Source organism: Saccostrea echinata, unplaced genomic scaffold, assembly GCF_033153115.1.
Source record: "Saccostrea echinata isolate AGI-Se365-2 ecotype Australia unplaced genomic scaffold, CSIRO_AGI_Sech_v1 ptg000029l, whole genome shotgun sequence".
In the NCBI taxonomy this organism is placed as follows: domain Eukaryota; kingdom Metazoa; phylum Mollusca; class Bivalvia; order Ostreida; family Ostreidae; genus Saccostrea; species Saccostrea echinata.
In genome coordinates, this window is record NW_026889778.1 from 35,198,610 (window position 1) to 35,342,788 (window position 144,179).

Consider the following 144,179-nt stretch of genomic DNA (forward strand, 5'->3'; position numbering starts at 1 on the left):
CTTAGTTTTAAATTAACAAAGCACTATAGCTGATGCTAAAAATAATTTTTCAATCAGTAATTGCATGATCAATGTCTCTATAATAAAACAAAATATAGATGGTATATTCAGATAATACATGTATTACATTACCATCTACTTTCTCTTCCCTAGTCTAACCAGTTGGGATTAGGCTAATTACTTACAGATGTGTTGAGCATGTTTAGGAACGACTTATCTGTAATGTTGTAAACCTTTCTAAGAACGGCTTATCAGTTTATATCCGGTTTCTGTAGAGCAGTTCTATTATCCACCCTAATCTTTAAAATAAAAGTATAATTCATATAGAAAAAACATCTTGTGTAAACATAAATGAATTTTTGTTATTGTATTCTTTAACAATACAGAATTCTTTTTTCATCAAATTTACATAATGTACTGATCTCTCAGAAGTGATAAAACCGTTTAGGTAACAAGGGGGTTATAAACAACAGCATTATTTACATCCAAGTATTTGCGCCAATTTTAAACCACCAGGAAGGTCATGCCAGGAACAAAGAGATTGGAGAAAGTGGCAACGAAGCACAGATGGTGAAGAGGTGATTATTTTGAAATACATTGCATAACATTAGATTTTTTTACCTAAAAAAATAAGACAGATGCATTTGCTTGATTTGCAGAGCCAGATGTTCATGATTGAAATGGGTCAGTATGACATTGAGTATGTTCTTATGTTTTTCTTTTTCCAGATCATAATCCATAGGATAAATCAGTTGGGCGATCAATTGAATGATGAAATAGTCCATAAATACTTGAATTTAAGTGAAGAAAAGATCTTGCGAGAGTCAAATGACCAGAATTGCAGCATTTTCCATAGATGCATGCCAATGAACTGCAGCTGTTGAGTGTAGCATCAGGAATGAAGTGTATTTTCAATGCCAGGAGTTATAATTTTTAACATGAAAAACATCTTTTTGTGAATATTTCTATGAAAATGTGATTGGAGAATATAATAAGAAATGTGAATGACAAAACTGCTTGTGAATTGCATCTTTTGTGCCAAATAAGGAGTACAGAGAATGGCAGGATTAATCGGCATGATTCTCAATAAAGTGATTTCACTGTGATTATTGGAATGTTGCAACTGCTGACTAAACTAATATGTCAATCTTGTAGGTTAAAATACTGTGAAACAGGAAAAGTTAATGTAAATCTAACATGTGATGTGACTGTGATTTGAAACAGTAAATGTTTGATTCTGATTTTTAATCATTTCTCATTCACATTTAAGCATACTGAAAAGTATTAATAAAATAAAAATTGTGTATGATTGTAAGCTTAATTTGTCTGATCTTTTTTGTATGTATTTATATGCACTTAGACTCCTAGTAATCTATGTACTAAAGTACTTTGTACTTTTATATTTATGTTGGTTGTAGTCCCCATAGCTGTGATAATATTTAATTTGAAATGAATATTTAAGGCAGGCGTATTTTTTATACGGGCGTATTCATTTTACGGGTGTATTTATTTTACGGGCGTATTTTTTTTTTACGGGTATGCTTGATATCTAGGTGTAATTCTATTTTTAAAATTTCCAGGCGTATTTTGAATTTCCAGGCGTACTCATTTACATATTTCGGCTAAAAATACGGTAGGATTACGCCTCTTGTACGCCTGTATTTCACTTTATACGCCTGCTTTTATGTATTCATTTTAATGGAGAATCCACCAGGATTTTAAGAATATAATACGCCTGGATATTTTTTGAAAATACGTGACTAAAATTTCGTACGGGCTCTCACATATCCTGCATATCTTGCTACGAACTTCATACCCTAATATATACATTTGTGGTATCTCTCTATTATATAAACATGCAGAGAGCAAATATCTTCATACCTGTATGAAGTTTTTCGAAGGTCATAGGTCATTACGTGACCTAATCACACAGCGCAGTAATATCTACATAAAAAGACTTACTCCACTAAGCAATATAGCATGTTTTTCATGCATAAAAATGTACAAAATACGCAAGTAAAATAATAATCATTTTATTTACAATGTAAACGAGTATTTAATACAGTTCTTGATCGATTTTACAAAGATAATAGAAAACTACGTGTTATAAGTTTCATGTCTGAGCTGCATAGTCTCAACGTTTACCCTTATTTTTCTCGCAGACCTCTGAATGCTATAATTTTTTTTCCATTAAACTTTACTCACAATAAATTTGAAAATCTGTTGAAAAATATCAATGTAATGCAATCATGCCACAAACAGCTGACAAACACTGCACTTTGGAAGTTCGGTAGGCACACCTCCATCATCGAGATCGTTGTGACGTTGTCTTAACAATGTAAGCTGTCGCCAGTGTCTCCGTGTCAACATCATAAATTAATAAATATGCCTTATCGAAATCGTAGATTTTATGTTTTTGATCAAATTTTGCACTTGATTTCAAGTTATCTGGTCCGGACAAGTGTCTCCATCCATCCCTTTCCGACCGAAATTCCTCCAACTTTTTAGTATCCAACATCGGACGTGTTTCTTGTGTTTTTTAACAGTTTAACATCGAATATGGGTTCTCATGAATACAAAAATTCCCAGACACCAATATGCTCACTATAATAATTGATCACATGTAGCCTTTCACAGAATATTCCCTTCAAAACAATCCTTTGCCAGATGAATTTGAAGCGTAACCGCTTTTCAAGCCGATTTACACCTAGCGTAATTTGTCAAAATCTACGACGTACAGTTAGTGCAATATTTATATTCGATTACATTCGATTGTCCATCTCAAATGTATATATAAGTAATAAATAACAAGTTTAAAAACTTCAATGGTAATTGAAGTGGGTCGGTACGTGATCAAATCTTCTGAGAAGGCCTTCGGCCTTCACAGGATTTGATCACGTGACCGACCCACTTCAATTCCCATTGAAGTTTTTAAACTTGTTATTTATTTCTTAATTACTTTCCCGGTGTGTTCCCCAATCATTGAGCAATGTCCTTCAATTAAAATGAAAAGGAAATTAAGGTAAAATTATTACTTGGACCTCTCATATCATGTAGATTGCAGACATTACAGACTAACAGCTAGTTACCCGAAAAGCTATCAAATGAGTGACCACTCCCCCTCTTCTGCCATCCAGCATCTATCGTTAACCATTAAATCTTCAGCTCCTTCAGTTCTGAAAAAAAGATGCTTTTTTTGTTTTTGTTTTATTTTTTAAATTTTTCTTTATTGTTATTATTATTACTTCTACTATTATTATTAATTATTTTGAAATACTGATTACAACAAGAGGTCCATGGGCCACATCACTCACCTGAGCACTGTAGCTAGGAAAAAAGCAAAAATCAGTTCAGTATTGAAAAGCTTAAATGCATAAGTGATCTCGACCTACCCCTAAAAAGGGGAGAGGGTAGGAATTAACAAACTTAAATTTATATTAAGTAAGGATGCTTACATATTTCTTTGACTAACTGTGGCTTTTTTCCTATAAGTTTAAACTTTCATTGTGGCCCCACCCTTCCCATGGTAGTCATGATTTAAGCAAACTTGAATCTACATTACCTGAGAATACTTCCACATAAATATGACCAATCATGGCTTTGCTGTTCTTGAGAAGATTTCTAAAGATTTTTCCTATATGTTCCTATGTAAAACTTTAATCGTCCATTGTGGCCCAACCCTGTCCCCAAGGGTCATGATTTGAACAAAGTTGAATCTACACTACCTGAGGATGATTCCACATGATTTTCATCTTTCCACGCCCAGTGGTTCTTGAGAAGAAGATTTTTTCAAAGATGCCATTAATTTTTCACTTATTCATAATTATCTCCCCTTGGAAGAGGGCGTGGCCCTTTATTTGAATAAACTTGAATCCCCTTCACCCAAGGATACTTTGTGGCAAGTTTGGTTGAAATTGGCCCAGTAGTTCTTGAGAAGAAGTCCAAAATGTGAAAAGTTTACAGACGGATGGCCAGGTGGACAGACAGATGGATGCCAGACGAAATGTGATCAGAAAAGCTTACTTGAGCCTTTGGCTCAGGTGAGCTAAAAAACCCCAAAATTAGTTTTGTGAGGAAATATTGTGGCATATTAGATCTACCATCACTTTTTATGGGTGTAAACATGTATATACTTACTCAACTGTTGCTAGGATTTCATCTTGTAAGACCTGTTGGATGGTGTCCTCAGCAACTTTTTCAATGGCCAGCCCTGTCTCTGTTTGTCTATTCTGGATGGTCTTCGTACTTATAGCAGGGATATTTATAGATGTTAAAAGGTCATTTACTTGAGCTGGGCCAATGCCAGTATGAATCATTCCTATTAAATTGTAAAAAAAAATGTTACATGATGATGAAAATCAACTAACACACAATTTGAATACGTACTTTTTAAATTGTATGCATTTATTTATACCTGTAGCTAACTTAGTATTAGCATCCATATGCGACCATGGCGTTTTCCTGTTGGAATCACATTGACATGTCCACACCATAAATTTCGACACCGAACCTGAAGAAAGCTACCTAAGCCACAATCGCGTAATCCTTGGGTGTGAGACAACTGAAGTGGCAATCCACACTGTTTACAGCCAGACAATCCATCGGCCAGAACCCCAAGCTCCACCACCCTCCTTCCTTCCCTCCATGAAGAATCATATCTAATATAAACATTTAGATAACTTTAATATAATATTTTTTTTAATCTGTTTTTGTTTAGGTAGACATGGAGTTCTGTTTATCATTTTGATGGCTGTGCAATTTAACATCCTCATTTAAAAATTATCATAATTATGATAAAGTAGAAATATGTGAATAACATTAATTTGTGCATTGTAACTAAAACTACAATAAGGCCAAACAAAAAAAATATGTGTGGTTCCGATTACACTTCCAAAAAAATTAGGGTAGGTAGGTAGGGATTTTTTTTTTTTTTTAATAAAATGATTTTCTTAATTTTTTCTAAATAATACCTATCACTGCTTTGCAAATGGCATTTAGATGTGAGGTGATGATATACTAGTCAATATTGGTAGGGGACACCTACATGCTAGCTTGCTTTGGATTTAACACTATTAAACACTTGCACTATGTTTTGCAAGAAGGCCGTCATTACTGAAACTAAAACTTAAACTGGAGACATTGATGGAAATCGGGGAAAATTACGGAAAAAATAAGAAAATTGCCCAAAAAAGTTTAGGGTTGGCGGAACCACACATATTTTTTTATTTGGCCTAATTTTTGAAATAATAAATGAATTACAAAGTTCAATATTAAAATTACCCTATTGATTTCATTTCACTAGTTCAGTACTATAATAAATATTATTAAGAATTTGCACACAAAATTTACAATCAATTAAATCATTTAAATTCAATAAAAATTTAGGATTTTGAAAAATTGGTGGATTTTTAAAAAAAAAAAAATCATACATGTGTATTGTTTGAATGCATGTTTTCAGCTGCAGATCCAGTGTTTACATATTGTACTAATTTTTTAGTACACACTGACACATTAGGCCTATTTCTAGTCAGAGTAAGACAATGTAAGACACCAGCTGTGCTATTACCATCACACTGTCAGAAACTCTCTCTCTCTCTCTATTATTTCTCTGAGGAAAAAATGTAAGATTGTTTTATTTCAACATAATTTTGTTTTTGATTGTATTATTTTTTTTATTAGGCGGGAGTGCGTGAAATTAAAATTGAGAATGTTTAGCTCGTATACAGCATGCATGCATGCATTCACCCAACAGATAGATCGTGAAATTGAACAAAAATATATGTGATAATCATATGAACGCAGATACATAAGATCACATGCATAGTCAATATTCATGTTGCTTACCCAGAACTATCTGAATGAACAATCACATCGCAGCCAGCTGTGTGGGGAACTTCACGATCGTTGTATGTGTGGGGTACTTGATCGGAATTAATTTCCTTGTTGTCCGTGTGGGGAAGATGATGATGATCGGCCTGTGAATAACTGTGGTCGTCCCGGACGCACTTCCACCGAGATTTTAAGATCTCTGAGTTTTTTGTGTATTTGTTATTTTGTTTTGAAAACCCCTGTCGTTTCCACCGCGTCATTCTTTCTGACATACGACTGTTTACATTCGCTGCGAAACTTACGGCATGTCGCAAATAAAAAATTGCATATACCAGATTGTTAAAAAAATTAATATTATTCTTTACTGTTACGTTTAATTTAATATCAACACTTTATTTTCTTAATGTTTTTTTTATATTTAATATATCATGACGTCACCGATTTTACAACATCATATTCTACGGCGACCCGTTTGTGTTAACTGTAACGTTGAGTAAACGTAATCCTTAAGCATGTTAAGAACAAGGATTTATTACTTTTTAAATGCCAAAGCCTAAGGACAAACCTTTTTATTAAAATGTTTTGAAACTGTATTGAATAACAAAATATGTTCCATAAAATAGTTGTTACAGTATTTACATTTTCAAATTTGTGTAACAAATTTTCTACGTAAACATCAATCTACTCATTTACAACGTACCACGTCAAATTGATATTTTCATACTAAAGCATTTAACACAAAATCATATGAATGTACTTTAAAGGCAGAGATTTTTTACCGGGTGGTAAATTCCAGGTGAGGGAGGGGCTTATTTTGTACAGGTGTGAATGCCTTGAGGGCTAGCAAACTACCTGTGGTCGTCTGTCTCCTAATCCCTATACACAGGAAGTGATTTAATACATAGTGGAGTACCTAAGAAGTCAAACTTTACCTATGTTGGGATTTTGAGATGATTTTAAGTTAGAAATAAAAAGTTGTAAATAAAGTTTAATCTAAATAATTTTTATTAATTGTAATTGAATGTGTGTCAAAGCATCCCCACTCATTAAAAAAAAATTAATTATCATAATATTTGTTGAGCTTTGAAAAAAAAAAGTTATATCAAATTTTGATATATATTATCATAAAGAATATCATAATTATTTTAAATACTAAAGGTGTGTATATATATTATCAAGCTAAATATTCTATAGTAATACAGCTTCTCTGAATTGTTTATACCATGTATGGTAAATATCAAAGGATCAAATGTTAATTTGAAGGTCACCACGAGTGCCAAACAATGTGTACAGGGTATACACAGGGACGAGTAAGTAAATGTCAATCAAGTTCTAGCACCCAATGATGTACCTTAATGCACTTGATTGACAGGGGTACACAGACCAGGTATTTTGGAAGGCGGTGCTTAAAATCTCTGCCTTTAAGACGCTGGATGGGTCGGGTCTAGTATAATATGCTTTTCTGTATAAAGAAAGTTAAATTCCTGCAAATATATAACTGTACATATATATAACTGTACAGGGTCGAAATCCAATGGTCGTTGCCTTTCTGAGGAAATAGAAGCGAGACCGACCGTGGATTCTGAAAATGTTTACTGGATACTTGCATTTGTATATTGTCACATGTATATCTAGAGCACACTTCATGTTAATCGCAATTTAGCTCAACAATAGAAAAACTGTAAAAACAAAACAAAAAAGAAGAGCACACACACATGTCCTAAAATAAAAAGAAATAAAGAAATAAACTGGATCAACTACTAACCTGTTACTGAGAACTTGATGAGAAGAAAAGTCGTAATGAAACCTATGTAAGAAATCATTGTCTGTAATAAAAAGACGAAATAAAATAATTAATTTTTATAAAAAAAAATATTCAGAAAAATGCAAAATTGATACTTCATGTACTAAGTTCTTCCAGAAGTATAACAATATGTATAAAAAGTTGAATTGATATGTACGTAAATGGACAAGAAAACGAATAGTGATCAATCTTAAAATCCAGTAGTAAAATGAAAATTGAAAGGGCTATAAGTCTGTAACACCGACCCCTTGAAACACATCCCTTGCCGACGGGCCATATTCGCCGTGAGCCTGATGTATTGATCAGGTTGACGGAGAACTCCGTTGTCAAATTAAGTTTAAAAACAATGACCTATTAAATAGTACATGTAATTCAAAATACGACCCAACGATAGGTTGTATCTGTGTATTTAAAAGCAAGGAAGTTCTAACGACCGTAGAATTTGCATAAAGCTGGAATTAAACGGGAATGTTGAAACCCTTGCAACATCAACTTATTTGCCAGTGCCTTGCCTTGGTTAATTTTGATCCTACTCAGAGCAAACTTTTGCGTATCGAAAGTTGGGAGACATAAATATCATATGCATATTGTTACAAAATAAGAGAAGTTAAATTGACGATGGAAAACTGAAATTACCCGGTTTGTCATACTGTTTCAGTTATAAGTTGGCAATTATCGTCTGTACTCAGTAAAACATCCAAATATGATACATATGCAGCAGACTCTCTGGTTTCTTTTATTTCGAGTTCGCTGAGTTGATAAATGAATTGAAGTAATTATTGTTACTTAACAAAGCGTCGTCAATATATCTAAATGTTTGTGTGAGGCAACAGCAAGAGTTTTCCTATGAATAGGATTATTTGAATAAATTCTGTTTCATTGGAAAATAAGAACAGGTCGGCTAATAAATTAGCACCATTAGTGCATAGATTTTGTCAATAAAGAACTCCAGCATCTTCATAATATCAACTTTGAAGTAATTGTATGTAGAACCAAAATGATTTTTTAACAAAATGATTTTGTAGATGACCATTCATAGGATGTGAAAGAAAACGGGGAAAATAAAAAAAAGCTATTGTCTATGTTGTCAAAAAGCCTGCTCTTTAATTAAGCATGAGGTATGGTTATATAAAGCATAGAAAAGTATGTTTTAATGCTATTGATCTTTAAAAAGTTTTTTTTTCCAAAAATGTTTTGGATTTTTTTTTTTAGAAACCACATTTGATTTACACCACTTCCACAATGTGTTGCAGAACAATATGTCTGAAGATTCTTTTTCACAGCAGTTAATATTTTGGTGAGATTTGGTTTGATCAATTGTTTCCTGGGTTCTGCGATATATCTGTTGAAAAACGATTTTATGAAGGTTTTGAGTAAAAGTGCATTAAAACAAACTCACTTCCATTGCTTAAATGTTAAACGCATTTAAAGATTAAAGACTTTGAAGAATGTCATCTTTTGAAAGGGAACTGTGGTATAGGTCGGATTACCAGAGGTGGAATTAAAATCAAGTCCTTCTACAATACAGTTGAAAAAAATGAACCCTACAAACAAATACTACACTGTACATTGTCAAAGCTTTGTCAGCTGGAACCAAACATTTTTCTAGTCTTTCTAATTATTTTATCACTTCAGATCTATTGAAAACGTTTAATATATGGTTCGGATATTGCCCCTTAATTTTTCTTATGCGAGTGATTCATCTAAAACGTTTAAATCATTCTGACAGAGTAACAATGTCTGCTCTTTCATATTTAGCCCAGAATACTTCTCGACGGATTCCATACTTGTAATGGAAGTGAAGTTCTGTGGCCATTTGAAAGATTTGGGCTACCGGAATTTACATGTATGTCGTCATTTTTGAATTATACTTACTTCACCAGTTATGATGTGTCGAACTGGACTATAGTTAAAAGAATATGTATATACATATGTGAGGAAAGGACATACATGTACATGTAATAATGATTGGTTAAGTATAATATAGTCACGTGAGCAATTTTTCATTTAAGAGGTATTATCTATCTAATATAGAAAAAAGAATGACATTCTTACTTACCTTATGGTCTTAACGATGATTTATCTGCAGAATACTACACTCTCCATTTCTTTAAAGCAAGCGGAAAGTAAATTGACCTATCTGCAGAATCCTTTACCATAAACATCTTCAAATCAAACAGAATGTAAATATCTATGAATTATCTACTAGAGATAAATTCTGCAATAAGACCATTTGAACAGCTATAACGATTCTCTTTTTATATTCATTTACAAAATCCTTTTACAAACCAACGTGGAAGTAAACAAATTTCTTACTGTCCTCTGTGTAGGTTCTATATGTAGACATTCTATTCAACTTCAACTTTATGGTTCAAAGAGAATGCAAAATGCCTCAACATATAGATAGCATTTTTAAATACCTGTCTTAAGTCATTTAAATAAGATATTGATCTTGAGTTATAAGTATTATTTTCATTATTTCAGATGTCTGTAATTATTTAAAAAAAGAAAAAAAACTTTATATTTTAAACAGACTCTGTCTCACAGTATTCATTCAAAAAATATTTACAGTGGAAAATCAATAACTTTAAAGAAAGGACAGGTTATGTTACGGGAAAGAAAAAGGAAGCTTTGAATTAGAATTTTAGTTCGTATCTTATAGGGAATATATCTATACATCAGAATTTTCATTCTTTTAAAACATAAATAAGTCGATTATAATTAATAAATATGGAAATGAACAGACAATAAAAATTGGAATTGAACTTTTTCTCATATTATACATGTGTCACAGGGTGAATAAATTATTATTCTGAAAAATATTATATGTATGATTGAATATTTAGTGACCTTATCACTAATCATCATTTCATTATCTTCATCATTTTTCATCTATAAAGCATATATAGTAAATTACAGTCCTCTGGAATTTACCATGTGTTCATTCATTAAATAACTCATTCATATTCATGGGGTTGAATGCTCATTGGTGGATTTAGGAGTGTGAAAGGTCAAAGGTGTTTGTGTCAGAATGGGTGAGGCTTGGAGTTGTGTGATTGGTTGATATTTTAGAGTGAGAAGTGTGTGAGTGGTTTTACTAGTTTGGTGTTAGGTGCGCATGCTTGGCGCAAAATACCCTAACTAATTCACTCCACCCTAGGACAGCCAGGAATAAGGAAGAATTCCTCTCCTACTCCACAAAATCTATCATTTTATAATGTGGACAATTTAACTGCCTATTCGGTAAGAAATTTTACCACCGTTGCTCTAAATAAATTAAATATATTATAAAGTAATTATCCACTTGAAGATAATTAGAACAGAAAAGCTAAAATGTATTAAAGTAATTTAATGTGTGAATGTATAGGTGTGAGAGTGTATTCATTTATTTTCATTACTGTTATTGTTACAGGTCACCTTTTTAGTCTTACACCATGAAATTGAAAAATATATGAATCGAACCCAACAGCTGTTTGCCTTGCTTATCATTAAAAGGAGTAGCAAATTAAATTACCACTTGTGACACATGTATAGTATACCAAGAGGGGAATAAATTGTAGAAAGAAAAAAAAAAAGAATAAACAGGGTTCTCCATCATATGAAATTTTACTTTGTTGCAGACTTTACGCGGTATTTTCGCGATCAAATTCGCAACCGAACCACCATTATAATTACATAAGCACCCCCCCCCCCCCCCAACACACACACACACACACACACACGCACAATTGCAACTTTTTTGAATCACCAATTCATACATTTGATCGGTCATATTAATAAAAAATAAATCAATGGAATGGATATTTAAGACAATTAGAATTGTTTCCATATAATAATGTACATGTACATACAATAGTACAGCACTATATTAAAGACTGTACCTCCCCCAACTGAAAAAAATAAGTACCATATAAAAAGAAAACACTGAAATAATATATACTTGTATCACTGTCTACAAGTTGTATGTGTATATTAAACCTTTATATTGTTTATATGTGTATTATTTAACTTCATATTTTACACATGCTCTGAAGAGCAGAGGAAGTTCTGGGCGATAAAATCGATCTACTTCCCCACTTTAAAAGTAAATTTGCCGTGATTTTTGTCAGTTGATCGAATTCACAAATTTAAAAAAGAAAACTTTAGAATAGTAAAATACTTTTAGGGGGTGCCTTCAAATTCTTCAACAATACATTTACATCAATGAAATGATTACGGTAACGATGTTTGACTCACAGTGCCAACATAATTCTAGAGATGTGGTTCTGAAGTATAAAGACATATATTAAAAAGAATTAATTTTTAAATAATATTTTTAAATGCAACTAGCAGTTATACGGTTATATGGAAGTGTGAAAACAAATAATTTGTCTTTGTTCATTCATGCGTTAAGTCCAGCGAGGGTCTAGAGGATTATTGAATATGAAGGTGAAGCAAGACAAAGTGCCCTAATTAAGAAATAATTAAGTGCTCTGCCTTAAAAATTGAAAGACGGTAGATTTGTTTGATTAAAATTTCAGTTAGAGAGAATTTATGTTCTGATTTTCTTATTATAACAGATCTTACTGTGTCGCAAAAGTTTTAATTACTGTATCGCACGCATAAAATTTAAATCGTTACTGTGTCGGGGAGAATTTTACTGTGTCGGGACCGACACAGTAAAACAGCTCATGGAGAACCCTGAATAAAGCTTTTCGACTACTTTGGGAATGTTTTAATTGTGACAAACGATGGTCATGTGAAATTAGGAAAAGGTACATTTTAATTTATTTTTTGATATAACTGACTTGTATGAAAATATTTATAAGGAATAATAGATAGAAATTCCTCATTCATTGTATAAGCGTATTTTACATTTTGCACCCTTCAATTCTGAGTAATTGAAAGCAAGGACCTCAATTCTTTCTATTGTAGTCGCCCGCGTGGCGCAGTTGTTAGAGCGTTCGCTCTAAAGTCGCGGAGTAAGGAGTTGATCCTTACGTCGCTGGTTCGAATCCAACTGTGGGACGTGAAGACCGGTACATCGGATGAGACCGTATAAACCGAGGTCCCGTGTCGCAGCATGTGCTGGCACGAAGAAGATCCCTCACTGCTCTATGGCCCTGAGTGCCGAGTTTAGGTCAAAATTTGCATTCTACCGGCAAGGGGTGGCGTCTCCATATGAGTGAAAAATTCTCGAGAGGGACGTTGAACAATTAAAAAAAACAAAACAAAACTTTCTATTATAATTATGCTAACAAATCAGCGCTGGGTAGCCAAATACATTTAAACTTCACATTTCACTCTTTCGTTCGTTAAGGAGGCAAGATCTAGAGAGATTTGATCTTTGAGTGAAAATATTTGAATGTTGCATGAAACAACAGAGTAAAATTCTGAATGTAGTTGCTTTTGAGGATCATTATTTGTACAAAGTTTAAAAAAAATGAAAAGAAGAACACAACAAAAGAAAGAAAAATAAACAAAACAACAAATTCTCGTATTGTTAGTTTTATAAGTGTGAAGAATGGAAGCCTACACTACAGTACCGGTACTAAGTCATGTTCAAGTAGGTAAAAATATTGAAATATTACCACATAAAGCATTAACATATTTTGCGAAAATAAAATGCTCACATATTTTACAACAATTAAATGGGAAAGTTGCTTCCCAAAACTAGTAAAGCAGGGTAAAAAAAAGTGTGCTGAAATTAAAATTGGATTTGATTATGATGTTATAAGGGGTTTGATGAAACTGCATGGTGAATATATGTTCCGTATGTTGTTAAATACTGTAGCACGGTTCTCTAAGACTTTGTATATAGACTATATGTATACAAATCCCACTGTAGTCGAGAACTTAAAGCTTCATAGTGAGAAGAGGATTAAATACATGGAATCGTTTTTCACACTTTTAGATTTTCATAAACTATAAATCCTGTTCATAATTATTTCTGTAAGTGGTCAAGCTTTATGTAAACTGCATGCAGTAATTCTTCTAGTACGGTCCAAGAGAAGTGTTCTCATATTCTAGAGGAATACTTGAAGTATTCTTTTCCATGGGTTCAGAAATCGATCTTATTTTCTCTGGATCACAACCGAGCGTCTCATATGCTTGGGATTCGGAGTGAACGTTGTTGTGTGCCAGTGTCAAATAATGCTCAATACGTGGAAGCTGTTTGTTCGAAACAGTGCCCGCAACAATGCATGGAATGCTAATAAAGAAAGTATGATATTATTAGTATATACAAAGTATATTTTGTTCAATAAATCTAATTTGATGAAATATATCATGCTTGCAGGGGACCATTCATCATGTTTAAATATATACGCATAGGAAAGTACTACCTCTTGTCTTTTGACTCAAATTTGATAAATTTATTTTAAAAAAATCTTTTTTTTTTACGTTTTGATTATTTATGTCTATATTTTGATTGATTGATTGTTTGTATGTTGTTTTAATTCTCGAATGGGACGTAAAACAACATACAATCAATCAATCAAAATATAGACATAAATATATATACCCTTTATATATTTTTTAATGATAATAAAAATGAAATAAAATGGACAGAAATGGTAATTTAACCTGCAAGGTTTGGCAGATATCCGAAGCTTTCTGTAAAGGAGGATGCTGGCTAGAACAATGGCCAAAATGACAAACAAACTGATACCCAGAGGAAGAAGAATATCTAAAATAAATATAAATAATTAATAAAATTGATAAAAACAAATATATAGGTACATGTACAGAAGTACTTTCGCAAGTGTAGCTTAATATAGCTAAATTTACAAGTTAATAAAGCTATTTTATTTGAACTCTTATCTATCTACAAAGACTAAATTTTAAAGTGTAAAGAGATGATACTGTAAGTTGTGTTAATTTCACGGTGTTAAAATTTCACAATTTCCCAAAACGTACCAATCGCAATGGTTTTAAATTCACGCTGCAAGAAATTAAATTTCGAACAAGCATTTAAACGTTTTTAAAAACTAATAATAGCATTCTCGATGGGTTTAATTTCGCAGAAAAAATGATAAATCGCGAACATAGTGAAATTAAAACCATCGTGATTATTTGCCAATCTACAGTATATTGTTAGAACAGGGAACAAAGAGGATTTGTCTATACTGTGAGCCTTCAAATGCCGTAAACTTTCTAACACAGCAAAGTTTTCGTGTTTTATTAGAATACATGAAGAGCAGGCATTCTAGTAAATATTTAAATATAATAAGCAACAAAATGACAGTCTTCTTAACAAACACTGGATAAAAACGCGGTCGGTAGAAGCGCGTGTTTTGTTAACTTCTATTTATGAGATGAATTTATTTCTTTAGAATTCATGAAGACGTGAACTACGACACTTCACGCTGGTGTAAAGACGAAGGGGGTCATTATTCGACGTTGACAAATAGACCCCTTCCCCCAGACGTAGAAAAATGTACTTTTTCGTAGAAAAAGAACCCCAAGGGTCAGTTTTCTACCTGTGCAACCTATAAAAATTGACTCCGTTGAAAATGACCCCCATTCCAACAGAGTGATACATAGTTTAAAAGTGGTGATTGATGACAAGGTTTGGGTCTTCGTGTTTAATTCTCTTGCTTTTTCCTAACAAACACAGGACGAACATGCAATTGAAATGTATAACAGCATAACATGTGTTTAGATCTATTACAAATATCTGGATATTTTAGTAGAAAAAGACACAAATGGCAAACCAACAACAAAACGTTATGATAAACGTGATGACTTCAACTTTTCGATCGTCAACTTCCCTTATTAATGTTCCAATATACCTTATCACCTGCATATGGGTGAATTAAAAATAGTGACCACAAATTGAAAAATTAAAAAAAAATCAACTAACCAGAAGATATTTTTCAATAATAAAATCATACTGTATTTACGTTCTAGATAAAAATTCCAAAGTGACAATAAAATTGACAAATGCATAAAAATGTTTCAGAATTTTTATCAGTGGAACTTCATTTTAAAAAAGAAAATATAACTACATTCTTAGACTTCCTGAAATACTTAAACAATTAAAGGAAATTGTACTTTTTAATCTTTTAGACTTCTGTCAGGGATGTAAACGATTAGATCTTAACCTTTATTGAGTTTTTTTCTCTTGTGATTGTGAAAAAAATTGCTATTCGATAATTATTTAATATTAATTGTCTCAATTCTAGTTTGAAAAGTTTTAATGAAAAGAAATATTTTATAATATAGCCTTTTTATGAGGTCGATCCTTAGATATATCAACTTCACAGAAAAGCATAATATGGACTGAGAACGAAGTGCAAACATAGATATATCGACTTCACAGAAAAGCTTATGAACTGAACATTTCGTGCTTAAATGATATTCTTTTTTGTGAAATCAAAATCTATGGACTGAACGAATAAAAGGGCTATATTTGTCATATTATTTTCTTTGTAGCCAAAAAGGAGACAAATTCATTATTAGAAATTGTAAGGTTTAAAGACTTTTCAATGTTATAAACAGATCTTTGGATTTTCCCTAAGTTATTTTTAGTAACTCAAGTCATTATTGTACAATATATTTTTTCAAATTATATCAAGCAAACCAATCAGGTATATTGAATTACACAGTAAAAATAATATGTTGCTATAAGTTTCACAAATAATACTTTTTTTTATGAATTTAGTCAATTCATCAAATCTAAGCCAAAAAAGTTTGATTAAGTAATTTTTTAAATAAAAAATACTAGATTTTAAAATGATCCTATTTTACCTTATTTTAATGCACTTCTGACAACTTGTATTTTTTTAAATATGATTAATTAAACATTGCTTTAAAATTTTTAACACAAAATATCTCTTTTAAATTTTCTAAAGCAGTTCGTCGCTGTCATTTTTACACATTTAAAGAAATGTTTTCATATTTTCTTGACTTTAAGATATGTTTATTTGCTTATGTAATATATAGTTGTCAAAGATATATTTTAAGTGATGAAAACTATTCTGTGAATTGACTTAAAACATTCAAAAATATCTGTTGATATAGACATACATGTAATAATTTCAACTACGAATATTACCAAGCGCTTTCTGCAATAATATTTATTTTGTTGTAAAGAGAGATGAAGTTCGTCGATAATTCTTAAACAGTGTTGTTGCACTCCTGACTACAATAAGAATTAAGATTAAAGCCACAGAAAACAAAAATTCTTAAAGTTCTGGCAACATTAAGTTGTAATAAAATTGTACATTATTTATAGTCCAAAACTTCATGGTTAAAAAGCATGAAATTGTTAAAACTTTGCTTAATATGATAAATTATTCTTAGTTATGTCATAAAACTAGCTTAAATATAGTAAGAGGAGAAAAGTATACTTTAAAGGACATTTTACAAAATGGGATAAACACTGTTAGCAATTGAGGTCAACCGGAAACACTTGTTTACATGTCACTGATTGAATAACCGGTAGACATTCTCTCTGAATATATGAGTTTTTTTAAAAAACTTTCTTAAAAACAAGATACACTTGACAAATCAAAATAGAAGCATGTCAAAATAGACATAAGTGTAGATTGAAGTCTATTAATGTTGTCAATTTATCATAAAAGACATATAATTTTTTTTCCGAAAGATTTAATGAGACCAACATACTCATGTTATATATACATGTACATCTGGTTAGCATTTTTGTCCACGGACCTTTTGATTTATGATTGTAACCCTCGGTAGAAATTCATACAAACTGATCTTGGGTTTTTGTAAATTATATTATGGATTAAACCTACAACATTCATACAACATACTTTACATTTATACTATACTTAACACGCAGTTCAATTACTTTAAATATCCGTTAATATAACAATATCAACTTTACGTATAAATAAATATATGCTTAAATCAAATGTATAACTGAAAACTATGAAATTATTAATATAACGATAAATAGATAAAAAGCTTACCAGCCTACATGACCCTATATCATACAGTGCAGGGAACTAATTTTGTTACATAAACCAGCATCAGCATAAGCATTAGTAGCATCAGGATCGAGCTAGCATCAGCATCAGCATTTAAAAAACATCATTACCAGGATCAGCATCAGCAAGCAAAGGATAAAACCAGCATTGACCTACATAAAATCAGCATTATCCTACTAGCATCAGAAAATCAATGAGTTTAATTCAGTAAAAAGTTAAAAAAGAAAGAAAGAATATTGGTTAAAGTATTCACATTATTGATACATAGTGAAATATTATGATCAAATAATTGTAAAAGGCACTTTTATTGCTTTAAACGGCAATGCTGAAATTCATTATCTACTTCCGGTAGCATGATGCTACTTCCGGTAGCATTGACCTACATGTAGTCATAAAACAGCATCAGGATAAGGATTACTAGCATTAAATCAGCAAGCAAAGGAAGCATTCAAATCAGCAAGCAAAGGAAGCATTCAAATCAGCATCGATGCTGTAACAAAATTAGTTTCCTGCACTGTATACGATAGAGCCGTCTACCTAGACGGCGTGGATGGATGGGTATGATAGGTAATTTAAAAAAACAGGTTTTGGTTGGTATTATGAACAAAACTCTCTCTCTCTCTCTCTCTCTCTCTAACACCCCTTTCTCTCTATTACCCTAAATCACGTGACAAACAAACAATGAAGAGACCAACGACAAGTAGGTGGATAAAATATCCAATACCTGGTTACATGATTCTTAATCTTTTTAACCAAAAATGAAAAATATATGTTTATCCCTACCAACATCTATAAGGGGTCATTATTCTATTGTGTTTTTTCTTTATGTAGGGTATGCAGATTTTAGGGATGATGCCACTTTTTCTACAGGCAAATAGAGTCATTTTTCGAAGTTTAATAATGACCGGGGTCATTTTTCGACATTGAAATATGACCCCAGTCATTAATCTACGAATTTCATAACTCATCTTTACACCGGAATATTTCAGGAAGTGCGTTAACGTTGTAGTTTATGTACCTCATGAATTCTCAAATATTAAATACATATCTTCTATTCACCCGTTTTTGCTAATGACTTGGCACAAATTTACTTCATTCAACGATAGTTTGCCCTATAAGTTTTGACGTCAAATGGCAAACATAGGGTTCAACATCATGTACAAAGAAATGTGTTCAATTATGCGTGCCTTTGCAAAATAACACACATAAGCTGCAGAAAATGACACCGGAAAATTAAAAAAATCACATTAATTTGTTGTTTAATGTTTTAAGTAATAAGTTTTAATTCAAAGTCGGTGGTAATCAAAGTTCCGAAAAAGTTGGTCGTACTAAAAACAGTATTCAAAAATAAACACCCTTTTCGATAATATGATTTCAGCGTAAAACTTGCCAAACATGCTACAAAAAAATCAGTCTGCCGAAAGATCAAACAAAATCTAAGAATATACAGAGTATTAATATGCATGTGAGTTAAGGTTTAGTATTAATTGATGTTTATGTGCAAATTAGGTAATGAAAATACATAAGAGATAGGGTGACAAAGTATTAAAACAAGGATTAAGTTTATTCCTAACAGAGTTTGGGCATGGAGCAGCACCGGCGTGACCATGAAACAACATTACCTCTTAATATCTCACCATATTCATTTTGAATAGATATTTTGAACTTCGTTACTTCTCCTTGCGTGGTGGTCTCTGGACATGGCCTCTAGAAACAGAAAGTCTGGAATTAAAATTTAGTTTTTAATTTAAAAATTTATAACTTAAGCAAAATTTATGATGTCCTAATTACAAATTACTCTTTTACCCTTGTCTATGTGCACATTTCATATTTTACTTCATGTTACAAAGTTAATTTAAAAAAAAAAAAATGGCCCATAAACCTTAACTATCACCTGAGTGTTATTCTTTAATTTTTTTTTCTTGTGTCGCATATCGAGATTTTACTATGATAATCGCAGTGTATCTTTTCATCATAAGATCATATCGTTTGCCATTATATAAGAAACCATGGCTTATATATCGATAGGAAATAAAAAAGAGACCAGGTTCTAGAGGAAGAGATCAATATAGTAATTGTTCTCTTATAGTGTCTTTGATGAACGTATACTTTATCAAGTTTAATACAAAATTCCAGTTACTGCAATTTTCATATATGATTTAAACATAATAAGTGCGCATTTTTTGGTGTGTATGAGGGTGATATTCACCATGGAACTAATTCTCGGATGAGCAGCTTTCTGATATTCATAACAATATTTCATTATTGAAGCTGTGTATTAAATGTAGTATTCTAATCCAATATGGAGAATTTTAACAAAATTAATTTCTCTCAACTTGTCCATAAATATTTCTGACAATGATATCAAAAGAAATAAACAATAAAGAAATTGACATTTGTATTTATAATTCAAACCTTGAAGTCAGAGTTTACAGATGCAAGGAGAAAAACACAGGAGAGTATATATTCCGGATCTTCAATGACTCAAAAATGACAATAGATATTAGTAAACGTAAACATATTTAGTACACAATTCCCTAATTTCAAAAAAAAAAAAAAAAAAAAAAATAAAAAAAAAAATAAAAAATAAAAAATAAAAAAAAATATGATAAAAAAAAAATAATAATAATAATAATAATAAAATACCGTCTTGTTGCATTCCAGTTCTCTTGCGTTACAGCTGAAGCAATCATCATTATATATGACTAATGACATGGATTCCCCATAGTTGACTTCGTCATATGATAAACTTATATCAAAACCACTTCCATATACCGTCCGGGAATGCGATGTTTTACTTCTCAAGCCAGTTGGAAACATTGCCTTTATAATAGTAGGTCCTATGTATGTTGCTTTCGTAGTGTGTGTTGATAAGGAGATCAACCTACCAATATCAGTTATCTGAAAAAAAGGAAAACGATATTTTTAACGGAAGAATATGCCGATATGCTCAAAAGAAGCCACAACAATAAATGCATTGGTTCATAGAGTTCTCTTGGAAATGAACCTTGTCAATCAAATCTACCGACAAGTCCTTCGAACTAACCAGGATTTGATCACGTGACCAACCAAGTTCATTTACCATTGAAGCCTTCTAAATTTTCTAACAAACGTAATTAATAGAATAGAATTGATTCTTTTCAAACAACAACTTTAGATCCATTAAGATCTTATTGTTCTTTGTCCGATTTTGAAAAAGTGAATATCTATTAAGTATGAGCTTCGGTAAAAGGCAATGCATTTAATAAATTCATATTTATTTGCATTCCTTGCTACAATTAGCAATACTAGATTTATATGATTTGTCCAAGCACCATATGATTTTTATAATTAGAAGATCTAGAAAGACTGAAATATATATATGATAATAACTGTCTTTGAATTTCCACTAAGACCAAACCTCGTTTCAAGATAATGCTATTGCTTTCTAATATATTTAACCAGGGTTGAAGATCATGTATTTACGAATCGGTAGAACAAGTTCAAACATAATCTACAGTTACAAAGAAAAAGGTATGATCATCAAATAGCCAGAAAATTAAATGAAAAAAAAACAACAAAAAACATCGATAATGCTAAAACCACTGTCAACAATCTGGATGCGTGAAAGTCTTATTGCCATAAGGAACTACCCAACTTGTCCATCTTTACCTCTTAAATCATACACATTAGTTTGTTTCTGTTATAGTCAAACAGTTGATTTAGCAGTCGCAGCGACAATTTGTTAGATCAAAAGTCAATCTTATATGAACTCAAACCGTTTGTTGTTACGCTAGGTTGTCAACATGTGAAATTTGATAACATAACAAATATGACAAGGAGAGCGAATCAGATACATTATTAGATCATTCAAACACTTCACTGTACAAAAAAAGTTAAAGTCTATTTACATTACAGTGGTAGAACAAACCGTTAATAAATAATTGAGAAAAGAAATACAGATTAAATATTGTAATAAAAATTTCTCAATTGTTGTTTTGACAGATCTATGACAGTTCCTTTATTATCTAATCCATTTGAACTTTTACTGATTTGGTTTTTGTATTTAAACATGTAAAATAGGGGGATTCAAACTGGTTATCATACATACCAAAAAATATTTAAATTTTACGTAGACAGTTTCAGACATAAAATGGCCGAATATGTTTGTCTTTGCACATGGTCTTTTGCTTGTTTTACATAAGCCATTTTCCGGTAAGGTAGTATTGACCGGAGGAGAAGTTTTTTTATGTGAACAGTCATCACCCACAAACATATCATCGCATGTACAGACACCTAAGTGCAAAAGAAAGTATGCATAGATTTTGCTCGAAATTGTTTTACATGTAGATCATCAAACAAAGCTATGATACATTTCATAATAATTTTATCGTATGCAGAATATAAATATTCATTGGATTATAATTTCAATTCTACGCTTTTAAAAAATTTCAGTTCATGCATTATACGTATGTAATTATTTGGCGACGAGAGCAAAATATCTATGAAGCAAAATTATTACCTTTATTGCAGACTCCGTTAGCCGAGCAGTTACTTGGACAAGCAAGTTTACCGATTTTTTCCACCACTGATAGTTTTTGTTTACTATTGGTCTTATAAAATTCTTCATATCTCTTGACTTCTCCGAAACACGATTCTTTCAGTGATTCTATAGTATGGCTAAGAAATTCTTTGGTCCCAGCATCCTAAATGATGTAAACGGATATTTTCATGTTATTATTTTTTGTATTACAATTGAGATTGTCTGGCAAAAAGCAATGAACATACATTTTTTTAATTTAAAAAAAACGAAAGATTTTTTTAATATTTTAATTTGAAATGTAATTAATCTTATGAATATTGGTATGTCAAAAATATACTTTACAGCCACCGTATTTAACAAGACTCTAAAATACTTATTATCTGTATTATTTAATCCTTATATAATGAAGCACATTTTTACAATTATGCAAAACAAATGCATTTAAACTTTTAGAAATTAAGTGTGTACATGTAATTATGAACGGAGTATGAACGCTGAGAGAACAAAAAGAAAGGTAAAATGGAGTAAACACAAGTCATAAATTGAGCGTACAGAATGTAAACAAACGTTTATCTCTAGAAAATATTCGGACAACATGAATCTCGGATTCAAGTTACCCTTTCTCAACTTCTTCAACGTTACATACATATCGAAAGTGACGGTTCATTCGCCAAGCGCCCGGCATTAGAAGTGAAAGTCACGGGTCTTTCGGATATGACCTTAAAAATTGAGGTTCATTTCATGAATGGCGATGGCACGACAAGAACCCTCACTGCTCAATAGCTGTAAAACCCAAGTCACTTTTCCAAATATGTCCAAAGGCAAAAATAGGATTCTTTTGGCGACAGTCGGCAGTTTATCGGGGGTTGTTTTGCTCAATTTTGACCTCTTTTTCGTCGGTCGACCAATTCTGTGTCTGACGGTCAAAGTTATATTTTTTTCTGCGTCGTGTTCGATTCCTTCAATTAAGCAATCGTTGAATAGCCCGTCGACCAACCTTCGATCATCTTCCAACCATCGGCAGACAATTTGTTAACTAAGTCGTCGGGTCAGTCGATATTTAGGGATTGGGTTTTCGTAAATATCGGTCGACGATGAAAATCAAACTGCGGCTCAGCATACGATGATCGAGCGACAGTTGTAATTTTTTCACTTTTAAAGACATTGGTGTTTTTAGGAATTAATGTGACTACTCTGCGTCGACCGATACTAGTATCAGCCGATTATGTTTTTTCACCGTCGATACGAGAAAAATTTTGTCGCCCAACCATTGGCTTAAATGTGCCCTAGGTACAGGTGCTGAGTATTGGTCCAAATTTGGAACCCTTCACTGGCATTTCATTTGAGGTTCAAACCATGGCCAAAGCCGAATTTCTCCTCCCAATTTAGGCATTTCTACCCTCGACTTGAACTGAATTTTTTCATGAGATTAAAAAAAAATTATTTTAACTTTTCTGATTTTACCAGATTCACCAGATGCTGAATGTATTGTATGCTGCATTTGAAAAGTGGTTAGGGGTGATTTGGCCCTAGACTTGTAGGTAAGAATATATAGAAAAAAAAATAAATACAGGGATGATATCTTCGTACTATAAATATATTCATATTCCCTTTAAAAACACATACTTTGCAAATTGACTTTTTAAAATTAAAAAATAGATGCTGCATAAACAGTTATGTCCACACGTAATTATGTGCTTCTAAATGTTCTCTACTTTGTACCTTATAAAGCAGCGAACCCCCCCCTCCCCCCCCCCCCATTATAGTGTTTCTATGATTTACGTATATCAACAATTATCAAATTGAGCATAAAAATGCTTTTGCTAGCAGTTGATACAAGGGCCTTTTATATAAGTAAACTAAAACGTTCTTAACAAATGTATGAAATTCATTCATTAATGAAATTCTGTTTAAAAGGACCTTAAAAGTAGAAGAAAAGTTTTGTGTGAAAAAAAAAACAAACAAAAAAAAAACAAACGTTTTCAATTTTTCGGCCTTGCATTGGAATCTTGGATTAAAATGAAAATTCCGAATCCGTATTGTTCATCTGAGGACCCCATAAATCATTCCAAAAGATGCTTTGGTACTGCGTAAAATGCTAAAAGAGTTCTGGAAAAATGGGTTCTATACTATAAAGAACGTCTATTTCGACCTCTTTTGGGCCTTCTGGATGAATATGAATTAAAATTCTGAAATCGTTTAGCACATATATAGTACAACAAAAATCAAATTCCAAAGATGATTTTACTGCGTAAAATGTGATGAGAGGAGTTTGAGATAAAAGATAGTGTGCTAGACAGACGAACAGAATAGCAATATACCTAAATTTTCTTTAGAAAGATCGGGATATAACAATTTTTTGCACATATGCATCTATCCGTATAATATATATACATGTAAAAAATGAAAAATGAAAAACAAGTTTAGTTCATGAACCATTTTAAATAATTTCATATGTTTCAGGAACCTGCATAACAAACAGAGAAATATACCATCTAATGACTTAAATGGAATCAATAGTGATTGACTGCAGTCAACCAGACTGGGTAAACGTAAGCGAACAGTGAGGAAATGAAAGAAGGGAAGTAGTATAATTGCATTATACAATTACCCGTATATCTAGAATACATTCTTCTATAGCAATGTTGGAATTTTTGTCCATTTGAATGTATTTTCTACATTCCTTTTCAGCTGGATCATTTAAGATTGCTTCCTCACAAACCTCACGAGCAGATTCTTCTGTCCATCCGTTCCGCCAGGTTGGAATCTGAATTTTTGAACATATTAGATGGAATAATGTAGAGGTCAAAAAATAAATAAGTTTTTGAAAATAACTTTAAAAAATATTGTATGAAAGAATTAGTGTGTAAATGATTGTCATTTTTAATGAAAGGTCCATAAAAATAAAAAAAAAAAATCGTACTTAACTCTCTTAACGCCCATCATATCTTTTAATATAGTTAATGATAAAGGACACGGTCCGCTTGACTTTTTTCCCCAGGTATCCTACCCGAGACCTATTATTTCTTGCATTCAATTTGGTGTTTAAGGCTACATGTACCAACAGGAATGCAACATGCTCGTGTTAAAGCATACCTTCAGGGGTTTCTATGCCTGGTTGTAACGTTGACAACTTGTAGCTTTGTAAATCCGTTTTGAAGGAGGCATTAACTCAATAAGGAGTGATAAAACGAGTTTTGAAAAATATTGCACTGATATGAAATTTACGTATTCTATTATTTATTCTACTTCATAATATATATGTAACTGAAATTTAAAAGCAGATCTGGTATAACACTCAGAAGAAAAGTAAGGTCTAGAATTCATTTTTAAAATATTTAATTCATTGATGGTCATTGAAACATTTAACTAGGTACTATCACGTATTTTTCTTAGACGATAATTAGACAGGAAAATTATGTCATAACTCACTTTTGGAAGTGGCCATGATATCGCACCCAATCGTTAAATAATACCCACAATCCTCACATTTTTTTTACTACAATGCCCCCCAGTGTAAACGCTATCATGTCAGAATCAAGTATTGAAAATGTGCCAATTATACCATCGTCTTTGATTTTCCTCAATATAATTTATTATCTCCATCCATGAGTCTAATCTGATTTGCTTTAAAATTCTTGCGATTTCATTATGAATATAAATATAATGAAGGCAACATGATTCACAAAAAAGAATTAATTTAAAAACGCAGTTATAAATCTTGACGAAATATTGGAGCTAAAATTTTACATTACAAAAGTATATCCTACTTGCATTTAATTCAGTATTTTTAAAGATGAATTGTATATTACAAAGACGTTTTTCTTTCTCTTATAACAAAAATTTAAAAAAAAAAATGCCCGATTTAGCTTATTTTTGATGTGCTAAATAAATACTTTTCGAATACTTTCGGAAAAAAAAAAATTAAAAAAAAAAAAAAAAAAAAAAAAAAAAAAAAAAAAATATATATATATATATATATATATATATATATATATATATATATATATATATATATATATATATATATATATATAAGGGAAGGCAATCGATTACAGAATTGCCAATCCGTTAATCGCAAGACGTTCCGCCTTATGAACCGATCAATCGTATCAAAAATAAAAAAAAAAAACCTTTTATTTGATAATTAATGTCGTAATAACTCCTGGGAGAACAACGTCATAGTGACTTTATGACCTTCCGCTAATTATGACATCATAATAAACGTTACTTTGTGAAGTTAGTAAGCTTGAATGTAAAGCATCTGAAGATTTTGCTTTAATGCTTTAAAGTGCTAATGCTTTAATTACTGTGTTACCTTCTTCGTGTTTTCATTTTATATATATATATATATATATATATATATATATATATATATATATATATATATATATATATATATATATATATATATATATATATCTATCTATCTATCTATCTATCTATCTATCTATCTATCTATATCTATATCTATATATATATATATATATATATATATATATATGAGTGTATGTGTAGCATCTTTTTGACTGTATTAATGTGACCTAATGTCAAAGAATATAATTTTGTTTACAAAAAGCATTCATCAAAGATAACATTATATGAAGACATTTATAATTATAAGGATATACCATACGTATAAGTATATACAATTATTTTTCTTTAAATCTTTTGAATGTCATCAATATTTTCAGAAACAGAGATACTACCGGTGGAATATAGTTTGGATCAAATTTAGGATCAAAAGTAAGAGGTGGAACCTCCATGATGTCATCGGGATCTGCATTCCTTCTTAAGATATGATGTTTAAAATTAATGCCATTGACGTCACGTTTGTCTCGATATTCGTATGTTTCACAGGTAGATGTAAAATTTCTTGATGTTGTCTTCATACACAATAATGCTGAAGAGGTTGGAGAACAATTTGCAGTGTTGTGACTATTGAGCGGTTCTTGATCATTCAAACCTGACTTTGTTGTGGAGCAATCACAATACCTCTGGACTTCGAAAGCTTTATTTTTTAAGACGATGTTATGACCAAAAAGGCTTTCATCTGTGTTGTTAACACTGAAATCAATGAACATTTCATATTTCATATCTAGTACATATTATGACACATATATGTACATGTATAGTAAATTATACTCTTTCAATAAAATTTGAAAATGCATATATGTGTAGATGGTTAAAATCAAAATACTTTGATTGCAAATCTACTGAGCGATAATCATTGCAAAGATACGAAAAAACAACAATGATTGTTAACGAAGTCAAAGGATAAGAATATAATCTTAGAAAGTGTTATTATTTGCCTGAAGTCTTTAATATAACGTTTTCTTGACGTCATGTTTGTTTATCTTGCAAATTCGAATAATGTTTACTTTTGTACTAACAGAGTTAATCAATCAACATTTTTAAAATGTACATAATTTAGTGCACCTCCTTTAGCAAGATAAAAAATAATCTCTGTTTGGATTAAGTTAATTGTGATTTGTATAAACAAAATTGAAGGAAGTTTGTAATTATTGGCTTACAATGTCACTTATTGTATTTTTGTGGAAACAAAAATATTCAAAGCTTAAAAAATTAAACCTTAAATCATAGCTTTTCTTGGAACACACACCCTCACACACAAACACACACACACCCTCTCACACACACACACACACACCCTCACACACACACACACACACACACACACAGAGAGAGAGAGAGAGAGAGAGAGAGAGAGAGAGAGAGAGAGAATATCAATGTTTTGTTTTTGAATAGTCTTCGTAAAGTTAAAGAAAATGGAAGTTTCGCCGCGATTTTTTTTTTATTAAAACTTGTGAACATTATCATCACATTTTTTAAATATGAAAAATTGTTATCATTCAAAAACCTTTTTTGGCCCGGTCTAGCCTCGGTCAACAATGGTTTTCACGAGATAACAATTTCATATTTTACCCGAAATATATTTATAATGTTTTTTGTTATACTACATGTAGATGAATTAAAAGAAAACGTCCTGGTGAACTGTACGTGCAAATATTCAGCGCTCTTAACAATAATTATACTGTTACACTACTAGCCTTAAAAATTACTGATAGTGCCACTTTTGAGAATTTCTGATATTTACTGATATTATGCTGTTGGTACTGAGAAATTCTGATATTTGCTGATATTTTTACTGTCGTTTTTACTGTATGTTCTGATAATTACTGATACATGTATTTGCTGAGAGTTACTGTTGGTATTGAGAATTGCGGATAATTACTGAGGTTATTTCTCTAAGTTCAAAAAATGTAAAAAGACACTCGGCAGGTGGTGGTGGTGGTGGTGGTGGGGGGGGTGGGGGGTTAGAAGAAGATTGACTAAAGAACTTAAGGACTTTTTTTTTGAACCATAACTATTTAGAATTTGTTCCTTAAGTGGTAGCAAAGAAAGTCAGCATTTTTCATATCATCTTAGGTAATTATTTGTTTGATCTTAATTAATAATAAAACATTTTAAGAGCTTAAAAAACTTGAATTTCATTTCCAGCAAGAAGTTTCCAGCTGCTATTATTTTGTCACCCCCTCTCCTTGTTCCTCGGTTCCTATGGGCTTGCTTGTGTTATTTCAGTTGGCGAAATATGCCTGAGAAGGTCGTATTAAATCAGTTCAAGAAATAAAATTACTTTCAACTATAGAAAAGACGATGATGAACAAAATTTTACATGATTCTGAAACAATTTGATTAAAATAATTTTCGAAAAGTTCAAATCGTAGGTTAAATAAAATATTCAACAGACTTTGCTTTTATATATCACAAATTAAAATTGATATAATTACTTTCCAATTTTTTTAGAGATTCAAAAAATTAAAAAAAAAAATTAAAAAATTAAAAAAAGAATGAAAAAATAGGAAAAAGTTGAGAACCGTTAAATTTTGCCCTCAGCGAACTGTTTTTATTACAGGTAACTTGTAGATTCTAAACAGGTAACTACAGGTATACAAGTCCAATATATCACTTTTCTGATCATGCATCTAATTATTGAAAATCCTGGATCCGTCCAATATATTTTTTCTGTTATCTTCCACTTTACAGAAGCAGAACCAATGTTAATTCTAGTTTATCTACTGTAGGCGGCGATACTGTAATTTGCAGTAATCAATTTAACAAGCCCATTGTTCTTGTCTGCGTTTGACTACGGGTATTAGGTGAAAATCTTCAAAATCACTGAAAAATTATTCATTGTTTAAAATAAATTGATATTAAAGATAAAATAAAGTAAATAACTAATTAATAGATAGACTCTTAATGGTATTAATTTACTATTACATACATATTATTCTTTTGCGAGTTGTCAAAATAAAATGTTTTTGGGTCAAAGTCCATTTTAACAATACAGATCGGGAGCAGAGCAAACACGGACCTCCAAAAACATCAGAGGTGGGAACAGGTGCCATGGAGGAGTGAGGATCCCCTGCCGACCGGTCACACCCGCCGTGTGCTCCTTGTCATGATCGGTAAATAACGGAAAATCCGTCGACAATAGAGTGTGTAAATAATGGTCTAACAATTAGTATGAAAAACGTCAGTCAGCATATGATCTGACTAAATGATTGACCGTATATACTGACAAATACATCGGAAAGGGGGGGGGGGGTTAAAAGCTTTAACGCATGAGGATTTATGAACCATAGAAAATATAGGAAAGTTTTCCGTCGATTGATTGATTGACTTTTGATTTTCGTCCCCATCGAGAATTTTTCACTCAAATAGAGACGTCACCATTTACCGGTGAAGAAAATTAGACCTTTACTCGGCACTCAAGGCCATTGGGCAGTGAGGGTTCGTTATCGTGCCAACGCCTACTGTGACACGGGGCCTCGGTTTTTAAGGTCTCATCCGAAGGATCCGCAACTTTCACTTCAAAGTGCCCAGCGCTTGGCGAAGGAACAGTTGCTGCCTTTTTTTTCGACTTAGGTCAGTCACGGCCGTGATTCGAACACACGACCTTACGATCACGGAGATTTCCGTCGAAATGAACACTGAAATACATTTATTGAAGAAAATAACTATTAATGATTTTAACTTATTACATTTAGATCATCGGTCAATATTGTTTTCCTGGGCGTGAATCGGATATATAAAATTCATAATAATTTTGATGCAATATTAGGTTTCAATTTAGATAGTGCACTGTAAAGTTATTGTAAACAAATGTTAGTGGATACGATTCAGATAAAAATGAAAATAACACCCCCACGAGTGGATCCGCGCATACGATAAAAACGTCTTACGACCACCAGTTTCATATCCTATCTATACTTATCTGATATATGCAATTTCTGTCGTTTGTTAATTGATGCAGAGAAAACAGAATTATCAGTCCTAGTAAACTGATCGGAATTGCTGTGTAAAGAGCTGAATACATGGGACAACGAGACCGCCGGATCTTAGGAAGAGACAGTACAAACTAAGGTCATCTGTCGCTGGTGAGGGAACAAAAAAGATTCCCTAACGATCAGGAGTGCAGAGGACAGGTCGAAATTAGCACTAGCAAGATTCCTTACTACTCAGTGCTTATAAGTGCAGAGAAAAGATAAAAATCTGCAAGAGAAAGATTGCTTAATGGTCATAAATGCGTACATGTCAAACAAACAAACAAACAAAAAAAAAAAAAAACAAAAAAAACAACAAAAAAAAAAAAAAACAGGAAAATCCCTCAATGCTCCACTGACATACATATACATGTAAGTGCTGGTCGAAATTCGAAGCTTCCAAATTCATTCTCAATTTTATACAAAGTAAACTGTAGTTCTCCGTGTCAAAATACTTATCCGCACCTAAGTCTTATTAAGACATTGGATCTTTCAACGTATGATTCTCATGATCGATATACCGTTAGTAACACTTTGAAACGCTTTGAATATTATACATTTATTGACTGGGTTCGAGGGAAACATGCGTTTTGTCGTACCCAAGAACCAAACTGTTTGCCTGAGGCCGTTATTATATATAATATATTGGGTATTATACACAACCGGAAGCGTAGTGATCTTCACTTTACGGAAGCAAGAAAATGAGACTATAGGTATCCCTGCTATATATATATATATATATATATATATATATATATATATATATATATATATATATATATATATATATATACATATATATATATATATATATATATATATATATATATATATATATATATATATATATATATATATATATATATATATACCTGGAATATAATATTTGGTATATTGTAAGGGAGGGAACAGCAACATTTAACAGAAATGAATACCTATGGAAGTTTATTAGGGGTTCAATATTTATCAGCCATACTATTTTGAACCCCTCCTTTTGACCACTGAGGTAAAGGGGGGATTCAGTATTTTGCACCCATAAAATTTGGAACCTACCACCCCCTAATGAGAAATAAAAATGTAAGGAGGGAGGTCAACATTTTGCATGCCTACATTTATGGTAAGTAAGTTGAAACCAGCCCCCATGAAGCTTTAAGTCTGGTCAATATTTTACAGTCATAATATTTTAAACCCAATCTCTCAAAATTGTAATGGAGATTCCGTATTTTGAAAACATCATGGCTTGAACTCCTCCCCTCCCCATATCAAAAACGCAATGTAGGGTCATCAATATTTTATAGTCACAATGTCATGAACCTCTTTTCTTAAATGACCAAAACATCTGGAGATCAATATATTTCACAGCTGTAACATCCTTACCCCCACCCTCACAATGAACCTTTGAGTGGGGTTGCTTTTTAACAGCCAAAATATTTTGAACCCCCACATCTCGACAAGTCTTACAAGGGTTGAATATTTTGCAGACATATTCTGAACCCCAAATAAAAAAAAAATATATAGGGGGGTTCAATATTTTACGGTCATAATATCTTGACCCCCTCCCTTCTTTAACAAGCATAATGTTTTGACCCCTCCAGCTTAAATTTAAAAAAAAAATAAAAGTAGGGGATCAATTTATTTCACAACCATAATATATTGAATACCCACTCAAAAACAAAATAAAATAAACATTTTAAGGTGGGCAATATTTCGCAACCATAATATCTTGACCCCCCCTACATTAAAATCAATAAGCATAATATTTTGAACCCCCTATTTTTGACCACTAAATTAAAGAGGGTCAATATTTTGCAACCATGATATCTTGAAACCCCTCCCCCTAAATAAAATTAAAAAAAGTAGGAAGATCACGGTCATATCTTGAACCCCTTCTATATTTATTCAAAAACTTCTACATGAGAAGAAAAAATACTTGTTGTGGCCTTCAACTCGACATTTCGAAATATCGACCACTAATTTCAATTAACAATAGTTACTTTCATTCATATGTCAACTCAATATATCCCAGTGGGATTGAAATAAAAGATACCACATATTCTGACACATCTGTTTCATATTTAAGATATTTTACTAGAAAAAGACGTTAATGGTAATCTAACGACAAAGCTTTATGATAAACGTGATGACTCCAACTTTTCAATCGTCAACTTCCCTTACTTATGTAGCAATACACCCTTATCACCTGCATATGTGGTTTATGTCTCTCAGTTGATTTGAAACGCAAGAGCATGCTCTACGTATGAACAATTTCTAAAACGAGTCAAGCTATTGACAAACAAGTTGATGAAACAAGGATATCAACATTCTCGTTTGAAGTCATCTTTTCGCAAGTTTTACGGTCGATACAATGACCTTGTCAGCACATACAACCTATCATTGAGACAAATGCGGACTGACGGTTTTCATACTAATTGTTAGGCCATTATTCATACACTGAACTGTCTACGGATTTCTCCGTTATTACCCGATCATGACAAGGAGCACACGGCGGGTGTGACCGGTCAGCAGGGGATGCTCACTCCTCCATGGCACCTGATCCACTTCTAAATTTTGAGGTCCGTGTTCGCTCTGCTTCAAATTTGTATTGTTTCATTGGACTTTCCTGATTGAATACAGTTCGTTACATGTATTTTCATATTTCATTTTTAAACAAGCATTATATATTGAACCTCACTGTTCTTGACAAATAAAGTGTACAGGGGGTCAAGATTTTGCAACCATAATATCTTGAACCCCTTCCCCCTAATTAAAAGTAAAAAAGTCGGGGGATCAATATTTTTTGGTCAAAATATCTTGAACTCCATCTATTTTTAAACAAGCATAATATTTTGAATCCCCTTATTCTTGACCACTTAAGTTAAAAGGGGGGGGGGTCAAATATTTTCAATCATTATATCTTGAACCCCCTACCCCTAATTAAAAAAAAAGTGGGGATCAGTATTTCATGCTCATAATACCTTAGACCCCTTATATTTTTAAACAAGCCTAATACTTGAACTCACTTTCTCTTGACCACTAATGTGTAAAGGGGGGTGGGGTGGGGTGGGGGGTGTGTGGTCAATATTTAACAACCATCATATTTTGAACCCCCTGACATTAAAATTTAAAGAAGTTGGGGGATCAATATTTTATGGTCATAATATCTTGAACCCCCATCTTTTTTTAAACAAGCCAATATTTTCAACCCCCTATTCTTGACCACTAAATTAAAGGGGTCAAAATTACGTATTATCACGTATTATAGCACATAAATCTGTATCATGTAATTGAGGATCCGCAAATCTCTGCTTCATGTATTTATCTCTCTAATTACATTTATTGTAAAGAAATTTTAGAATTTTATTATAAAAAAACAAATTACATCATGTACCGTTGTGATCAGTGAAAATAAATACAATTCATTTGTATATATAACTTGTCTAAAACTTGCAAATAGTTATGAATATCGACAAATTGAAATATTTTGAGTAGGAATTTGAATTTTTCTCCAATTTTTTCATCTTTCTTTCAATTTCGACGGTAAAATAATTTGTAGAAATCAGTTTAATGTAAGCAAATTGATTTAATATAGATAACATCTGTTTGTTGTTCGAATTTGAATTACAAAAATATTTTAAAGGCCCGTAGGAATCAGGAAGGGGGAGGGGGGGTCCTAATATCTTTGCAAGTACAGATAAGATAAGATAAGATTTATTGATCCCAATTTGGGGCCCCTCAGGGCATACAAGTAAAGAATTATATACACAAGAAGAAATTCAAAATTGATAGTAACAACATGTCGATATTAAGAGAAAAGAAAAGAAACTAACTAAAGAAGATGATGATGATTATAGCAGATGGGGATTACCAATAATAAATGCTTTTAAAATATATATATATATATACATATATATAATTAGCAAACGTACAAAGATTTGTAACATGTATATTTGTACTAGAGTATTAATAATTTAATATTATTACTCTTTTGCATTTATTTGGTTCTTTTTAACATTATATAATTCACTATTTCTTATTTTAAAAATATTGATTAGAAAATTACCCAACTTGATAAGCAATATATCATTCTCATTAGACATAATCCACAAAAATTTTTCTTTATTTGTTAAACAATAAAATTTTTTATTATTTTTAGCAATATTCTCAAAAAATTCATGTCTATCATGTTTATATAATGGACATTCAACCAGTGAGTGAATCTCATCTTCCACACAATTCATGTCGCACATTTTACAAATCCTTTCATTTCTTGCAAGGGTGGTTTGCTGTCCTTTTGTGTTTACATTTTTTTCATATCTTCCACTTTCAATTCTGAGATTATGTGCACTTATTCTAAATTTACATATAATTTTTCTTTGTTCAAAATTTTTTAAAAATAAATACTTTTCAATCTCAAAACTTCTTTTTACAAAGAAATATGTTGTAAGTTTACCCGACAGACAGCCCTCTTCTCTTTTTATAAACCAGTATTGTAGGAAATCCTTTCTAATAATTTTTTTCAGTTGTTTCTTTAAAGTTATTAGTTTCATTGATTTACATCTTGACCAAAGTATGCCCATTTTCTTACATAGATATGTTACATTTGAAAACCAACTATTTATATTACAACTGTCCAAGATCATACTTTCTTTGTAAGCATTGTATAACAAAGAATTCTCGGGCATGTTCTCAAGTCTATGCCAGTAAGAGATAATTGCTATAATAATAGAATAAAAAATTGGTTGTCTACCCAGCTCTGATAGAACTGCAATATTGGTACTTTTTTTCCCTGATCCAATGATAAATTTACAAAATTTCATATGAAGATTTTCAATCTCCCAATCTTTAAATGTTTCATATAAGCATTTATCTTTTCTTTGCATTGATGTTGACAATACACCCCATATTTCTGACCCATAGGTAGCTATAGGTTTGATCATATGATCAAATAGATGAAGTAAAGTTTTAATGGGTGGATCTGTTGATTTTATATCTTTGTATATTTTAAACGATGACTTTAAAGCTTTGTTATACAGATGAGACCTTGCCTCTTTGAAAGAACCAGAATTTGAGAGTATTATACCTAAGTATTTATATGTTTTAACACATTCTATATTAATACCATTAATTGAAAACTTTTCTTTTATTAAATGCCCACTTCTGTTGAAAATAATGATTTTTGTCTTGTTAACATTGATTTCCAAACACCATTCTTTACAATATTTGTATAGCATATCAAGTTTTTGTTGCAGAGATAGCTGGTTGTCAGATAATAATACTAAATCATCTGCATATAATAAAGCTCCTATTTGCTTGTTGAAAAGTGAGACTGAGTTAACAATGTCTTTATTAAGTAAATTTGAAAGATCATTTAAGAATATTTTAAATATATTTGGGCTTAAGACATCGCCTTGTCTTACTCCTAGTTCGGGTGAGAAAGGCTGGGTCAATTTATTATCAATTTTAATGGAGATATAACTATATTTGTACATACTGCATATTATTTTGTAGAATAGTCCATTAATATTCAATTGAAGGAGTTTAAGTTTTATGCCTTCATGTATTATTGTATCAAATGCTTTGTGGAAGTCTACAAAGCAAGCATATAGACGTTTACTACCTTTGTTGGTATATTTGTCAATCAAACACTTCATTACAAATAAATGATCAGAAGTTCTAGCTTTTTTTGAAAATCCTATCTGGCTTTCATGTATTATGTTATTTTCAGATAAAAAGTTATCCAATCTATTGTTAAGTATTATATTGAAAAGTTTTCCAATACTGTTAGTAATGGTTATGCCTCTATAATTTCTGGGTAATTGAGGATTTTCTGATTTAAAAATAGGTGTTATATAACCTTCTACCCATTTTTTGGGGTAAATTCCAGAGGTAAAAACTTTGTTAAACAATTTCAGAATACAAGGGTTCATATAAATTTGTGCTACTCTCAACATTTCGTTGGTAACATTATCTAGGCCAGGGCTTTTACCAGATTTTAAACTGGACAGAGATTTTTGTAATTCCTTTAAAGAGATTTTGAAGTCTAGTTTACTAAATGATAGAAGGTTTGGTTTATTTTCAAGTTCCTTAATTTTATTTTGAATGATTTGTAGTCTCTCTGAGTGCCCATTAGGCAGTTTAAACAAGGTACTAAAGTAACTGTGCCATATATCTGGTTCAATACATTTTTCATTTTTTTCCTTATTCCCCTCTTTGACTTCTCTGATTGATGAGACCAGGTTCCAGTATTCTTTAGGATTATTTTTGTTTAGTTGATCTAACTTGTCGAAAATATTTTGAACAAACTGTCGTTTCTTGTATTTTGTTAATTTAGTATATACTTTTTTAGCTTTGAAATAAGACCCTCGTATGAATGGATTGTTAGGAAATTTAGACATTAAGACAGCTTTTTCAGCAAGTTGTTTCTTCATTTTCCAAAGATCAGAGTCAAACCATTTTTTGTTAACTTTATTTATATTTTTATGTACCTTCTTATTTAGTGACAATTTTGCTACTTTATCAAAGATATTATGGATATCATTTGTAGCTTCATTAATTTCCTTTTCATTCATTTGTATATCTTTATCTAAAAAGGATTTAATGTCTTGTTGGATAATAGGGTGTGTAAAAAAGTTCTGGTAGTGGCTTACTAGTGAACTGTTCCATTTGTATCGGATAGGCATTTCTTGTAAATTATCATTGTTTATCTCCCTTGTGAAAGATGATAGTATTTTTAGTGAAATTTTACAATGACAGTCAGAGAACGGTAAAAAGTCATATACATGAAAGTACATAATATCTTCGAGTAATTGCTCTGATACAATAAAATAATCAACAACACTTGAACCTGCATAATTATGGCAAGTAAACTTTCCATATGAATCACCAAAAATTCTACCATTGACTATTCTCATCTTATTTGCAATACAGATTTCTAACAGATCTTTTCCTCTACTGTCCACAGTAATATCTCTATTATGTCTATCCCCAACTGCTATATCTACACTATAAAAGTCTTTTGTTATTGGAATGTGTGAGGTATTATCTCCTTTTATATAATCAGGTTCATTCCCTGTTCTGGCATTAAAATCTCCAGTAAGTATTATATCACCCATATCTCTATACTTAATAATATCTCTCTCCAATAGTTCTAGTATATCTATATTATTTTTGAAATAACCTGATGTATGAGGAGGAATGTATACTACACATAAGTATATGTCAGTCTTAAAATGGAAGAATTCTCTTTTAAGTTTTAACCATTGAAACTCTGTATTTGTATTTTGTAGTACTAAAATGCCTTTTCTTATGTTTTTCTTTATTAAAATTCCTAAACCTCCAAAGTATCTATTATTATTTGACTTGTCCCTACAAACTGGGTAATAAGAAAAGTTATCTACTTCGATAGTAGTATTATAGCCTATGTGTGTTTCAGTGAGCAATACAATATCAAAATTTTTGATCTGATCTATAAATTTGTTGTCTGTACATTTATTTATGCCTTCAGTGATCATACCTCCCACATTCCATGTACATATGTTTAAATGCGTTTCAGCTCTACTCATTGTATCTATAACAATTAATATAATGAGCTACCTTGATTAATTACATGTACAAGTTAAAAAAAGAAGAAAAAAAAAAAGAAAAGAAAATCTTGTACTAAGATATAGACAGTAAGATTCGTGTACCGTCTATTGTTCCACAAAAACAATGTGTTATGAAATAGCTAAAAAAAAAAACTTAGTGCCTGATTCTGCCTCGGTAAGGCTGGGTGTCTTTCCAGCGATTACTTTGATTTGGATTCACATGCCAATTTGGTTTCCAGAATGGACGATGTGGATAAGATCCTGTGTACGGTGCATTCCTGTAGAGATGTGATGAGTTTGGACCTTTATATGTAGGTAGTCTTGTGTAGTTGCATGCCTTGTCGATCGCCTTTTTAATGTTGGATCCTAAGACTGCTGCTCCTTCCTTTGATAAGTGCACTCCATCTGGCTCTATAAATTTTGATATTGGTTTCCCATTTATTGCAAAGTTGTTGTTTTCACAAAGAATTATTTTTTCATCATCTCTAAACTTTTGTTTGAGAATAACGTTGACTAATTCCACCTTGTTGTTTCTTTCCACGCAATCCTTTCTTGGTGTCTCGAGTGATATGATTAAAGTTGATTGTGGGAATTTTTTAGTTGTTTTTTCTGCTAGAGTTAGCATTTTCTGTGCACATCCCTCAGCATTTGTCTGGGACTTAATCTCGTTTGTCAAAGTATGTAGTACTATGGCATTTGGTTGTGTTTTGGGTTCATATTTTGTAACAGTTTCAATAGCACTCTCTACAGTGTAGGCGGTCTCTTTTTCTGTTGTATATTGGGTCCATCTCTGAGGATCAATATATTTTAAGTTTGAGGTTCCAATCATTAGTATCGATGGTTTTTTATCTCTTACAGAGCTTGGAGGGTTGACCTCTCTATCGGTATTGATTGCTCTAGTATTGTTAGGTGATTGTGTGGTTTTGTCAACCATCATAAATTTTCCTGCATTGGTATCTAACACACTTCCAGCATGAAGTTTCATACTATATAATTCCTCTTCTTTGTTGTTAATAATCTTTTTATAAGTTTGGACTGCGCGTTCTAATTCATAAATTTCCTGGGTTTTTGTGTCCATTCGTGCCGTTAAATATTCCTCTTCTTTTTTAATCTCTTCTATGTAATGATTCATCCTACTTTTTGTAGCCTCATGAGATTGTTTTTCATCTTTGTATTTACATGTATCTTCCAACAGTTTGATTTTATTCTCCAGCATCCGAATTTTTTCACAAAGTCCTCTGTTCTCTTGCTCCAGCTTCTCACAGTGTGATTCTGATACATTTGACTTTTTTTTCATATCTCCATTCTGAACTATTGTCTTCAAAGATGTCATATCGTCTTTTATTTCACTCATTTCTTTCTTTAATTTGGTTTCATAAACATGTTGGGCATTGTACATTTCACTACATTACATTTACATTACATTTCAGTACATATATATTATTTTACATTGCAAACTAACCCACCAGGATAATTTACAACTTTGTTATTATTTATTTATTTATCGTTATCAATTAATTTATTTTCTTGTCAAGAAATTCTGAAATTGCTTCAGAAAGGCCTGTTTTATGATCAACAGTTACTGTATTGAGATGAATTCCATTGTAATTAAAATAAAAAGTAAAAGCTGTAAAGGTACTTTAAAAAAAGTAATTATTTAAACAGCTAGAGTATATGAGAGTTTTATAGAAGTTTCATCTACCAGTAATTGTGTGAATTTTGAAATTTATATATATATATATTTTTCAAAGGAATTTCAAAATATTCCTCATTGTTACTCTCTACTAACCCCTTCGCGGTCTGTGTCGGACTCTTTTTACATCTATAGGTTTGAGAGAAATAACCTCTGAGGCTCAGTAATTATCAGCAATTCTCAGTACCAACAGTAGCTCTCAGCAAATGTCAGTTATTATCAGAAACCACAGGAAAAACGACAGTAAATATCAGTAATTATCAGAACCAACAGCAATTATCAGTAATGACAGTAAAAATATCAGCAAATATCAGAAATTCTCAGTACCAAGAGTATAATATTAGTAAATATCAGAAATTATCGGTAAAAGTGGCACTATCAATAATTTTTAAGACTAGTAGTGTTACCTGTCTAATGTATTTTCAACCGTTGTGATGCAATGCTACCCAAAGAGCGTGGCTTATGCACGCGGTAGGGTAATAGTTTTTTAACAAATGTTTTTAAACTAATTTAATCAAATTTGACTATATGTATTTAACATGAAAGTATAACAATCAAATTATATGATTGTGTTACTGAATTTTGGTTAATAGTTTGAAAATCGTGAACGTTTAAAAAATATTGAAAACCTATCGACACATAGTTTTCACTTGCTACTTAATCGCAGAAACAAAACATGTTATTATACTTTTATGGTAAATACTAAAATCTGATTGGTTTAGACACATTATAAATCCGTAATATTATACTTTCATGTAAATTAGTTGAATCTGATTCGTCGAGAAACATTTGTTAAAAAACACTATTACCCGCTGAATGATGAAGCCACACCCTCCAGCGTAGCAACAGTCAACATTGCTTGACGACGGGTGATATTCCAAAAAATAGTGACTGCGCAGAATTTATGCGCGCAAGGTTCACTGTAATATGTACAGACCCTAAAACGTGCTACTACACCACTTGGACGGTTCGGTTCGTTTCGTTTTGTATACGGTACGGTACGCTTCTTGCACGGAACGGTTCGTTTTGTGAACGGTACGCTTTGGTGAACGGTATGTAAATTAAGTGGGCGGAGCCTGTACGCTTTAGTTTATGATTGGCTACTTCATAAAGTCGTTTATTTCTTTATTATAATCTCTTTATTCTATATAAATGGAAGGACGGTATCGCAAGTATTTTTAAAAAGTTGTTTTTAAGTTAAAGCTGTTATAAATATTTCCTTTTTACAGCTGTATTTTCGTTATTACATGTAACTAGTCGTCTTATTAACTGTAACTTTTTTTTAATTTACTTTCTGTATGAACTGCTTTCTACGAAAGCCTATTAGGATCAAACTTCGGTAAAAAAAAATTTAAAAGGCGTTATAACGCCTTTTCAAAAGGCGTTATAACGCGAAAAAAGGCGTAATAACGCAAATAAAGGCGTAATTACGCCTTTCCAAAAGGCGTTATAACGCGAAAAAAGGCGTTATTACGCCTTTCCAAAAGGCGTTATTACGCCTTTCCAAAAGGCGTTATTACGCCTTTCCAAAAGGCGTTATAACGCCTTACCAAAAGGCGTTATTACGCCTTTTTAAAGGTGTTATTACGCCTTTCCAAAAGGCGTTATTACGCCTTTCTAAAAGGCATTATTACGCCTTTCCAAAAGGCGTTATTATGCCTTTCCAAAAGGCGTTATTACGCCTTTTAAAAAGGCGTTATAACGCCTTTCCAAAAGGCGTTATTACGCCTTTCTAAAAGGCGTTATTATGCCTTTCCAAAAGGCGTTATTACGCCTTTCTAAAAGGCGTTATTACGCCTTTCCAAAAGGCGTTATTACGCCTTTCCAAATTGATACAAAAGGAGAAGACAATTTCACAGATCCGTTTTTTTATTAGGCATGATGTACGAGATTAATAATCTCATCAAAATATATTTTTGTTTGGGATTTAGTAATAAAGAGATTTTGGCAATACTAGCTTATTCTGATGGAATAATACTTAGCATATCTACACTGAAAAGAAAGTTGAAATCACTTGGATTATACCGTCGTAAAAATCACTCAGATATTCTTGACATTGCATGTTTCCTCCTCACTCAGTTTGAGACATCGGGTTCCTTGCACGGATATCGATGGATGTATTTAAAGTGTAAACAATCTGGATACAACACTTCCAGGGATGTTGTTTATGAACTTATGCGATTACTTGATCCAAAGGGCGTGATGGATAGAAAAAGAGGAAGACTGATGAGACGACAATACCTTAATCCGGGGCCAAACTTTGCTTGGCATATCGATGCCTATGATAAACTAAAACCTTATGGCATCGCCATTAGTGGTTGTATAGACGGTTATTCACGGTATGTCATTTGGCTTGAAGCATCAACAACCAATAGTGATCCTAAAGTAATAGCCAGCTATTATTTGGAAGCAGTCAGAAAAGCGAATGGGTGCCCTAAAAGAATACGAGCTGATCTGGGAACTGAAAATACCTCTGTTAGAGACATGCAGATATTTTTACGTCAAGACCATAATGATGAATTTTCAGGTGAAAAGAGTTTTCTTTGTGGAAAAAGCACACATAACCAACGTATCGAGTGGTTTTGGGGCCTCCTTCGGAGAGAAATGGGTCAATTTTATATCGACATGTTTTCAGATTTAGGAAGAGACCAAAACGACTTATTCTGCGGTGATATGTTCGACAAGAACCTGATTCAGTTGTGCTTTCTTGAAGTCATTCAGGTATTATTTAAGTGGAATATGATAATGATTACTTTACATGAAATTTTTAATTTATTTTTTTTTTGTTTTCTTTGTTATAAGTCACAATTTAATATGACATTATTTGTCTTGCTGGAAAGTCCTCAAGGGTTATCTATTTAACAAAAGGTGTAAGGCCCCGACGCTCACCTGTGTCACCTTGACCATGCTGACACGTTTTGATTTTATGACCATTCTGACGTGTTCTATAATTGTTATACGCTTTCTCTATTTTTGGGATAACTCTATTGGTGTGAATTAATTCCTTGGTGTCAACTCTACTGACATAGTTTTAAAATCTGTATGTCGTCGCTGTTCTTGCAAGAGACAAGAGTAGATTATTAAAAATTACAAGTTTATTAATCAAGAGATTGCAATTGTGGAAGTGTAAGTTGTGAAAATAAAAACCTGTTTCAATTCAAATATAAATACTTAGTATGATAAAAGTGAAATCTCCACAAGTACTTGCCCCCTCCCCCCCCCCCCACCCCCTTTCCATTTTTTCTTTTTAAATGTGGGATCTATAAACTTTTTTTTCTTTTTAAGTATTCTAATTGTAAGATTATATTTTAATTTTCCAATCTCCTTGTATAAAGTATAAAGAGGGTATCATTGAAATTTTTCACCCCAAGAAAACCATTGTCAACCTCGGCTGCGCCTCGGTTGACAATGGTTTTTTTGGGGTGAAAAATTTCAATGTAACCCTCAACTATATGCTGTATTTATTACCCAATTAATTACCTCTTATGAGGTCAACATGGTGAAATAAGGACCCGAGACCTGACCCACGAGGTGACCTGACCTGACCGAGGCCGCTACGCGGCCTCGGTCAGGTCAGGTCAGTGAGTGGGCCAGGTCGAGGGTCCTTATTTCACCATGTTGAGCTCATAAGGGGTAATCAATTGTTTTATTATACCGATATAAGTTAAGACAGTTTTTGTAGGCTTAATTACTAAAATAATCAATTGTGTATTAGAGTTAGACCTACATGTACGAACTGTTATTATCAGTGTTTCATCGGGATCGGGATTCGCCAGTGAAGTTGTTTACTTTTCGCCTGCAAGTGTTGTAAGTTTTTGCACCACGGATTTATTAAAATACTCTGTGATTGTCAGTAACATGCATTTTTATAAATTCACAAATACCATTTCCGAGTACAATGACAATCTGGTGCAGACTTTTACTGTACAAAATAGCCAAGTCTGCATTCGTTGAATTTGACATTTTAACGGAAGTTTCAATGAAAACGATAAACTTTATGACGCGTCTAAAGGACAACCGTATCATAAAAGACTAAAGATATTTTTATAACGGCATTTTTTGTAATGAACAGTCATTATTGTATGCATTAATTTTTAAATTTGAATGGAATTTAGATTAACAGGTCATTTTTAGCGGTCATTATTTATAAATGACCGGTCATTATACGATTCCTAGGTCATTATTGCTGTAAACAGTACTTTTTGGAGTCATTATTGAGTATAAAAGCCTTCTACCAAGCCAATGAAATTTGAGTATTCTTAATAGAGGTATAATAATATATTATACTGAATGTTTTATACAGATACATGCAACACTGAACCGTGCGCGCATAAATTCTGCGCAGTCAATATTTTTTGAATATCACCCGTTGTCAAGCAATGTTGACTGTTGCTACGCTGGAGGGCGTGGTTTCATCATTCAGAGGGTAATCGTATACATTTATTGACTAGGTTCGAGGGCAACATGCGTTTTGTCGGACCCAAGAACCAAACTGTGTGTCTGAGGCCGTTAGGCCGAAGGCAAACAGTTTTGGTTCGAGGGGTCGACAAAACGCATTTTGCCCGAGAACACAGTCAATAAATGTTTTGTTATACCTTTTACTTTTTATTTTGACATAACATGATGTAAATTTGGTTTACCCGCACTGCGGTTTAAACTTGGTAAATTCCGTAAAGTTCTGTCGAAATCCAACGAATGCAAATAAGATAGAGCTGACCCCGCCCACACTGTGACGTAAGCGATCCAACATCTCATCGATAGGTCCAATATTTCGCTCTGCGGTCAAACATCTATTTTTTTATGACCGCTCAGCAAAACATTGGAAATTTTAGAATTTTTAAGTATACAATACTTAGGAAATTTTTTTAAAGGTATAACAATGTTTTTTTAACAAATGTTTCTCGACGAATCAGATTCAACTAATTTACATGAAAGTATAATATTGAAATATACATGTACAAAGTATTGAGAAAAATATGACACCCTTAATAAAATGTTCACTTGTACTTATTAAATATTACATTTTACTTTTAATATCACTTTATAGATTTCGTATTCGTATGAAAAATACTAGTAAGTGAATACTACTTTGCGACACCTTGTTTACGCGATATAGGTATTTGGTATTAATAAGTGAGACAAAATTCTCGCGAGCTATATGATTATTGTTGTATATTATCCTTAACATTATAAAATATTTGCATAATTATAAAAAGAAGTCAAAAATAAAGTTCTCGCGAATAAAAAGTGATTTACAGTATTGGGTCATTGTAAAAACAACCACTTATTCCTACGTAAACGTGCAAACACGGGGGATGGATACTATGTAGTCTACGACATTACTTAATGATTAGCACATTTATTTATTTATCTGCGAATACTTCTGATTCCCCTAAGAAGGTTTTATAAATTAAGAAAAGAAATCATTTTTAAAATAAATTACATCTATGGTTAGTGTTATATGCCTGCCTCAGAAAAGTGGCCACATGACAACCTTCGTTGCTTTGATCTATTTACATGCACATGTACATCAGTGAAAACTCACGATATACACCCTAGGTTTCAAATCTGTTAATGAGTGATTAAAGTCAAGGATGGATCCAGGAATTTTTTGAGAAGGGGGGGGGATATCCTACTCAAAAATTTGAATTAAAAACAATTTTTGAAATGAATTCAGTGGTTCTAAGAAAGGTCAAAATAGTAAGACGTTAACAGATAGACAGACGGATGATAGAAAATCCTCAATCAGAAAAGCATTTGGCTCTTGTCAGCTAATGCGCAGATGTACATGCAACTATTGAAGAAGACGTAAATTGACTAAACAGATAGTATCGGGGAACTGCCTGTACGATGAAAGATTCAATAATATTTTAACAAGCTTCTCTCGGGTTGACAGGTAACACTGTAAACGCAATCACTATAGCAATCCTTATATTGAAAAAAGGAGGCACTCGAGCTTGTTAGGATTTTTGGAAGTTATATTGGGGCGGAGGTTTTATGTTTTTTCAAATACATTATATTGTAGGTATGTCTCCACTTTTGGTCTTCCCACCTTCACTTTGGTGGTGAAGTAGTGGTAACTGAAAAAAAAAGAAATAAAAACGAACAGCTCTACCCCGTCCTTTTCAAACTTCTCCCTACAACAGAGTGGCATACCTTTCTCTCTTTATTATGTAAAGTGGGGCATTTTCCGTATGGAACAGTTATGCGTTTTTCACGATTTTTCCTACAGTATACATGATGGAAAAGTGAAATAAATAGAATTTGTGAGCAAAACAAACTACAAATTCTACTGGGGTGCTTAAAACTAAATGCAAAGCTGTAATCCATTGTCTCAAGAACGGTAAGTTATAAAACGAGAGTGAAAGTAAATGATAATAAAAGGAAATAGTCTTGGGGGCAGTTGTTATTTCATAAATAATTTGAATAGGTGATGTCACTTATTCGAATAAGTGATATCACCTATTCAAAATGATTAAGTGATATCACCTATTCGAATAAGTGATATCACCTATTTGAATTGGTGATATCACCTATTTAATTTGAATAGGAGATATCATCTATTCGAATAAGTGATATCACCTTTTCGAATAGGTGATATCACCTATTTAAATCAAATAGGTGATATCACCTATTTAAATAGGTGATATCACTTATTCGAATTGGTGATTTCACCTATTCGAATAGGTGATATCACCTATTCAGAAGCTGAATAGGTGATATCACTTTTTCGAATAGGTGATATCACCAACTAAATAGTTGATATCACCTATTCGAATAGGTGGTATCACTTTTTGGCAGTAAATACCAAAAGGGCACCTCATACAGATGACGTCATTTGAATAAAGAAAAATTGCAATGGTTACAAACACCAGATACACACAATCCCATAAAACTATCATATGCAACATCATTTGAAATCAAAATTCTATTTATAATTACTAAACATACACTAAAATTGAAAGCACCGCAAGTAACAAGTACATTTTTTTTATTTACGACATAATATTCATGATTTTCTCTTCCGTGAATTAACCTACCAATGTGGTCGGCTTCAAGTTCACCAACAGAATGAATTCCCTTAGTTCTTTTTTTTTTTCATTTACAAATTTTTGTGGAGGTTTAATTTTCATTGTTGCAGCTCTTGTGATGTTCTAATTCCAAGAATCGGGAATGCAACTCGGATTATTCCGGGAATCGCATACGCAATATTAAAGATGCACAGGTACTTGTGGACAGGAACACCCCCTTTCAATCCCAGACCATAGGAAAAAGAGGGAAACCCCTAAATAATCGTTCCACTAAAAAAATGTATTGTGGGGTATTTTTTGAGTGAATCGATTAATTGGGGGTTTTCCCTATTTTTAATTTATAAATTGTGAAAATTTTTAATTTAAAAATTGTGAAAAAAATCTAGCAAGTTCTGGGATTGTCTTGATGGAGTTTCTGCCCACAAGTACCTGTGCTTCTGGAGATAAAGCCGGTCGAGTGTTCTTTGACGTTACTTGATAATGCGCAAATATTGCCAAATATTGCATGCAATAAATTACATATTTAATATAAGTCTCGAATAGTACCTTTTTCGATTCCCTTTGTTGCATATTTGAGTATAACCATAATCGTCAGAATTTAAATTCTTATTAAAATTTTATAGTTTTAGGTTGGCTGTATTAATATTTCGATCATCCCAAACACCCCCCCCCCCCCCGAGAAAAAATTATAGGTACTGTTTCCTGTACATGTTTATTATGAACACTAATTTCGGCAACGAAATAAAGCAAACACTTACTTTTTCTTTCTCCATCTTATTGGCCGCTGACACATCTATGTCCCTCAATAAAAGTCGGAATCTGTCTTCCTCCATATTCAACGAGAGAGAAAAAAGGTCCGTGAAATTGATTCATCTATTTATATAAGCATGACTTTCAAATCGCATAATAACGCCTTTTGGAAAGGCGTAATAACGCAAAAAAGGCGTTATTACGCCTTTTCAAAAGGCGTTATTACGCCTTTTAAAAGGCGTTATTACGCCTTTTTAAAAGGCATTAATACGCCTTTCAAAAAGGCGTTATTATGCTTTTTGAAGGGCCATTATTATGTCTTTGACAGGCCCGTGCTTTTAAAGTGGGGGGTCCCATAAAATTGACAAGCAAACATTAAAAAAAAGAACCCCCCCCCCCGAAAAAAAAAATAAACTGCCTAAACTTGAGGGGAAACTTTTTCTAATTTTTCGGTTAAACTGTTTTTAAATGCAATGACTTGCCCGAGTTTAACCATACTGCAACAAAATGTTAAGGGACCAAGCAATCAATTAATGATTTTTTACATTTAAACTATAGCAAGACTATTCTCCCAAAAAGTGGGGTGGGGGACCCCCCCCCCCCCACTCACATTCGTACTACCGGCCTGTTTGAAAAGGAGTTGTATCCAAAAATGGAAAGGCGTTATTTTAAAATAGTAAATATATGAAAGATTGAACCAAAGCCATCTTTATTTATGCAATATTTAGATTATAGTTTTAATATTATAAATTATATTATAAATTATAGTATTTTCTATATTCCTACACATCTCGCAGACAATTGTTTGCATTTTGCATGCATATTAAGAGAAGTCAACACTCTACTTTTGAAAATCCAGGATATAGGCAGAACCAGCTTTGGGCTTTGCTAGCCACGTATTAAAAATTCATGTCAAATTTGAAATATTTTTCTCTCCTCTTGGTAAAAAACAGGCAAAGTATTTGCATAGGTATAATGAGCAATTAGCCTTCAACAAAATTTCTGAAATCCATACACCTTGGTAGAAGCGTCTGGCATCAGAGAAGGACTAAGTTGGTTTAACACTGAAAATATTTCACACATTTAAAAATCTTTTTTCCTAGAAATCTAATTATAATCAGCCCCCAGGGTGGGCTAAGTAAGTCATGTATTGAAAAAAAGAGGCGTAATAACGCCTTTTTAAAAGGCGTAATAACGCCTTTTGGAAAGGCGTAATAAAACCTTTTGGAAAGGCGTAATAATGCCTTTTGGAAAGGCGTAATAACGTCTTTTAGAAAGGCGTAATAACGCCTTTTGGAAAGGCGTAATAACGCCTTTTGGAAAGGCGTTATAACGCCTTTTAGAAAGGCATTATAACGCCTTTTAGAAAGGCGTAATAACGCCTTTTGAAAAGGCGTAATAACGCCTTTAGAAAGGCGTAATAACGCCTTTTTTGCGTTATAACGCCTTTTGGAAAGGCGTAATAACGCCTTTTAGAAAGGCGTAATAACGCCTTTTTTCGCGTTATAACGCCTTTTGGAAAGGCGTAATTACGCCTTTTTTTGCGTTATTACGCCTTTTTCCGCGTTATAACGCCTTTTCGAAAGGCGTTATTACGCCTTTTTTCGCGTTATAACGCCTTTTGAAAAGGCGTTATAACGCCTTTTAAATTTTTTTTTACCGTAGTTTGATCCTAATAGGCTTTCGTAGCTTTCAGTTTTTAAAATAAAATAATTTTAGTTGTCTATATATTATCTTTTTTTGTACATCATCGCCTTATGGTTCAATAACTTGGAAATAAATCGAACATATCAACAAACACTGCATAACAAGGATGAACAAAAATATTTTGATTGCGTCGCCATAAAGGCATTTCTGTATTTATTTGTAAGAATAAGCGTACATATGTTTTTTTTCCTTTTAATTTTCCTAATTGAATACAATTATTATTTTAAATATTCACTTATCACACTTTTAAACAAATATGTTTGATTTTATAAATCCCTCATGCTTTTATTTCGTCTACCATTCTTTTTACGGCTTCATTAAAAAAAACAAACAAAAATTTTTTTTCTCTTGACCGAATGGTCAAACAAACTATTAAAAAATAAGTTATTATTTTCATATTTATTAGCGAGGAATTTTAATTTTTTTTTACATTGATTGCTTAGTTGTTTAATTGGCTCACTAGGAAAAACACATAAAGTAATCGGAAGAAGTGCACACAATTAGTGCAAAATATTAATTTTTGTGCGCATAATTGTTTTCCTTTTTACATAAATTTTCCATCAATGTGTAAAAACGCTTTTTAAAGGAAAGTTACAATCAAGAAAACGGTTAAGACAGCTATAATTCCATCTACAATGTATAAATGTATATAATATATATTGACTGCAAAGAAAGATTTCCGAAATAAATAATATGTCAAAATGTTAGAAATAAATAGTCCGTTTTCAATTACTTAGAAAATAAATAATATGCAGCCATATGCATGCATGTCCTCAAAAACTTTGAAAATGAATAATTTGTCAATGCAGGGTGCTACCCCCCCCCCCTTTTTTTGTTTCTTTGTCAAACTCAAACTTTTTTTTTATTGAAAATCTAGAGGAAAAGCTGACTGCCTAGGAAATTCTGTTTATCTGCTGATTAAAACTGGTTCATTGTTGTAGACTTACTGTATAATACAGCAAACTGTTATTACACGTGTGGATATCTGGACTAACGGGATTAGTTCAATATACACAGTTTAAGTTTTTTATCTGTGCAAGTGTGATGACAATACTTGATCGAAATTTTCAAATGTTTTAGAGTAAATAACGAAAGTATATAAAGACGTCAGTCTAGATAACAAGACCATGGCAAGAAATGTACAGTGTTTCTTGAAAAAAAAAACTTGGATGAACACGCATGCACGGACTAAGCGATTTAAAAAAAGAAGAAGATTAACCGGGCTTTATGTATAAATTCCAGGTAACATATTTTACCAGCAGGTTTCAGTGAATAAAGCAAATGAAATGGGAAAATGCATTAAATAAAAATTAATTCTGACATATATCCAGATTTTTTTTATTACGTGTAATAAACTGAAAATTCCATGTGAAAATGTGGCGATCGAACTTTTTGACAGTATGTTATATTGGCGATAACCTCTTGGGTCGGTCAGAAGAGTGTAAACCAACACGTTATTTATATATACATCGCTTTTATAAACCAACACGTTATTTATATATACATCGCTTTTATATATTTTTTTCTAGTGACTGAGAGGCGTTTACATTTTAATATGTCCGTTTTCAAATTGACAATTTAATTCGTAATTTTTTTTTTTTATTTTTTTTTTTGGCTAAATCTGTAATAATTTCTCCCTAAAACTATTACTTACATGAATAAAAAATGATTTTAAGGGCTTGATTTCGGAAAAAAAGCACAGAGTCCTAATACATTTTTCAATGTGTCTTGGTTTCCGAGAACGTTCAAAGAGACAGGAATAGGATAGATAAACGCTATAGAAATAAACGATAAAGTATTTAATTCACTTTTATTTACCGTATATACTCGCCTATAAGTCGGTCCGCCTATAAGTCGGTTGTGATTTTTGAGGTTATTTTGGAGGAATTTGCAATTGATCCGCTTATAAGTCGGTACAACTTTTTGCCAGAATCGGTGGACAATTTCAATTAATGCTCTAATGTTTTAACGTTTTTCAAATAATATTTTGAAGGATTACGCCGATATTTTATCTCTTTTTCTTCTTTTATTATAAATTTCATATCAATACTCTAATTTATTTACCTGTGTTCAAATAATATGTTAGGATATGACATCGGTAAATACTTTTACTTTATTTATACTCTATTTATACTTTATTTATAATTTATAATCTTAGAATACATAAATAATATAATACGTCCAGACATTTCTCAACGATAATCGTCGAAGTTATGTAAAAAATACTACATGTTGTCGTCCAGAAAAATACCAAGCTTTTGATGTCTCGCCTATAAGTCGGACATAGAGTTTTAGACCAAAAGTTAACTCCCAAAAAACCGACTTATAGGCGAGTATATAATAATATATTATTTGAAAAACGTTAAAACATTTATTTAGAGCATTAATTGAAATTGTCCACCGATTCTGGCAAAAAGTTGTACCGACTTATAAGTGGATCAATTGCAAATTCCTCCAAAATAACCTCACGGTACGGTACGGTACGCTTCTTGCACGGAACGGTACGGTTCGTTTCTGAGGTGTAGTAGCACGTTTTAGGGTCTGTAGTGGTATAAAACATTCAGTTTAATATAATAAATATTGCATGTAGCTGAGTGTAACATTGAAAATTTTCAAACCTCGAAAACCATTGTCAACCTCGGCTGTGTCTCGGTTGACAATGGTTTTCTTGGGGTGAAAATTTTCAATGTTACACTCAACTACATGCAATATTTATATAATGTTACCCTCAGCATTAGCAAACACACTTGACAACGGGTAACACGACGAAAATGTCACATGCGTGTACGGTTCGCCGTAGAATTCTCAAAACATCAGTTATGCGTTTGAAAGAAGCTGAATAAACTTGACGTCAGTCGAAGCTTCTGTCCGATGTAGTTTGATTGAAAACAATAAACGATTTACGAAAAATGCTTGCGAGTGCAGAAATAACGAAACTTTAGATGATAAAGGAATCTCTGAGTATCAAATAAACAATAAAGAGGTCGGTAAATCTTTTTCGAAGCTTCCTTATTGAGAAAAACAAAAGCGGGGAGTTTGAAAGCTTTCTAAACGTGAAATTAACGACGATCTCCGATTTTTTTTTGCTGACATCCTAAATAAATAGGACATTCAGTATAATAAAATAAATAGTGCATGTTTTTGAGATTAACAGTTGAAATTGACACCCCTCGGAAAAATATTATCAACCTCCGCTGACACGTCGGTTGACAATGGTTTTCCGAGGGGTGTCAATTTCAAATGTTACCCTAAAAAAACATACACTATTTATATAATATCTAGAACCTATCATAAAGGATGTTTCCACTTAATCTTATTGCCGTGGCCCCTTTTCCCGACCCCTGTTATATCATCTTATTATTTCGAAGCTGAATTATTTTACATGTATCCATTACTTTGTTGTCTGTATGGTATATAATACATGCGGAAATTTACATTAGAAACGACGCTATAGTTTTATTAAAGGTTATTAAAATGCCTACTTGTATGTGTTAAGTCCGGAATGTTGCGCTTGTCCGAGTTGGGTTTTATTGTGTCTCATTAATGCACGGAGTAGGTGGGCCATTTCCTCAATTGATCGAAGACGTGTAACACAGAGAAATCTGGGGAATCTGGCTGTTGTAAGTTTTCTGGAGAGAGGGGTGCCGGGGGGATCTTGCAGAGATACTCCCTCCCCTAAATCCAGATTTTTATTTTAAATGAAATCCACTTTGGTGGGTTTTGGTTGACCCTTGAAGTCATTTAGTATAATCAAAAGCTAGCAGCCTTACTTTAATCAAAGTACTGAAAAGCGGTTAGAATGCTTTCATCTATGACTTTAAGATTTACAAAGAAATACCTTTGCTTGAAATTATATTAAAGTACGTATAGCTGTTGTTCCATGTCATCAGAGAAGAAGCAGACATTCCGAACTTTGGAGTATTTTACTAAATGACAAAACCAATAACATCCCATTCGTACACCAAGACATAATTTTTTATCAATTGATGTCACAAATGTATTTTTAAAATATATCAAAACGTGATTTCTTTAGTTTGAAAACAGAAAGAGCATTTTTAAAATTCACTTTCGGTGGCAACCGGAAGTGCTCAGGACGAAAAAAAGTAAATTGATGTAGATTTATTTGTCATGCTCTATGGTTCCTGAAATCAGGTAATTGTTAGGTTGCTAGCACACAATTTAAAAAGAAAAAAAACTTTCATAATTCAAAATTTTCAAATTTATGAATTTGGAGTAGCTGCAGGTTTTTAGCTCGATGGTCTGAAAAAATTGGGATGGACAAAGAGATTTTTTTCAGTATTTTTTTTTTTGGAGAGCTTCAGTTCTGTAGCTTAAATTTGAAGAAAAGGTAAACTAGTCGGATCAAAACAAAACAACAACAATATATACTCTTCAAAAACAGAAACGCATAATGAATTTTTTGGCAAATAATAAAGCAAACACAAATGAAGAATTATAAGATATCTTATATAAAGAAATTGATTCAATGTCAAATAAAGTTTAAATGTTTATTTTCCAAAAGGAGTTCACTGCACATTAGGAGTTTTAAGGTCACAACTGTTCAGTATCTCTTTTACCCACCATTGGCATCAGTGACAGCCTGGCAGCATCTCCCCATTGATGAAGTCAGATTTCGGATTACTTGTTGTGGAATGTTAGTCCACTCTGCCTGTAGCGCTTGCACAAGTTGCTGCGGTGATTGAGGTGCAGGTTGCCGTTGTCTGACACGTCTGTCTAATTCATCCCAAAGATGTTCTATTGGGTTCAAATCTGGTGATTTGGAGGGCCAAGAAAGAACTGAGATGTTGTTTGTGGAAAGCTGTGGTTAGTCGGGCTGTATGCGGTCTGGCGTTGTCATGTTGAAAAATTCTGCCATTATTCTGCATTACAGGAACAACGTGTGTTTGCAGAATTTCCTCACAGTACCATTGAGCCGTCAAATGTCCGTTTACGTGCACCAGCTTTGTTCTGCCAGTGTGGGATATTGCAGCCCACACCATGACACTTCCACCTCCAAATCTGTCGACTTCCTTGATGCAGTTAGCAGCAAAACGTTCATGTCGTCGTCTGTAGACACTTGCTCGACCACCTGCACGGTGCAACAAGTACCTTGATTCATCGCTGAACCAAACTGTATTCCAGCTCTGGTGTGGCCATATTCTATGCACTCGAGACCCCTGAAGCCTGTTTTGACGATGTTGCTGTTTCAAAACAACAAATCTCACAGGACGTCTTCCTCGGATACCAGCATCTCGTAATCGGTTTCTGACTGTCTGATCGGAGATCATACGCATTCCAGGAATTGATGAAGCAGCTGAAGCTGCTGTTTTGAATCTTTCACGCAAGTGCTGTAATCTGATGTAGCGGTCCTGAGCAGTAGTTGTCAGCCTTGGTCGGCCTGACCTTTGAAGGTCACGAGTTGACCCATGTTGTCGAAACCTATCCCAAAGGCGAGATATGGTACTTTGAAATGCATTCAAGACCCTTGCTACAGCTGTTTGGGATTCGCCTGCTTCTAATTGACCAATAAGCGTCGTTGCGCTGGGTTTCATTTAGACGTGGCATAATAAGTGCGTTTAATGTCTAGAGATGAAACCGATTTCAACACCGCCGAAAACCCCTGCCCTTTTAAGGCCCGGAGACGCGGTTCCTCAAGAAAAAAATGCATTATCGATTTAAACATGCTATTCGCAGAAATCAAGCAAGTATAAATTTGGCAGAAATTTTGGACAGTCCCATTAAATGACCTTTCATTTAAAAAACAGTTCGATTTTAAAACAGCATGACAATGTCCAATTTGAGACATATAAAATTTAATACCCATAATATTTTATCATTATTAAAAAAAAGTAAATATATAAGTTATGCGTTTCTTTTTTTTTTTTTTTTGAAGTAGATTTAAACTTTGCACAGGGCTCACGGCGGGTGTTACTGGTCAACTCCGGATGCTTACTTCTCCTAGACACCTGATCCCACCTCTGGAATTTTCAGGTGTCCGTGTTTTATGCCATCTTAACATATTTGTATTGTTCATATTGTTGATATCTTGATATCGCTCACTGTTCATTATCTTAATCTTTTACATTTAAATGTTGAAGTTCATTTAATATAGTGATTCTGTATTTTTGAGGTACTGAGTACTTCCGTTTAATATTATGTGCTACTACGGTACTACCCTCACTGGAAGACGGACAAATAAACTTGATAATCAAGTTCTTTAAAGAAATGTACATTATTGACCATGCAAATAATGTAAATGTTCAGATGAGTAAATGGTATGTATGACAATCATTTAAAATAAAACAAGGGTCTTGCACAATATATATAGGGACAGATACTGAGTACTTGACATATGCTTTTCATGCAATACTCTTGATATCAAAGAAAACGTGTGAAAAGTAAAGTTGTCTAATCCAACTATATTAGTTTTGATTATTTCACAAGTACACATAAAGTCATTGTTTGATAAACATTTTATTTGTCCTTTAGAAAAATTATCCAGTTAACAATGTCACTTACTTCAATATTCAAATTATGTTTACAACTTACATATTTTTCAAATAATAATTATTATTTAAAATCTTCGTTAATTGCCAATATTTTTTATTACTCTTTCATTATCTTTTTGAAACTTTCTCAGCTAAATCTTTGCATAATTTATCAAGTTTGATGAATTTTATACGAGGATCACAATGCCGCTTAAAGTTTTCATGTTTTCAATTTTTTTAAAAATTAATTTTACTATTTTCAGTTTCCATTAAAATATTACTTTTTCCAAAAATAAAAGTATGTGATCGTTTCTAATTTTTTGTAATTAAAAAAAAAAAGAGTACAGAATGCACCCCTGTGAGCTAAACTTTTAAAAAAATTTAATTAGAGAAGAAATAACTTCTCATTTTGAAAGAAATTCCATTGTTTCTATTAAAACAGTTTTATAATTTACAGAAACTTATAATGTATTTAATGCTTACAATAAAAGCTTTTTTCATATATTACTTCACTTAATAAAAGGTATGTCTAAATACTTTGGGGGTAAACCCGTAAATGAAAATCAAACTTCAGAGTCTCGCCGATGTTTTGAAGTCGGTAATAACATTCAACCCAGTCAGCAATGAACTCGTCCACCCAGTGCCCCTCATGGCATAATTAAGTCAAATAATTATGGTGGTTTACAAATTGTTCATGAGGCGTGCTATATAATTTATACAAAATCGTTCAACTCTCAAAAATAAACATTAACTATAAATCACGATTGCAGGATTTACCGACGAGTTTATACTCAACAAGTAACCCCTAAAATTCATGCCGAGCGATGAAAGGCAGTAGAGGTAGCGATGGTAACCAGATCATAGGTAGCGCTTTGACGAAGCTTCCGGTGTCGCATAGGTAGCGCTTTGACGAAGTTTCCGGTGTCGACAAAACTTGCGTAAGACCTTTGGTTACATGACATAAATTGATTAGCGTATGCGCTAACCGCTTAAAAAGAAAAAAAGAACGAAAGAAAAAACAAGATGAGAAACGAGTTTATTTCTTTGTTACAAAAATAGTATTTTCGATTTTTTTAAAAATAGGTATTCGATCACAAAGAGTCTATACGTGGAAATTCAGAACTAAATAATTACTTGTATATGTAAACATTCACGTCTTGTTATCTTAATAAAAAAAAAATAGAGCAAAGAAAAACAACTGTTTTCAATGAAATTTGTGACATATCGAATTTTGTATTATGAAACTCCCTCTCTCTCGCAGCTCTCTCTCTCTCTCTCTCCGTACTTTAGTAAATACTGGTGTACAGAATAACAAAACAAAACATTTTTTGCGATGCTGTGGTGACATTTCATCACTTAGACAGTTTTCTTAGTTGTGCGTGTGCTTTTTTTTTTTTTTTAAACTTTTTTTATTTGGAAGAAGGTCAGTGTCCCAGTAAGCTTCTTAGTGTTTCACATCTAGGACTGAAAAACCTCCTTGGTAAAGTATATTCTGAACTCTTTTGAATATAGATGTATGTTTTAATTTAAAGAATATTTTATTCACAGGGGTAAATGGGATTAGATTCAGTTCAGCCTATTTTAGCCCTTTCCCAACAACAAGGTCGAGTAAAAGAGGGGGAAAAAAGAAAAAAATTAAACATGAAAAAGTGCAAAAATACAGAGAAAGGTAAGCAAAATTAAAGCGAAAAATAAGAAAATTACAGAAAAGTACCGGTTTGGAAATATTCTAAAAATGTTACATTTACATACAAAATATTGTATTTTTAGCAATATTTGGCAGTAGTAACAATACTTGGCAGAAACAAATAATTCGATGTTGATCAATTGAAAATGTAACGGTCTGTGTTGGTTGCTTTCGACAAAAAGCTAATCGGAGCTAAAACGTGATCTATTGATTTTTTTTTTTTGTATTCACAAAGTCACCCGAGTCTACAAATCACTTGATAAACTGGAATATTAAACAGGTCACAATGAGGTCAATGACATGTAAATACCCGTGTATAGTGAAGGAAACGGCCGGTATTTTGTACCTTTTTTTTGCCAAAAGTTCACCCCGAGCACAGGCTTGCCCAAAATTCTCATGTTGAATTTCCAACAGTTATACACCTTCTGTCCTTTTGAGAAATTTGGGCAACGATGCGCTCACCATGTATTACGGCTTTAAAAATCGGAATAACTTTGAATATCAATGGAGATTCGTGAATTTCAGTGACCCCTCTTACAAAACACAGCATTGTTCTTTAATTTTACTGACTTTTAATTCCTGTAATTTCGCAAAGTTGCGATTTGGACATAGACGAATCGTATTATTAACCTCATTTGACTATTTTCTATACTTTATTTTTGTGCCATTTACCCAATTTACCGGGGGCCATGTTTTGTACGCTAAGCGTAATCATTCTTTCAACACATTTTTATGCCACTTTATGCTGGATTAAATCATGATATTCAAATTAATTTGAAAATGTTTTCAGTTGTTAACAAACGAAGCAGGATCACTTTTACACAACAACTGATACATTGCAAGCATAATGAAAGTAGGATTCTTTCTATAATATTGAGTTAGGTTATTACACACTTACACAACCCTTTCGTTTTAAGATTAAGTGACAATTTCAACATTATATGCCCACTCCTTGCAATTGTGAATTTATTTGAATGATTTTCATTTCATGCAAGAGCTGGTCATAACCTTGCGGTATGCATTACATGTATAGAGGTAATCTTTTACCTAACCAAGACCACAATTTTACCTACCAATTCTTTAATCATCATTAGTTAGATGAAGATGATGAAACATTTAACTCACTCAACATTCATGCTTTTATCATGTTGCTTTACAACAGACATTTCAGCCATATATGTTACTATGAATCTCTTTCAGAGAAAGAATCTTTTGAAAGAGAACTGGACTTGGGTCAATTCAATAATTTTATTGAAGTTTTATATATTGTGGCTTGCAACATTGATATCACAATCGAAACATTTTAATATTGTAATATTTACATAAACTTTAATTATATTAAACAAAACAAATTATCACAGACAAAATCAAGTGAAACATTTAATTCTGACACGGGTTTTACGTACCTCCAGCTCCTCTGAAATATATTTTTGTCGCTCGTTGTGGTAGAGGATCCAGGAAGCATGAAATCGTCAAAATCCTTACCATTAAGATTTCCGCAGAGACCATCCACGTTGTCCTTGTCAAATATGGAAGGGGTTATATGGATGTTGTATAGCCAGTCTTTTCCTACTTTGTACTCAACGGTGGCACCCGTTGTTAAGGTAATCTAATGATGAACAATTATTCATGGAACTTTGAAGTAAATATTTATAAATACTTAAATATATAGGCTTTCAACTCCTTTGGTATTTGATGCTGTGGACTAATTTCATACATTTATATTTAATAACACGGGTTTCTATGTTACACTGAAACATTTATTTTATTGTCTTTTTCTCTACAACTAATTATTCGGTTTTGGCCACCTCGTAAAAAAAAAAAAAAAAAAAAAAAAAAAAAAAAAAAAAAAAAAAAATATGCCTCTGCTGATAAATGCATTTACCTTCTTATTTTGGGTAACCAAGAAGCGGTTACATGAGAACAGTGATGACTATATGTGAGAAGTTTATTTTTTCTATATAGTTTAGAGGATAAAATTAATATATCAATTTATTATATGATTGAATAATTCTTAGCTCTTAGATCCAACATTTTAGAAAAAAATACTACGTTATGTTCACCTGCAATTGACCTTCCAGGCAGGATTTATTTTTTTCTACATTGAACTAAAAAAAGATCGGGAAATTCCAAATTAATACAAATACTTCTGGAAAGTTATTTCACTTGCACTTCCACTCACTTGAACATAATATTCAGGAAGATAGAATAGGAGGGGGCTCATGAAGCTGTATGGGGGACTGCCCCCTCCCACACTTTTTTTCCTGAAAGTAAATATTACTTTAAATTTAGTATAAAATTGTTCATTGTAAGGCCGGTTGCCCCCATCCCGCGGTTATGAAGCCTAACACCCCCCCCCCCCAAAAAAAAAATAAATAAATGAAATTTAGAGTTTGGAGAATTCTCGTGTTTGGGGGAAAATCAATTTATTTTTTCAGGTAAGTTGTCAATTTCTTACTTTATAATGCCTCCTTTCAACATCGATCCCCTGTGTCTGACATTCTGCCCGGAGTTGGTGGGTTGCCAGGGCATCAACGATAGTTGAAATCGTTGGATAACTTACTTAACTGGAAAAGCTACTTATGCATAAATTATCCCACGTTTCCAACAGCCGTTGATGTCCCTGGCATTCCAACGCATAAGAAAGTGATTCCTGATTTTCACATTTATATTTGAAATGAAAAGTTAAATATAAATCGAAAATGCTGCCTTTTTAAATAGAATTGAAATACACGAGACATTCCATATTAATTTCAACAGAGTAGCCGAGTAGCCCATCGACGTCAATTTTTACTATAAAAATAGTCCGATTAAAAAGTGGAAACAAATTAAATAATTGTTTATTTCTGTTATTAGCAATAAACTTTTATAATAAACAACAAGATGATTTTTTATTATGATCAAAGTCATTTGATCAACTTTGATGAAAAATGTGACCTAGATCTAGTCGGAAGGGTACCCACGTGCTTTCCACCGCCATATTGAATGTCAGACTGCAAGTGTATATATATATATATATATATATATATATATATATATATATATATATATATATATATATATGTATGTATGTATGTATGTATACATGTATATATTCGTGTAAATTCACCCCATACACCTCAAATACTTTCGATTTTGAAAAATGAAAATATATGAACTTACTGTTGTCCACGTACGGTTCATTTCTATCACCATGTGCTCCTTACTACAAACGTGATAAATGGTGTCGTGATGTTTTAGCGGCTTGGTGAAATTGTAGGAAATCTCCTCACAGGTCCTGTATGCAAACAAAGAGTCTTCTACCTTGACAGCAATGCCACATCCACATGGTCCTTCTCCTTCCCAATTGTTCCATTCGCACGAGGAAAACAAGGCGTGAACCTAACATTAGATGTTTCAATAGAGAAATATTACATAGTGAGTAAAAAATATGTATCTTTTTTTAAAAAATGTCTTACTATATGAGAGGAATTTTAGAGCAATTACTAGTATATCATGCCAAATAAAAGTACAATAATTTTACGTATGGAATGAAGGTCAGCTGCTTTAAATTCATACACAATATCCTAACAAAAAATACTATAATAGTTTACTATAATGATAACTTTGACACTTTGATTTACTATAGTGATCACTATGACACTATAGTGGTAACAATGAAAACTTTGATTTACTATAGTGATAACTATGAAAGACTTTGATTTACTATAGTGAAAACTTTGAATTACTTAGTGATCACTATGAAAACTTTGATTTACTATAGTGAAAACTTTGAATTACTCTAGTGATAACTTTGAAAACTTTGATTTACTATAGTGAAAACTTTGAATTACTATAGTGATAACTTTGAAAACTTTGATTTACTATTTTGATCACTATGACACGATAGTGATCACTTTGAAAACTTTGATTTACTATAGTGAAAACTTTGAATTACTATAGTGATAACTTTGAATTACTATAGTGATAACTTTGAAAACTTTGAATTACTATATTGATCACTATGACACTATAGTGATCACTTTGAAAACTTTGATTTACTATAGTGATCACTATGACACTTTGATTTACTGTAGTTAACTATAGTATTTTTTTGTTAGAGTACGTACAGCAATATCTCTGCTGATATCTCTGTACATAATGAATTCTCCTGGAATCTGTGCTGTCCAAATTTTCCCATCGAATGTTTTCATTCGAGGGTCGGTGTTTGCGTGACACGACTTGTTAGCCACAGTCTTGTCTGTATCCTGAACATTGATCTGTGTAAAAAATGAACCGATATATGATTAATATAATGAATACATATTAAACACAAATTGGTTAAATTTATAAAAATAAAAAAGGCCTCTTTGTTTAATGTAAATACTTTAAGTTACATTAGTTTATACTTGTGAACCTCGTAGCTATCTGCTTTTATCTCCTTCTGCCAACCTTCTGTCTCTCAGTTCTGCTTTAATTTTTTTTGGGGGGGGGGGTGTTGTTGTTAAACTTCGAGATAGAATTGAAATTTGGTTACAGATGTTTTTTTAAAGAAATGATTGGTACACAATTGTTTATGATATAAAAGTCCATAGAGAACTACGACGCTTCACGCCTGCATATTTCATGAAGTATGTTAGCGCTTCATGATAAATATGCAGGGTGAAACGTTGTAGTTCATGTACCTCATGAATTCTCAAAAATTAAATTCATATTTTATATTTACATTATTTTACCGATGACTTGCCACATTTTTTTGTCATTCATGTTTGCACTTTTTTTTTACTTCAATCACATCACAATGGAAATATTCTTAATCATCCCACGGTAGTTTATGTGAAGATGAACGTTTTCTAATTTGCAAAAATATTTTAAGGAAAAACATTTGGAAATGTTAATATATTGACATAAATTATTGTGCAATCGGTATTTCAGAAGGGTTCGTATGGATTTAATTTGATGTATCAGATTTATAAATTGTACCCCGTTGTAAATGGAGGACGGAAAGTTCATTTTCCATTGGTGTGGCACTGACCAAAGGTGCTAGTACATTATAATTCAATATAATTCAATATAATTCTCAGTTTGTTGAATGAAGAAATTATTTGTGACTGTATTGGACAAGTTATAATATCAGAGAACCTTTTACCTTTATATTAGGCATTGTGAAATTTAGCCATACTCCCGATACATCAGTGCGGCTCTCTGTTTTGGTACCTAGTCTTAAATTAACTTCTCTGTCCTTCAAATTAACCAGTCCGTCTGTTTTTCCAGTTACTTTAAAAGTCTGTTTTTGCCTCCATGTAGAGCTCTTGATAGTAATTCCACATCCCTTTTCCTTAAATGCAATGGGACCTTGTCCAGTGTAGTCCTGACATGAACCCACGTTGGTTTGAATGTTCGGAGTTTGTAGGTAAACTTCAACATCACACCCCGTCCTAAAAGTAGTGTTAAAACAACCCACAGGAACCGTAACCATTAACTCTATATTAATTGTGTCTCCTTCTTTGACTTCATAAGCATACGATGAAGGCTGTTGGAAAGTAAAACAATATTTCGGTGATATATATATATATATACAGCGTTTCATAACGTACAGAAATTCTTGCGCAACGCAATATTGAACAGGAAATGAGTAAATTAAAATTGCGTCAAGAGTTTTTGCAATGCATATTCAATTTACCTAAACAGCAGTGTTTCACAATGTCTTCATCAATGTCAATGTTGACTGTTAATTATCTATTACATGGTATCTATCAACAGGCTATTATATACCTTAATACTAACTAGAGTATCAAGATTTTTTATGCTGTATCACCAATTAAGCCACACCTGAATTAGTATGCCTGGACGCATGTAAAATTTACAATTTTGTAAAAGAATCAAGAACATTATCTGAATGGTTTTCATCTCCTATATGATCCGTTTTCAATAAAACATTGACTTAAAATATTAAAGATGAATTATTTGCTTTAATATTATAATCAGCTTTTGCAAATTGCCACACCCTAACACCTGAACTATGAAGTAGAAAGACATTGCATTTACAATTTCGGTAGACATCTAACTTTTTATTAAAATTCTGGATACAGTTTGCCTTCTAGATGTCTTGGCGTCAGAAAAACTTCAAAGACGTAATGCATTTTAATGTTTGTTTTACTTTGGGGTCTGGATCCCGCACCACTATAGCCAGGCAAAGTTATATCTTAACAAGCAAGTATCATCGGGGGGGGGGGGCAGAGGGCCTGTCCCCTATTTTCCAAACAACCTTTTACTATTGTAAATATTCATTGAAATGCAGGTTGTCTCCCTACCCGACTTTTTGATGTAGCATAGTTGAATTGTAGTAATTTGTGTTGATAAAATTGGGTTCTGTAAGGAAGTTGGAACCTCTCATCCCACCTCCTCCCCTCCTCCCCCCAAGAAATACGTTTTTTGCGTTTGGAGAATTTTTCTTTTTTTTTTTCCTTTACTTGTTAAGGTTTCTTTTCAAGTTAGTTTCTCTTAGTTTTTTTTTTTGCCTGTCAAAGTTTTTCAGTTAAGTTATCATTTTTTGTTTTGCTGGCCCCCATTTTCAAAAAACTATACTAAGTTTCTGATTTACAATTTTGGTGAAAAAGTTTACCTTCCATCATCATAAAATCAAATGCCTACTAGAGATCCAGTGCAGGAAAACATTTCTCAATGCTGAAGAATTTGGCCCCACCCTTCATCTTCCTGCAGGGATCAGGCAGAGTCCATGACATTTATACTTTATGTTCATCATAAGATGCTATCACGCCAAGTACATATGTTATATACTAAATAACTTTGACATTGTTTCTAACATTTTTAGAGATGCTGAAAATTTTCAAAACTTTACGTGCATTGTACGGCGTGTGAAGACGATCCAAAGAAATTAGCAGGTCACATGCCTGACTCAATGCTCAACTGAAAATATTGCTCAAGGAATGAAATTTTAGTAAGATAGTGCCTTTGGGCAATAGGAAATAAAATAAATTTTGAGGCTTAATACACTGATAATTTGGGGGAGGGGATGCATCGGAGTACGTAATATATCTCTTGTTATTTAGTACTGGTTTCTGTTAGTTATCGTTGATGACATAGAAGACAGAGTTAATGAAAAATACTCACAAACATTCCCGCTCGGAATTCCTCGCTGTAATTGTAATGGCCAGGAATTCCACCATTAGCTCTTCTTACTCTCAATGAACATTTAACCTTTCATTAATATAACAGAATTACATATATATTTAATTTCAAAATTAAAACTACATGTATATCTAACAAAATACATTTATTCGAATACTATCAATAAAAAAGTTTGGATATGCCATCAAAAACAATAACAGGTTGAGCTTTAATTACAATTATTTATTTGAATTGATTAACATCTAAATTGTGATTATTTTTGACTTTGTGATCAAATTACAAATTTGTCAGTATATCAAATTAAACGAAGCAATTTTCTTCAATTTTGAAACCTACATGTACATCGAATTATCATGCAATACACGGACGGTTTGATAAACAATTTCATGAATATTTTTAAATGATGACCTAGAAATCATCACACATGACATACAAGGACAAATAGATGAAACTTGTTTAACGATAAGTCTTAAGGAAAGTCTCTCGTCAGCTTTTGAGAAAATTTAATCAGAAGATTTAAATATCAAAATTATCAATTATTATTCAATTTCCATACCATATTTGAATTAAACAAAATTTTGCAAATGCAAAATGCAAAGAATTAAAAAAAAAAAAGAAAAATTAAAAAACTAGTTGACTAATTGTTCTCGAACAATTAGAGGTCTTTCCACCTTCTTTAAATTTCTTAAATTTTCTACATTTTACTGTCTAAAATTAATTCTTATGCAAAAAGAATTCAGATATGGCTTGAAAGATAGAAAAAATGAAAATTATAATAATTTTAAAAAGACCTTGACCTTTGACCTTCATTAAATTTTCAAGACCAAAGGTCAAGGGTCACATTGCAATTGATCGCATGCCTCTATGACTTAAACATTTAAATTATTAGGGTTAATAGTAAGCGCAAAGACGTTAAAGGGCGATAACTCATATAAGGGGTCATCAGATCCTTTTGCACTGAAAAGACTGAAGCTGTGTCTAAAGACCCTGAAGACATTAGTAAAGGTTACGTGTCTCTACGGTTTACGGTTTCTGAGGAGTAGCGATAACAAGTTTTTTCGCACAAGGGGCAATAACTTTTGAAGGGGTTAAGCTTAGGGGATAAGATTGAAATCTTTGAACTCATTTTAAGAGTACAACTTAAAAATGCAAAGATATACAGTATATGTTGAAAGACAAAAGAGCTATAAAAAGAGCTTAATTTCTCATATTTGGAATGACCTTGACCTCTGATCTTGACATAAACTTCAATGTCTAAGGTCAAGGAATCTAATGCAGTTGGTTTCATGTCTCTACAACTTATAGTTTTGAAATTTTTTATTATTCGTAAACTTCAAAAACTTTCAGGGGCAATAACTACATAATGGGGTTGATGAATCCTTCCGCACTCAAAAGGTTGAAGATATTGGTGATGGATTAGTATCTCTATGGTTTACGGTTTCGGAGGAGTAGCGATAACAAGCTTTTATTGCGGAAGGGGTAATAACTCTTGGAGGGGTCAAAGTTCATATACGCAGGGTCAACTGCAAAAATCTTTGAAGGAGTACATTCTCATGGACTATAAATCTTTTCGATAAATCTTGAAACTCAAAAACACACTTGGCGAAAAAATAATAATAATAAGCAGAACAATTTCAATAGGTCTTTCCACAGAAAGGTGGAAAGACCTAATTATTCTTATGGTGGTAAGATATTAAGAAAAAACTTCTCAAAATTTACACATGTGTTTCTTCAATATGGTGACATCACAATACCCCAATAAATCAATATTCGGGACCGTACATCAGCCCTTAGACTTTCTGCCCTCAAGCTGATATGGGGCAAGTCTTGCTGATATGACAAATGACATGTTAAGAAATATGTAGTAATATTCTCTATGCATTGCCTATTTAGATTTTTAATATCCAAAATATTATAGTTTATTAAAACAAAAAGGTCAGACAATGATTTACGCACTTTTAATTTTCAATTATAGTATACATGTTATACCGTATTAGCAGAATATTTAGCGAGGATTTAATTTTGGCATTATTGGTGAGGATGCTGAGATAGCTTAAATTGAATATCACTAAAAATTAATTGCGTTTTATTTGTAATAGCTTCTTAAGTGAGCATTTTAAAATCGCTTAAATTACTTCTCGCTAAAAATAAAATTCCAATTTTTAAGGACAAATCGCTTAATTTACGTCTCGCTAAAATTTCCACTTATACGGTATTTGAAATTTTTGCAGAAAAAAAGATTGTACATATTTTTTGCCATGATTATGTCTACGAAAAAATGATTAAGGTAAAAGTGGTTTTATAGAGAATAACAGGCCCTAGGGCTTTAACGGTCACCTGAGTATAATACAATTTAAAGGATCCATAGAGTGTAAAACAAACTGATTGATGGAGCTTTTTTGCCCACAAGCAAGAGAAATAGGATGATCAGGATCATTAAAACAATTAGTATAGTATTCAGTAACAACTCATAAATTAAGTTTTAATCAAACCCCCATTTATCACTATCACCATGGAGACTATTAACAAACTATTAGTTCTTCTGTACTATTTTTAACTCCGTAATGTGGCCTCCTACATTGGCCTATCTTGGTCTTTGAAGATAATTTAATTATAAGATTTTTATCTCAATTTTATTTATTTATTATTTACAAGTCTATCTGATCATAAAAAATATGAAAGTACTTTTTGTATTATACAATATATTTTTTTTTTTGCATAATTCTTTTATTCTATGAACATTTCAAATACATTATTTACAATGATTTTAAAATTATCAAAAGTGAATGGCAAAGAGGAATAACTTCTCTCAGTAGAATACAAATTAAAAGAGCCCTGGCCAGGACCAGAACACTTTGATCAAATGGTCCTGATGTTCAAAAATCTGGTACAAATATCCTTGCTTATAAAAACTTTTATTCTCTTTGCCTTTGATATGCCAAGGAGAAAAGATTTTCAAAGAAATAATGCATTTTCACTACAGATTCAACACAGCCCCACCTTAACACCAAAAACCCATGACCCAGGGTCATGAAATTTACAATTTGGAAGAGGTACCCTCATAATCATAACTATGCACTCAGTTGAAGATTTTCAAAGAATTAACACAATTTCACTACATTATCAACATACTCCCCCCCCCCCCCTCCTCGAGAAACACCAAAACCCCTGACCCTGGGACCACAAGTTTTAAAAATTTTGTAAGAAGTACCATTGTTCATCATAACTATGCACTATCTGCTCAACACTAAGGAGCAGACAGGATTATTTAACAGAATTAATGCATTTTCACAATATCATCAATAGAGCCTAACCCTTACAACAGAGCATCTGACCCAAGGGCCAGGAAAATCACAATTTTGGAAGAAGCACTTTTGTTCATCATAACTATACACTTAGTTTCTTTGCTTTATAATCAGGAGCAGAGAAGAATATTATCAAAGAATTTATGCTTTTCACTATATTATTAACCCTGGGGCCATGAATTTCACAATCTTGGAAAAGGCATCTTTGCTCATCATAACCATGCACTTAGTTTGTTTAAATAATACCCAGGAGCAGAGAAGAAGAATTTTAAGGAATTAATTATTTTCACTATATAAGCAAAATAGCCACGCCCTAACACCAGAACCCCTGTCCCAGGGGCCATGAAATTCACAAATTTGTAAAAGGTCTCCTTGTTTATCATAACTTTGCACTTAGTTGTTTAGATAATGCCCAGGAACAGAGAAGAATATTTTCAAAGATATTGCACTTTCACCATATGATCTGTAGATATAGCCCCAGCCTAGCAAAAGAACCCCAGACTCTGGGGCCATAAATTTCACAATTTTGGAAAAGGCATCCTTGCTCAGCACACCAATGTACTTAGTTTGTTTAAATAATACAAAGGGACAGAGAAGAAGATTTTTAAGGAATTGATGCATTTTTCCTATATAATCAATAGAATCCCACAATAGCACCAGAACCCCTGACCCTGGGGCCATGAATTTCACAATTTTGGAAGAGGGCTCAATGCTTATTACAATCATTGCAACAGTTTGACCACATGATGTCAAGGAGTAAAAAAGAAGATTCTGAAAGATTTGTTTAATTTTGGTGGTTTTAGCCCCACCCTTCAGGCCCCAGGGGGTAGGGATCATGAATTTCACAATTTTTATTCACCTGCACCCATAAATGCTATATGCCAAAATTAATTGAAGTTGGTTCAGCGATTTATGAGAAAAAGCTGAAAATGTTCAAAAGTTTACGACCGACGGACGACGAACGACGACAGACAGAAACGGATAGCAATAGGTCTCCTGAGTGACTCAGGTGACCTAAAAGTTACACCTTACATGTAGTGCAAAAAGGTCAAATTAATCATACCGGTGCTCAGTCATATGCACCTTGATTTCTTTTCGATTTTAATTATTATGTACGTACAATTGATATTGCATATCTTAAAAATACTCCTTAAAACATTGATATCACTAGAGATAGGAATGAAATACCTTAGGAATCGAAGAAAGCGTCTTAATCTGTTTTTTAAAAAACAATTTTACTTGCAAACTGGGTTCTACTTAAAAGGTTTTTTATTCTTGTCCTCCTAAAAACTGAAATTGTTGAGGTAGCCAGAATGACTTTTTCATGTTTTTCACAAGATCGAAGGTTTTAAATTCTGTAATTATAAGAATCACTATAACATTGAATAAAATAAAAACAATATGTATGTTCCAATGTTTCTTCGAAACATACGGAAATTACTGACCATAACACACTAAGCTTGTTGGTATACTAACGGTAACATTCAAAACTTGTATTTAAATAACCTTTCAAAAAAGAAAAAAAAATTTCGACGCATTCAATACACAAAAAATGCTAACACACCACCAAAAGAAATTAATACTTAACTTTTCAAAACTTGTTTATGATGTATTTGATTTATAAATATGTTACAAAAGTAAAAAAAAAAAGTTTTTCCTGTCTTAGCTGATAAATAACTACAATGTAAACTGAAGCGTAACTATTTCATAGAAAAATTGAAAATCATGCACACACTTTTTGGAGGAATAAATTTCAAGTTGGGGTAACTGGAAGATGGGTAGACTGCATATGAACACCAAGATACTGAATGACTACTAAGCGATATGATAGTCAATCATTGCACAAAATTTGATTTTTCAATGGAATTTTCTGTTGCCACCTCACGGACCATTATCGGTAATCACCAACTTCATATATGTGCAGTAACGGTGCGCAGTGCACGTCGGGAAATTGGTTTTCGTGCAAGAAGGTCATTTAAAGGTCTTGTCATGACACCAAGACATTTGTCAATCCAACTTTTATTTTGGAAAAGATGGCATAAAGTATATACCAGTAACGATCAATTCACAAACGAGAATAACATGTGGTGCAATAGTAATTTTGTCTAGTGTATTTCGCAGATACCTATATTGCACAAGTATATTCGTACAAAGTAAGTAGTCATGCATTATTTATACTTACTTTTGAAAGATCTCGAATATGAATGTGTAACGTTTAGGCGAATGGATAAAACTGCCAACGTAAATTCAAGACGAATAATGACCCCCGTAGAATGATAATCCGGGGTAACTTTTCGGCCCCCAACAGTATAAAAAATGTGTTTATTTTGGATAAAAAATCCAAGGGTCAGTTTTCTACATGTATCACCAAAAAGAATATGATCACTTTGAAAAACTACCTCTATCCAAATTGCCTAAGGGATGTATGTTTGGAAAGGGGTGAGTGATGCCAAGATTGGCAAGCAGTTTTCGAGATACGGGTTACAGTCCTATTTATTTTTCTGACGAACTCTTATGGAGCAACATCTTCACATTCATCCCATGAACAAAATTAACGCAAACTAAAATGATTGAAGAAATATTTAATCATTTGAAAATGTCATTACTTCATCTAATGCACTTAACAGTTTTTAAGAAGATCTCTTCATATAATAAATATAAATGATATTTTCAATTCTGAATTGATACACACATGAATTCAATTGTTGATAGTCAATAGCATCAATTGCAAGAATTGTTGGGCGAAATATTTGAATTGTTGCTCTCTCCAATGGAATTGGTGATACCTTCAATTGAATTGATTGGTGCAATAATTCAATTGAAGAAAGCAATTACTTAATTAATTCTCCCAATAATGGAATCAACAATATCATCAAATGATTACTGATTTCATCAATCCTTTTAGTTTATGTTTGTGTGGAGCAACATTACTGCAATTGTCGGAATTCGAAATGAAATAAAATGATAGTTATCTGACTTGTCTTAGAGTCATATTTATCTTGTGTAGCAGTAAACTGAACTTGTATTATCATATTCACTCAATATGTTTTTACAGTACATAGCCGTAGCCCCTAGGGTGTTAATTTACTTAATCTTAAAAATAGATTTGGTAAGTTCGCTATCTCTGCACCTCGTGTACGTGACCACATCATGTTTAATTTAGAACTTTTAGACATACCCAAAGGAAATGGACACATTTAATGGAAACTAAAAACTGGTCAATTTCTACAGGGATAAGTCTTCCTCATGAAGAGTGTGCAGATTTTAAGGGTGATGACGCATTTTCGACAAACCCCGAGTCTTCTTATTCTACGTAGATTATTGACGTTCAAAAATGACCACCTTGATTATCCTACTGAAGATCTAGAGTTATAATTTTTGCATGTCTCTGAGTTTCTAACGATCAAAAGTTTTCTTTTTTCAATAATATTCATATTTGAGCTAATTTTGAAAACGATGATGTCAGGTTCACACTTCCATAATATGGTTAGGAATACAAGGACTTGATAATCTTTGTTGTGGAATGAAATAAAAGACGTCTTAATCGTATAGCGGTTTATTTGAGACTTGTTGTTATCTATAGAAACGTAACGTAAAGTATTATGATGTCACAACAAAGTTAACCTTACATAAGCTCGCGGATAATCCATGACACTCCGGGCACCAAAATGAATAGTGAAATTTAAAGTTCATATAACTAACAGTTCCAGTGAAATAAAAAGCAAGTTCATAATCACTAAATTAAGAGGCCCGGATCCATTCATGGATTCTTTCTTTGGCTTTTGTTTGTGATACTCAGTCCTCTTCTGTTCAGACTCGTTATATTTCAGGTTTTGTTTCACAGTCTCAGTTTCCGAGTGTTTGTCACCTAATTTTGTGTTAGCTTTCTCCAGCTCCATGTTCCGAGTATGTCGGTTGTTATTTTGTTTCTTTATCTCTGCCCTGCCACTAAGATTCTTTTTCTGTGACTCATCTTTTTCCTTCTCCTCGGCCTCTTTAAGTTTTTCTATTAGCTGAGTTTTCTCCCTTAGTGCATAATTACGAGTCTTTACAGCGAACGTGTAATCTCTCTTCCTGCTATCCACGGAGCCCTGTAAAGTTTGCAGCTGATTTTCCAATCTCTGTACATCTATCTTCAGATCGCTTATTTCCCTTTGAGCGTAATCATATCGTGACTGAAGACTGCTGGTTTTAGCCTTGACGTGCTCCGAGTCAGAGCTGGCGGTGTTGAGTATGTCAACTTGACCCCTTAATTCCTGAATCTCCTTATGCAGACGTCCGTTTTCGTATGCCAGTTTACTTTTCTGTTCCATCATTTCCTTCATCACATTCTCTACACGAGTCTGAAAATCCTTTTGTTGGTCGAATTGTGACACTCTCTCTAACAGGGTGGTATTCTCCTGCTCCAGTGCGTTCCTCCTTTGTGTCTGGATCTTCAGCTCTGATTTTAATTTTTGTATCTCGTTAGTCAACTTGTTACGTTCTTCTTGCATGAAGTCCACGGTCCGACTTATCGGAGAGATAGGCCTAGCTGTATTCAGTAAAACACTAGTAGGTCGATGTTCAACGTTCAGTACTGTGGTTTCTGACTTCTTGCTCGTTTCTACGATGTTGACACTTGTTGATTTGGTGGGCTCGTCTTTGTCCCTCGTTAGTTTCATGTCGCATATACTTGTGTGGTGTTTTTTCTGACACTTTTTACACCTGTTGCGGGATTTACAATCTGAGGCGCGGTGGTTTCCCAAGTAGTTGAAACATAATTTCTTCCGTTTTAAGATGTCGAATCTTGCACTTACGTCTGGAAAATGATTCTCTGTGCAACAATAAATGTATGGGCGGCTCTTCATCTCTGTTGTTTCAACATAAGGAGTTAACTCTCTTGTTTTCTGATTACATGAATAATGAACGTTGTGTTGTTTCTTTGAGGCTCCAGTAAGAAACATTGCTGTTGCGTGAAATCCATCGCTGTTTTCAATATGGCCTGATTCAAGGATTTTGACTTCTTTGCTGATAGCTTTACGAAGATTTTGTAGTGAAATGTTGTCACCATCGTACTCACGTGCAATGTTTTTCCTAATTTCAGTTGGTAGCTTGTTGATTATGATTGGAATAAGTAATGCTCCAAACATCTCTTGTCTTTGTCCTAGACACTCGAAGCTCCTGACACGAGATTCCAAGAAATCTCCATAATTTCTTAAACTAATGGCATCATTTCTGGGGCAGGAAGTTCGATGAGTGCTCTCATATGAGCGTTAATAATTTTCTGTGGCTGACCAAATCGTTCTTTGAGCAAGTCTATTGCCGTTTCGTAATTAGCATTTGTAAGCGCAAATCCTGCTATTGTTTGTGCTGTTGTGTAGCGTAATTGAGCTTTGAGATAGCTAAACTTTTGAATTGGCGTCAAAGTATGATTGCAATGAATCGTTGATTCGTAAGAATCCCAAAATGTATTCCATTCTAATACATCTCCGTAAAAATGCGGAAGATCTAACTTTGGTAATCGGTGATTATTCGTGGCGTGTTGGGATGTTAATAACAAAACATTTTCCTGGCTACTTTGTGCATTGAGATCAGAGACAGGATAATTGTTCAAAATATTCTCACAAGCCGTTTCACTTGAGTTAATTGTAGCTGACGTGTTAACGTTATTAGCATGAATATCTGTGGTGGGTATAAAACACTCGGTATTGGCATTCAAAGTTTTACATGGAATTTTTTCTGTAAATTTCTCAGTTTGCCTAATTTTACAGTCTAATTCATACATGTACTCATCTGTATTTGCGATTTCTGTTTCGATATCCTCTTCAGATAGAGTATTCAATATGCAGTCGTTCAATTCTTGTCTGCCTTTTCAGCGCGAGAGACTTTCTAATTATGTTGATTTCGTCGGTAATTTCTTCACTGGCTGGATTTTCCTTCAAGTCCAAAATTTTCCTTCAAGTCCAAAAACCGTCCAAATAGCTTTGTAACTGCTGACCTGTTGCCGGCTCGAATAGCTTTTAGTCTTCCTTCCATTGTATGTACTACGTAGAATTCCGTCGTTCAAGGCACCAAAATGTTGTGGAATGAAATAAAATCGTATAGTGGTTTATTTGAGACTTGTTGTGATCTATAGAAACGTAACGTAAAGTATTATGACGTCACAACAAAGTTAACCTTACATAAACTCGCGGATAATCCATGACACTCCGGGAACCAAAATGTTGTGGAATGAAATAAAAGACGTCTTAATCGTATAGTGGTTTATTTGAGACTTGTTGTTATCTATAGAAACGTAACGTAAAGTATCATGACGTCACAACAAAGTTAACCTTACATAAACTCGCGGATAATCCATGACAATCTTGATTCCCCGTTTTATCATGAAATCTAGTTTTAAGTCCATAAATTAAGGATAGGCTTAAGTCAAGATTTCAAAGCAATGTAATGATAAAATTTTTATGGTGTTTATATTTAGATATTGAAAAAACTTGCAATTTTTAAAACACGTACATGTATGTGAAATAAATATCGAGATTCTAAAAAATCAAGTTTTTGACTTAAGTTTATTATCAATTTATGGTCTTGAAGCCCGAGGTGTAATTTTGCAATCTTTAGAATGAAATATGAAGATAACGAGCAGTAATCAATTTAGAAAGTCCATTGAAACAATACAAATTTGGAGCAAAGCAACACGGATCTCTAAAAATCATCAGGGGTGGGATCACCTACCATTGAGAAGTAAGCATCCCCTGTCGACCGGTCACACCCGTCGTGTGCTCATTGTCATGATTGGGCAAACTGAAAAATCTGTAGACAATTTAATGTTTAAATATTGGCCTATCAATGATAATGAAAATCGTCAGTCAGCATTCGACTTAATGATAGACTGTATTTTCTGACAAGGTAACTGTATTGATCATAGAGCTTGCAAAATGATCATGATGAATTTAAACTAGATTGTTCGTACGTGGAGCATGCTCTTGCGTATCGAATCAACTTGCAGATATAAACCCTATATATGCAGGTGACATGGGTATATTGCTTCATAAGTAAGGGAAGTTGACAGTGGAAAAGTTGAAGTCATCACCTTTATCATAAAGAATCCCATTTTTTGTTGAAGAATGGAAAACTCTTACATGCCAAGTACCTCTGCTATATATACAACTTACCATCATGTTCATGTTGTGCTTATGTACCCAGTCTTTAGGGTAGAGCCAGCTCTGATTGTCCTGATAGGGACGAGATTCCACAACCTTTACTTCTTCATTATTGATGTACCAATGGGTATCGTACCAGTAAGGGTCCCCAGGGGGTTCTGCAAACAGGCACTTAAAAACCGCCGCTATAGGTCCAGTGTCAACTTTTCGAGTAATGTATTCTAATGATACATTTACTCTAGGCTTCGTATTCACTGGAGTATATGCTAAAATAAGAAAAGGTTTATTGTATTTCGGACACTTACAGTGAAATATTGTATTTTATCCAACGAAAGAGATTGATGGTCTCACAAACGTTATTTTCATAGTGTGAAAATTACAAACGTGTAATTTTCACGCTGTGAAAATAAGTTTGCGACAACAGCTCTTTATTTTTTACATTCATGGAAAGTGTTAAAAAAAATACATGGAATTGATAGCGAAAGTAAAAAACTATCCTGACATTGATTTGAACAGCTAAAGTTTCTCCAGATTGTTTCTTAACGTCAATGTTTATAATTTTCAATCTCTAAAAGACATAAAAATAACATCATAGCTACAGCACAGTGTTAGGAAGAAAGAGCTTGTAAGACTAGTAAAATGTGAAAAAGAAAAACGAAAGAAAAAATTAGACAATTCAATGTATTAAAGTTGGATATGGAATGTTTTCACTCCATATGCAGAATTTCTTTTGTATTTTAACTCATACTTCGCATTTGTGAATATATACAATGTACATTAAAATATGTCCAATAAGTGAAAAAATGAGATTTCTAATTGCAAATCCTCTAATCACTAAGGAAACATTTCACTATTCCTGTATAATTCGTTTAAAAAAAGTCCTCATTTTAAAAACTGAATAAAAAATTGAATATGTTTTAAAAGCATAATTACCAGAGGCATCCTGAATTTTACAGAGATTACTTACTCTGACAAGGTGTGAAGAAAGTAAGAGACGTCTGTCCTGCTGGACACAAGTATTCCTCTCCTAAAATATAATTTTATCTGAACAGCTTAAACATGCAGAGCACATAACATAGGGATATGAAGAAAACTAATATTCACAGCATACCGTCACTCTATTAGTATAGAGCGCTCGCTCTGTGATCGGAAGATCTTGGGTTCAAACCCTGGTCTCGACTGACCTAAGTCGATTAAAAATCAAAGTACTGACAGTACTGAAAAGCACTAAGCTAAGTTAGATAATAGAAGTCTGATGAATACAAACTTGATAATGATGCCCATTTTCAGAAATAGTCATAGATCTACTTACATAAACTTGTTGGGAATCTAATGCAGATCTAAGATGTTTCAAAATGTTAATTTTTTTAAGTTTAATTTATTTAATAATTACTAAAGGAACATGATTCCAGTTGATCACGATCCTTGGAGCATGAATATGCAAGCAACTCATGTAATTTGTTTCTATCGCGCTTAATCATATTTCTATCGATACTGTACGTAGAAGTGATGACAAAAAATAAATACTAGTACATTAGTACATTCTGACAGGCGTATTGCTTTGTCACGCCGGTATTTATGTATACCCACTCCTTTCTTGATGGCATCCATGTAAACTTATGAACAAGGTAATACGTATACTTTTTAAGTTCTTTACGTCATAAGAAGTGATTTTTGTCACATGAACAACCATCCAAATATATACTTGAATATTGTTCCCGAAAATTAACTTCTTCATTTCCTATGTGTTCTTGAAAAGTAAAGTCGCTTCAAATGTCAAATTTACAAATTAGAATGCCTCTTTCATTGTGGGAGGTTCTTCTTGTCGATAGAAAACAAAAGTTTGGGCAACCAGCCATACACAATTTTTTTAACTAAATACTTCAAATCGTCAATTTATGAGCCTTGGCATAGTAGCGTACATATTTTCTATCACCTAATCAAGTATCTGGTATATTAAATCAAGATTGAAGGGGAGGGGATTTATTATACCTACGTGTAGAGGTACAAATGTCAATCAAGATTTTAACTCTTTGTTTTACAACTTCTACTACATCATGTTTTTACAAGCACTATCTTCATTAAGTGTTGAGTGCAACATGCAGCAAGCAACAGTAGTCCCTACAATTTATCGTGACTTTTAGAAAACAAGTCGGGAATGTATTCTTTTTTTAAATATAAAATTTATATTATATATAACGTATTCAGTATTAGTCAACGTATAATTTATAAACGTTCTATATAAAGCACAGAAGCTTGCGTCTATAGTTTGCCGAAAAAAATGAGGTAAACCATTCCTGTAGACATTACAGAAACATATACAGTGTTTTCCGTAAATAGCTTCATAGGGTTTTTAAGACATGTTGCACAAATAATACTGGTAAATTACATATTGGATTTTAATCAAACTCGACCTATTCTTCTTTTCTCTTGAATATTCAAAGGTTTATTGAATGAATAATAATGAACAAATTAACCTCTAGTTACATGAGTTACTTGTTTCGAATTTCCGTCCATACACTGTTACATGAATCTATACATATGTATGTAAGTAAATCTAATCAGTTTTACGCTGCACTTTTTCAGGAATAAACAATGTCTTCTGTTATAATTATATCCGCTTAGCCTTAAGTCACTGGTCTTTAGGATTTCGAGTTTTGGACATGTCAAAGTCTGGAAATAGCATACCCCACACTGTGATAATGTTTCACATTGTTAAAAGAAGAAGTGCGAGGAACTTTTCTGGTCTTCACCGCTAAATCCATCATAAAATTGCACAGCGCTAGATCACTTCAGCGTTGCTATTTTTAGAAAATGCACAAATCGGAATATTTGAGTCGCTATGTTTAGAATAACATCATGCCGATAGGGGTCGTTGATTGGATGACTTTCTGTACATGAAGACTCCCTAATAAAGCGCTTGCGCATGCGCTTAAAAATTGGCAGCAACTGTTTCTTCGCCAAGCGCTTTGCTATCTGAATTGAAAGTCGCAGGTCCTTTGGATGAGACCTTAAAAACCGAGGCCTTGTGTCACGGCAGGCCATTGCACGATAAAGATCCCTCACTGCTCAATTTTCCTGAGTGCCGAGTAAATGTCTATTGAAGCCCTTCACCGGCACTTGAGTGAAAATTTCTCAAACTAGACATAAAACAACATTAAATCAATCAATCAATATACAAATCACTAGAATGACCAACTACATGAACAATAGAAATTGTCGAATTCTACTTCATCACTGTCAAAGCCATTACGGAACCACATGAGATAGCGCTAGCTTATCAGACCTCAGTGCGCTTTCAGCTCTGCTTCAGTGTGGATGTGTTATCTTTACAAGAATATTACCGTTATCTTAGACTTTCCCGCGTTTTAAAGTGACCAAAGGATTAACTTTGTAAATAAGTATTACGGCTACTGGTCATGATGAGGATGCCCTACTGGGGACTTCTGAAGATGAAACATCATCAGATTAAAAAAAACACCTTCATTGCATTGAAAACAATTCAAAGCACGATGGAATCTGTTGCCACTGGCATTAACAAAATGGGTGATGCATTTACTGCATTAGCAGCGGCAAACCCACAACAAAAGGTCACTGAGCAACCTTCCAACTTCAAGCGCTCTTTTGCAGAAATAGAGGAGGGAGAGACATCAGATGAATATGATGACATGGATGAAGTCAAAAGTCTGCTAAATTCAGCTACTAGTAAAAACTCACAATCATCAGAAAGTACATGTAAAGACTCAATTGGATCATGTAGTGGCTCGGTGCTGAAAGAAATGGATGCTTTACTTGAGGAGGATGATGATGTGGGGGCTTGCTGTGGCTGAAAAGTTGGCAAATATTACCAACAAAGCTTTTTCAAAGCAACATGCTATTAAAGTGTCAAGAAAAAGAAAGAAGTGCATAAAAGACCTTAGAATTGTGAAAAGGAGATGGTTCCTAAAGTGAACAAAGAAATTTGGAGACAAATGAAGAAAAAAGGCTTTTCTAAGAAACGTGATTTGCGCCTAATGAACATTCAGAGTGCGATCACGAAGAGTACATGTGCCATTTTAAGTGTTGCAGACAGTCTCCTGAAAATTGATGGAGAAAAACATGACAAAGATATTAGGAATTGTTTGGATGCAATTTATTTGCTAGGACATGCGAATACAACTATGTCCATGCAAAGAAGAGAACTTCTAAGACCAGTGCTAAAGAGTGACTATGCTGGTCTGTGTGACAGTGGCACACCAGTGACTTCTCTTCTTTTTGGAGATGATCTGCCAAAGTCACCGAAAGAAGCCAGGCAGATGGGAAATGTCGGTCGTATTTATCTGTCCAAAACGGAAGATGATACGGATTCCATCAGAAACGGAAGAACAAATACTTCAAAAAGAAGATCCACAACAAGAAATACAAAAAGATTAGATACTAAAGAAAGTAGCTCCAAAGAACCTTATTTTGAGGTAAAGTTGCATGAAAAATTAGAATTTTGTTCTGTTGAGTTTTCGGAGTATGCAAAGAAAATAGTATCTAATGCTAAAAAACAGATTCTACACTTTGAGGGTGGTAGAATAAAGCATTTTTGGGATCAATGGATAAAGCTTACTTCAGATCCTGAAATCCTTAAAATAATTACTGGTACTGAACTTGAATTTGCTAAACCTGTACAAAATAATATACTTAATCAATGTAGTTTTAACGAAAAATAAATAAGTGCTATTGACGCAGAAATACAAAAATTACTGGACGAGAAAGTAATAGTAGAAAGTGAATATGAGAATTCATTTCACCCATATTCTTGAGGCCAAAAAAAAAAAAAAAAAAAAAAAAAAAAAAAAAAAAAGATGGAAAATACAGGCTCATTTGTAATTTGAAGTATTTGAATCAATACATTCAATACCATCATTTTAAAATGGATTCACTGTTTTCAGTGTTACGCATGATAACACCGGGATGTTATATGGCTTCCATTGATCTCAAAGATGCTTATTACAGCATACCGGTATCTAAGAATTAACACAAATATTTAAAATTTTATTGGAACTCAAAACTTTACAAATATAGAGCGTGACTCCTATAGCACTATGTATGAGTCCTTAAGATTATTTACAAAAGTGTTGAAACCAGTTTTTGCAGGGCTTAGAAAATCTGGACACCAGACTGTCACTTATATTGATGACATTTACTTACAAGGGGATACTGTTGAATTATGCAATCAAAATGTGATTGATACATCAAATATTTTAAACAAATGTGGTTTTGTCATTAACCCTGAAAAATCTGTATTGAATGCCCGTCAATGATTTGAATACTTGGGGTTTGTTTAGAATTCTAGAGAAATGACAGTGTCTATCACAAATCAGAAAGCAGAGAAAATCATAGGCCTTTGCAAAGAATTTCTTTTAAATGTAAGAAAAATACCATCAGAGATCTTAGTACCTTCATAGGTAATTTAGTGGCAAGTTTCCCAGCTAAAACACATGGTAAGCTATTCTATAGACAATTAGAAAATGAAAAAATAGAGGCTTTCAAGGAGGCAAGAGGTCAATTTGATGCTTGGGTTCATTTATCTGATTTGGCCAAAAAGGATTTATATTAGTGGTAAAGTAATATCTTAGTTTCCAAAGCCCCTATTACAAGAGGTCAAGCTGATCTGATAATTGAAAAAGATGCTAGTTTGAGGTGTTGCGGTTGGAATTGCTCAATATATCAGCAAGTGGCCCTTGGAAAGAAAATGAATCAATTTATAATATTAATGTTCTGGAACTTCAAGCTGTATATTTTGCATTACAGGCACTGTGTAATGATAAGCGCAATATTTCTTTACATTTATTAATTGATAATACACCTGGTGTAGCATATGTTAGGGAACAAGATGGAAGTCGTTCCATAGAATGTAATAAAATGGCTAGAAAAATCTGGATGTGAGCATATGACAGAAATACATGGCTTTCTTCTGCTCACATTCCGGGGAATACAAATTATACAGCTGATTTTGAAAGCAGAAATTTTAGACAAGAAAATGAATGGATGCTTGAGAAAAAGTATTTCAAGCTGCAATTTCAAAATTGAATTTCAAGCATGAAATTGATTTATTTGCTTCACGCAATAATTGTCAAATAGAACAAATTGTTTCATGGAAACCAGAACCTGAATCATACGCAATTGATGCATTTTCTATTTCTTGGTCTAATATTAAATTGTACTTCTTTCCACCCTTCAGTGTAATACCAACACTTTTGCAGAAAATGGTAGTGGAAAAAGCAAAGGGAATATTAGTTATGCCAAATTAGTCCACTCAACCATACTATGCAAAAGTCATGAAGATGTTGATAGCAAAGCGACTGTATGTTCACAGGCGCAAAACATTACTACAGTAGCCAGAGCGAAATCCACAAAATCTGGGACAAATTGGACATGCTTATATTCCTATTATCAGGAGATCGATCTCAAACAAAGACCTTCCGGAAAACGTTACCAACATTTTGCTCTCAACATGGAGATCAAACACAGCCAAACTATATGCTATTTACAAAAGTGGGAATAATTCTGTAATCGAAGAGAAATTAATACCTTTTCTACAAATTTGAATAACAGAACTTTTGAAAACAATTGAGGATATTCTGCAATAAGCACAGCAAAGTCTGCTATTTCAAATCATTTTGATCATTTTGACGGAATCAGAACAAATCACCGTGGGAAATCATCCTTTGTTTAAACGTTTCATGAAGGGAGTGTATAATCGAAAACCATCGCCTTCTAGATACAAATCTGTATGGGATGTGCCCAAAGTTTTGGATTTGTTACAGGAAATTGATATTGACGATGTTACTCTGAAAATGCTGACTTTGAAAACAATCATGTTGTTGGCCCTGTTATTGGGTCAAAGAGTTCAGACTCTACGTGCATTGTCTATAAATAAACTGAAACTGACTGAAGCTTCTGCAGAATTTCACATAGAGACTTTCCTAAAGCAAAGCAAACCTGGTCAACATTTATCAGTAATTAAATCTCACGAGCTACCATGATCGCCAACTATGTGTAGTGACTCATTTGCATAAGTACATAGATGTGACTAAAGATCTGAGAAAATCTGATGTACTTTTGATCAGCTATCAAAAACCATACTGTGCAGTTACAACTGATACTATTGCTCGTTGGCTTAAAACCGTGTTGCATAACAGTCGTGTAAATTCAGATGTGTATTCAGCACATAGAACGAGGGCTACGTCAACATCAGCAGCCAATGGATGTACAATTGATGAAATAATGACACATGTTGTTTGGGCAAATGCTCAAACATTTGCAACATTTTATAATAAAACGTGCATGAAAAATAAATCAACATTCAGTGATAAGGTTCTTCAAAGGAAATAAATGTAAATAATTAGTAGTCATGTAAATCAATAATGACAGTTTGATTTGTGGAGAATAGTTTTTTTTATGTTTTATTAGTAAATTTCGGTCAACATTATATGTTGTCTCATGTTATATTTAATAGCCTCAGAGCTTTCAATTCTCATGAGGTTCTGTAATGACCTTGACAGTGATGAAGTAGAAATAAGAAACTAAACGAAACTTTCCTGGAAGTTGAAGTTCGCTGGGATTCTACTTCATCACTGGAAAAAATGGAGGAATTTCATGCCCTTCCCTTCGTTGATTTATAATTTGCCCTCCCTAAAAATTTTTCTCATGAATTTTCTTCGGCTATTAAAATGGGATTTAAACACTGAGGTCTGATAATCTAGCGCTATATCATGTGATTCCTCCATTTTTTCCAGTGAAGTATAATTCCAATTAAACTTCATCTTCAAACGTCAGGTAAGTTTCGTTTAATTTCTTAATTTTAGGGAGCTCTAAGCTTTCTCCTTGACAAAGAAAAGACTAGAAAGTCATAAAACAAAGGACATGGGGAGAAAAAAAAATCAAATTCCGATAGAACTTTGCTTCTAAACCCTATATATTAACAATTGTACATGTTTAATTTCAGAGTTGAAAACTAATTGATTCCGTCGGAGTAATTCCTGACCTTTTCATAGAAATTCCAGTTTCTCTGTCTACTCTGGTAAAGTCTGATTTTGAATATATCTATTGTTCGTGTCGGTGAATATTTTAAGTGAATTGTATAAATTTTCATTATGTGGTTTGGTATTTGTGCATTTATTAGACTCGATACTATAAGATATGGATATAAAGGAAAAAAAAAGAATCAGACAATGCACTAGGTAATCTTAAGGAGGGATTCTTCTCATATTTCTAGCATTCAAAATTTAATTTTAATGAAATTTTCAAAGATTCAAGAAGACATCATTATTAAGTGATGGTATCAGTTAGATTAAATTTGACCGTTTTATTTTAAAAGCAAGGTCAGGTCAAGGTCATTATCTTTTTCCTTGACAGTAAGAATAAAAAAATTACTGTTGCCAATCATGCGATGCCTACTTCTATTTCAAAGATTAAATGGTTTTCTTTTTGCATAAAAAGATATTACCATATAAGGTCTATCAGATGACATTACCAAATTGACATAAATAATTAAACTAAAATATATATTGGCTAATCTGAATTTCCTTTATTTTTCTTAGATTTTTAGGATATATTAGTTATTTTTATATGTTTCGTATATTTAAAATGTTCCTTATTTTCACATATGGTAAAGAAGTCATATAAAGATACAAATTGATGCAAAAACAATAAGTTTTGACAGTTTACTAAGATTTTATGGATTTTTTGCTCAAATATGTACTTAGATTGGAAGTTTTTAAAAGTTAACAAAATTGTAGTTTATTTGGGAAATCATATTTATTTGATATATATTAAAACTTCAGTCCATTATTATTAATTTTACTTACATTTGAAATTTTCTTTAAGTCTTTGATTGTTTAAAAATTTCAACTAAATTCATTTTTTCTATAGTAATTTTGAGAAGCAGAAAAGGAGATATTTTCATACGCCGCCGTTCCGCTAAAAATATAGTCCCTGCTAGATCTCAAACTCAGTTTACCATTTTTATTTAAAGTTGTACAATTATGTTGAGGAAAGAAATATATGATCTTTTAAATTCCTGACATCTAAATATATAAGACATATAAGCGAATATACTTTGAATATTTCATCTAATCAGAAACCAAGAATCCATCCTTAAGAGACTTTGTAGTTATGTACCTATGCAGTATCCTGTGGAGGCCTGCGGAGATGGAACCAAGTGGTAAACTCTGTAATCCCTGCAGTTCTTCACCATGATTGTTAGAGTCTTCTCACATGTATTCATAAAACCCACAATGCAGGCTGTTCTTTCTACCTCCCCGTCAGCATCTGATGGTAAACTTCCTGAAATAGAATATTGTAGGACATTGGTTACCATTTTGTTCTATACTTTTATTCAATGAAATGTCAGATGAAAGAAGAGACCGAGCATAATTTCATCCAAATAATATCCACAGCTGATCTGTTGTTCTTTAAATGAATTCTTCATGACACCAAATTCATTCTCTTGATTACATAAAGTAAGAATTTTGCAGTACATCAAAGTGTAGTTTTGAAGAAATGCAGATTTTTTTTGGATTGTCCAATCTCAAGATTTTCCAAGGGCCCATGTTTGCCCTGCTCTCAATCTGTATTAATTTTTTAATTATTAGATTATGAATTTTATTAGGTTTTGATATTGATTTAATTGTATAAACCTTGCATCCATATGGGAAATACGGTTCCACACTGGGTTATGCTGGGTGCAGATGTTACCATATCATTTCCTGCACCGCTTTCAAATCTATACCATCCTGCAGAGAGGAAGTTATCGCTGATACTGATGTCTCCTGGCTGAAGCGTATTTCCACGAGATCTTTTGTACTGGTCACGTAGCAGCGTATAGGATGAACATGGATCTTCATTTAATGGAACAAAATGTACATTATTTAATAAAAATAATTGTCCATGCTTTTATGTTTTACATGCTGTATGATGAGTACTATTATGTGGTAAAGGGTGAACGAAGATTCAGAGTAATAAAATGCCTTTGGATTGTTACCGTCTTATTTCATTTTTTTAATCTCCGGAAATTTCACTTTCTGTCTGTGTGATTCGTAAAAAATGCATGATTTAAAATTTTTTATTATTTCGTTGGTTGCAATGCCCTTCAATACAATGGATATTATTTGAAAATGATCTAATTATCGAAGAGTTAACAATTTCAAAAGATTTCCAATCTTTTAAGAAATCAAAAGAAAATTACAGTAAATAAAACTGACACTTTAATCCTTGATAGCAACTAATAAATCTTTTTCTATATATTCATAGTTCTACATATGTTCTTTCTGCATGCAAACGTTACAGTTTGTGTTTCTCTCTCTCTCTCATCACTGTGTTTTTCTATAGAAGAAATGTTGTAGAAATATAAACCCAAGAACTACCAAAGATGGGCAGAATCATATTGTGAGGCTTACATTTTAGATGTACCTACATGTACCTACATGGCTTGTCAAAACACCTTGACAAGCATCATTGTATAAAAATATATTGGTCTTATTTTTGTTTTAATTCATATATGATTTTTTAAAACGTTAGAAAAATCGTTCTGTTTGATGACAAATTGTACAAAAAAGTTTAGAAGAGTGCAACCTTGTAGGTAGTAACAATGCTCATTGATGAATTATTGCAGCAGAAACAAAGTAGAATTGCAATCAAAGTTCACAAATGGATCGTAAAGCGACCTACGTTTAGAAAGATAATGATATACCAAGAAGTAACTACCAACGAGTTATTAAGATCGCCAGAGCCGCCTTCATCATATGCAAAATCTGATCAAAACAGCCTTGGCAAAAGATGAGGTAATTCAAGGTTAAATAAGAACCTTCAAATTCGAAACAAGATTCAAGAATTTGGTGATAGGACAACGAATATTCGAATACTCGACTATTGTTAGTTCATACTGAACATCGACTATATAATTTGTACTCTGTTTCTCTTTGAAAATATGATTTTTAAAAGGAATTCTATATTTAAATTAATAAATGGAGAGAATTCATTTTGACCTTATCTATTGCTTTCAAAGACAAGAGCCTAATCTTTTACAAGAATAAGTATATACTTGAGCGTACATGTAATTGGAGAGATAGATTTGAGCATACTTTGATACATCTTGTGATATATATATATATATATATATATATATATATATATATATATATATATATATATGTGTGTGTGTGTGTGTGTGTGTGTGTGTGTGTGTGTGTGTGTGTGTATCTATATACTGAAAGGAAAAAGAAACGCAGGGTAACATAATATGCGAAAATTTTTTGACTGTATTATCGAAAATTATGAAAGCTGGTCAGAGGGATATCTTGGTTACTGTGCATTAAAATCAGTGTTCAGAACTACTCAACCGTGAAATGTATGAAGTCACATAAGGAAAGTGGTAAAAAGCCGAAAACACGTGCATATCGATGACGACATGTTTTTGCACACATCTCGCAGTACCATTGGCTGCACTTAAGTTATACACATCGTTTTTCGATATTTACAGTCGATCTGCATTTCTTGAAATCAAGGTACGTTTGACGGAAGTACTAAGTATCATGGGGTCTGGCTATTGCATTGCCTAAGTAAGGACAAAGGCAACGACAGGTTTCTGTGCTGTTTGTTGTAAATTTTTCCACAATAGAACGTCTTACCCGTCCTGAGAGAGGGCGTAGAAAGATTTCCAACCAAACGTGACGATGACGGTGACGCGTAACAGCGCCACGTCATGATCGGGCTATTCATCCTGCCACCTGTATAATCACCATCACATTACCCTAAAACTGCTATTAATACAGCAGGCTATCATAATCGTTACATTCACCCCAAAAATGAAGGAAATCGATAGCACGATTTTGGTTTGTGAGCTCGTCAACTTTTCGTAAGTGTTCCTCTAACTCGCGTATGCGTGCGTCGTTTGCCTATTTTTTGGCCATGTTAACCCCCCTCTCAATGCTGCAAGGGTTTGTCAAGATTTTTCTCGCAAACAATCACATTTACCCACTTGACTGATCTCCGTCAAGTCCATCTTTTTCGCATCAAACGTCTGTGGGACTAGTGGACGATATGGTTTAAAATGTCCAAGCTGGTTTCAATCAACTAAGGGCTGCCTTCTCGGAAGGGATGAATAATATCCCTATTAGAAGGATAAACACACTGATGAACTCTATGTATAGGAGAATCAAGGTCGTGACAGATGCGCGAGGGAGACATATGAGATAATGAGAATTTTCATTTTTCACTTTTTGGGGGTACCATCATTTGAGTTTCAATAACTCATGAATTATTGGGGAAAATCAAATGAGATTTTGATTTTGGTTACATTTCTATTAAAGATGATTTTAAATGTTAGATGGGATAACTGGAAAATAAGTCTGAAATATATAGCCTTATTTCACCTAAAAAGTTTACCCTGCGTTTCTTTTTCCTTTCAGTATATATATATATATATATATATATATATATATATATATATATATATATATATATATATATATATATATATATATATATATATATATATATATATATATTTATATATATATATCATGGTCATTTTTTAACATATTGTCATATTTTCTGGCAAAAATTGTGAGAATTGACGCAAATATTTATTGTTTTGAAGTCCACTGATATTGCATAAATAAAAAGATTAACAAGATTTTTCACGATTAATTTTTTTCCTTTTTTTTTGGAGGGGGGGGGGGTGGGTTGATAATTGTTTATATCGTTCTTTACTTCTTTCCCTGCTTACGTTTTCTTTGCTGATTCATCACATAATGTAATTGATAGGCCTTTAACAACTTAAAATAGTCCTGTCTTTCTTTCTACTTTCCTCCTCACATGAATTATTTTGATCTAAGGTATGTTTTACATGTAAACCAACTCAATCAGGTCGGTAGGGTGTATATCGGTTATTCCATTCATCCATAACTTTCACATTAGTTCAAATTGTAAAATTACTTTTTCAAAGCAAAACTCTGGGGCAAACTTTTCTGTCGGAAATAAAGTTTAAATGTCCTAAATACTATTGGATAACAGAAAGTATTTGCAAAAATTAAATGTTTTATAAATATATACAATCCTTCGACTCTTAGTGTTTTGCATCAACAATTCTGTCCTTGAAGGAGGTAAAGCCTATTAAAAAGACATGCGCATTCGTTATTTTCTTACCCGGCTTGTTTGTCAAGTGCATGCTTTGATTTAACCGCAATTTAACTCAAATAAATTGCACACACACACACACACACACACACACCCTTGTTTGTAAATCCAGCCAACTGACTACATTTGAAATTTTACCTTCATCTCGCTTCACCGATTTAGAGGCTTGAAAAAGAGAAAGTAAGACCAGAATATACCGAGGTTAACCTTAGGATTTCTCTGTATCTATAGGAATTTTTGATATCTTTTACTTTAAGTATATTGAAATTCGACATGAATCTCACTACATTTTTACACTTATTGAACACACACGTGCAAATCAGTACAGCTAATTCAACCGTCAATTCACTACAAGGTTATAAACACACAGGAAAATCGCTACAGCTAGTGATCATGTTTAATTTTTTAATTGCACCGTTTATTTTATTTTATTTACTGGTATAAATGGTGTATGTATGTACAAGACAGTACACAAGATCAAAGGAAAAGATTGGATATACGGCAAAAATGTATGTTATCAGAGCTGTTCCCATGTTGACATATACATGTATACAGCATGTACAACGCCGGTCTAACATAAAATCTAATTAACATTAATCTCAGAGTCGATAATTGAAGATATCTTTTAATAATCAAGGACATCATCAATTCATTTTTTATTATTAATAATGGAATGAACGATACTTTCTTTTAATGAAAGAACGGAAAAAATCTTTTTTAAGACAATCTCTAAATTGATTCTTTGCGAGTAAATTTTCCGCCACTGTATTGATAGGCCTATCTTCGATTCAATTGATAAGCGCATCAAATCAATTATTGCTCTCCTTTATTGAATAGTTGCGCGTATAAATCCAGCTGATGAGAGGAATAACTGATCTGATGCTCTCACTCATTCAGAAAATGTATTTCAAGCAGTATCCTAAGCATGTCTTGTATCTTTTCTTTCCATGTAACATCTGTGCAAGATTCGTTAAGCTAAAAACTAGTCCCCTACTGGTAAAAACGGTTCTTTCCTCAACTGTCTGCCTGTCTGTCCCTCTGTAAGTCCTTCCCATGGCACTTGAATTTTCCGCCCTTTTTCTACAGCTTGCAAATATTGAACTGATGTTTGGTATGTGAGTCTACCTTTACTAAGTTACAGATCAAGTTTGAATTTCCGCTTTCAAGAGTTTTGACGGAATTACGGGCATTTCAATTTTTTAGGAGGACCAGATAACATTTGCCGGTAGGGTGCTAGCATTGCATATGCAATACTCTCAAAATGCTTGTTAAAGTTACGAAAAAAGCTACTCCCTAAGCACCTAAATGGTCACTTTTGCTGAGAATGAAGGAAAAAGCAGCATCCGAAGCAATACTGCTATTATCAGCAGTCAATATTAGCTGCTCGGCATTAAGCTAGATAACTTGCGATTTATAAGTTCTTTCAAAATTTAGAGTAGTGGCATGTTTGAAATATATATTCTTTCAGCATCGAATTTTCTTTAAATTTTTCCCAAAAAATCCCTGTGTGAAGAATCGTGTGGTCAGTTAGTAAAAAAACAAACTCGAACGTCAATTCATCATAGTTTCAAAACAGTAAATATTCCGTGATCTGGGTAACCAAAAAGTTAGTGGAATTAATTGTATTAATGATAATTCATTCTCATTAATACCCAATGATAATCGCCCAAGTTCAAGTGCAAGTTCAGTTTATTCACCCAACCCAAAATAATAGTACATGGGATACATTTATAAGATATAGATATATATATATATATATATATATATATATATATATATATATATATATATATATATATATATATATATATATATATATATATATATATATATATATATATATATATATATAAACTGTTCAGAGGTACAATATCTATATATACAATGCAAAAACATGATAAACAATGAATAATGATAATGATAAAAATACTTCGCCGTTCCATTTTTAACCATTTTCAAGAGAAAATTCTTAAAAGATTACATATAGTCATATACCCTAATGTACAGTACCAACCAGACCCAACCTGACACAAAGCAGTCCCAGAGCAGTCCCGGGGACTGCTTTCTGGAACTGCTAAAGCAGTCCCAGAGCAGTCCCACAGCGGTCCCAGAGCAGTCCCAGTGGTCCCAGAAAGCAGTCCCAGCAGTCCCAGAAAGCAGTCCCAGTGGGCGGGGTTAATTAGTTTAATGGGCGGAGCTTGCTCAGAAATGAGAATACCAATAAACAATGTAACTATAAAAGGCAGTTGAAATTGATGATCCATTTCTTTTTGAGCAGTATCAATTCTCATGCGACAGTCATTTTTTAACTGTTAAGAAAATCACACTACGCGTATAGAAACAAATATTAAATATTGAACAAAGAAGACGTTCACACCTATAAATATCATGAATATTTAAACACAGTTTTGTGGTATATTAATTTTTCACCAAAATAAATCAATTTCTTAATTACTGTGATTGATATTGGTTTCCATATTTATTATTTATTTATTTATTTATTTTTTATATAGATAATTAAGCTTGAGTTATTTATTTTCTATCAAAACTAGCTTTAAATAGGCCTTATAATTATAGAGCAAGGCCGATTTCCATACTATACTCTGAATGCAGTTTTCTTTAGTATACTGGAGCTTTGAAAAAATTCTTTGTGTATTATATTTCAGTCATGATTATTTTCACTGACTTGCCAATTTAATTATCGTTAAATTATCTATGTAACAGAAAACAATAATACTTTTATTATATAAACGTTTGAGTGTACATCTGTAAATCACGCGGATGGAACCCTCAGAATATGTTCAAAATTAATTAATCCCGAAATAAATTTATACACATTTATTGAAACGAAGATTTTTTGCAGTACATAGATTGAAATTAGTGTCATTGTTGACCAGCATGTTCAGTGATGTGTAACACTGATACCCAAATAACATGCATTGACTTTCTGCTAATCATGCCCGAAGGCGATTGAAACTTCAGGTGTTGACACAATTTTATACATTTGTATTGCTTTTTATTAATCGGCCAGGAAAACACAAACAAAACAAATAAGAAATAAGTCACAATTCCCAATATTTTAAAATGTTTATAAATTTACTCTTTTAATTACTTGTTTATAAATCAAAAACAAATTCATAAATAAATCCCCCAATAATTGTTCACAAATATAATGTTTTAAATGACTGAAGAATGGTAGAATAATTTCATTTCATGGTCATTTAATAAATTATTAGGTTTTATTTGAGGGCGGTAAAAAAGAGCATGGAATGCTCTTTTTTAGTTTTTTCAATTTAAGAAAAAATCCAGTACAGTACGTCCCTCTGAATGTCTTATTGTAATGACAAGTTTTTTTAATTGTTTGTTTGTTTTTAAATAGTGCTAATGCAAACTTTGAGTACATTCCGTAACTTGACAGCATTAATTAATTAAATAGGCCTCGATATTTTTTTTTCAAACACCTGTATTAAAGTTTTAATTGGCATTAATTAAATAAATAGGCCTCATCTCCTGACTTCCCTTTTAACTACTTTCATTTTTTAACATTAATTCTAGACTACAATTGTGTAAATTTACAGCCCCTGAAGACATTTAGTAATTACATGTATATCTATCTCTATTTATTAAAATGTTGTAAAAAAAAAAAAAATCCTTGGTTTTTTTTTATTCTTTATCTTAAACACCTCTCTGCTGAAAGTAAACAAAACAACAACAGGGAGCCTGCAAATTCAGAATACACAAGGGGCGGAGCTATCATGTCACTCAGAACCTTTTTCATGCATGAGTGAACAAAGCAGTCCCAGAAAGCAGTCCCAGGGACTGCTGGGTCTGCTTTCTAGAGCAGTCCCAGAGCAGTCCCACAGCGGTCCCAGAGCAGTCCCACAGCAGTCCCAGAGCGGTCCCAAAGCAGTCCCGGGGACTGCTTTCTGGGACTGCTTAGGTGTCAGGTTGGGTCTGGTTGGTACTGTATAGTTAAGAAGATGCGAAGACTCCCTAACCGCTTGGGAAAGTGTGTTTTAACACCCTACTGCTCAGATTGACCGGTGGGGGAGACTTTCAATGATTTGAAAATACGCTATCTAACAAGAAACATGTGGTTTAGCTAGAAAATGCTAAAATGCATTCTCTAAACGGACAGGGTGTCTCAAGCCGCCTCAATACCCTTCATAGATTCAGGGCAAAGCCCAGATGATGGCGCAGAGGACTAAAGTCCCTGAAAGCTCCGGAATTTTGACGATGCAAAGCCATTTTATTCACAGAAGAAGTTGGAGAATAGATGTATTTTTGTTCTTATTCTAGTGAGGCATACTGGGTGACTGAAATTTCTCGGTACTACATTAATAGAGTATTTGAATTTTTTTTAAAGAAGATAAATCAATCATAAGTTAAAGAAATACATTATAACGTGTACATAAACAGAAAATTTAAAAGGGTGTTTTAGTGATAACATTTTTGTATCGTGTTCCTACAATGAATTTCAGTAAAAATATGAAAGTAAAAATTAAGAGAAAATTCATATACGAAGATGGCTTTCTATGCAAACTTCGTGATAATTATAGTTTTGTCAATGATAAAATATGTACAACGTTTGAATTTGAGTATCCTATGCCCTGAAGGAGTATTAATTTTTTTTTAATCAATTTACTTTGGGGGAGACTAAACGATGTGCATGCTTGAGCATATAAGGAAATATGGAAGCTCTGCCATATCAGCCAAATTAACATACTTTTTATGTTACTTGTGTTAAAGATATATTCAAATAAAGCATGTAAATTGAAATGATAAAAAAAAAACGTGATAATTTGTTAGAAATTTTAAATATTTCAGCAATATTAATAATGCCATCACATTGTTGGGGCTCGAGTTAAATTCCACTGATGAGAAGAATTACTGAAGTTAATTGCTGCTAGCATCAAATCAATTACTGATCTCATCAATTCAAATGATGCGCGCCTTAATTTTTCTAATGTTTGCCAGCATCAATAATTCGCATTAATTCAATTGATGAGAGCAATAATTGATTGGCACTTCAGTTCATATGAGAGCAATGATTGATTTAATGATATATTTCAAGTAATTTAAGATGACTTCACTATTTCGTGTTTAAGAAATACAAGAATACAAGAAAACAATGGATAAATGTATTAAAGAATATTCTTTATATATAACGTCAAAATTAGAAAATTTACAGAAAAGTGATATTAAGGAATATTGGAGAATTTTAAATAGTTCGAAGGCTAGATGTAAAACTGAAGTTGATATCAAAGCAATGTACGATTTTTTGAAGAAAAAAAAATAATGAATCTAAAGATGATGAAGGTGATGTAGATGATAATGATGTCAATTTCGATAATAACTCCCCTTTAAATTGTCAAATCTCTGCAGAAGAAATCTTGCAAGCAGTTAACAAACTGAAAAATAATAAAGCTCCAGGGTATGATCAATTCTGTAACGAATATATTAGTACAACAATATCATGTTTTTTGCCACTATATGTTGACCTTTTCAATTTGATTTTTGATACTGGTTTTGTACCTGAGGAATGGCTTATTGGTATCGTTAAGCCAATGTATAAAAACAAGGAAGACCCACCTCTTCTTGAAAACTATAGACCAATAACACTATTAAGCTGTTGAGGAAAAGTATTTACCAGTATTTTATGTGAGCGTTTGGATACTTTTTCTGATGAATTTTAATTGATTACTGAAGCCCAAGCTGGCTTTAGAAAAGGATATGGTACAAAAGATAACATATTGATATTAGATTTTTTGTGTAAATTTGTTTCTTTTAGTAAGAAAAAACTTTATTGTGCATTTATTGACTTTAAACAAGCCTTTGATGCTGCTTGGCGATCGATCTGGTTTGTGGTCCAAAGTGTTTAAAAGTGGTATAGATGGTAAATGTCTAAGATTTATCAAAAATATGTACAGTGGTATTAAATCGAAGATATATATTGATCAAAATATCTCTGAATTTTTCATGTGTAACGTTGGGGTAAGACAAGGGGAAAATTTATCCCAATTTCTTTTTATTTTATATATTAACAATTTAGAAAACTATTTATTGCAGAATAATATTGAAGGGGTTACGAGATTTGATGAAAAATTAGAAATTGAAATGCAGATAATGTTTAAACTTTTTAGACTTTTTTATGCTGATTTTACAGTTTTATTATCTGATAATCCAGAGGATTTACAAAGATCTTTGAATATTTTCTCTGATTATTGTGACCATTGTAAGCTTCAAGTAAATACAGACAAGAATAAAATAGTAATTTTTCTAGAGGAAGAATACCAAAGAAAATATTTTTGTATAGAGGTGCACCAATTGAAATTGTGAACGAATTTAAATATTTACAATGTAGGTGTTATCATGTCTCGTAGTGGTTTCTTCAGAAGTGCCAAAACACATTTAACTAAACAAGCATCAAAAGCCATGTATGGAGTACTTAGAAAAATAAGGTATTTTAATTTACGGTATACACTTAAAATTTCTGAAATTTGTTTTACATGTTAAATCCAGCACTCCAAATTGTATGGTATATATATGGGGAAACTGGGCGATACCCTTTAATAATACGTATAAAGGCACGAATGATTACTTATTGGGCTAAACTTTTGATGTCACATGAACGTAAGTTTACATATATAATGTATTGCTTTCTCCATAAATGCTTTTCTGAAGGTTTATTTATGCATCACACATATTAATAAGGTACACTACTAACACAAATGTCGAGTCACTATACTACTAACACACATGTCGAGTCACTATACTACTAACACACATGTCGAGTCACTACACTACTTACACACATGTCGAGTCACTACACGACTGAAATATACATTAAAAATAACAATATTAAATCACACGATGAGCTATACCAGAAACACATATAAAATTATACATTCCCAACACATGAGTCACCATACTACATGTACAACTCACATAACAAACAACAAAATTACCACACATAATAAGCTACACTACTAACACACATGTGGAGTCACTACAGAACTAACACACATGTCAAGTAACTACAGAACTAACACACATGTCGAGTCACTACACTACTAACACACATGTCGAGTCACTACACTTCTAATATATATTAATTACAACTAACAATATTAAATCACACACAATGAGTTATACCAGTTACACATATAAAATTATACGTTACCAACACATGAGTCAACATACAACATGTACAACTCACATAACAAACTAGAGGTACTGTGAGCACTGAACTCACTGAAGGATACCCCCGCCTCCGATATGATTATAAAGGCAAAGTCCATGTTTTTGCTCTGAGAGACCCGAAATAAGTGACAGATCAAAAAGTAATATACGAGGTGCACAATGGCACTATGTAATAAAAGATCGGGGGGGGGGGGGGGCTAGGGATAAAGTCTACTACATTTATATAACATAAATAATTGTTTAGAGTGGTGAACGAGGTATAAATGTTTTATAAAATACAAAATATTATATATATATTATCGAAAAATTTTAGTCATATCTAGCTGCAGATATATACATGTAGCTCTCCACTGGTCTGAAAAAAATTGAATGGTTGTCATATTGACAAGATGAGAAAATCTGGGAATAAAAGGGGAAAATTAGCATTCCCTGGAGGTTAAAAAAGGTTTGAGTACAGCCATTTTGAAGCAGTCGGTCGGGAGAGGACAAACAATTTTTTAAAGATGACCTCATCATATTCTGTATGGCCTTGCCATACAGGTTTACGTATGAATTGATATTATTTAAATATCAGAAATGAGCGATATTCATAAATCATAGCATGTATATTAATTAAGTTTCTGACTGAAGCATACCTGGGAATACAGAGGGGATACCTTTTATATCAAATTGAGTTTTTAAGTTCGCCCTGGGGCTTACTCTAGGTTGCACACCAGTATCAAATTTCAATAATTATATATTAATTATTACCAAAATTACGAAAATTATAGAAGACATACATGTAACTCGTCGAAAACAAACTCCTCGAGAATTTTTTTTCAGACTTTATAAGACAATGCTTTCTAAGCATACAAAAACTTCCAGACAGGCAAGCGAGTTTATCGAAGTCGAACAGGTGCTTGAAAGTGACGCACAGGACTTAACCAGCCTTCCTTAAATACGGTATACAAAAAAAAAAAAAAAAAAAACAAAACAAAACAAAAAACAAAAAACTAAAGGACTGCTTTGTTCTCACATCTGGTAAAATTTTCGAGGGAAGTATTGAAAAATAAATGTGCGTTGGCCACGTTTGACGTAAACCTTTAGTTTTTACGCTATCCAATAAACCATGTCCATAATTTTCACTTTTTAACAGAAAGATACACTGTATCTGAAATACAGAGGGTCGACCTTTTACAATCGTGTATATTCCAACATACGGGGTGTATGCTACGTTGTGCACGGGGTATATGCTTTCGGGGCGATAAAAAGGGGGTCAATGTATCCTTTTTGTACATTATCAATATTTCAATTTATGGATATATTTCGCCGGAAAGCATATGCATACGGAAGAAAGCATTATCTAAGAAGTATATGGATACCTATGAATCCACTGTACACTTTCTAGTTTTATCAAACACCTCAACACAATTCCGAGGATCAGAGCAAGATTGACGCTACATTGTGTTTATGATCAATTGTACCATTAGTTAGCTGGGTTTTTTTTTCTTTTATTAAAACAGCCCCGTAGTAAGCAAATTCAGTTTGGGGGGCATAGCCATACATTTTCAGTTGACAGTTGAGAGGACACAAGAATTCCTGACAAGCAAAAAAAAAAAAAAAATAAAAAAAGGGTATCAGACGTTTTTATTGAGGGGCACAAGCAAATAATATCTATGTTTCCTATAATAATCTATATATCGGCAAAATTATTTGGGGGCACGCCCCCACCCCCGTGCCCCCCGGTTCCTACGGCCATATAAAAGTGTAGGTTATCTGTACATAACAAACAATATTATATGGGGTAACTACTACATATCAGAACAAAGCTTCGCTTTATCACCACTTTCATATTACTGTTAAGTACACGTTATCTGTATAAATGTATGCATAAATTGTCTGTTTATAAAACAGTTCGTATTTAAAGATATTGACGAAAATTCAATGTTGTGCCCGGGGTGTATGCAGCATGTTGCACCCGGTTAATCCAGATACCCAAATCGTATTCTGCTGATGTCTGTATCTCAATGATAATGTTCAGAAACCCTACAGGTACAGATACAGGCTTACACATTGAACTAATTTTCAGTTAAAGGGGGGGGGGGGTTGCACATATTAGAAAGTCCTTGGTACGCAAAAAAAAGGATCAACTGATGTTATTTTCGATGGGCCCAACTGTAAATATGCTTTATTTTCTATTCTTGAGTAAATATTTGCAAACTAATAGCCCCTTCCCTCCTCCCCCATGCTTCAAAGAATTAAATCTATTCAACCATACTTTCATTCTGATGTATGTTTTCAACTCTGAGTTACCTGTTTAAAGCTTAACAATTAAATGTATTTATTTCAGTAGTAGATATACATAGAATACATCATTAGGTAAATGCATATTTTACCCTATCCAAAAGTAAATAATTAAAATGTAATTATAAACTGAAAACAAATGGCGACTGTTAAAACAAAATTGAAGAATAGTCATTCGTATATTTTTTTTATCGATTTTCGTATTGAAATCTACACTTGGGATAAGAAATATCTTAAAATATTCTACTAAAAATAGACTATAATAATATAAATTACAATTTTAAAGTATGAATATCATAATAGTACTATAATTTGTTCCTTGGCATAAATTATTAAAATAAAAATTCAGAGCAATTGATATAAGGCAAATACATGGCCATTACATTGCCATTGCTACCTACCTGCAGGTAGAGGTATGATTACTTCACCGCCCCCCCCCCCCCCCACCGCCCCCCTTGTTTTATTACCTGAACACACAGGCAGATTTAACACCTTTAATCGAAGCAAACGCTGGTAAAAAAAAACAACAACAAACAATAGCACCATAAATGTGACACTTTTTACATTTATTTTTTGGGGCATAAGCAGCACAACTCAAAGCAGCTGAACAGGGAATAGCAAGTCTTGCCTTAGAGATCATATTGAACGACAAGGGTAAACAATTCTTTTTTTCAAATGATATAAACCCATTCTCTGAAAATTTATGTGATTGTCAAGGTTTATGCAGGTAGCATTTTGCACTACCTGGACCTTTAAATGTAAGCAGACCTTTTCTTATACGCGCTGGACCTTTTCTTTAAAAAGTTATCGTATTAGCCCCCCCCCCCCCCCCCCCCGATCTTTAAACGAGGCGGAACAAATAATATGCAACACCGGTCAATCGGTAGGGGTTGCTTACTCCTCCATGGCACCTGATCTGTTTTCAGAGGTCTATTTTTGCTCTGCCCATAATCTGTTTTGATTAAATGAATTTTTCAGCATGATTACGGTTCAGGGGGTCGTGACATAAATGTACTTAAGTCCAAGACCATGCTAAAGTAGGACTTAAGTACAGTCTTAAAACTTAAGACCATAACTAGAAGCGTGCTAAGATTTGACAATCTTAGCAAAACTTAGGAAGTCGGTAGAGGTGACTTAAGCATGTTTTAACTTCTTTAAACACATATTTAGAACTATTCAAAGGTTGACTTTCGACGTCAAAACATTCATCTAATTATAGTATGCATTAAAGAAAATAATTTTCTCTATTTAATATTGGTATATATAAGAATTTTATTTTTTCGTCGGGGGAAGGGGTAGGGGGGTGATATTGATCACTGATTCCAATTTCACTCTCTAAATGATATTCATGTAAAGGCAAAATTTTATTTTTGGGATACGATTGAATGTTAGTGGGACCTAGGTTATAAACACTAAGCATTATAAGTTAATTGTACACAGTAATCATGGATTTTTATATTCAAAAATGAGATGATATAGATTTATATAAAAAAAAACACAGAAAAATTGTCGTTGAATTAAAGGGTGCTTACTAGAAAACTAATAAAGAGTGTCTGCTTAAATTAGAATATTTACATTTCCAATGTCTTTGTCCGAGATAAAATTACAAATTGTAAAAATACTTTATTTCTACATAAATCTACTGGTTCATCGATAGGCGCGGTTAAAAAAAAAATCACGTGCGGGGCGGGACAAATTGAGACAGAAGCGGGGCTATTAGCACGGGAATTTGCAGAATCAGGAGAATGTAAATATAAGGAATAACTGTCAGATTTTTTGGATTCATGACGATGATCAATCGATTGGCTTGCGTGATAATTTTATGCATAAACGCCTTCGGCGTTTATGCAAATTATCACGCAAGCCACTCGATTGATCACATCATGAATCCAAAAAATAAGACAGTTATTCCTTAATTAAACGTAGAATGCAACAAACATGGATTCAGACAGAGTTCACTAATATAAGAGAGAGAGAGAGAGAGAGAGAGAGAGAGAGAGAGAGAGAGAGAGATGTAGGAGGTATACGAAAAATTATCTTCTTTTCCATCCTTGATTAGAATTGTAAATAAGTATATCATAAAACGTCTGCAGTCTTTGCCTGCTGATATGGGCTGATTCATCGGAGTAAAAAGAATTTAATATGTCCCTATTGTTTTATTAAGAGTTTCAATTTCAAGTACATAGACGTTCGGTTATCGTGCAATGTCTGCGAAAGTGACAATTTGAAAGCAAGTGAACCTTTGTCAAAACAAAAGAATAACGACAAACATTGCAGTCTCTAGTGATAAACAATATTCATGCATTTACAGTGAACCACTATTTTGTGTCCGTGCAATATTTATTTTCAAATATTCAGACTAATTTTAAACAGAATATTTTTAATACGAAATCTAATCTAACCTAGCTAAAACCGATAGGTAAGGACGTCAACTTTAATCTATGTGTAATTAAAAACGCAACTAAATCATTTTTTAGAAATACATGTATATATATAAATAAATATGAAAATTATGATGATTCATAAAATATTTTGAACGTAAGTTTGACTTAGCTAAGACCTAGCTAAGTTCATTTTATGTTACGATTTAAGACAAATTTAAGTAGTACCTAGGCAGGTCTTAAGATTGCGCCTAAAACATACTTATGACCCTACTTAATAGTAAAAAAAAAATCCGGAACCTTTCGGAGAACCGTGGACAAATTTAATTGTAATCTCTTGTTTTATTCTTTACACTTTAATGCTCGTTTTATAAATAGCTTTTTATTTTCTCAATATCGAAACTTGCAGGACGGTCAGGGGTCTTTGAAGCCTTCCATCTTATTCAGAGTTAATAAAGAAACAAAATTATGAATTTCGATACACACCCCATTTCAGGAAACACGACCCCTTATAAGTAAGGACGTTATATACATATATGCATGTGAAGGAAAACTGCTTGTTGGTAAAAGTGTTTAATCTCACCCTTACTCCACCTTTAAGTCCCCCACGAAATATACTTATAATTACATGTACATTTAAATGAAAGTCCAACAAAGTGAAGAGAATTGACCCACTTTATTTTTACATGGTTCTATACGTAGTAGTATAGTCGGTGTTAGAAACATGCATTGCAATTGAATTAAGAAAATTGTAACAATTTTTCATTTAGTCTCAAACTGAACATAATCTGGTATGACTTATTAAGTTATTTAAAGTTATTTAAAAGTCATACAAGAATTATACATGTGCTACATGTAGTTAAGGCATCGATCGGTGTGTATTATTTCAGAAGCCCTCCGTAAACTTACTTCCGTGATTTTTTTTTAAATCCAGTTCGACCAATTGGTAGAAAACTCGACTCAGCTCAGAGAGACAAGAAGGGCGTTCTAATGAAATTTAAGAAAAAAACAACTACATGCATGGGAGCAATCTATTCAGCTACTCCTGTTTGTATCTTAATCTGTTGTGTAATTTTTATTTTATCTATGTACCAGTGATCCAGATAACATATTTGCGGAATCGTAATACATTTTCCCCCTTTTAAATGCGGAATCGTAATTAAAAAAATATTCGAGAAATTGTGACTCATTTTTTGCGGAAAGATATTATCAATATGCGAAAACGTGGAACACCGCTTCAAAGTGAAGGATTGGTGATATCCAACAAGAAGACCAAGGACAAAAAGAAAAAAATATATATATATAATCTCGTTTTCCTACCCATGTTCAAATGGTTGGGGTTTCTCTCTCTTTTTTGTGGCCCGAATGTAGAAAAGATTTTCGAGTTTAGACAATAGGTTTAGGTTTTTTTCCTGCTTGTCAAACTGTTTTGGAGTCCCCCCCCCCCCTCCCGCGTTAAAAATCGATTTTTAAGCAGCAAAAAGGAAGAAAAAATGACAACACGCCTTATATTAAAATTTCCTATGTACATTAGCAACAGTTATTTTCTCGGGAGAATAAAAAAAACACTAGGGGGCATCCCTGTACCCCTTCGATACTGCATGCTTCAGATCGTAGTATTTCCCGGTTTAATATCAAGGCTAGACCGTGACTGTGACTTCCTGTTCTATTCCTTATTTGGGGGGAGAGGGTAATCTATGTTCAATTTGGAAGACCAATTATAGAATCTGTGCTGTGTGAGTCAATAACCTCTAAAGCATAATCCCCTTTCAATTATTAAATGGATACATTATATATGATATGTTTTAAAAACTATATTCGCTGTAAAGGTCCCTGGTACAGAGCGAGGACAATCTCCCAGCCTGAAAAAACACGATTCTCAATTTTGAAAGTTCTTGAAAAGTTACATTTTTCAAAAAAAAAATGTATTGTCAATATCATCTTTTACACATTAGCTTCCTTTATTTTACTGAATAACTTATTGATAAATAATTTATTTTTCGCCACGAAGTCTTCTTGTCATTGATGTGTTTCAGTGTGATTAAAATAAAAGAGGTTGTTGAAGCGTATTTTTTTCTATAATGTTCGATTTTCAAATGGAATGGGCTCAGACTCCATTTTTTAAAACTTTAAGTTAATTTTACATTTCCTTTTCGGTCATTTAAAGGTTAATGTAGAAAGGGAACTTGCCCCATTCATTTTCAAAAATCATTTTGTGTGGCTCCAAAAAACCAGTTTTCCACTAAATATGCTTTACTTACAACTTTAAAACAAATCATCAACCAATGCCAATTAATAAAATAAAGGAATCAAATATGTTGAAAATGCCATTCCTGAAAACTTTATTTTAGAAAAATATAACTTTTCCATGAACTTTAAAGATTGAGAAATTTATTATCTCAGAGGGGGTGATTGTCCCCGCCTTATACGCCCCGTATCTTTTAAGATGTCTTTTAGGTTTCACAATAATGTGCATTATAAAACCACTATCGTTATTTTGATCTAACTTTACCATGATATTTTAGTAGGGATATTTCCTACAGCTGATTGATTGATTGTGTGTATTTTTGTCCCATTCGAGAATTTCCTACAGTTGAAGTCAAGCTTTTATCATTTAAAATTTACAGCATACCACCGACAAACATTTATCTGCTTTTATATACATTGTACATCAGTTTGCATTGGTCTATAATTCTTACCCAATTTGATCTTCCCCTTAACTCGTTCTCCCAAGCAGAATAACATGTTATATAGTTTTATCATATCTCTACTGATTTTTTCCCTATAGAACATTAGATCGTTAGATGTGACTAATTCCCTAGAAATCATAATGAATGGATTAGTCCCCGTGCGTTAGTCAAGTGAGCTAATCCCTGCTTCGAAAGCTAATTCCCGGTTATCCGTAATCCTCTAGATTTTACTTTTACATTGGTATGATATGTGAATGGACTAATCCCCGTGTGTTAGTTAGTTAGTGAGCTAATCCCTGCTATGAAATCATGCTATCTGAATCCTCTAACTCTAAATTTTAAGTTTTTATCAGTATAATAAAACAGTTAAAAGTATATCATTGCGGGAGTTAGCAAGATTTCAGTTCCTCTCGACCAGGACTATTTCCCTCGGCTTCGCCTCGGGAAATAGTCTTGGCCTTGGGGAACTGAAATCTTGCTAACTCCCTCAGTGGTATATTTCAACTGTATAAGTATCCACCGTTCTGGTCATGAAAAGCATTTCTAGATATTTAATACTGCAAAAGTTATGTAGTTTTATTCTGCAATCTAACGAAAAAATAAACATATACAAAGAAAATTAAATTTCGGTTTATTTCAAAAATAAAAATCATCACAAATTGTGCTCATTCAAAATGCAGTCAAAATATGATCTATTCATGTAGCTTACATTACATTAGAAATTCAAACACATGCAAGTTTATCAATAGAGGTTGATATAATATCATATTTAGCAATGTTTTAATAATTATATACACATCATAAAAAAGTGTCTTTTTATATTATGCTCACACATAGCAAGAGGCTACTCTAACTTACACAGTAAGTCAACACTCTTCTAAACTAACTCAACATGAAAACACATAATGAGCTACACTACTTACACACATATTGAGTCACTACATGACTATTACACATAAAAAAATCAATATTAGCACACAAAATGGGCTACATGTACACTACCGCAGGTAAAATTCTACATTCCCAACACAAAATGAATCCCATGCTACATGTACAACAAACAAATCAAAATAACAATACAAAATATGTATTACAAATACATGTAACATTATTAAAACACACAATGAGCTATACCAGTAACACACATAAAATTATACATTCCAAACAAATGAGTCACCATACTACATGTACAACTCACATAACAAATAACAAAAGTACCACACATAATAAGCTACACTACTAACACACATGTGGAGTCACTACAGAACTAACACACATGTCAAGTAACTACACTACTTACACACATGTCAAGACACTACACTACTTACACACATGTTGAGTCACTACACTACTGATATATACCTTACAAATAACAATTTTAAATCACACGATGAGCAATACAAGTAACACACATAAAATTATCCATTCCCAACACACGAGTCACCATACTACATGTACAACTCACATAACAAATAACAAAATTACCACACTTCATAAGCTACACTACTAACACACATGTTGATTCACTACACTACTAACACACATGTCGAGTCACTACTCTACTTACACACATGTCGAGTCACTACGCTTCTAATATATAACTTACAAATAACAGTTTTAAATCGCACGATGAGTTATACAAGTAACACATTTAAAATTATACAATCACGACACACCAGTCACCATACTACATGTACAACTCACATAACAAATAACAAAATTACCACACTTCATAAGCTACACTCATAAAACACATGCTGAGTCACTACACTACTTACACACATGTCGAGTCACTACACTACTTACACACATATCGAGTCACTACACTTCTAATATATACTTACAAATAACAGTTTTAAATCGCGCAATGAGTTATACAAGTAACACATTTAAAATTATACAATCCCGACACACCAGTCACCATACCACATTTACAACTCACATAACAAATAACAAAATTACCACACATCATAAACTACACTCATAAAACACATGCTGAGTCACTACACTACTTACACACATGTCGAGTCACTACACTACTTACACACATATCGAGTCACTACACTTCTAATATATACTTACAAATAACAGTTTTAAATCGCGCAATGAGTTATACAAGTAACACATTTAAAATTATACAATCCCGACACACCAGTCACCATACTACATTTACAACTCACATAACAAATAACAAAATTACCACACATCATAAGCTACACTCATAAAACACATGCCGAGTCACTACACTACTTACACACATGTTGAGTCACTACACTACTTACACACATATTGAGTCACTACACTTCTAATATATACCTTACAAATAACAGTTTTAAATAGCGCAATGAGTTATACAAGTAACACATTTAATATTATACAATCCCGACACACCAGTCACCATACTACATGTACAACTCACATAACAAATAACAAAATTACCACACATCATAAGCTACACTACTAACACACATGTCGAGTCACTACACTAATAAAATATACATTACAAAAAAAATTATTAAAGCACACAATGAGCTATACCAGTAACACACATCAAATTAAAATATACTTTCCCAACACAAGAGTTGCCATACTACATATACAACAACCATAACAAATAACAAAAATACCACATATAATAAGCTACACTTCAAACACACATGTCGAGTCACTACACTACTAACACACATGTCATGTCACTACACACTAACATACTTGTGGAGTCACTACAATACTAATATATACACTACAAATAACTATATTAAAACACACACAATGAGTTATACAAGTAACACACATAAAATTATACATTCCCAACACATGAGTCACCATACTACATGTACAACTCACATAACAAATAACAAAATTACCACACATAATAAGCTACACTACTAACACACATGTCGAGTCACTACACTACTAACACACATGTCATGTCACTACACTACTAACACACATGTCGAGTCACTTTACTACTAATATATACATTACAAATAACCATTTTAAATCACACGATGAGGCATATCAGTAACATACATAAAATTATACATTCCTAACACATGAGTCACCATACTACATACGTACACAAAATAACCACACATCATAAGCTACACTCATAACACACATGTCGAGTCACTACACTACTTACACACATGTCGAGTCACTACATATATTACAAAAAACAATATTTACACACATTATGAGTTATACCAGTAACACACATAAAATTATACATTAATTCCCAACACATGAGTCACCATACTATATGTACTATCATACATGTAAAACAAATATTAACAAAATTACCACACATAACGAGCTATACTACTAACACACATTTCAAGTCACTACACTACCATTCATATAATGTTATATATAAATGAGGTCATATAAGGAGTCAATACATTTACAATAGAGTCAACATGCTCCTAAAACACACTTATATTAGGTCGTTATAGCACTTGTCACATGTACTTGCACATGAATCACTATTATGACAAAAGAATTCTTTAGATGTACATGTAGTTGTTATTTAATCTTTGTCTAGCTGTTATGATATTTTAACAGCAAATTTTATACTCTTTCCTGCAAATTCAAAGATTGTTCTGCTTTCTGGAGGGGCATTCAAACACTTCAATTGACCATGTTTAAGTCATACCGACTTATTCCACTCCACATTGGCACTCTATGGCTGTTTTTCTTTTGTCCACACATCTTACAAATGGTACTGAAATACATAATTATATAATAGAACCATTAAAGCTTTTACATAAAAATGAAATAAAAATATATCAGTGATCAAGTTTCCAATCTTAATTAAGACACAACAACACTTCTTTAAAAGCAAAAGGACAAGAATAAATTTTAAAATTAAAATTCCTAAAACAGCTAGTTAACATTTTGTGTATTTGATTTGTATTAAATGATTATCCTTTAGAACTTGTTAGCCTTTTGAATTACTGTAAATGTATAATATTTAGTGTGTACGATATTTGGCAGAAGTTGATTATTGAGCAAGTTAGCGGAGATTTGATTTAGAGCATTTGTTAATGTTCTTCTTTATGTGTATTTGTGCAAGACATTTAGCGTTGTACTTGAATTAGCGGACATTGCTTTCCGACAAAGGCACTAAAAAGAATACACAGCGAAAAGTATATTCACAACTTAACAAACACTTTCTGAAATTTTGGGTTATCCTTTTCTTTTGTCCTTGCCTTTGGTTTCCTATCAAGCTTTCCAGTTTAAAGTGCCAAACTTTAATCTCATCTTGTTCTATAATTTACATATCAAAAGGTTGGAATCTTTATAGTTAGGACTATATAAGTACTCACAACAGAATACATGCATCTAGACAAATAAGGATTTTTTCAAAATGAAAACATGTATCCAAGCAAGTCACTTATAAGAATATTATAAATGAAAACATTCAACAAGCTACACAAATTAGATTCATTTAGCTTTTCCTGTATATTTATCTGTCTCTCATTAGTAACATATATTAATAAATGGAGTAAAATGAACGACCTAATTTTAATTACACTCAAAGTCTACCAAGTAACAGTAATATGTAATAATTAGTTTTACATGTTTCATAATGTGCATAAGGAGATGGGTGAACAAGGCATGCAAAAAGCCTATAGCTTCAAATGTATAAAAGTCATATTCAAATACTGAGTTTAGTATTTAGAGTAAAGTTCTTCTTATTGAAAGGTATAACATTATACATGTATTACAAACAAAACTTTTCTGTGGAAAATTCTTTAAGCAAAAATCATTCTATGATAAAAAAAAAAGTGGTATTCTAGGGGTTGAAACCCAAGCAATGAAATTAAATCCTGAATATCAGTTTTTTTTCTAAGAGACTAACATGCTAACCACTAAACTACATTGTACATACATGTAGCTCATGACAAAAATGGGCATTTACATATGTAAATCATGTTTAAAAATGTGGCTCTTGACTAAATGGATTTCAAATATATTTCTGAAAGATATGCAGGGTTTGACACTAAGGCACGTCCGACTGACCCAGTCTAGTAAATGCATGGTCCGTCATGTTAAATGTTCAATAACTTGCCCGACTGGTTGTGTGGATGAAATAAATGTTAACTCTCATTTCAGTCTTTCAAATAAATGCTCTGACTAAAAACTTTTTAAAGAAATTTTCTTAATTTTCAGATTGCAAACACAGCCATTGCTTTGAAAAAGAAAACTTTCCTGCATGACACAATTGCTATTTTTTTTAGACCGGCTGTAATAGACAAGTCACAATCGAAACCTCAGCTTTGTTCAGTATCATTTGGTATAAATATTCATTGAATATTATAGTTTTTAATTTATTTACATGTATATTTACGGTAATAATTTTATTTAAGTTCCTTGAATTTATGTTCTTTAAAGCTTATAACATTCGCATGTTCGCTCATTGGGCTGCTACCTATGGGCTCAACAGTCTGTCAAAATGTATACATGAACACATGCGAGAGATACACTGTAGTATGGTTTCAAAACTTTTTCCCCATTATAATAGGAGGTTATAAATAGAAAATTTTCAAGTTTGGTCAGGGCTAGTGAATTTATGGTCAGAGCTAGTAAAAATTATGGGAAGTAGCACGACTGATCTAGTACTCATAAAAGTTAATGTCAAACCATGATATGAATGTTGTTGTGACTAGTGGTGTTCCAATCATCGATTATAATCGAAAATCAGTCGATTGCTGGCATAATCCAAGCGCTCGATTACAATTTTTTTATTCTGATTAATCGGGTTATTTATTTTATTTTAAAAGCGTAATAGTTTTTAAGCCAAATATTCCAGCCGCAACTTTTCTATTAACTTAATTATATGCATATCGTAATGGCACAGACAAAGAGACATTGTATTCATACCCGGGTAACAACGCTCATTCCTGGGTATGGACGTACTTTGGATTCTACAAAATGAGCGTAGAACCAGCTTGACTAGATAGAACATTCTGTCGTTAAAATGATATTGTCCTAAGGACTAGGGGTTGTTCCGAGACACAGTTATTCCAACTACAGCTGGACCACCACAGAAAGTTGTTATTCAACCATTCTTACCATTTAATAAACTAAAATTGACAGACTTTGTAAATGTCCGATTATAATTGATAATTAGTTAGTTACAGTAGCCTGATCATCGATTATGAAATTCTTACCAATTCCCATCACTAGTTGTGACATAAAAGTCTATTTTTAGAAGAGTTGGTCATTTCACCATGTTTTTGTCAAACGAAATAGGAAAAGTTTTAAATATACTTCGAGTATAATCTTACCAAAATATGGAGTGAAGACCTACTCATATTTAAAAAGTATGATATAGGAGGAAAAAATGACCATTTTTGCCCTCTTTTGGTGTGTATCTGCTATTTCATAGATCAATAATATTAATCGTTATAAGATTGTAGCAAATTGCAAAGATTTTACATAAGGTATACAATAATGTTACATGAAGTATCAAAGAAAATTTTGACATGATTAAGATTTAACTTTTTACATCTTTTTTTGTTACACAATAGGCATTTACTTGCCTTGTTTGCCCATCATCTTTATCAGTAGATAAGGTTTATGATTCAGACGGCATCTGATAATGCAGCAATAAAATGTAAAATGATAGAAATAAGTGCACTATGCTCACTTTTTTCCTCCCAGAGCTCTTCTTTTCATCTTCAATTTCTTCCTCTTCATTTCCTCAACTTTTTCTTCTATTGCAAGTTCTGTAAAAAAAAAAATCCAATTCGATAAACTACTAAACTGACAAAAACTCAATTTTCAGTCAAGTTTCGGATTTTACCAGATTCATGAAAAATCTTGGCATACTGAACCTTTTTAGTGATTTATCTGAGAAAAGAGTGGTTAGTAACTTAATCGTTTTCATGTACCTGCTTGACTTCGACAGAAACGTTTTGGTACTAGAATGTGAAATACATACTTTTGTTATTACCTAAAATATTTCCATGACCTCAAATTCACCTATATTTCTTGCTGCTATTAAAGCCTGGTCAAGAAATAACGTTTCCCCTATAACAGGCATCAATTAACAAGGTTATGATTCAAAGTTTCAAAGTGTGCAGCTTGATTCACACAAAAGAAAAAAAAAAGACTGAACAGATTTACAAGTACTTGCAAAGAAGACTAGAAATGTGTCTTGATCGACATTTTCAGCCTAAGGTAAAGTCAGGGCATAGTCATGTAACATGTAACATTTTTCATGATGAATTACCTATATACAGTCCAATCTCATTATCTTAAACTAGATGACACAAAGTAAAAAAAAATAAAGATGTTCCTGGGTTCCAGTAAAGAGTACTCAAATACCACTTAATCATACAGTGAAACCTGTGTAATCCGACATGCACTGGGAGACAAATTTTTTGTCGGAATAGATAGGGCGTCGTATTGATCAGTGTAAAAAAACATAGAAAAAAGTAAAATGGGAATGAAATTTAACGTTGGAATTTACAGTGTGACGGATTGCACAGGTGTCAGATTAGACAGTTTTCACTGTACAATCATATAATTATGGAGATAACGAAGCTCAAGAGTCCATAGAAAAAATACAAATCAGGAGCAAACACGGACCACTAAAAACATCAGAGGTGGGATCAGGTGCAATATAGGAGTAAACATCCTCTGCCAATCATTCACATTTGATGTGTGCTCCTTGTCATGATCGGGAAAAAGGAAAAGTCTGTAGACAATTCAATGTGTAAACAGACAATTCAATGTGTAAATAATGGTCAAACAATTAGTATTAAAAACATCAGTCCGCATTCAACTTACATGTAATGAAAGATTGTTTTGCTGACAAGGTCATTGTATCGACCATAGCTAATTACACACATGCAAGTCACTACATCCAGTCAAAGTTGATGTTTTGATATTTTTTCTCAAAATATTTATGAAAGAATAAGATAAGTACACGGTAATTTTGTTGACTTGAAGAAATACATTGATGGGGAAAGGGGGGGGTATTGTGATAATAATTACCTAGTCCTTTTTCATTCTGCCTTTTTCTTTATTTCTTTCCCTTTCTCTTCCGTTCCACCCTCTGGCTCATTATCTTCCATCACTTCATCCCTCTCAGAAATGGTTTCCAGTACAGATAAAGTGGTTGATGAATGACTTACTCAAAATTATGGACCCATGATATAGATGTTGTAATAATGTTACATGACACACACTGCAAGTCACTGTGCCCTGTAAAAATTGTTACCTTCTTCATTTATATTTAAGGATCAAGAACTAAATAAGAATTCATTCTTAAGTTTTACAAAAAAACTTTATAAATCAGGATTTGAGAGAGCTTTGTAAAAATACTGTGAGATACATAATGTAATAACCTTGTCCTTTCTTCACCTTGTCCTCCTTGTTCTTCAGCTTTTTCTCCACTTCCTCATCTTCCTTCATTAAATCTTCCCTAGTAGCTGCTTCTAGTAGAAATAAATACCAATAAAATAAATTAAAAAAATCTTGACTCAAGAAACAGTAATGGTTACACATATTATAAAAAAAGAACATTCTTAGAATATTTGTGAAGAACTAAATAAGTATTTTAGCTAATTAAAGTAAAAGACATTCCTATCAAATAGAAAACAAGAAGTCTGTGATCGAGCCAATGCTCACTAGTAATTATAATTCCCGCACTGATTTGAATTTGGTACGGACAAGCACAGGGGTAAACAGGAAGTTGACGTCAAATTCATACAAAAATGAATCCCACCATATGGCATGCCTAAACAATTTAAAAGTGTGCTAAACTTTCAAGCATCATCATTAACAGTTGTTGAGAAAACTGTGATGGAAATTTAGTACGGACAGATGGAGGGATAAACAGGAAGTTAACATGGGATTCCTACAAAAATACATCCTACCATATGGCATGCCTAAACAGAGAGCGTGCTAAAATATTAAGCACCTTCGATGAGTAGTTGCTGAGAAAAGTGCAACAGAAATTTGGTAAGGACATGGATATAATAAATATGACTGATTTAAATCATGTTTCTGTCATTCCATGTAAACTTTGATCCTCTTCTGTGGCCCTACCCTACCCCTAGGGTCCATGAATTGAACAAACTTGAATCTACACTACTGGTATTTCAGGAAGCTTTCAAATACATGCAAGTTTCTCAATTAATGCAAAATTGGTTATTTTCACTGGTTTTAATTTTCATGATTTGAGGGGATTTAATTTGTGGTTGAAAAAAAAAACAACATATGACACCATATCATAAAATTTCGATATTTGGTTTCACTACAATGTATACTAGTAGCTTAACACTGAAGGGTTTTTTTTTTATTTTGCCTACCATGAAATGAGACCTTGATTTTTAAGGTTTCATTTAAAACACATGCATCTTTCACTTATAGAGTCACAGCTTAGTAATCGAACAATCTCATTACCTATTTCAAACATCTTGGATTGACAAGGTGCTAGGAACAAGAATTGAACAGGGACCTATTGATTATAATGCGAGTACCGACAACAACTACCGTCTAGGCTACTGTGATTTGTCAGTTTCAGGAATTAAGATAAGGGATATCAATAATGAACACTTAAGTAATTATTGCAAAATATAAAGTCTAAACATTTCGGAAAGACTATGAATTTTAAATTAATTCTACTGATTTAGTTAAAAGTTTTTGTTAGAGACTGATAAAGGAGACTTAAATTTTCAATTCAACTTTCCAGCATCATGTTTTATACAGTGTAAGCATGGCCTGACTAAATATATGCCTGAGATATTTTAATGTCAGGGTTCAACACTAATGTTAGTCCGTTAGTCTGATCAGACTAATACATTTTCATTTGGACTAATAAAATCTGTCGCTAGTAAGTCCCAACAGACCAATAAAAATTTCTGGAAAACAAAATGAATAAATTACGATTTTCAACAATTAACATTTACTAGATTATTCCTATATATTCCTATGTAAAACTTTGATCGCCCATTGTGGCCCCACCCGACCCCCAGGGGTCATGATTTGAACAAACTTGAATCTACACTACCTGAGGATGCTTCCACATAAGTTTCATATTTTCAAGCACAGTGGTTCTTGAGAAGAAGATTTTTTAATGATGCCATTAATTTTTCACAAATTCTTAATTATCTCCCCTTGGAAGAAGGCGTGGTCCTTCATTTGAACAAACTTGAATCCCCTTTACCCAAGGATACTTTGTGCCAAGTTTGGTTGAAATTGGCCCAGTGGTTCTTGAGAAGAAGATGAAAATGTGAAAAGTTTACAACAACAACGACAACAACAACGACAGACAACGGACAAATTTTGATCAGAAAAGCTCACTTGAGCCTTTGGCTCAGGTGAGCTAAAAATCTTTGGAATAAAACAATTCATGTACTTTCAAAAAACTATAAAAAGTACATTAATTGTAATCAGTCTTCGACAAATCCCGGGAGTCCGAAGCCCGGGACCTGGTAAAATTGGAAGGGGGCATGTGGAAATTGCATACTTACAAGCCCAAAGGGCATGTGAATTCTGAGGCCTAAGCCTCCGTATTATTAAATTAAGTAATACACATGTACCAATAACATTAAATGTACTTAAAAGTCTGATTTTTCATCTGAAGTGGAGCACCAAATAAAATTTTAACGATTAGTTTATTCTACCACGATTTCCAGGGAACTCTTTTGCAAAAGAAACACAAAAAGTGTACAGGTTGAAAACAATATTAATGGCTAGACAATAGATCGATAGAAATGGATTTCGGATCATTTCCTTGCCATGAAAAGGCAAATAAGAATAAAATTACTTGATAAAATTCTGGGCATGTGAATATTTGTTCGGGCTAGCGTAATAAGTGGTTAAACCTGCCCGAAGGGCATGTACTGAAAAAAAGATTTGGCAAAGACTGCATTGTAATGTTTATTTTTAGATAAATCGTTACAAAACACTGATCTTTCCTTTTTTGACGGACTCATGTGAAGTAGTAAAAGAAGGACATGTTTGTTGAAACACCCTGTATTAAAGGGATTTCAACGCTTATGTACATGATGTATTTGTTTAACCATTCATCCCACTCCAAAACAAACAAGAGGCCCATGGGCCACATCACTCACCTGAGCACATTGGCTAGGCAAAAGACCGGGGGGGGGGGGGGGGGGGGGGGGGGCTTGAATTTTAAACTACCTGATGATGCTTCCATGTCAATATAACAAATGGCTTTGTTGTACTTGAGAAGATTTTTTAAAAAAAATTCCCATATATTCCTTTGTAAAAATTTGATCCCTCATTGTGGCTCCTCCCTATCCCAGGGGTCATCATTTGAACAAACTTGAATCTACACTACCTGAGGATGCTTCCATATCAATATGACTAAACATAGCTTTTCTGTTCTTGAGAAGAAATATTTTTTCTATATGTTCTTGTGTAAAACTTTCCATCCTCCATTGGGCCCCATCCTACCCCTGGGGATCATCATTTGAACAAAATTGAATCTACGCTACCTGAGGATGCTTCCATATCAATATGACTAAACATAGCTTTTCTGTTCTTCAGAAGAAGATATTTTCCTTTATATTTCTATGTAAAACTTTGATCCTCCATTGTGGCTCCGCCCTACCCTCGGGGGTCATGGTTTGAACAAACTTGAATCTACACTACCTGAGGATGCTTCCATATAAATATGCCTCATCATGGCTTTGCTTTTCTTGAGAAGAAGATTTTTAAAGATTTTTCCTATATATTTCTATGTAAAACTTTGATCCTCCATTGTGGCCCCGCCCTACCCCCGGGGGTCAAGATTTGAACAAATTTGAATCAACACTACCTGAGGATGCTTCCATATAAAAATGACTCATCATGGCTTTGCTGTTCTTGAGAAGAAGATTTTTAAAGATTTTTCCTATATATTTCTATGTAAAACTTTGATCCTCCATTGCAGCCCCGCCCTACCCCCGGGGGTCATGATTTGAACAAACTTGAATGTACACTACTTAAGGATGCTTCCACATGAGTTTCATCTTTCCTGGCCCTATGGTTCTTGAGAAGAAGATTTTTAAATGATGCCATTATTTTTTCAGTAATTCCTAATTATCTCCCCTTGAAAGAGGGCGTGGCCCTTTATTTGAACAAACTTGAATCCCCTTCACCCAAGGATACTTTGTGGCAAGTTCGGTTGAAATTGGCCCAGTGGTTCTTGAGAAGTCGAAAATGTGAAAAGTTTACAGACAGACAGACGGACAGACAGACAGACAGACGGACAGACAGACGGACGCCGGACAAAATGTGATCAGAAAAGCTCACTTGAGCTTTCAGCTCAGGTGAGCTAAAAAAAGAAGCTTTTTAAAACAATTCTACTTACACATTAGAAGTACTGCCATCTTTTTTCTCCTGGTGAAGATTCAAAATATAATTAAATGGGTTTGTGTTCACTGGCCAATAGTTTTAAACACCATCTGCAGGAACCTTGAAGTTTTCCCGTATCACCATGAACCTAAAAAAATCGATGTTATACTTCAGTATCACAAAACATCCATCCTAAAACATTCACAGACAGACATTACACACATACAAACGTTCCATGTTCCATTTATGTTCATTATTTGAAAATAATCATAAATCATGAATTTGCTTCATCTTGCACTGATTTAAGTCCCAACATTGTTAAGTTAAATAAATAATACAGTTAAAAAGCATGTTTTACTGACCATGCTGACAAATAATACATTAGACAAAATTAATACATGTATCGATCATGCCATCAATAAAATATGAAAAATGTTAGTGTGCATGTTCACACACACTTGAATAAGTTGACTGACTGCTTCCAAAGAATGTACATGTCCTCATTCATGTAATCCTGTTCCATGAATATAGTTTTCATTTATACCCCTTCATAAAATGACACATGCATGTCACTTACATACCAGTCTAGACGAACTCCAAAAACAGCGTTTCTGGAAGTAAGAAATTGAGACTGAAAAAGACTCCGAAAAAAGAGTCCGCGCATGCGCACACACACAAAAAATGGCGATTTTTCGGCAAAAATGATGGGTCTACAAAAACTGTCCGTGCAAAGTTTTGGAAAGTATGGCAATTATACCAGTACTCAGAAATGCTAAATAAAAGACTTCGGAAGAGATCGTATTTGTCAGATTTTTGATTTTATTTGCAAAAAAGGAGATATTTACTTTCAAAGTTAACGTTTCAAGTCAGATCAATTATAGAGAAAATGATACGTTTTGAGAAGTAAATATGCATAAAAAAGGGATATATCTGCAAAATGGGGCAATATATATTGCAACTGTTAAAAACTTGACTGAATTTTACACATAAATTAGCATTCCGGTTTTTTATTTGTGTACGACATCTGAATTGGACGCATAAGTTTTTACCATCCTTATTTACCGATTTTTTATCATATACGAACAGATATTATTATGAACACATTTTTAAAACTATTATCTATCAATATGAAGACTTTAAAACCCACTCTTCTAGATATTAAGGGCACAACATGTCTTCTAAAAATGAACCTATTAATACCTCTGCTCCGTGGTGGAAAAATGCACATTTTCTGATTAAAATAAATACAAGTTGGGTGTCTTCAAAAACAAATAAAAGCACCTTTAGTGTAGGAACGACATAAAATTTAAATCAAGGAGACAATAAATTTAATAAGAAAATATTTCTTACCGGCAGTATTGAATTTGATGTCGTATATCCAATTCACTAATATGCAAGAGTTTGAAGCGATAAATAAGTCAATATTCACAAAATAATTTAATAAATGCAATTATCCATTCAACAAAAAATAAAATGAAGTAATATTGCACTAAATACAGCCATTATGCAGCCGTATATTTGGAGAAAGCGAACTATAATCCATCGTTTGTTTACATTGGACGCCAGTTTGGCGCAATGCATGATGGAGCCAAAGACTTCGTTTCCGGAGTTCACGCTGTTTTTGGAGTTCGTCTAGACTGCATACGGCAAGACCCTGCCGGCCTGTACATTGAGTACACTACTTTCACTTTGAACTTGAACTTGACTGAATACCGATTCCGACCTCGTTTGTGAATTTTTGTGTACATATTGAATCCTTATGTAAAAATATATTCAACTTAGCTTTGAATTAATAAATAATATAAATTGACACATTAATTGAATTTATTCGCTCATACATGTAACTGTAAACAACAGGAGGAAAGAGAATTAGCTGTATGTTCATAAGGGGGGGGGGGGGGGGGGTTACTCCCATATGAAACTGTCTGGGTGGTTTAAACACAGGCACAAATTTAGCTTCCATAAACCTGTAACAGACAGCATTTCTCCTCCTATATATGTAAAATATGTATAGAAAGCCATGCGAAAAAGTGGTCAAGGCAAGAACAGGCATGGGATAATGACTGAAATATAACATAACACAGTTTTACAAATAAACCCTTCACAGAAAGTTGTGCTAGGTTCCCTACATGAACTCATGGATTCTGAAAAACCTGTACCAGAAACCTGTGCCATTTTCCATATCTGGAGACCCTGATTTGGGAAATCGACCATGTCAAAAAATAACCAAATATGGAGTCATGAGATCTGCATGTGCCTTGATTAATTCATCTAGATCTGGGTTAGGATCTTGGAGAATCCCCTGATGTTGCTGTAGATGCCAAATAGAGACTGAATACAAACTTTACCATGCTTTACATTATTAATTTGATTAGTTTTAGAATTTTTAAAGTTTGAAATTAATACATGTGTGAGAGCGCCACATTCATTTTTATAGAACTTATCTACACTATCATTTTAACAATTTATAGTAGTTTCTTATTAAGAATCAAATGATTCAATGCACAATTCTATAGTAATTTAACTTAATTAGGCCAAATGAAAAAAAATTATGTGTTTCTGGTGACATATGCTAAAAAAATTAGGCTAGGTAAGTAGGGAATAACTTTTTTTTTTACTTTACTGTTAATTTTGTTTACTTGTTTGTTTGTTATTTAATTCCCTTTCAAGAAATTTTCACTCATATGGAGATGCCACTACTTGTCGGTGGAGGGCTGCAAATTAATAGACCTATACTCCGCTCTCAGTGAGGGATCTTTTTCATGCCAGCACCTACTGCGACATAGGACCTCTGTTTATATGGTCTCATCCGAAGGACCGGTCTTCACATCCCACAGTGGGATTCGAACCTGCAATCAACTCCTTACTTCGCGACTCTAGAGCAAACACTCTAACCACTGCGTCACACAAGCAACACTTTTTATTTTGAAAGCATCAATTAATTATTCTGTACATTGTTTTTCTATCATATACATGTACATAAACATACATGTATATGAATAAACAAACAAACATATATATATATATATATATATATATATATATATATATATATATATATATATATATATACATATATATATATATATATATATATATATATATATATATATATATATATATATATATATATATATAAAGTAGGAGTACTCTTTAAGACTCTTGGATAAACAGGTTTTTACAGTGTACGAGACATGCATTTTATGGATTGCACTATGAGAAAACTTTACTATGAACAAAAGTATGATTCAAAATCTCTATTTGGAATAAAAAGTAGTAGAGTCGGTGGGTAAAATTAGGTCAGCTGGGTTATGGGAAATACATGTTGTTGTTTTTTTTCAGCCTAAGTTTGTTCAATTTGAATTTAATAAAATCATAACTTTCTTTATCATGTGATGACACAAAATGAAATGGGATTGTTAACTTAGGTTAAATCATCATTGATCAACAAAGACTATTTCAATGTCTGTCAGCTTGCACTGAAACACCCAAGGATAAAGATTTCAAATGGCTTCTATATTAGACTTACTTACTTAGACTTTTAGTTCAAAAGTGACAAAATCATTCAAGTTGACCTAAGTACAATTCCAAGTGATATACATGTATATTAGTTATGTATCTTTTATAAAGTAAGAAAGACACAAGCTATATTAGCTCAGGATCATGAATCCTTCTTATCTGATTTGCACAAAGGAAGTTATGATCATGCTATGTAAAAAGCCGTGAGATTAAAAATACATGTATATAGTTTGAACCAAATCTGCCTCATTCAAATTTTGTAAGTTAGAAACTGTCTTCTTGGGACAAGTATTCCTTGCCTACACATTGGTTTCTGTGCACAAGAACACCTTGCTTTCAACCTCAGATTCTGTGTCCATATCTTGGGTCTGTGGAGCCCATACATCTTTTCTAAATTTCATATATGGGTTCCGTGCCTTAACTGTGTCTATATACACTATGTCTATTTCACCTCAAAATTTTGGAAGGACACTATATTGCGACTCGATTTGTTTTAAAATATGCACATTAAGCAAAATAAAAGTTGTGTATTTCATAGATTTCAACAATTGGAAATGATAATATTATTAAATTACAAACTTCAACTCAGCCTGAAAGTACAATTTTTTTAACAAGTAGAATTTCTCTTAGCATGCTTACCAATAGACGTACTCAATATATATGGGGTATACAGTCCACCAATACATTTCCCATAGGCGACAATGTTAACCTTTTCTCACACTGTTTTAAATCCTTGCTTTACATTTAAGGATGGAACAACTCTCAAATAACATCTCAAGGTGGAATGTCAGATTGTTTTCCGGCCAAATGCACACATTCGCAAAAAATAAACATCTGAAAATGAAAGTAATTAAAACAATAAAAGTAAAGCATTAACATTTCCAAAATCTAGGGTGTGCACATATCAAACTATACAATTCCTTTCCTTTAAAGTCGCCCGCGTGGCGCAGTGGTTAGAGCGTCTGCTCTAGAGTCGCGGAGTAAGGAGTTGATTCTTACGTCGCGGGTTCGAATCCCACTGTGGGACGTGGAGACCCATCCTTCGGATGAGATCGTATAAACCGAGGTCCCATGTCGCAGTAGGTGCTGGCACAAAAAAGATCCCTCACTGCTCAATGGCCATAAATGCCGAGTATAGGACAAAATTTGCAGCTCTCCACCGGCAAGTGGTGGCGTCTCCATATGAGTGAAAAATTCTTGAGAGGGATGTTAAACAACATACAAACAAAACAAACCTTTCCTTTAAAAGATATAATGTCGAAATCTTTCCAATGAACAGAGCCAAGGGAAAATTGAATGCACACTTTGGTGCTAATATGGTTGATTTAATGACCATTTTAAATTTTTTTTACTTCAGTGCAATTATCATGATTATGGTGCATGACACAAGCCTTCAGCATATGCCAACGAGTATGTTAATCTTTCTGTACGTTGATGCAAGTTTTTTAAGCTTTGTACATGCTGTAGTGTGGCAAAGCCTTAATTTGAAGAGGTGTAGAGCAACCTTTACATCTTTTGTGTGTGTATGTGAATTTACAAGAGTCTCACTTAGCCTATCTTCTTTTACGTGTTGGTATCACAGCTGTATCACGTATCACGCTCACAAACACCACAGTGAAAGGTTTAAAATATATGCACAACCAAACCTTTGTGAAATATCTGCACTTGACTGATATCACATGCATGACTTAATAATTTTATACGTGACTCGAATGACCTCTGATTTGTTTATCATGTAAATATTTTGAACTTGTCATTTACACCTTTATATAACGTTTCTTACTCTATACTTACCATGAGGGGTATTTACATACTAAAATAAATCACAGAATGACATCGAAGGTATAATCCAATAAGTATTTCTATGTTATTAGGTTCACAATCAAGCATCACGCCACAACAGTTACGATTAAGTAGTAATTCGTTCCGGTGATGACTCGGAATGAAATTTTACACAGAAAAAAAAAGTTTATTACTTGAGTAAATTTGAGTAGAATAGGTTAATCAGACAATTTTTTTTTTACTAGAAATAAACATGGTAAATGGAGAGGGGGGAGGGGGGAGGCATTAACAATGTTCAAATAGATATTTCTATATATAGTCCCTGATTAGACTAAGTGTAAAATTTACGCAGTTCTTTATATATACGATGGACAATGTTTAGCAATTCATGCACCGATCCAGTCCAGTCCACTCATATTTTTTTACTTTTATTTTTTTATTTTTTATTTATTTATTTATTTATTTATTTTTTTTTTTTTTGAGTTTTCAAATTGTAGTTTTGCTCAGGGGGGGGGGGGGGGGGGGGGATGGACAAGTTTGCGTTTTTAAAATTTATCTATTTATTTTTTAAGTTTTGGGTAAATTTCTCAGTTGGATTTTTTTTTTTTTTGGGGGGGGGGGCATGGAACCCCCCCCCCCCCCCCCCGGAAGAATTCCTGGATCATCTCCTTCTGAGGAAACAATAGTGAACATGAATCACTAACTCTAATGAATAAATAAGGTAAAGTCTTGGAAACCACATTTTACAATTACCGTAATCACACCTCATCAAGTCTAGAGACTGTAATTATTTCTCTTACACGGACAGGTAAGCAACTAATGATTAAAGTTTCCAATCTGAATACATGTACAAAAACTTGCAGATTTTCATATTTTGATTAGTTTACCAGCTTTAAGGACACATACAAGAAGAACTGAGCATACTTTATTTTTGGATGAAAGAGAACTCTGATCTTGTCTACACTAGCCGTAGTATTTTAAAAATGCATTTCCCCTTCCGATCAAAACAGTTTATCATACACGTACCTCCATTATAAAGATATCTAATCTTTCTAAATTCTTTTTATACAATACATGTGCAGGTGTTCCATTGTGACATACATCAGGGACATTGTATTAGAAAATATTTAAATGAATTTGTTCATTTGAAATTCTGTAAAATCAGTCGAGAAACATTTAAAATCGAAAAGTGTGATTCTTATATGGTGAGAACGTACTGTTAAATACTTTTGTAATCATACATATTTGAAGCAGTTTTTTTTTTTTAAATAAAGAATAAATTACAAATGAAGTGCATGTCTTGGACAAAGATAAATCAGATAAATAATTTCTAACTTCATAAAATAATTTATTTAACTTCTGAACTGAAGATGTGTTGATGGCAATATGTGTGACTATAAAGGATAGAGATAATTCCAGTTCAGTTCATAACTAGAACAAAGAACCAGATACGTTTGATATATTACATGAAGTATAATTTTTTATATAAGTTGAACATAATTAATTGATACGAGTGCATGAAATAGAAACATGTCAACGTTATGAATAATTCGAGAAAATTCGAACTTAGACTCGATGACGACTGCAAATTATGCTTAACAAATGGATTGGGCCATGTAGTGGATTTAAAGTTATATGGAAATATATTTAAATAATTCTTTAACCTTAAAGTTTTATTTTGTGGATTATAACTAAGGGATTTGAACATAAATTTTTCAAGGGCATATAAACAACGAAATCTAAATACTCTATGTTTATCGAGTGATTGATAAATATCTTTGTATATGGAAACGATGTGATGTTTTGTAATTAACGCTTTAATTCACGGTAAAATCAACAGAAAATTAACTTACCTGATGAGATCATTTGTTGCTTTGTAGTAAAATCGAGATCATTACACACCGGAAGTCGGCCATAGTATTAGTCTGCATTGCGCATGCGCTAGAATCAAAACCGAGTAAAGTGTGTAAGGGCCATTTTTTGATCATAAGTCGGTGTGTGAAAATACGGGTGTAAACCGTCAAATGACACCAACTTTTTTTTCTCGATTTTTTGGGCATAAATAATCGAGAACTACCCATTTTTCGTAAAACGGCAACTCACTACAGTGATTACTGTAGTGACTTGAAAAACTGTAGTGAGTTGATTGATGTGTCAATAAGTACCTGAGCTGAGTTGAAGGTGTTTACAAACGCACCCTCACACACACCCTCACACACCCTCACACACCCTCACACACACGTTTGAAACAGAAAAGCATGATTCCCACCTGCTGTTGAAATCTGGATGAGAGCAAATGTCGTTATCATGAAGATGCAGGACAACATTGTCTATAATGAAAATTTAAAAGAAATTGTATACTTGTGTTTAAAATATGTTTTTCAGGGAATTCTGGAGAGATCTCTTGCGCCACAGAGAATCTACGATTAAATTACATCAGACAGTTTGATTCTTGTGAACTGACTTCCAGCAATCAGTATATATATATATATATATATATATATATATATATATATATATATATATATATATATATATATATATATATATATATATATATGTGTGTGTGTGTGTGTGTGTGTGTGTGAGAGGGTGTGTGTGTGTGTGTGTGTGTGTGTGTGTAAGGGTGTGTGTGTGTGTGTGTGAGAGAGAGAGAGAGGGTGTGTGAGGGTGTGTGTGTGTGTGTGTTTTATGTATGTTTACATATGAAAAATTAATATTAAGGATACAGGCAATACTAATGTTAAAAAAATTGTTACATACTGAGCTAGGTGATTTTTTGAATCTTAAGGATATCCGATCCTCAGCCAGGAAGGATAACTATATAATTTATTATTTTATTTAAAAAGTCTCAAAATGAAGCTTGGAATTGAGATCTTCTCGTGCAACAATTTTCATTATATGCATCTTAAAATGATTCAAGGTTCTTTGAAGTCTTAGAAACGGTCTTTTATAAAGTTGACATTTTTACTACATAAAAGAACAAAAATAAATTCATTTTTAGAGAAATCGAATTTTCTTTAGTTAAGCGTTAGATACCACTGCTTATTAGCATGATATGAAATTAGATGTGATCAATATGTGAGGTCTACCAATGATAGCGCAAGCTTTTTACACTATGTATTATATGACAATTGAAGTAAAAAGAGGAATGTAAATACTGTATAAGCATAAAAAAGATGCCATTTTCTCCAAATGCCTGGATACCTATATTTTTCTATCCTAAATTATATTTGTTGATCAATTTTCAATTAGAAAATGCATAGCTGGTGTTTTCATTCACATCTCCTGATAATATATTTGAGATTTGACAATTTTCCCTATATAATATGATTAACTATAATAATGAACTTTGAAGAAATTCCATGGGTAAATTCACGTTACTATGTGAAATCAAAGGCATTTTTGTGAGCATTTTCAATTACTTAAAAGCTGATTTTCAGAACCTGAGGATCGGACTACCTTAAGCAGTGTCGAGTCATTATATTTGATCTCTATTTGAAAGAGTATGATTTTATAACTTATCTTACCTTGTGGTCTTGATGATGATCTATGAGCAGAATACAACACAATATTTATCTTTAAAAGGAACAGGAAAATAAATAATAATTGACTATCTATTAGAGAAAAATTATGCAATAAGCTAAACCTGTTTTTTCTGAGCTGGATCTTTATCTAAGCCCAAAGCTTCTAACCAATCATTTTACAACAGCACCAGGAAGTATGTCAATCTTAAACTGCTCTCCTGATTCGGTTCTATATTAAGCATTCTATACAACTCCATGGTTAAAAGACATTGCAAATTGTTGCACCGTATATATTGCATTTAAAAAATCTTTTAAAAGGAATACAAATTCAAGATTCCTAAATAACCTGTTTCAAAATTAACCAAGCACAAAGTGAGTCAGTTTTTTTTACATCAATTCATATGTCATTCATTTTTTTTTTGGATAAAAATTTAAGTGCAAATATCTTCAATATTTTAAAAGGTATTCATTCATAAACAGGTACATGTATGTTTGAGATGTCAAATGCTTAACTGTTACAGGTAGACAAGCGACGTACCAACAAACACAGAACTTTGCAAAATGATACAAAATTTTCGGTATATTGTTCATATACCTACAGAAAAAAATATGCTTTTATTACATTATATCGTTTAAAAATATTGATGCAAAAATTTGAATCAAAGCGGTCAATAGAAAATTGCAATAAAAGTTTTTTTTTTCATTGTTTGTTTTTGCTATTATATGAGAGTATACCAAAAGCCAACTCAGTTGTTAAAGAAGGGAACCTTCTCAGCTTCTTTGACAATATGTCAACTGTTAGATAATATTGAGAAATTGAGGAAATGTACATTTTAACAAATGATGTATGATACAGCTGTACTGTATAAGTTAAAAGCAATTATTATTTAACTTTAAAAACTGATATTCTTAGAGCAATAATTTCTTCACTATTTTATTTTAATATAATTATAATAATTAATATTGCAATTTTATAAACAATAAGTTTGATCATCTAAACTTAAATTTAGTAAAATCTATAATGAAATTAAATGCACTAGAAATATCAGGCTTGGCTTGAATAACATTGCAAAGAAACCTATTACATTATTAATCATAGAATTCGGGCATACATGTATTACAATTACCATTACTCTATTTATTTATAGCCATTACTTTATTAAAGTAATGCAACTCATTGGAATTTTGAGGATTTTCAATAATATAGAAATATAAAAATCCAAACTTGTTCGTATGAAACTCATCACAGTTTGACTGGATACATATTCTTGTTTGGTTCTCTTTCTTCGCGGTTTTTGTTAATGTTATTTTTAAAAATATGTAGAAAAAAATCATTACATGTCTTTTTCCAAATTAAGATTTGAAATACAACAAGAGAGAGAGAGAGAGAGAGAGAGAGAGAGAGAGAGAGAGAGAGAGAGAGAGAGAGAAATTAAATATATTTAGTTGGTTACAAAATAATTTGGAGTGATTTTCAGATTAGCAGAGATCATGTTTGTGTAGTTTGTACATTTGCTCTAAAAGCAGTACAGCAAATATGGCTTCTATTTCTTTTGAAATGACATAATGATTAATGATTTAATTTGTCATGGTCGACAACGTCAGGTAGACAAGCTCAATGAATGGTTCATAAACATGGCTAGTAAAGATGGATTGGTGTGTTTAGACTTATTTGATAGCAAGTATAAAAAAGTTAAATGTTAAATAGTAGTATTTTAAACTGAATATTATAATATGAAATTGTTTTTTTAGTATACGGAACATTTATTTCAAAAAGTGAATCTCTTTCATTCATCTTAATTTATCAATTTGTAATGTAACCAGATATCTTGTAATCTTAAATTTTCTTTCTGAGTAATGATTTCCTTGTACTTGGGTTGTTCGGAAAGTACGTGGACTATGCCAATCTTCGTTATATTATCTTCAAGAAATTTAAAATGAGCACATTATCATATGTAAAAATATTTATTTTGTTTAAGTGTGAAGTTTCACTCCATTTGATTTAATAGGATTCATGTTTTAATCTAATTTTTAATTTTATAACTCAACACGTTTTGTAAACGTCAAAAACATGCCGACACGAGATTCTCAAAAATATTATCCCTCTACATTTCAGGCAGTACTGACCAATACCAGTGCACTCATTAAAACGTTTCTCTATCACTTGAAATCTATTTTGCTAGCAATTGTTCCAGTAGCATCATTTTGATTGTCAGTGTTATATTTTTTTTCACTGCATAAGTGTGCTTTCACAAGATCAGCACTCTTAGCATGACGTTATTAACTTTTCAATGTTTTTCATCCGTTTTCTCACAGATCACCATCGTCTAAGCATATTAGTCTATCATTCAAATACCGCTTGTACAATGTACAAGCGCATGCATGACTCGCTTTTGACATTTTTCCTACTTCCTCAGGCATTTTCAGCCTTTTTTTTCTGGCGTTTTCTAGAGTTAAGCACAAAATTGTATTGTTAACTGCTGCTCCGTGACATTCTACGACATCTTTTTGCCTTTTTCAATGAGGACTACCTATCTTCTGAAACTGATTTCTTTTCAACGAAGCAAAATATCAAGTCATAATTTGGAATTAAAAAACGATGAAACAATTCTTAATTTGGACGTGTAGAATTTTTCCGCTTTGTGTCATTTTACAAAAGATATGGCTTAATTCAAACATTTTTTAGTGTCTTGATTGTAAATTACAAAATTTTGACCTGCTCCGTGATCCGATTTTCGCATTTTATGTCTAAATAAGTTTGAAATAAACCGCGATATCTTAAAACTTTTTAATACACATCATTTGAATTTACTGTTGAAATATTTCTTCCAAATTTGGATATAATATGACATTAATTATTTTTTCCTAATACCTCTTTTGTACAAAAGTGCTTTATTCTGTGAAAAATTAGTAGAATTATAGGAAACGGAGTCCTAATTTTTATATTAAATTGTTTTTCCTTAATAAGTCGGTAGAGAGCTCGATCCGTGATCGTGGGTTCAAACCCCTGCAGCGACTGACCTGAGTTGATAAAAAGGGTAGCGAATGTACCTTTGCTAAGCGCTCGGAGTTTTGAAGTGAAAGTTACGGGTCTTTCGGGTGAGACCTTAATCACCGAGGTCCTGTGTCAAAGCAGGCGTTGGCATGATAAAGATCTCTTTCTGCTCAATAGCCCTGGGTGCCAAGTAAAGATAAAAATTTGAAGCCCTTCACCGGTATATGGTGATGTCTCTTAAGGTAGGTCCGTGCTTTCAAAAATTTCTGTTAAATTAATATTTTTTTCATTTAGATATCTTAAATAAATAATAAACTTACTAAAAAGCTCATAAAACAAACACCTTTGCATGCTTATTTTCATAGAACCTGTCTCAGAGTACACACCTCTCAAAATTCAACAGCCAAAATTAAACATAGAGAAGTATGATCTCATATCTTATTTACTTATGCATAAAACACATATTTAGATTAAAACTTATGTACATTAAGAAGATTAATTTGCTAAGTGAATTTTTGAAGATTTTCACTGGAAAACATTGACAAATTGATGTTGAATCTACCCACATCCTTCAGAAAAAAAATTCAAAATACCCTAATTTTAAATAATTCTCAAAATCCAAACTGATTAAATGCCATTTTTTCCTTAAAATTATTAAGAATTATATCTTATATTAAAAAAAAACACAAATTTTATCATGGTTGACCACATAAATTTTACAAAATAGTCATTTGAACATGTATACCCTCATTTTGGGGATATTAAGTTTTACAATCATTCTTTGCAAAATTTGAAGAAAAAAGGTAAATATAAAAAGATGGAACAGTCTAAAAATCAATAAAAATAGATCTCAAGTCAATTTGTATGAAAAATGCTAAATATTTTGATCCATACAGGCAATTAAGAATTTTAAGTCTGTGTGTGTGCATACAATGACTTATAGATCTATCGGGCAGAGTCCAAAGTCTTAATTTCCATAAATAATGTATATTATATGTCTTGTATGCACAATGACACAATAACAAATAATTACGTACTTGCTGTATTGTTAACTAACATTTAAGATAATAATTTCGATAGACAATTGATAACCAGAATTTTATAATTGGTGTATAAAATAAAAACCGGATCCGTAAAAGTATGGACCTTCCTTAATGGGTGAAAAATTCGCGAACGGGATGTAAAACAAGGTACAATCAATCAGTGTTTTCCTTTATTACGATTTTTTTCTTCAAATACATTTAAGTAGAACCAAATAAGATTCAAACGAGGAAAATTATCAACGTTTTAGAAAATTTAAGAAAGAGTCAAAATACTGCACAAATTTATTTAATGTAAATCATCAAATATAATTAATTTCACAAATTAAGTTACAAATTCCTCTCTCTCACCTTAAACATAATATGTTCCTCTTCTTTGTTTTTATAACACTAGAAGCTATGTTTTTTAAATCTAATATTCAAACACACAATGAAAGCGGAGTTGACAGCAAGAGCAAAAGGATACAGGTATATCTTTAAACTGATTTGTCAGTAAAATACTAAAACAATAAACTGCTTAACTTTTTTATTTTGCAGATCAAATTAAAAACAGACAAAGTGTCGACTCCAAACGGAGGAAAATGTCCCGAGTCGAAAGACGTTGATGGTTATAATCACCTCTACGAAGAAGAAGAAACATCTGATGTACACAGTTGCTATGGCAGAAGTGTGCTTAAGATCTGGTCTAATCTACATAGCACGGAGTAAAATTTTGTATATAGTTTTGTGAGAATTGTACTTATTAGTGCATGCACTTTGTTAAAACATGGTGACATTTATTATATCATTTTACATATTAATCCATATATATACATCAGCAGAGTTGCATATATTTAATTCTACTTTTGTAAGGATCAACTTATTCTGCAATTATGGAATGAAACAATCTAACCACTGCCCTGAACGGTTTATATCTTAATATAACATTATTTCTGAACAGACATACTGTTGAAATTTGACATGAAAGTCTGCTAATTGTTTAACCACACAAACGATTACTTTTTAAAGTCTTCTTAATATGGAAAATATTTTAAATGTTCGCATAAATGGCGTGTCCTGCTTATAAATAAACACAATGAATTACACAACATTTTCGGATACCAAATTTCAGTAAATGTTATTAATGTTGATGACAATTAATGTTCATCGACATTGATGTTATTATCTTCATCCTAATTGATTTGATTCAGGTTTTCCTTCAAAATAAAACAAAAAATTAAAAATCTTCGATAAACTCATGTAGTTGTGAAAAAATTCCAAAATCTAATTTAAAACGCAAACCAATTTGAAAATTCCATAGGAACACCAATTTTGGTTTTAGCTATCAGTATATCTCGAAATTTTTTTTTATTCAGATTATACATGCAAAGTTAATCAAGCATGTTGAAATATTCCATAGAACCAGAAACTCTATGATAAATATTTTTCTTTGTAACACGTCCCATTGTTTTTTTTTCCTTTGAAGTCTATGGTACTCTTACAACGATTACAATATACACATCAGTTGGTTTTAATTCCCCCTGTATAACTCGTAAACTACTCACCTCGTACTGAATATTACTTGTTCCAGTTTCAAGCACAGTGTTGCATCCATTTTGCGGAAATTTCAAAGAATGTAAACATATTTTACACAAATAAAATTGGGAAGTTCCCAATCAAAAACTATTAACATATGGAGGCTAACCAACATATAGATCAAAGTATTGAAGTTAAAACATAGTTTTGTATTCTCATATCATAAAGATCTTGATCTTCAAATAAACACTTCCAAAAAAAAAAAAGCATAAAAATATTTTTTACATGTTAGCAATTACAATCTTTCGTTAAGCTATAATATTATCTGGCTTTTTCATTCAAATTGTTAGGCCACTGGATTTTTCCGTTTATCCGATCATGACAAGGACCACACAGCGGATGTAACTGGTCTACAGGGGATGTTTACTCCTCCATGGTACGTGATCCAATCTCTGATATTTTTAGAGGGCCGTGTTTATACTCCGCTCCCTATTTGAATTGTTTCAATTTTTCTTTTTTAGCTTGATTACCTTTGTTATCTTCATATTTCTTGTAAACATCAATACGTTAATCTTTACAAACAATATAAATCCCTTCATATGCTATAAAATAGATGAATATATTTTTGTATCCTGCTTAAATTTTTAAAATATGTTTTTTAAAAAAATGCTAATTTTAAGGTCCAAGAGATGTATTCTCATATTTTATAGAATTGCCTGAAGTATTCTCTGTCAACGATTCAGAAATGGATCTAATGTTCTCTGGGTGGGAACTAAGGCCTTCATATGCAAGGGGCAGGGAGTGTACATCTTGCAGTGTCTCATAATGGTCAGTGGTTGACTGGTTTCTAGCAACAGTGTCAGCAACAGTGTCAATGGGTGGGGTGCTAATTAAAATAAAATCAAAAGAAAACGTGTCTATTCAATGAAGATACATTTTTTCCACATTTTGTAAATACCTTATTGCTATGTCCCTTAAAGTACTGAACAGCATTTTACAATAACAAAAAATAAATGAATAAATAAATAAAAAATAAAATAAAATAAAAATCTTTGTTAACTGATGACTGTGCAGAGTTTATTCATCTTCATGTTTTAGTCTATCACACAGTAACGATTTATGAGCATTTATCATATTTCGACATCCAATTTGCATAAAATTTGTTCAAACTACATGTAATTGCTATTTAATACAATGAGTTCTTTTTTTCCTATCCTCACTGCACATTTTAGTCATCATGAACAGAATATATAAATAGATATATAAGGTCTTTGATACTTTTAAAGAAAATAAGACATGAAATTTCTGTCGCAAATTATACATTTTGAATTATTATCTCTTGTGGGATGAGGAATAATAATTTACCAAGAAAAAGTGTTGTAAACAGAAGGAAATATTTAAATTAAAAAAATATGAACCGCTTTTGTGAATCAACAGCATATTAGGTACTAAAGAAACACTAAGAACCACTAACAACTCAGCTACCCGAAAAAAGGATGAGCACATTACCGCAAATTTTTTTCTTGAAGCAAGGTGTTCATTTTTTGTATTAGTAATTTGAGATATACAACTCATACTGCAACATATGAAAATCTGCTGATTCGATTCCACTTCAATTAATAAATTTTATGCAATTAGCTTTTTGGAAAAAATAAAAAATGGAAAAAAAATGAGATAAAAAAAAGATACATATTAAATAATTATTGTACCGGGGTTTGGCAGGTACCCGACGTTTTCGATACAGAAGGAAGCAAAATGCTGTTAGAAAGATGACACAAATGACACTCAGAATGATAACCAGAGGAAGGAGAATCTCTAAAAATAAATAGAATACTGTAAAGTATACAAAACACAAAACATAGAGATATGACTAAGCAGAGTTAGCATTATTCATTCGACAGAAATTAAAATGAATACAAAAAGAAATCAAAAATTGTTTTTATATATTAGACTTTGTTCGTGGACTTTATTTGTAGATAAAATATAATCCGAAAAAATATAACCATGCAACATGACATTTTCTCGACGTATCAGTCATTTCAAATTAATATGCTCATAATTTCTTCTATAAAGTTTAATAAGTTAAATAAGCTTTCAGATAGTCCTCAACCACACTAGAATTTGAATGTGTTTGATACCTTTTAGAGAGAGAGAGAGAGAGAGAGGTTAAACCTATACCATTCATTCAACTGAATGGTTACTTATAGGTCTGGTAAGGTGGCTGAATGGTAGAGCTCTGCCATTCAGGGACTTTTCAGTAATTTTTTAGTTAGTTGAACGATTTAGTTTTACCTCTCTCTCTCTCTCTCTACGGAGGATGAAACTAAACCGTTGAGAGAGAGAGAGAGAGAGAGAGAGAGAGAGAGAGAGAGAGAGAGCACTACAGAACTTTCAGGGGGTGTAAGTTTCATTTTCAGAAAAAAAAATTCTGGTCTTTGGAAAAAGCTTTAAGCAAAGATAGAAGAATTATTTTTAGCACGCTTTGGTCTTTGGGCAGCTCTGAACAAAAAAATAATAAATTACCTTGTAGGTTCTCCTGGTACTTTGTATCCCGATCATATTAAGGAGTAGAAAGTCTGAGCATTGCTGTTGGCTCTAGAGTAGATTCTAAACAGGGCATCTGTAAAAGAGACCACTTTTTTCTTTTATGAAATTGGTTTTTACTTGAGAAATACTTTAAAATTTGCAAAGTTTCAATTTGTTGACTATTCACTTTATATTCTTTTCTGATTTAATATTTCTTCTACTTCCTTTTACGTTATAACCATTTTTTTTTCAAAACAAAAGGCCTAAACAAGAATCTAAATATAACATTTAGAAATTCTTTTCTGAGCCACATTTCGAGATCCCTTAAACTTTATTTTCATACAACAAAAATAATGCCTTTCTTCTTTGTAACTTTGTTCTTTCATTGCATAATAAAAAGTGAATGTGATATTAGATATTCTTGAGAAAGATACTGCAAAAACATTTAATGGAACAATCGATTATGAATTGTTTTATTTACAAAACTTTGTACTTATATTCATTATCCTTTAAATGCCTCCTTGTCCTTAAAGTTATCCTGTTGGGGACCCCAGCTTGTCTAATCGACCAATAAGAAATAACCTGTATTACTGTCTAATCGCCATCTTCATTGAGAGCTTCAGTTTTTGCAACAACCGCCTCTACCTCTCCACCACCCAATTTATTTTAGTTTTTATACTTGTGTGAATTTTTTGCACCAAAATTTTACTTTGTTAATACTCTTTGTGCACCAATGTTTTGCTATATTTTTTTTTATAAGTATTGTTCTCATTTGTGACCACCTTTTTTGCCATATCTTTTTGTAACTATAATTTGTAAGATTTATTTTTAGTTAATGTAGTTAGATTTCTTGAAGTTGTATTGACTGAGATTTCTATTATATGACTAGTCATTATCTCTCTTATTTAATCTAGTCGGATTTAAACATTATTTGCTTGACTTTATATCCTAGTCAATTAAGTATTTGTATTGTGTTTTATATGTTGTCTTTTTGCGTCATTTATTTCATAAAATGATATTTTCCCTCATATAATTTTTTTTCCCAATTCATTTCTTTGTAAAATTTTAGACCCCTATGTGACTTTTCTTCGGGTCCATATATTATAACAATTTTGAATCTATCTTACATTAGTATGCTAACCGATAAATGTGACAAATTGAAGACCCAGAGCTCTTGAGAGAATTATTTTGTAGATAAATTTTGTATACATATTTCAGTTTAGTGAATCATTTTTGAACATCTACTACAAGTAGAGTCTTTATACTTATAAATAAAACATTTAAACGCATAGTACATCAATTTATTTGCATTATTAAAATTTGACAATTTGTATTTTGGAAGTTTATGATGAGTTTTAAGAGTTTTTTCATAAATTTCATTGAAAATGTTTATTGAACCCTTTTTGTATCCCCCTGCCTGTTCCAAGAGCCATGGTTTAAACAACATAAAGCTGTTTGCATATACAGAAAGCCATTTGTAGCCTAAGAGTTGTTGAAATGATTTTCAAAGATTTTTCTAAATTTATTTCAGTAAAACTTAGATCTCTTTATGGCTTCACCACTGCCCCAGTGATAATGGTTTGAACAACTTTATTAAGAAGCTTTGCTTTTTTTGTTTAGTGGCTATTACATGGATATTGATTGGAAAGAGATAGGTTAGAGTTGCGGTGAGAGGATTGAATATAGAGAGTGTTCACGTTTAATCATACATTGTACTTTATATTAAGTATGTTAAGTATACATAACCCATTGTAGATGTTTATCAAGTTTAAGCAAAGGTTAGGGGTATAGTAACTCTGAAGTAGAATTTTTTATAGATAAGTAATCCACTTTAATTTGTTTGGTTTGTGGGAGGATCATATAATGAAATCAATTCCTTATACTGGTAAGCAGATCTTCAATGAAACAAAAACAGTGAATATTTTTTAAATGTATAGTAACCACATATAATGTACATTAAATGTTAATTTCCCTTTTTTAGAACATAAAACAAAGGATAAAAGAAACTGGATAAAACAACCAAGTGTTAATTACCGTCATGTTGCACTCGAATTTCCTTGCATTACAGTTGAAACATTCATCATTGTATATGACTAATGACATAGATTCACCATAGTTGATATCATCATATGAGAGACTTATATCAATTCCACTTCCATATACTGCTCCAACGAGCGATCTTTTTCTTCTCACGCTAGCTGGAAAGATTGCTTTTATGACGGTGGGTCCCAAATATATGGCTGTCGTAGTATGTGTAGATAACGAGACCAACTTACCGATATCAGTTATCTGTAAAAAGGAAAACATTTACTAGCTAGAAAGAAAAAGATTGATTGCATACGAAGTATTTTCATTGAACAATCATTCTCTGAGAATATTGTATAAGCAATACTAGTCTTCAACGCCTAGCTATAAGATACAAGAGTTTGTAATCTCTTAAAACATTTCGAAGCGAAAGGAATATTATATGTATACTTGATCTGTCCCTCATCAAATACAGACTCACATACTACTAAGCATAATCTGCAAGCAATTAGAGACAGGTTTGGCAAATCAAATAAGAATCACTAACAGTCAGATGGACAAACGGACAAAGAGGAAATTCATAGTCCCCTTCGATTGTGATTTCAACGATTGGAAACTAATATTAGTAGCAATGTAAATTGTTACTTCCTGCAGAATATAGTGTCACGCGTTTTGTTTTCAGGACAATTTACTGATATTCAATGCACAACAAATTACATTTGACTTCAACATAGTGTATACATGTAGATGTATTACACATATTGCATCTCGCGGAGATATATATATATATATATATATATATATATATATATATATATATATATATATATATATATATATATATATATATATATCTGCAATTGCATACACAAGTATATTTTTATATTCAATGAAAATATTCTTTATTTCGTATGAAAAAGATCTCTTCGTTTGCAGCAAAGACAACAATGCGTCTCTTAAACGGTATTTTTTAAGCCATTTTGCCCATTATTAATCAACAAATATTCTTTTGACTAGTTTTTAAAATTACAATTGCAACAGAGGTATTTTAGCAGTGCAAAGACACAAGTAGGTCGACTTCAAATTAACACTTGAAAAGCTATTTACATGTATTAATTATAAACAAATGGGTTTTGTCAGTTTTTAGTTTTAATAACACCCGATCATTACTGAACGTCTTCCGACTACAATATCAAAGCTTTAAAGGTATAGCTCTAGGTAGTTATATGGCCAATCTAATTTGAAAGCCATGCAGTATATTAGTAGATCTTAAATGTACATGTGTAGGAATGTATGTGAGCAGTTTATCAAGGTAAATATAATGTACAGGCACCGTAAGATAGATTGCGAAGACGTGAAAATATGGGGAAAAATATATTGGCAGGCAGAGCAGAGCAAATATGCAGATTGATCACTTTATAACTTCAATGTCAAAAAATTGCTTCGGCAAGAAATAATTACACTGCAATAATTGAATAAATCATTATTGGAAAAATAGAAACGATGAAATTGGAGTACATCTAATATATTGTTAATTTTTTTCAGTTGCTATTGTGCCCGATCTTTGACGAACAGGTATCCCTTTGAACTTAAACTTTTCTTTTTACTCTATTTTAAGCCTTTTAAGTGTAGAATTTTACGAGGGGTTATCATAAAGTTCGTGGACTGTTGTGATAAAATAATACTATGTAGTCGGTTCTTACAAAATTTATAAAGGAACAATAAAACAAGAGTTAAAGAAGTGTTGACTATTTTAGCTGGATACGTTGATAAATTATTAAATTAAAATGACATTATATGATCATCCTGCGCCATAGCCGTTGAGTTTTATGACGTTCGACAGAGTTACTGTTTCTCAATGTTGATCTGCCCCCCTGGAGTTAAGTGAAGACTAAAACCCCCCTGTTTATATGACTTTACAATGTTATGAACAGCTTATTTCAATGCAAAATATTGTAAATGGATCTATACATAGGGAAAGATCCACGCTTGATCATGCCATTATAATTTGGTAGTTTAGTAGTTTAAGTCCAATGTACACCAAACATGAGCAACGTCACTTTTCGACATGACTGATTCTGGACATCCGGACTACAAATCGACATTAATTGGTCGCCTTTCCTTTCTCTTAATCTTTTTCGGCATCAGAAACAGGTACTCTAGATGCATTTTATTTCTCTGTAGCCTTTTAAACATTTCCTAGATCTATACCAGTTTTCCAGGAAGAAACTTTATATAGGATGTGGGAAAAAGACATCCCTCCCCACTTCTTTTTAAATCCCGTCACTCTTTCGGTATTCCATTTGGAATTTGCTATAAGATTTCATTGAACTAACCGAATGAGGAAAAATTGTAATTTTAGGAACAATTGTGTTATACAATATGAGTGAATTATCATGATTATTGGATGACAAATGCTCATATCAAAAGAGTTTTTCTGCGTTACACTCAGGTAGAAAATACATCATGTTTTGAGGTTGCACCATCTGTACGTCCATTGCTTTCAAAAACATTAACAATTTATTTAAAAAGATACAACTTATGATTTATATATTATTGCATAGATATAAAAGATGATGCTAACTAAATGTGTAAAATCGGTTTAATTTTATGCCCAAAGTCCACAATTATTTTGATAATCCCTCGTAATGGCAAATAATACATACCAAGAAAAACTTATATTTTACGTATACTGTTTCAGACATAAAATAGCCGTATATGTTCGTCTTAGAACATGGTCTTTTGCTTGTTTTACATAAGCCGTTTTCAGGTAAGGAAGTATTGATAGGAGGTGATGTCTTTTCATGTGAACAGTCAACGCCCACAAACAATTCATTGCATTTGCAGAAACCTAAGAGCAATATAATTACAGATAGAGAATATTCGGCATGAAATAGTTTTTACATAAAGATAATCCTGCAAGGTTGTAATATATCTTATGTACATTTCCTTTACATAGAAAATAGAATAACCACCTGTTTGATTTTTATCTCAATTATAAGCTCTTAAAATAGTCATAATATGCATGTAAATCTTATCATTAGGGAATAAAAACATATCACAAATTAAGCAGAAGCATTTACCTTCATCGCAGACACCATTAGCCGAGCAGTGGCTAGAACAAGCAAGTTTACCGACAGTTTCCACCACTGATTGTTCTTGTTTACTACTGTTCTGGTAAAAGACCTCGTATTTCTTGATTTCTTCGAAACACATTTTCTGAGTGATTCTATAGTATTTTTTAGAAATTCTGTAGTCCCTGCATCCTAAATAATAAGAATATTTTTTCATGAGGATATAATTTCATTATTTCGTTATTATGTCATATTACAGTGAAGAATGTCTTCCTTTAGAAGGCATGGTTCACACTTTATTTAAGAAGTCACAAAAATCAGAAGAAATAGATGAATGGTTGGAAAAAAATTTGTTTACGAAAGAGCTTCTGATAAAGTCAGCTGCATTTGAATAGGAGAGCTAGTGCTTCTAGTAACATTGTGAAACATTTCTCCAAGAGAATGCTTCTGATAAAATCAACAGTATCGAGCGGCGTTTGTAAAAAAGTGGTTTTGGTTAAGTCAGTGCCATTGTACCGCATTTGTTAAAGAATGCTGCTGGTAAGCAGAGTAAAGGTCTAAATTTGAAGCCCTTCACCGGTATATTGTGACATCTCTAATTGAGTGAAAAATTCTCGAACGGGACGTGAAACAACATACAATCAATCAATCAATCAAAGTGTCGAGCGCTTGGCGAAGGAACAGTTGCTACCTATTTTTTATCGACTTAGGTAAGTCGCGGCCGTGATTCGAACATACAACCTTCCGGTCACGGAGCGAGCGCTCTACCGACTGAGCTACCGTGACAGTATTACTCCACTGAAGTTAACTATATGAAGAATACTTACTTCGTAGAAGCCAATCACATGAATTATGTCGCTTACTGTAGATTCCTAAATTTACGCGAGGAATTAATTCACGCGTAATTACGCGAGGAGCACCACACGCGAAATAAAATTACTCGCTTTTATTTTTATGGTGTTGAAATTAATGTTAAATCTCATTGTAAACTGTCCATTCGCGAATTATTGTTCTCGCGATTTGGCGTCTAAGAGCCCTTTCGCGATATTAAGTACTCGCGTAAAATAAGGAATTTACAGTATTCGGTAAGAGTTTAACAATTTGAAGAATGCGACTAATGTATTAGTTAACAATGTCACTTCATACTTACATGTATTTCGTATATTTAGGATAACGTTTACTCAGGCTTTTAGATGAGAGAAACGAAAATGCTGTAAAGTATACAAAATTTTTGTATTCATATGAAGCAGAATTTGTTCAAAATCTTTTACGTGAAAAGAAGAAAACACTTGCTATGGCCTTCAACTCGACATTTAGATATATCGACGACGTATTGTCAATTAACAATGGTCATTTCCATTCTTATGTCGACACGATATATCCCGGTGAGCTTGAGATAAAAGATACCACAGAGTCTGACAGATCGGGTTCATATTTGGTTATTTATTTAAAAAAGACGTTAATGGTAATCTAACAACAAAGCTTTATGATAAACGTGATGACTTTAACTTTTCAATCGTCAACTTCCGTTACTTATGTAGCAATGTACCCTTATCACCTGCATACGGGGTTTATATCTCTCAGTTGATTCGATACGCCAGAGCATGCTCTATGAACAATTTCTAAAACGAGGTAAGTTATTGACAAACAAGTTGATAAAACAAGAATATCATCAGTCTCGTTTAAAGTCATCATTTCGTAAGTTTTATTGTCGATACAATGACCTTGTCAGCAAATACAATCTTTCATTTAGTCAAATGCTGACTGACTTTTTTCATACTAACTGTTAGGCTATTTTTTCATACTGAATTGTCGACGGATTTTCCCGTTATTTCCCGATCATGTCAAAGAGTACACGTCGGGTGTGACCGGTCGGCAGGGGATGCTCACTCCTCAATGGCACCTGACCCCACCTCTGATTTCTTAGAAGTCCGTGTTTGCTCTGCTCCTGTTTTGTAATGTTTTATGGACTTTTGAGCTCGAATACTGTTCGTTATCTCCACATATTTGATGTTAAATCTTGTTTTCTAAATGGACAAAATAACCATGTTATAACTTAATATCATTTAAAAATTTGATATTTTATCATTTTAAGAAATATGCATCAACAAAAGTAAATATATGGTAATGCAGAGGAAATTCGGACTAAATTTTAATTTTTCTTTTCTTGCAATCTTATTCACAAAGTTAAGATACTACATGTTTTTAAACATTATTTTCCAAATATTATTTGTGTTAAAGCTCATGTATTATTTCAAATATTTGAAGGACATGCAATGAAGAACTTCAAAAATTTGAACGAAAACCATTCCAGACAACATGTCTAGATAGTTTGAACATTGACCTCATATAATTTTTATACCAGCAGATCAAGGGCAACAAACGTTAACTGAGGCTATAATTACTAAGAGTTCTTATTATTCAATTTTTTGTAATATTAGATTAAAAATGTGCTGAAATAGAACAATGACAGAGGAAATTTGGGGTAGAAAGTCTCAGTATATGTATACATTACCCTTATATCTAAAACGCATTCTTCTATAGCAATACTGGATTTTTTGTCCATTGCAATGTGTTTTTGACATTCCTTTACAGCTGGATCCCTCAGGACAGCTTTCTGGCAGACCATACGAGCTGATGGCTCTGTCCATCCGTTTTGCCATTTTGGAGTCTGAACACATATAAGAAGAATTACAAAAGGGAAATTTCATTGCAATTAACAAAGTATCTTCTGACAATTTAAATTCATATACGTAAGATTGAAAATATAGAGTACAATTGTTCAGGTTTTTCAGGAAATGACTTCATGCTTCCGTATATATTATAGCAATATTCAACAAATTCATTATCTGAAAGATTGTCGATTCCAGTCTGGTTTAAATTTTCTAAGAAATTCTGAATTTTCTTACTTAAGAAGCAGATAATGAAATAGGGACCAACATGTCACCAATGAAAGTGAAATAATCCTTAAATGTGATGGATTTTAGAAATATTCTCGATTTCTGTTTTCATGAAAACTTAATTATATTTTATAACGGCATAGTCTCCACTATGTTTTGGTGAAAAAAAAAAACTTCTACTAATTTTTAAAGTCTAGGATGCTCGAAACCTGATACCCTTAAAAAGAATTTGAAACCTAGCACATTTATGCATGAGAGTAAAATGATAGAACAATGGATAAATTGTTAACCCTATGATTAAGATGACGTTAATCTTTTCTTCTTTTTTTTTGTATGACGAACGGAGTCACTCTCACTTGTAGCGTGTAAATATGAGTGAGCGATGAGATGAACAAATTTAATTCTAAAATAAGATGAAAATAATGATAACATTAAATAAATTAACAATTGATATCTCTAAAAGAATTTTCAGAAGACTAGAAGAAGACTATAGAAGACTATCTGTATTCTTGTTTTTAGAAACAATATTTTCTTAAAGGGCAAGCAGGTTTAAAAACCTTAATTTGTTTACATCGAAATTTGCAAAGATAATTTTAAATAAGGCAATTGTTTTTATAAAATAAATATGAAACCCTAAACAATAATTTGCATTTTAAGATACTCAATTGCAAATACTCAGAATGAAATATTAATGTGAAGATAACAAACAGTGATCATACTAAAAATTCCATTACCTGTGGAACGAAGTTTGGACCCAACTGTGGATCAAAAGTTAAGGGTGGAATTTCCTTGACGTCATCGGGATCTGTACTCCTGAAGTTTTAATACACTGAACTCATGCCATTGAGGACAGGTTCGTATCGATTTCCATGGGTCTCACACGTAGATGAACAAGCATTCTGAGAGTATTGCATTAGCAATACTAGTCCCCTACCGGCAAGTGTAATCTGGTTCCATTCCCGTTGAGAATTGAAAATGCCATAATTCCGTCAAAAATTAATGAAACAGGACGAAATGCAAACTTGGTCTATAACTAATCAAGGTAAAGCCACACACCAAAAACCAGCTCAATATCTACAAGCGTTTAGAAGAAAATTGCGGAAAACCCGTGAAAATTGAAAAGGTCGTAATTCCGTCAAAAATCAATGAAGCGGAACGAAATGCAAACTTGATCTGTTACTCATCAAGATACACTCACATACCAAAAATCAGCTCAATATCTGCAAGCGTTTAGGAAAAAAGTGCGGAAAACCAAGTGGGACAGACTGACAGACAGACAGAGGGACAGACAGACAGACAGACGGACGGACAGACTCAGAGGAAACCTATAGTCCCCTCCGGTTTCACTGGTACGGGACTAATAATTCAACGATGTTTTCGACGGGCAGAACACTGCTGGAGAGGAATTTATAGAACAATTTGCAGTGAAGTCACCGATCAATGCGTCTTGATTAATTAAACTTGATCTTTCGCTGGCACAATCACAGTACTTCTGAATCCTTTCTTTTTAAAACAAGGTTTGGACCAAAAAGGCTTTCTGCTGAGTTTTGTTGAATACTGTAATTAATTCAAAATTCAGAACATAAATTTCTCAGTAATTCTTGCGCTAGAAAGTGAAAATATCATGAAGCAATTCCTGAAATATATGACGTGCTATAAGTATTTTGTCATGTTCTATTAGCAAAACGAATTCATCGACGTACATAACATGATCAGTATTTAATAACATGTTCCTCAGCAGCAAATTATAAAGCAGAGGCTACAAAGTGTTATCAAAGAGGTGACTCTCTAAAATCCGGGTTTAGTGATGTCCAGCTTGGCAGTTGGCTTTTCGTTCTCCACTTCATTTCATAGTTTTGAATAATCTTCTGAAGGAAAATAAAATAATATTTTCTGTGATTTGTATATTGTGGTTGTTGGTCAAGGAAAAGTTTGATTTTTCTGGTATACCAATCCTTGGTTCTTTTGAGGCATCAGATGCTTATCATCAAGAAAACATCAAAGTCTTATGGTAAAATGTTTGGCAACAAGTTTTCATCGAAAAATGCAATAAACTTCACAATGTCTAAATGTTTTGATGATGCTAGAACTCAAACTAACGTGGTTCAGTCCTTCCCCCCTTTCCTGGAACTTGATATTGCTTGTGATGAGTAAATCCAAGTTTTGACGTTTAATTTTCTAATTATCTAATTATCATAACCACGACACGATAATCCAGACATTATAGTATAACACCAATACACGCGTGAATCCTACTTAGAGAAACATTAAAGATAACTGCCAAATTTAAATTATACATGTAAATGCCTCTATTCTTACATGGTGTCACTTACCCCCAGCTCATCTGAAGTTTTGTTTTGTTGCTCGTGGGTGTAGAGGATCCGAGAGGCATGAAATCATCAAACTGGTCACCATCAGGATTTCCACACAAACCCTCCACTTTGTTCTTGTCAAATATGGACGGGGTTATGTGAATGCTGTGTAGCCAGTCTCTGTTTACTCTGTACCGAACGACAGCACCCGTTAGCAAAGTAATCTAATAAAAGCAGTAAGGAATTCTAAAAAGTAATATTTCAAAATATTGAATAAACGTCAAAGCCAAAAATTTCTTTGGCTTGTGATGACGTAAACCCATATGAATAACGAAATATTTGCAGGGTTCTCCAAATACTTAAAGACACGTGTTGGACATAATTTTTATGTTGTTGTTGTTGTTTTAATGTTTTTATTGATAATCTTGATCAGTAAATAATTTCAAAACTCTTAAATATCGAATTTAAACCTCAATTTTTGGGGTTTTTTTTCATTCTGTTTTTTTTTTGTTTGTTTGTTTGGGTTTTAATTGAAAATAATGAATATAAGGAGTCTTATCTTAAAGAAACCTTATAAGCATACATTATGGAAATAATCTAGTAGAAAGAAACAGCACTAAAATAGCTTCAAATTTTAGAAAGAAAGTATAAGTATTTACATTATCCTAAAAACTGTTTATGAATGATAAGCGTTTTTTGAAAGATTTTTTCTTATGATATTTTCCTACTTTGAAAAAAAAAAAAAAAAAACAATCCTTTCATCTAAAATATCTTTTTGTTTTTGAAAGATGGCATGACTTTACCTTTGTCCAAGATTCTTTCATTTCGACCACCATGCGTTGTTTATTACACGCATGATAAATGGTGTCATGGTGTTTTAACGGCTTGGCGTAATTATAGGAAATCTCATTACAAGTCCTGTATGCATATAGGGAGTCCTCTGCCTTGACGGCGATACCACATGCACAAGGTCCTCTCCCATTTTCCCATATGCAAGAGGAAAACAAGGCATGAACCTATTATAAGATGTTTTAATAGAGACTTATAATGATCATGTATGAGAAAAATATTTTTAAAACACATCTCTCTCGTGAAACAAATTTTAGCTTAGTTTTAGAATCATGCATAATGAAAGTAAAACTTTTTGGCATTTGGAATGCAGGTCAACTGCCTTAAATTTATACAAAATAAAACCTAATTTTACATACAGCAATGTCTCTCCTGTTGTCCCTGTACATAACAAATTCTCCTGCTAACAATGCTGTCCAATTTCTCCCATCAAAAGTTTGCATTCTACGATGAGTATTGGCGTGACAAGTCTTGTTAGCCACATTATTATCCACATCATTAATACTGATCTGCGAAACATAATTGCTGATTATGTTTTGTTATGTTTTTCTGTTCCTATCTCACTATATTTTGATCATTATTACTGAAGAACAACGAGAATTTTCGGTTTAAAAATTGTTATAGTTGCTCGAGTTTTCGTGGACTACGAGATGATTGAAATCAAGAATACTGTTAAATAAGGATGAGGATATTGTTCTGTGAAATTCTGTAGTTTTTTCACATTTATCATACTGCAGTCCTTGTAAAAGTAGATTATTTGAAAGAATGGGATATTGTTACGTTCAAATTGTGTAACTTCTATCTATAGTCCTAAAAATATTGTATCGTTTTTATGCAAGAATTACGCTGTGTGAATGTATGCAGTTCAAATATTTGTTGTGGCCTGTAGGGAATAGGTAATGTTTATAGAGAATACTCTCAGAATGCTTATTACCTTTATGTCAGGCATTGTAAAATCGAGCCATACTCCCGACGTATCAGTAATGCCCTCTGGTTGGAGACCTACTCTTAAATTAACGCTTCTGTCCTTCAAATTAACTAGCCCGTCTGTTTTTCCAGTAACGTTTACAGTCTGATTTTGCCACCAGGTAGAGCTATTGATAGTAATCTCG

At 32.7% G+C, this 144,179-nt stretch overlaps 3 protein-coding genes and 1 long non-coding RNA gene across 9 annotated transcripts; 2 read left to right on the forward strand and 2 right to left on the reverse strand.

The window, feature by feature from the left end:
• Positions 1-505: 505 nt before the first annotated feature.
• LOC133194764 (uncharacterized) lies at positions 506-1,321 on the forward strand. The gene is made up of 2 exons (XR_009722172.1): positions 506-578; positions 729-1,321. It is a non-coding gene; the product is annotated as an uncharacterized LOC133194764 (long non-coding RNA).
• Positions 1,322-19,140: 17,819 nt separating this feature from the next.
• Positions 19,141-86,989, reverse strand: LOC133195235 (von Willebrand factor D and EGF domain-containing protein-like). The gene is made up of 17 exons (XM_061331093.1): positions 86,962-86,989; positions 86,616-86,714; positions 84,627-84,827; positions 84,109-84,273; positions 75,923-75,982; positions 74,968-75,221; positions 64,494-64,580; positions 62,509-62,892; positions 61,490-61,639; positions 60,543-60,761; positions 58,787-58,989; positions 26,803-27,160; positions 24,705-24,860; positions 22,073-22,256; positions 21,662-21,846; positions 20,218-20,472; positions 19,141-19,278 (listed from the first exon to the last, which is right to left on the reverse strand). Exons 1-17 carry the CDS (start codon positions 86,987-86,989, stop codon positions 19,141-19,143), a joined length of 3,126 nt encoding a protein of 1,041 aa, XP_061187077.1.
• LOC133194263 (uncharacterized) lies at positions 78,891-81,971 on the forward strand. The gene is made up of 3 exons (XM_061330255.1): positions 78,891-79,406; positions 81,167-81,289; positions 81,753-81,971. Exons 1-3 carry the CDS (start codon positions 78,891-78,893, stop codon positions 81,969-81,971), a joined length of 858 nt encoding a protein of 285 aa, XP_061186239.1.
• Positions 86,990-105,848: 18,859 nt separating the features above from the next.
• Positions 105,849-116,553, reverse strand: LOC133194765 (uncharacterized). Of its 6 annotated transcripts, XR_009722174.1 has the most exons (6): positions 116,354-116,553; positions 115,020-115,151; positions 111,059-111,132; positions 110,690-110,899; positions 109,338-109,416; positions 105,849-106,406 (listed from the first exon to the last, which is right to left on the reverse strand). XR_009722174.1 is itself a non-coding variant. In XM_061330671.1 (5 exons), the coding sequence occupies exons 2-5, from the start codon at positions 115,036-115,038 to the stop codon at positions 106,313-106,315; spliced, it is 279 nt and encodes a 92-aa protein (XP_061186655.1). In that variant the 5' UTR covers positions 115,039-115,151; positions 116,354-116,553; the 3' UTR covers positions 105,849-106,312. The 6 variants fall into 6 exon arrangements, 4 of the variants coding, with proteins under 4 accessions (XP_061186655.1, XP_061186657.1, XP_061186654.1 ...); XM_061330671.1 differs by lacking the exon at positions 110,690-110,899 and having other exon boundaries at positions 111,043-111,129; XM_061330673.1 differs by lacking the exon at positions 110,690-110,899 and having other exon boundaries at positions 111,043-111,132.
• Between the last annotated feature and the right edge of the window lie 27,626 nt (positions 116,554-144,179).

Coding starts and splice junctions, on each gene's coding strand:
- LOC133194263 (XM_061330255.1), top strand. CDS start 78,891: ATGGTTCCTAAAGTGAACAAAGAAATTTGGAGACAAATGAAGAAAAAA. Junction 79,407..81,166: donor CCAAAGAACCTTATTTTGAG/GTAAAGTTGCAT, acceptor TCCACCCTTCAG/TGTAATACCAACACTTTTGC. Junction 81,290..81,752: donor ATGTTGATAGCAAAGCGACT/GTATGTTCACAG, acceptor GATTTGTTACAG/GAAATTGATATTGACGATGT.
- LOC133195235 (XM_061331093.1), bottom strand. CDS start 86,989: ATGGACTTGACGGAGATCAGTCAAGTGG. Junction 84,828..86,615: donor TACGCCCTCTCTCAGGACGG/GTAAGACGTTCT, acceptor CATTAAATGAAG/ATCCATGTTCATCCTATACG. Junction 61,640..62,508: donor TCACAATGCCTAATATAAAG/GTAAAAGGTTCT, acceptor TTTTTTACACAG/ATCAATGTTCAGGATACAGA.
- LOC133194765 (XM_061330669.1), bottom strand. CDS start 111,220: ATGTTCTTTTTTTATAATATGTGTAACCATTACTGTTTCTTGAGTCAA. Junction 109,417..111,042: donor CAAGGTGAAGAAAGGACAAG/GTTATTACATTA, acceptor TTTTTTTTACAG/AACTTGCAATAGAAGAAAAA. Junction 106,407..109,337: donor AGAGCTCTGGGAGGAAAAAA/GTGAGCATAGTG, acceptor TATGTATTTCAG/TACCATTTGTAAGATGTGTG.